The 144179-nt window shown below is 39.0% G+C and overlaps 3 protein-coding genes across 8 annotated transcripts in view; 1 reads left to right on the forward strand and 2 right to left on the reverse strand.

Annotated features, from left to right (window-relative positions):
• The window catches only part of LOC135778321 (uncharacterized), a 7006-nt gene extending 4229 nt beyond the window's left edge, over positions 1-2777 (reverse strand). Inside the window, exon 1 of the mRNA XM_073812427.1 lies at positions 1001-2777. Coding sequence (XP_073668528.1) covers positions 1734-2411 — 678 coding nt within the window. The 5' untranslated portion in view covers positions 2412-2777 and the 3' untranslated portion in view covers positions 1001-1733. The remainder of the gene's footprint in view (positions 1-1000) is intronic.
• A 3572-nt stretch (positions 2778-6349) lies between these two features.
• On the reverse strand, positions 6350-91392 carry rps6ka1 (ribosomal protein S6 kinase a, polypeptide 1). Of its 4 annotated transcripts, XM_065288249.2 has the most exons (23): positions 90835-91392; positions 80460-80504; positions 33781-33834; positions 29533-29649; positions 26654-26735; positions 25877-25957; positions 23306-23385; positions 23107-23213; positions 22964-23001; positions 22080-22222; positions 21776-21846; positions 21040-21128; positions 20862-20926; positions 20458-20560; positions 19910-20040; positions 18651-18776; positions 16753-16842; positions 15952-16110; positions 15452-15613; positions 9900-9976; positions 9669-9786; positions 9418-9555; positions 6350-9325 (listed from the first exon to the last, which is right to left on the reverse strand). In XM_065288249.2, exons 1-23 carry the CDS (start codon positions 90895-90897, stop codon positions 9203-9205), a joined length of 2262 nt encoding a protein of 753 aa, XP_065144321.1. In that variant the 5' UTR covers positions 90898-91392; the 3' UTR covers positions 6350-9202. The 4 variants fall into 4 exon arrangements, with proteins under 4 accessions (XP_065144321.1, XP_065144322.1, XP_065144323.1 ...); XM_065288250.2 differs by lacking the exon at positions 33781-33834; XM_065288251.2 differs by lacking the exons at positions 80460-80504; positions 90835-91392 and adding an exon at positions 37324-37544.
• Positions 91393-102414: 11022 nt separating this feature from the next.
• Positions 102415-144179, forward strand: part of cnksr1 (connector enhancer of kinase suppressor of Ras 1) — a 62907-nt gene continuing 21142 nt past the window's right edge. For 2 of the 3 annotated variants that reach the window (XM_065288244.2, XM_065288245.2), the window contains exons 1-7: positions 102415-102645; positions 105854-106011; positions 109401-109603; positions 115075-115159; positions 133030-133071; positions 140191-140310; positions 143844-143903. In XM_065288244.2, coding sequence (XP_065144316.2) covers positions 102594-102645; positions 105854-106011; positions 109401-109603; positions 115075-115159; positions 133030-133071; positions 140191-140310; positions 143844-143903 — 720 coding nt within the window. In that variant the 5' untranslated portion in view covers positions 102415-102593. The remainder of the gene's footprint in view (positions 102646-105853; positions 106012-109400; positions 109604-115074; positions 115160-133029; positions 133072-140190; positions 140311-143843; positions 143904-144179) is intronic. The other variant, XM_065288246.2, reaches the window with a different exon arrangement.

Consider the following 144179-nt stretch of genomic DNA (forward strand, 5'->3'; position numbering starts at 1 on the left):
TAAATCCCACGAGTAATCTAGAGCAAGTAACGCGATGCCGCACGTTTGGTGTGTACGTAGCATTAGTATGGACATTTTTACGCGTACCCAAGGGTCCACGTACAGTGCGCATGACGCAATTTTTATCATCAGAAGAGTGCGCGATTACTGTACGTGCACCGCTGGATTTTTGAAACTATGGGCCTCATTTATAAAATGCTGCGTCATGAGATCAAATCTTAAATTATCATTTCTCAAAAATGCATACATGTGATTAATAAAACAAACGTACCCACAGAAAACGGGCGTACACCTTTCTTTTAGATGTGAAATCTATAAATCGCATATGATCTTGAACTTGTGCGCAGCTGAGCAGTCTCAGATCTCCACCTTTAAATGATGCCCAATTAATGTCATTGACATAAAAAAAGAGCGCTTGTCAATGTTCAAATCCTTTTCGAGCAGCAACAATGGCTTATTTTTCTCAAAACCTGCAGAATTGGAAAAGCAAAAGTGCGTACGTCTGCTCAGACCCTGACACCATATAAATATAAACTTTGCCGTGTATTTTTGCGTACTCACATTTTACGATCAATCTGTGCGCACGCACGATTTATAAATGAGGCCCCATGTGTACATTGTACATGTAGGTTGCGCATGCGTCGGATGTCTGTGTACAGGTAAAATAAACTATACTTTGCAAGGCTGTCCGTTCGACCATGCACATATGTTCCCGTACAAGTAAAAACAGACTATACTCCGGGCTTTAGGTTCTATGTGTCAACATTAGTAACAACATTAGATAACATTGTTAATGCACAATAAACTAACGTGTATAAGCAACTATATTTGTATTTAATGAACAAAATGATCAAAGACTATTAATGCTGTAAAAATACGTTGCTTGTTATTAGCAAATGCATTATAACTAATGTAAGTGAATCAGAGATTACTGTAAAATGTTATCATATATTCAAACTAATTAGCAATATGCAGCAAAAAATCTTAATATACCCTCCACCTGTCATTCATGAGCCGTAGTTTTGGATGATCCGTTAAATTACATTCTGAAGACATGAAAGTCAGTCCAGGTTGCTAAGCAACAGGGGAACGAAAGAGGCCACAGATGGAGTGAGAGAAAGACCTCCATCCACAGAGGACCAGTAGACAATCCAGGCACATTCTGGTGAACAAGGGCTCAACAAATTTGCCCCGTCCTGTTTGTATGCAGAAATTCTACAATCATCTGGATCTTGGTGTTGCTTGGGCCATTGAAATGAAAGGTTTGAAAATAAGGCTGACAACATAAATAGTCTATTTTTGCACACCGACTGCAGTAGGAAGCTCAAGCAAAACCTTTTGGTTTCCTTTTTGTGAACAAATTACAAAAATCCAAACCTGACTGATATCCACTGAAGGAACAGCACCCTTATCTTCAGTGTCATTCACACACTACCAAAATCTTCTCGCCACAAAAACAACCCCAGAACGTGGAGCGTAACACATGCACAAAGCTCTAAGCATCAGCAAAGTTCACACACACTACATCAAATTCCCAGCAGTTCCGGTTTGAGCAGCAAATACGAGGCCTGCGCCGTTATGATGGGCTGCCTTTCGGCCTAAATAAAGCACCATGTTCCCGGTTAACAATTATACACTGACAAAGAGCAGTTCCTGACTAGCGGCGTCCTCTTGAAGAGACGTTTTGTGACGTGTGACAGCGGTGAGGAACTAAAGAAGCAGCGGCAGTTTTGTTATTTGAGTTTGACAGGCCACGGGAGACACGTTCTTAGTCCAAGCATTGAGGAGAACACTATAGTAGGTCTGTGCTTCTTAAACCTCAACCCTTTCTTCAGCCGCTGGCCGTTCTCCGCCGCATACAGCTCACCGTGCTGGGCGGCAGTGGCGATGCGTGCCACCAGCTCCCCGTGTTCGACGGCCTCCTGCTCGGAGCGCACGAACACCTCCCTGAGCTCCTCTAAACGACTCTCCATTTCCCTGATGACACGCTGCCTCTCCTCCACCTCAAGGAGGCGTCGGCGAGCCGCTTCGAACTCCATGCTAGAGCTAGGGGTCACCAGTTTGGAAGAAGGTGCAGTGGCAGCTGAGGAAGAAGGCTCGGTGCCCGTCTGTCCGGCGGGGACTCTTCTGAAATCCCCCATGGAGATGGAACGACGCTGGGAAGCTGATGGTGCGAGTAGTTTCGATGATGATGAAGAAGTGCGGATCTCCAATCCAGAAGGAAGAGTACTTTCCTCTCCATCGCTCTCAGAGCTTTCGTCCTCATGCTGGTGCTTCTTCATGTTTTTGGGGGGTTGCTGTTGTTGGTTTCTGTCGAGGTGAGAAGTGCTCTTGCTCGTCTTCTTGAGATGTCTCCTCCGGCGAGGGAGAGAGAGCTCAAGCAATGTTTTGCTGCCTCTGAGACGCTCCATTCATTAATAAGCCAGCACCGCTGTTACCTCACACTGGAGGAGACTCGTCACACTCTATTGGACAAAGGGATGCTGACTTCACTGCAGATGATTGGATGCTCGGTTCTTGTATTCCTGCCCACTCAGCATCCACTCTCTCACTCTCGCTCTCTCATGTCCCCACAGATATCTACGTCAGCGCACCCAATGAAAACAAGACAAAACATTTTTACCATCCTTGCTCACTACTCATCCCATTTATCCTCCCTTCTGTGTTGCCGTTAGCAACGCAGCCTCGTGTCAGGTGGTTTGTGGGAGGTTGTTAAGCAGAATTTACTGCCTCATACCAAACACACATCTCTCTTTCTCTCTCTCATGTTCACTTTGAAGTTATCCTATCTTTCTGCATCTCTTTTCTCTCTCTCTCTCTCTCTCTCTCTCTATCTATCATTCTTTTCCTCCATCGTTAATGTCACATATAAGGGAGGGGACAGGTATGTAAGATTATTCTAAAATATGACATTTCTTCATCTGTTATTGCCAAGCAACAATGGCAATAATTACAACAACTGTAGGATATTCACAAATAAAATGTGAAATATTTATTTTTATCTAACTTGAATTGACAAATGTATTGCTAAAAAATGGTTGGGTCACAATAGAATTTTTAGATATAAACCAAATTTGGCATAATTTAATCTAGATTTTTAAAGTGTTCAAATGGAACAGCGGTTTCCCGGACAGGGCTTATCCTAATCCCAGACTAAAATGCATGTTTGATGTATCCTAATTTAAAAACACCTTGCACTAAAATATCTAACCTAATCATTTGTTACCCCTCAAATTAGTGTGACATTTTAGAAGAATTTTTAAAAGCCCCTAACTCAATCCTAAACCTAAATTTGACATACACCCTAATCCTCCAATCTGATTGGTTACTGAAAATGTTCATCCAGGACCACATCCTACGTAGTAAAATTGCATTCACCCGTAAGGCAAGTCGTCTTCCTTTATTACAACTAGGGATGCACCGATAGGATTTTTTTGGGCTGATGCCGATACCGATTTAATAAGACAACTTCTGACCGATGCCGATACCGATATTAAACACTTATACAATACTATACAGTTGGTCTATTAGCTAGTTTATTTCTGCATCAAATTATTTTTACTGAACATGGATTTGATCTAATGAACATTCAACTAATCAACATAATAATTAAGCAAATATAATAAGACAACATGACAACCTTCAACGGTGGTTTTTGCTATTCAGCATTTATTTTATTAACAACATTAACTCATTTTTACATATAATGGATTTCTGTATGCATTTAATTAATAAACAATCGGTATCGGCTTTTCTCGTGCTATTGCCGATATGCCGATGGTTTCAAATTCATCAAAAATCGGCCAATAAATATCGGCGGCCGATACATCGGTGCATCACTAATTACAACATATTATTTGCTTAAGTTTTTAGGCTATATGCATTAAAAACCTCACGTTAGTCATATATTAATGACAAAATTGTTGGATTTTGATTAAAGGAGGCGTTTTAAATATATTATAATATTTAAATATATAAATGTCTTGACCATAGCTGTGCATGTAATAACATTTCACATCATGTAAACTGGACTGTTGTCACAAATATTTGCTTTTCTATTAAACAGTAATGGTTTTATAGATAAATATATTGATACCAACCTTGTTGTTCCACTTAAATTTGTCTGTGTAAAAACCACAACATCTCCACACCTGGGGCGTCATTTATAAAGCGTGCGTACGCACAGATTTGATCGTAAAGTCTTTGACGTGGAAAAGTGCTTAGCGCCACGTCTGGGTCTGAGTAGACGTCCGCCTTTTTGCTTGTCTGATTGCTGCAGGTTTTTGGAAATATAAGCCAGTATTGCTGCTCGAAATTGGGTTTAAACATTGACAAGTGCTCTTTTATATGTCTATGACATTAATTAGGAATCGATTAAAGGCGGAGATCTGAAACTGCTCAGCTGCGCACAAGTTCAAGATCATTTGCAATTTATAAATTTCACATCTGAAAGAAGGAGTTCACACGTTTTCTGAACATACGTTCGGTTTATGAATCACTCGTACGCATTTTTGATAAATGATCGTAATATCAAATGTAGGATGGTTTCTACGAATCATTTTATAAATGAGGCCCCTTAAGTGAATTTAAACAGCACCAAACACTGAGTTCATTTGACCCAGCATTTCGGTTGATTCGTCGCGTAAGGGGGGAAATTCGTTTAACTGTCAGTGATAACGACCCAAATATTAACCCAATGATTGGGTTACACAAAACTACCCAAGACTGAGAAAGCAACCCAGCGTTTGGGTAGACAAAATAACCCAGCATTCAGTGTAAGAAAGCTCCATTTCACCAAACTAATCTGAGCCTAACACCACATCATTACAGCCAATCTTCATGTAATATCACGGCAGTGTGGGGAAAATTTGCTCAGATCTTAAAAGCACTAAAGGCATTGGAGGATCCCACACTTGATGTTGCCTCAAACCACAGCCAATGAATAATTCATAGGTGCAAAGAAGGTTTTATATAAAGAGCAACTGTGTCATTCCATGAAATGTTTTGTCTTTTTAGACACCTCTTAGATACCTCAAAAGTACATGTTGGTACCAAATGCAAATGCATTCATATCTTCACCTAAATATAACTTTTTAAAGGGTACCGCCCCTGTGAAGGCTTGGGACCATTAAAAAAAATGTTTTCGCTTATTGTGTTCAAATGTAAAATAGATCAAGCATTAATGTGCTAATTCATACAGAACACACAAGAGATTGACTCGGAAAATTGATCTTAGTAAAAAGACCCAGTATATGCAGTAATACCTGATGTTTTTTTGTGGTCACAGACGAGAATCACTCAACCACGATATAAATAACTTTTAAAAGCTCCATCCATCTGAGATTAGAGGAGTTATCAGTGTTGTGGTTTTATGTGAAACGTTCCATCAGTAACATTGAGAGAGGAGCTGTGATTAAATGAAACTAAAAGACAACATTAGAGAGCAGGAGCTTGTGTTGAACACAAGGGTTAAGACGGGATACAATAACATTACATTTATGCATTTGGCAGATGCGTTCATCTAAAGTGACTTCAAGGAATACATTTTTATCAGTGTTTCCGGAAAATTGAACACACACCTCTGTGTTGGTAGCATAGTGCTGTATGTATCAATTGAGCTATAGAATACACAAATAAACTTTTATTAATCTAGCTCAAGCTTAAACTGAGAAGTTTTGGGTAGGGGTGCGTGGGGCACAAACTAACGCGGGGTTAATTGTAACACAGACCGTTTACATTGTTGCACGATTTGTTTTTTTTCTCCCGCAAATTTATGTAAAGGTATAATGTTTTTCCATAGTTTTGATAAAAGAGCGCTTTGGTGTCATGTATATATGTTTTTTTTTGGTTTCTGGGTGTGTAAGATACCAAAACTAATATTATGTCATCTTAATCAGTGTCTTGTTGACTAAAACAGCATCATTTTGAAATATGTCAGCAGCTCTTGGAAACTTTTTTGGTAGTTTAAAAATATTTTCACCCAGCGGGGTTAATTGTAACGCTGTGTTACAACTAACCATACAGCACTGACGGTATGAAAACAGCTAACATTAGGTACCGATTATTTGCCGATTTATCAGTGCATCTCGGATTACTAAGAATAGGTGACAATGCAACACTCAATGTGGACACTTTAAGTTTAAACTACTCGGATAAAATGTGTTTTTAGGGCAATTTGAGCTAAAGTAACCAAACTTATGGTACGGTTGATGTCAGGTTTAATTGTTCATCAGAAATATGTTGTTTAATTGTGATTCTAACATGCAATTTTAGAGATATCCATCATATTCAACAACAACAGACAGAAAGACAAAGAAAGTAAACCATAAGAAAGAGAAAACCGTCTGAATGTTTTTCTTTTCTTTTAATAGAAAGGCAACAGGCTGAAGGTTCGTACATTCAGCCCCTCAACTGTAGAACAAAGGGCAATAATTTACACCCGTTTACCACAAACAGCCCCACCCCAACATCAGGCAGGAGACACAAACACATGTACACAGTAATACGACTGAACGCTGCCACTCCCAGCAAATAAAGCATTTTTTTCTTCTAGGAAAGACAAATCACGATTTCTTGAAAGATTAGTCAGGAAGAACCCCAAATACCACACAGAGCAAAGAAATCTGGTGAAAAACAGGATGCACGGTTTAAGAGAAGAATTGTATTAAAAAACAACAACAACACATTCATCATCCAAATTTAAAGGCGTAACATGCGTTATGTTAGAAAACAACATGATGTTTTGTGTTCTAGATTCACACTTTATGCTTTATGAAACAAAGCTGTTTGACAGATATGCATGTGTGAAAGTAGAGAGAATTTGCTGAACGACTATCTATCTATTCAAATTCATTGCATAACATCTGACTTTAGAAAGTGATAGCACCCAAAAAAATATTTACTTTACCTAATCTTGTCCCAAAACATTATGACCTAATATAAGCCTTTTTTGAGACCAACATGAGGATACTGCAAGTAAATGATTTAAATTTTTGGGTGAACCATATCTGTTATAGTTATACAGATAATAAAGTGTGATGAATCTTGCTAGATTATAAAAATTCCCTTACATTTATGTTAAAGACATTTTCACAATTTTTCATAATTCATGAATTCCAGGATGGGACTACGAATAAACTGAGCACGAAGATGTTTGTTTGGTAAAGGGTATATATTAGCTCGGAGTGAGATAAGGCTCTATGAATTCATTTTTTTAAGACATTTGCAAGAACAGCCTGAGCACGAAGTGGATAATTCAAGCACAAATTAGCTTCCAAACACCATGAGAACAAATCATGAGACAGACCGGATAAAAAATATACAATCATTTCCTCAGCTGTCACACAATTTTTGTGCTCAGTGTGCCTTTTTATATAAAATAACATCGAAAACAACAACAGAACCAAACACAGGAGACGGCAGAAAGATCACTGGTGTACCAAAGCAACACTTTTCCATGCCACAAGCGTCATCTCGCATTCATTTTTCTTGCGTTTCTTTGACAATAAACATACATCATCTGAACAGTCTTGACCGGTGTTTACACTGTGAGAAGCGTAACGCAAAAGTATAATATTGGCAAACAAAAACAATTTACAAATTCATGCAGAAAGCACCTCCACACACTGCAAAAAATGATTTTCAAGAATAAATGTATTTGTATTTTTGTCTTGTTTTTAGTAAAAATATCAAAAAAGTCTTAAATTAAGATGCTTTTTCTTGATGAGCTAAACGACCCAAGAAAATGAGTCTAGTTTATAGACCAAAAATATCAAATTTAAGATTTTGTGCATAAAACAAGCAAACTAAATCTTTCAATGGGGTAACAACACAATGTAAAAAATAATTTTCAAGAAAAAAAAATCTTAGTATTTTTGTCTTGTTTTCAGTAAAAATAACTAAATAAGAATTAAATTAAGATGCTTTTTCTTGATGAGCAAAATGACCCAAGAAAATAAGTCTAGTTTTAAGACCAAAAATATCAAATTTAAGTGATTTTGTGCATAAAACAAGCAAAACAATCTGGAAATGGGGTAAGCTAAAAAATCTTGAACATTTTTCTTAAACACTAAATTAAAAAATAAAGAAAAATGTGCTTACCTCATTGGCAGATTGTTTTGCTTGTTTTATGCAAAAAATCACTTAAATTTGAAATTTTGGGTCAAAAAACTAAACTTATTTTCTTGGGTCATTTTGCTCATCAAGAAAAAGCATCTTAATTTAAGTATTTTTAGATATTTTTACTGAAAACAAGACAAAAATAATAAGAATTTTTTTTTCTTGAAAATAATTTTTTGCAGTGCACTAACAAAAAAAACCCACAACACTAAATTCAAGAAAAATTAGCTTAGCCCATTGGCAGATTTTTTTTGCTTATTTTATGCACAAAATCACTTAAATTTGATATTTTTGGTCTAAAAACTAGATTTATTTTCTTGGGTCGTTTTGCTCATCAAGAAAAAGCATCTTAATTTAAATTTTTTTTGATATTTTTACTGAAAACAAGACAAAAATACTAAGAATTTTTTTCTTGAAAATAATTTTTTGCAGTGCATTCATCTCTACGCTTCCCAGACAGCAGACGACTCCGGGCCGGATCTGGTGCGGATTTTCCCCAGAGTCGTCTGTTGTCTGGGTTAGGTCGATAATCACGTGACTATTATGGAAGATATATTTAACCTTTACTCATTCCTCTGGGTGAAATATTACACTGGGACACTTTCTCTCTTCTCCAGGTCATGTTATGCTTTCAGGAAGATAACTATGTGTTGGACTAAAGTGATAACTGGGAAGCCAAAAAGCTTTTAGGAAAAAAATACAGAAGTCCTGTTGTACCCGTTAAGAAAACAAATAAATCTAATGCAATCAACATAAACATCCAGATTAAAAAATAATGAACACAGCAGTGTTGATATTCAGGGATTACAGTACCAAGACATAGATGGACTGGCAATAGCATCTGTTTAGTTACGGTATCCTTTACATTGTTTCATTGAAATCTCTCACACACGCATACTCAATCCTGATGGAGCATGAATGCTCTCTGGCCCCGCCCTCAAATTGTATCAGCCAATCACTTCTCTATCGTGCTTGACAGTCTTGCTGATAAGACGGGCAGGTCTTAGTCAGTATGGTCCTTTAATCCATCGCTTCCCTTCTGAAAATGTACTCATCATAAGTCTCCAGTATCCTCCCTTATTCTTTACAGTGAGGTGGAGGGCAGTTTTTTCACCCGTCTCTGTGCCAGGAACGATGATTCGATGGGTTTCAGCTCTGGTGGAGGCTGGGAACTCTTCAGTGCAGAGTACGTGGCCGCCATCGCACCCTGTGAGAAGAGAGGATATAAAACATTTGACAGGCGAAAAGAAAAGCAAAATTGCTCAATGCAGACTTTAAAGGAAGTTTTGGCAGCGGTACCTTGACAAGTTTGGCATCTTGGTGTTGTAGCTGACTGTTGGGAAGTTTGTCTCTCTGGACAATCCAGGGATGTTTTAATACCTGCTTGGCTGTGAGCCGCTGGTGTGGGTCCACATGAAGCATCTTGGAGACCAAATCCTAAAGGGAAAAGCATTTGTACGAGAAAGAACTGAGTGTTTTGCACACAAATACAAAAAAGCCAAGTGGAATAATTTGATTGGCTGTGGGGATGGGGCGGAGTCACGGCCTACCTTAGCTGCATCAGACACTGCGTCCCAGTTGCCTCCCTTCAAGGTAAAGTGGCCACTCCCTATCCGACCCAGAATCTCTTCTGGAGTGTCCTCCGGTCCATTGGCAAACGGGGTAAAACTGTTGAGAGGGAAAATTTAGCGTGAATGTTGAATTTTTTAACATTAAATGTGTGAAATTAGGAGGATTAATAACAGCATTTATTTCATTAAGGGATAAAGTGTTGTTTTTACCCAGCAATCATAGTGTACAGTAACACTCCAAGACTCCAAATGTCACAGCCCTCATCATAACCCTGTCTCTTCAGTACCTGTAACACAAAACAATTAATAACAGGCAACAGTTATTGAGAAATCCTCTAAACATCAGATTTAACACACTGTAATTCTGACTTCAAAATGTTTTCCAAACAAAGGAAATAAAGTAACTTAAATAATTAAAAAAATATAAAAAGCATTTATATTGAAAACTAAACATAATCATTGGTGGATGCTAATTCTTTCCCTAGCAACCAAATAGAGTACTATAGCAATCATTTAGCGAGACCCATATCTCTGTATCAGAACATCAGATGGCGCTTTTCAGTCCCTGCAGAAAAACGTGATTATGCGATCATGCATATTTATTTGGGGGGGGGGGGGTGGCGCATTTTTTCTAATATGCTGCACTTTCGCAGAATAAATTGCAGATTTTGTGTGCAAAATGATTGAGAATGGCTTGCATGATTTCATAATCCCTGCATTTTTGTAGCAAAAATCGCATACATTTTAGCAGAAAGTTGAAAAATGTTGCATTTACTTCACACAAGCACAGCCATGTGCCCTGCTGCCATGGGAACGTTATGAAGTGAAGTGACGTGAACATAATTCAATAGCTGCAAACTGTTTTTGAAAGTTCCCGCAGTTTTTGAAAGTTCCCGCAATTTTTACAAGTTCCCGCAGTTTTTGCAAGTTCCCCGAAGTTTTTGCAAGTTCCCGAAGTTTTTGCAAGTTCTCAAACTTTTTGCAAGTTCCCAAGTTTTTGCAAGTTCCCGAGGTTTTTGCAAGTACCGAAGTTTTTGCAAGTTCCCGAAGTTTTTGCAAGTTCCCGAAGTTTTTGCAAGTTCCCAAACTTTTTGCAAGTTCCCGCAGCTTCTGCAAGTTCCCGCAATTTTTACAAGTTTCCTTAGTTTTTGCAAGTTACCGCAGTTTTTGCAAGTTCACGCAATTTTTGCAAGTTCCCGCAGCTTCTGCAAGTTCCTGCAATTTTTACAAGTTCCCGAAGTTTTCGCAAGTTCCCAAACTTTTTGCAAGTTGCCAAACTTTTTGAAAGTTCCCGAAGTTTTTGCAAGTTCCCGCAGTTTTTGCAAGTTCACGCAGTTTTTGCAAGTTCACGCAATTTTTGTAAGTTCACGCAGCTTCTGCAAGTTCCCGCAATTTTTACAAGTTCCCATAGTTTTTGCAAGTTCCCAAGTATTTGCAAGTTCCCGAGGTTTTTGCAAGTACCGAAGTTTTTGCAAGTTCCCGAAGTTTTTGCAAGTTCCCGAAGTTTTTGCAAGTTCCCAAACTTTTTGCAAGTTCCCGCAGCTTCTGCAAGTTCCCGCAATTTTTACAAGTTCCCTTAGTTTTTGCAAGTTACCGCAGTTTTTGCAAGTTCACGCAATTTTTGCAAGTTCCCGCAGCTTCTGCAAGTTCCCGCAATTTTTACAAGTTCCCGAAGTTTTCGCAAGTTCCCAAACTTTTTGCAAGTTCCCGCAGCTTCTGCAAGTTCCCGCAATTTTTACAAGTTCCCGAAGTTTTCGCAAGTTCCCAAACTTTTTGCAAGTTGCCAAACTTTTTGAAAGTTCCCGAAGTTTTTGCAAGTTCCCGCAGTTTTTGCAAGTTCCCGCAGTTTTTGCAAGTTCACGCAATTTTTGTAAGTTCACACAGCTTCTGCAAGTTCCCGCAATTTTTACAAGTTCCCATAGTTTTTGCAAGTTCCCAAGTATTTGCAAGTTCCCGAGGTTTTTGCAAGTACCGAAGTTTTTGCAAGTTCCCGAAGTTTTTGCAAGTTCCCGAAGTTTTTGCAAGTTCCCAAACTTTTTGCAAGTTCCCGCAGCTTCTGCAAGTTCCCGCAATTTTTACAAGTTCCCTTAGTTTTTGCAAGTTACCGCAGTTTTTGCAAGTTCACGCAATTTTTGCAAGTTCCCGCAGCTTCTGCAAGTTCCCGCAATTTTTACAAGTTCCCGAAGTTTTCGCAAGTTCCCAAACTTTTTGCAAGTTCCCAAACTTTTTGCAAGTTCCCAAACTTTTTGAAAGTTCCCGAAGTTTTTGCAAGTTCACGCAGTTTTTGCAAGTTCACGCAGTTTTTGCAAGTTCACGCAATTTTTGCAAGTTCCCGCAGCTTCTGCAAGTTCCCGCAATTTTTACAAGTTCCCATAGTTTTTGCAAGTTCCCAAGTATTTGCAAGTTCCCGAGGTTTTTGCAAGTACCGAAGTTTTTGCAAGTTCCCGAAGTTTTTGCAAGTTCCCGAAGTTTTTGCAAGTTCCCAAACTTTTTGCAAGTTCCCGCAGCTTCTGCAAGTTCCCGCAATTTTTACAAGTTCCCTTAGTTTTTGCAAGTTACCGCAGTTTTTGCAAGTTCACGCAATTTTTGCAAGTTCCCGCAGCTTCTGCAAGTTCCCGCAATTTTTACAAGTTCCCGAAGTTTTCGCAAGTTCCCAAACTTTTTGCAAGTTCCCAAACTTTTTGCAAGTTCCCAAACTTTTTTGAAGTTTTTGCAAGTTCCCGAAGTTTTTGCAAGTTCCCAAACTTTTTGCAAGTTCCCGCAGCTTCTGCAAGTTCCCGCAATTTTTACAAGTTCCCTTAGTTTTTGCAAGTTACCGCAGTTTTTGCAAGTTCACGCAATTTTTGCAAGTTCCCGCAGCTTCTGCAAGTTCCCGCAATTTTTACAAGTTCCCGAAGTTTTCGCAAGTTCCCAAACTTTTTGCAAGTTGCCAAACTTTTTGAAAGTTCCCGAAGTTTTTGCAAGTTCCCGCAGTTTTTGCAAGTTCACGCAGTTTTTGCAAGTTCACGCAATTTTTGTAAGTTCACGCAGCTTCTGAAAGTTCCCGCAATTTTTACAAGTTCCCATAGTTTTTGCAAGTTCCCAAGTATTTGCAAGTTCCCGAGGTTTTTGCAAGTACCGAAGTTTTTGCAAGTTCCCGAAGTTTTTGCAAGTTCCCGAAGTTTTTGCAAGTTCCCAAACTTTTTGCAAGTTCCCGCAGCTTCTCCAAGTTCCCGCAATTTTTACAAGTTCCCTTAGTTTTTGCAAGTTACTGCAGTTTTTGCAAGTTCACGCAATTTTTGCAAGTTCCCGCAGCTTCTGCAAGTTCCCGCAATTTTTACAAGTTCCCGAAGTTTTCGCAAGTTCCCAAACTTTTTGCAAGTTGCCAAACTTTTTGAAAGTTCCCGAAGTTTTTGCAAGTTCCCGCAGTTTTTGCAAGTTCCCGCAGTTTTTGCAAGTTCACGCAATTTTTGTAAGTTCACGCAATTTTTGTAAGTTCACGCAGCTTCTGCAAGTTCCCGCAATTTTTACAAGTTCCCATAGTTTTTGCAAGTTCCCAAGTATTTGCAAGTTCCCGAGGTTTTTGCAAGTACCGAAGTTTTTGCAAGTTCCCGAAGTTTTTGCAAGTTCCCGAAGTTTTTGCAAGTTCCCAAACTTTTTGCAAGTTCCCGCAGCTTCTGCAAGTTCCCGCAATTTTTACAAGTTCCCTTAGTTTTTGCAAGTTACCGCAGTTTTTGCAAGTTCACGCAATTTTTGCAAGTTCCCGCAGCTTCTGCAAGTTCCCGCAATTTTTACAAGTTCCCGAAGTTTTCGCAAGTTCCCAAACTTTTTGCAAGTTCCCAAACTTTTTGCAAGTTCCCAAACTTTTTGCAAGTTCCCAAACTTTTTGAAAGTTCCCGAAGTTTTTGCAAGTTCACGCAGTTTTTGCAAGTTCACGCAGTTTTTGCAAGTTCACGCAATTTTTGCAAGTTCCCGCAGCTTCTGCAAGTTCCCGCAATTTTTACAAGTTCCCATAGTTTTTGCAAGTTCCCAAGTATTTGCAAGTTCCCGAGGTTTTTGCAAGTACCGAAGTTTTTGCAAGTTCCCGAAGTTTTTGCAAGTTCCCGAAGTTTTTGCAAGTTCCCAAACTTTTTGCAAGTTCCCGCAGCTTCTGCAAGTTCCCGCAATTTTTACAAGTTCCCTTAGTTTTTGCAAGTTACCGCAGTTTTTGCAAGTTCACGCAATTTTTGCAAGTTCCCGCAGCTTCTGCAAGTTCCCGCAATTTTTACAAGTTCCCGAAGTTTTCGCAAGTTCCCAAACTTTTTGCAAGTTCCCAAACTTTTTGAAAGTTCCCGAAGTTTTTGCAAGTTCACGCAGTTTTTGCAAGTTCACGCAGTTTTTGCAAGTTCACGCAATTTTTGCAAGTTCCCGCAGCTTCTGCAAGTTCCCGCAATTTTTACAAGTTCCCATAGTTTTTGCAAGTTCCCGAGTATTTGCAAGTTCCCAAAGTTTTTGCAAGTACCGATGTTTTTGCAAATTCCCAAACTTTTTGCAAGTTCCCAAACTTTTTGCAAGTTCCCGCAATTTTTGTAAGTTCCCGTAGCTTCTGCAAGTTCCTGCAATTTCATTGCAAAAAAATTGCATAAATATCCTGCATATTCCATCGCATTTTTTAAGAAAACGTACCGAAAGATCAAGAATTTTTGCCTGCAATAATCACAAAAAAACTTTTCTGGAAGAACTGGCTTTTTCATTGCATAGTACCCCATGGGTTGGGTCAGATCAGCTTACTTTTGGGGCTTTTCCACTGGGTACAGTATGTAGTACCCGATACTTTTTAGTACCACCTCAGTTAGGGTTCCATGCGAGCTGATACTAAAACATGAAGTAGAAACACTGTAGATCAGTGATTGGTCTGCGAGAATTGTCACTACTGGCGTCACCTAGCAACTGCACAGCACCAGCCTAGCAACCACCCTAGGTACCCTAGCAACCACATAACAACAAAACAGAATACCCTAGCAACCATTTAGCAGGATGTATATCTCTGAATCAGAAAATGTAATATGTGTGTGCGCTCTTGTGACTTATGTTAGCAAACAGGACGTCACAAGTTTTGCCACGGCAAACACCACTTCAAATTTTCTTCACATTATCTTGCTATTATTATTATTGTACATTACTTTTTATACATGAGCCAAAGACACAATGAAATCTTTTATTTCCCACGCGTATACCACAGTGAAATGTGAAAACAGGAAATGAAAATTAATGACAAGAAAATAAACATTTGAAATTAGAGGGTGAGACTTGGGAATTAGGAAAAGAAAGTATTATTAGGTTTGTGGAAATTCATAACCAACTGAACAAAGCAGAACACAAAGTAACATATGGCTTTAAATGTATGGGCTCGAATGGCATGAATCCAAAAGCATGGTCACGATGGAACATTTGTTTATTTATATCGAAAAATAATTATTATATTGTAAACATGGTTTATTTGCTAGTATTACTGTATGAACTGACATTATAAGTTGCCACAGTCTGTTCTGTTCATAATGTAATTCATTTCTCATACAATAACCAATTACATTGGGTAAATGTTTTATTACATTATGAGCTTAAGATTTTATTAGGTTTAATTACATTATTATTGTAATGAAATGTTCATAATGTCAAACTTATCACATTATGTGCAGTATTGCTATACACTTACAGTAGAAAAAAAACTTTAAAAGCATTGGCCATTTATGTTTATCAGTCTACCCAGCATTTTACAATCTGTCACAAACACACACGCTCACCTCAGGTGCTACAAAGTTGGCAGTGTAACAGGGCGTCATGAGGAGGCCGTTGTCCGCCCGGAGCTGCTTGGCAAAGCCGAAATCACAGATGCGGAGAGATTCTGGATTTCCAGACTCATCAACATAAAGAATATTGCTGGGCTTCAGGTCCCTGTGCACAACCTACAGAAATATACCATTAGATTAGGGTAAGATTTCAGTGAAGAGTGCTTTAATTGAATCGATTGGGACTAAAATAAAGCATGCTACAAAAAGCCACAGTATAGTGGTCTATTTGTCTCTATTATGGTTCTTCTGGGGAAAAGGTCAACATAAACAATATTAAATCACGTTAAGTGTTTAAAAGGCCAGGACAGAGCTATGAAAAACCATCCAAAGAGAAAAGGACAGCAATGTCTGTGACTCGTAGGGTTATGGCATAGGTACCTTGCTTTTGCCAAAAACAATGGTACACTTACATAAATGAGATTTTTCTCTGTAAGATAAAAGTGTTTTCTCACCCCTTGAGAGTGCAGGTATTCGACAGTCTTTGTGATAGTGTGCAGTACGGCGCTGGCCTCTCTCTCCGAGAAGGACTTTTGCTTGAGGATTCGGTCCAGCAGCTCTCCTCCTCTCATGAGCTCTGTGACCAGATACACCTGCTTCCCGTTATCATACACCTGCAACACAGCAAACACCAATGAAATATCTTTTTGGTGCAAATAAACCTGTTTTTTTAAAAGCATTTACATGAAGTGCACATATTATGCATATAGTATATTTGCATACAGGCTCCTAGAAATCATTTTGACATCATGGCTTGGTGTTTGTTAACTTAAAAGATCAGTCAAAATCAGATATGAAGCGCTAACATTTATTGCTGTACTGTATGGATAATGCATACGGTACACTGAAAAAATTATATTCAAGAAAAAATTTTTTGGTATTTTTGTCTTGTTTGAAGTAAAAATATCTAAAAATTCATAAATTAAGATGCTTTTTCTTGATGAACAAAACGACAAGAAAATAAGTCTAGTTTTTAGACAAGTTATTTTGTGCATAAAACAAGCAAAAAAATCTGCCAATAGGGTAAGCAAAAATCTTGAACACTAAATTCAAGAAAAATTTGCTTACCCCATTGGCAGATTTTTTTGCCAATTTTTTTTTAATCACTTAAATTTTATATTTTTTTTCTAAAGAATTTAAGAATTTTTTGATATTTTTACTGAAAACAAGATAAAAATAATAAGTAAATAATTTTTTGCAGTGTAGGTGACACATTCAAATGTAAAAGATCTTGCAGATGCTTTGTTTCTACTTACATCTTTAAGGGTGATGATATTGGGATGCTGGCCGTATCTCAGCAGGATCTCGATCTCTTCAGACGGGTCAGTGCTTTTTTTTTCAATCACCTATCAGAATATAAGTGATGTGTCAGACTACGTGTATCACCGTTTACAGTTTATAATGCTACTCTTTATATTTGATCAAAGTTTGATACACATGCTGGTTTGAAAATGCTATGATTGTTTCCACAGTCACTGTTGATGTGTTTTATAATATATTTTGCAATGCATTTTAATTTATGTTACAAAATAAAGCAATAAACCCCGAGAAGCAGTGGGTTACCAGTGCATTTTATAACAGCTAAGGGGCGTTGTTAGGCACGACGCGAAGCGGAGTGCCTAAACCCCCTTAGCTGTTATAAAATGCACTGGTAACCCAACGCTTCGAGGGGTTTATTGCGTTTATAAAACGGTTACTTCATATGCATAACGTTAGCGGGATTTTATAAAATAAAACCCCAAAAAGTTGTAATTATATTAGTACAAATATTACTCTTCCGCCAAACAAAGTAGTTCCTCAGAATCAAGTGTGACTGAAACAGAGCGCAGTTCCCAACCAACACAGACACAGCAAAGACACAATGAAAATATGATTTAAGACTGTGGTGTTTATTTTATAAATCACCATTCATCTAATTTATACATTAACATTTATATCGTGCAACTGTTGAAGTGATGATCAAATATGTTTGGAAGCATGCTGAACTCTTTCCCCGTTTTTTTTTAAAGCCACCCAGTTTTAGTTTAATGCCTTCCAGAAAATGATCTTCTTTATATAAACATAAAATATCAAATGAAAGAACAGACCATCCGCTTTGAAACAAAAAAACATTTCATCCTACCTTCATTTGATCTCTTATCACCTCTCAAATTTTTTTATTAAAAGCGGAGATAATTCCATTTTTGTGAAGAACTTTAGTAAGAGATCAGATTCAGACGGAGCCATGAACAGTACTACACGGTGTTTTCAGTGAATGCGTCAGTGTTTAAGTTGGGTAAGATCGCCACCCAGTGGATAATAGCGGACGTATGAACTTGAGTTATGAAATCCTCAGACAACGTTTTCTCTTTATCGACGAGATGACTCAACAATATTTATTGACATTCATCTGGATATCGCCATTAATTGTGCAATTGTAGACAAATTAAAAATATGATTTAAGACTGTGGTGTTTATTTTCATAAATCAATACGCAGTCAGTGGCGCAGTGATACTTATGTAATGTGGTCTGAACTGTGAGGTTACCGGTGTATTTTATCACGGCTTAGAACGCGTTTCAACCAATCAGAATGAAGAACCAGAACTGCCCGTTTTATAAAATGCATTTTGCAATGATAAAATGTGTTCAATATTCTTTGTAAGCCTTTTTTTAGTTAAATATACACCTGTATGAATATTCAATTACTTTAAAGGGATAGTTAAGCAAAAAATGCATATATTTGTTCTGAAAAACACAGGAAGATATTTTTTAGGAATGTTTGTAACCAAACCAAGGCACCATTGAATTCCAAAGTTGGAAAAAAGAATATTATGGAAGTCAATGGTGCCCCAGATCTGTTTGGTTATTTTTTAAATATCTTCAATTGTGTTCAGCAAAACAAAGAAATTAATACAGGTTTGGAACAGTCAATTACAGAATTTTCATTCTTTGGTGAACTATCCTTTTAAAGCTGCATTGCTACAATGCAAAAATTCACTACAGAAAGAGTTTAAGTAAACACACAATCCTTACAAAATAAATCCAATTTCAAAATTACAATACAATGCATAACATATCAGATAATTAGTATATGTAACCCCCAACATGGTAGCTTTATTCTAAGGAGCTTTTAATAGGTTTGACATCAGTGCAATGTCAAAAGGAGGCTCTAACCTTTACTGCATACTCTGTGTTTGTTGCTTTGTGTATGCAGCGTTTGCAGACAGAGAAGGAGCCCATGCCGATGTCCTCTTTCAACACGTAACCGTCACTGAACAGAACGTTCTTACCGTGAAGCTGCTGCTTAGAGACAGGTGCACAACAGACAATCACACACGTGAACACAAACAACAGCCGTATTAAAATATCAAACACTTGCAGAATAACTGCAGTATGGATAAATACACTTTCAAACGCAGGCATTATTATGAATTGTTTGCTGGATAATAGAAAGATGGTGGGCTATTAATAGCGAAGAAATCAGATGAAAGCCATTTACTTTGTGCAAACTCACACAGACTGCAATTATGACTGCAGACCTTATTTTGTTACCAAATTACATTAATATTAAACCACAGTACAAAATCCTTTAAAAGGCATTACACCCATACATACACTACTGATTTGTAGAAACACTGCCATCTTGTGGTCAGCCATTTAACATTCACCTTATTATTAAATCTTAGATCATTAAAGGGATAGTTCGTTCAAAAATGTTTTAAACCCATGATTAACGTGCCCTCAAGCCGTCTCATATGCATTTGTACATAATTTTTCAGATGAACACATTTTGAGTTATTTTAGAAAGTGTCCTAGATCTTTTAGTTTATAAATGGTAAGGATATGTGGTCTACCTCCTTCAAGTCAAAAAATGTGCATCCATCCTTCACAAAAGTAATCCAAATTGATCTAAGGAGATTAACAAAGGCCTTCTGAGGGTAATCTGTGTGGTTTTGTCATAGAAATATCCATGTTTAAAACGTTATAAACGAAAATAACTTGCTTCCGGTCACGCGGCAGTTTGCGCGTTAAATATGTTTTAAATATAAATAAAAAAATAAAAAAATGATGGACATATGCATCTCAGACGGCTTGAGGGTTTAATGTAATTTTCGGCCAAAATATCCCTTTAAGATATTATTTAGATAAAATATAATATAATATTAATTAGACATGATTAAATAATGGTATACAGCATAAGAAAGTTGTGTTTAGTATAACACATCTACAATATATGTAAGCTTATAGACCAAAGCACTCCAGAGAGTATTAAAGGTAAAAATGTGCAGCACATCCTGTTACGCTTATACAGAAAACACACACACACAAATGCTATTTTCTCAACAAGTATTTGGGTAAAATATGGACAAACCCAACCACAGGTTTAAATTAACCTTGAACTCTGTCATTTTTGTGATTTACGCATCACTGACCTGTACTACAGGGTGTGGAGGAGGACGTGTTGGCTCCACTTTGCCCTCCTCTTCCAGCATCGCCGTGGCAACAAAGCTGAATCCTCGGAAAAGCTGATGAGCGCCTGCGCTGGGGGGAACACCTGGAGAATCTGAGAAGAGCAAAGCAGAAGAGAAATTCACATGAAGCCAACATTAGCCACTTTTGAACAGGCCAGTGCGAGCCAGGGCTTTCACAGGGCCAACAGCCTCCGACCTCCAGCTGCAAGGCCAAAATCAAGATGGGTTTGGACTGTCAGGCCAACAGTTCAATCTGACAGGAGTAAGATCAACATTATCATACAACAAACATAATGGAAAGAACTGAGGAACATGCAGTTTGCATGGTAAAAGCAAGCAATCTAGCGCCGAGACCACACCAGATCAGCAATAGTTAACTTTAAATAAATTGTAGTGAGCTCAGCCTGAACATCAGTAATAAAATACAGACTATAGGTCTGTTATCCAAATAGAGACAACAAAAAGAGAAAATGTGAATTAAATATTTTGACAGGTTTTTAAACGCTCACCTTTAGGGGTACGAGAGGTAAACTCGGAGTCGAAGTAAAATGTGTCATCAGGTCTGGCCACAGCTGGTCTGAATGGAGGTTTTAGCTCTCGCCTAAAAAGTTTCTAAAAATAATTTTAAAAGCTTTAATTAGTACTAAATTGTATAGGATGAGACTTCAATGTCATTAGATGCTTTTAGATTTGACCCTGTCTGTAAAATTCAGGCTAAAGTCTCATAATAATCCTCCAAAAGCATCAAAATTTGATTTGATTTTAATCTTTGACATGACCGTACCGAAGGCAGTATTAAACGTATCAAGGTTATATATCTTCTTGACATTATGTAGGATGATTTTATGTCAAAAATAATAAATTACAAAAATGTCTTTAGCAGGGTTTTCACAAATCTGAGATCAGTTCTTACATTCCAGTCAATGGTCATGAAGAACGCATGCCGTTTGATCTCTTCGGCTCCATCTGACCCAGATCCTGGTAAAACCTCACAATTAATTCATTCATATGGTACTAAAAACAACATTTTGCTAACACTAAAGTCATATTTAATTACATAATTGTATGTGTAAACATGTAAGACTAGTTACCAAGTCTGTTGATAGGATTCCTCTTGAAGAGAGCTCTTAGTAAACTCTGAGCTTCAGAGCTTAGAAACTGAGGCATACCCAACCTTGCCCTAAAAAACCCAACAAACCTTAAATAATCCTCACAAACTTGCAGGCAATTTCATTTTTGCATAATGCATAATCAGTCCTTCCAGAAAAATTTTTGCATGCAAAAAAAATTGTTTTCTTAAAAAATGCGATGGAATATTCCGAATATTTATGCAATTTTATGCCATGAAATTGCGGGAACTTGCAAAAACTGTTTGCAGCTTTTCATTGATGTTCACGTCGCGTAATTACATCACTTCCTAACATTCCCATGACAACAGGGGACATGGCTGGGCATGTGTGAGGTAAATGCAAAATTGTTCAACTTTCTGCTAAGATATATATGACTTTTTGCTACGAAAATGCGGGAATTATGAAATCATGCAAGCCCCGCATATTTTGCTAGCAGAAATGTATGCGGTGTATTAAAAAATGCAGCCCCTGAATAAATATGCAGACTTTGGCCGATTATGCATTGAATCATGCGATTGCATAATCTGTGTTTTTCTGGATGGACTGCATGATGAGAAACCATTACTGTTTATGTTTTTTTATTTGTTTATCGTAAAAACAACAAATGAAACCAAAAGTGTATGCAGGTGCAGTCTTAAAAATGTAACATTTATTCTGAATGTATGAGGATTTAAATAAAAACTCAATGTATCCTCACTTCAAGATGAGGTTCATTGTTTCCTTTCTGTCTTTTCCCTGGAATGGCAGTGATCCAGTGAGCATCTCAAACTGCACAAGACAAAAAAAAATTACTCAATCTGACAAAACAAGTTTAATTTGCTGACCATGCAAAATTGTTTCTCTTATTGTAGTTCTTACTAAACCTAAATGAATTATGTAGTTGATTCATTTACTAAATAGCCCTGAAAAACTGTATTACATGTTTTATGAGGCCAACACAGCACCAAAAATATTGCTTAGTTGTCAAGCAAATCCTGTCAATCTACAGTATCTGGACGTACCATCAGTACACCAAATGACCACCAGTCGGCGCTGTGAGCGTGTCCCTGTCTGTTGACAACCTCTGGAGCCATGTACTCCACTGTCCCACAGAAAGAGTAAGCTTTCTTCTCATGATCGATAGCCTCTTTACACAGTCCAAAATCTAAAAGAAAACATATTTTTACTAAAATGACTCATTTGGCAGAGCATTGCATTAGTAGTTTAACGTTTGTTGATTTGATCCCAGGTTACACACATACTGATCAAATGTATAGATCAAATGCATGGTCACTTTGGATAAAAGCATCTGGCAAAATGGATAAATGTAGGGCTGCACAATGTAAAATTGCTCTGTGCAAGAAACTGTATGACGACATTACAGGTGATTCACGTCAGCCAAACACCCCAACATCCTCTGAAACTTTAGGTGAATTTGCATTCCTGTTTGCTACTCACTTAAAAGGGCAAAATAATTTGGAGGAAGATTAATCATTTGAAAAAAATATCACTTTATCTGGGACGACCCTTTGTGTTGTCTATTTCAAGGGCGCAAACAAGCTGTTTGAAATGCATCCATGTGTTTTACTTCAATAAATTGTGGATTATTTTGTGATGCTTTTTTGACTCTAAAAGTGAAGGCAGACGTAGACTCGCATTTTATGAATCACAAAGGACCTTGGTTTTACCCAAAAATCTTTACTGTTCCCTTTAAAGAAAAACATTCACATACATCTTGGACGTCCTTAGGGAGAGTAAATCAATATATATTTTTTTACATTTTGACATGAATTATCCTTTAATTTAAACAATGTAAGCAATTCACAAAGAGAGATGTCACTGTTTTTATGTAAACAATCATGTTATTAATGTATTGGAAGATGTATATGATTGTATATAAATGTACCTGTGAGTTTGATATGTCCCTCTTCATCCAGAAGGATGCTAGAATACAAAAAATGTGTACAGGATTGAACCAGATCACACTTACATTTCTTTGAGTATAAACAGTGCAGTCATGTTGGTGTGATGTGTGAGTAATTTAAGTACTTTTCAGGTTTGAGGTCTCTGTAGATGATGCCGAGAGTATGCAGGTGATCTAAACCCAACGCCAGCTCAGCCAGATAAAACTTTACATCTTCTTCTGTAAACATAACCTGAACAGCACAGACAGAGATGCATGTAACTTAATACATGTAACTGTGTGAACATACATTCAAATATACTGTGCGGTATGTTATAAATGTACCTCTTTTGACAGCCTGGTAAAGAGATCACCACCTCGGAGGAAGTCCAGAATCAAATATAGTTTACCTTCTGTCTGAAATGCTAAACACATGCACACAAAATATGCTTAAAAAAATGCTTGAAGTTTTCCTGTAGTATACATAATAGAAATGTTCAAAGCTACTGCTCACAGTACTGATTGAGGTTGTGTTATATACGCTCCTAAAACAGTGTAATATTTTCCACATTTCACTGAAAAAAATTATTCATTTAATTTACTCAATTTTTTTAAGGTAAGTGGTTGCAATCAATTTATTTAAGCTACATTTAAACAAAAGTTTTTTATTTTATTTTACTTATTTTTTTTGTTTAAATGTTGCTTAAATAAATTGATTGCAACCACTTACCTTAAAAAATTGAGTAAATTGAATGAATAATTTTTTTCAGTGTTTGGTAAAACATCTCCCCCGTTTATTGTTATTATATATGTGACTCTGGAACACAAAGCCACGGGTTTTGCACGGGTATTTTTGTAGCAATAGCCATACATTGTATGGGTTAAAAATATAGATTTATTTAATGACAAAAATAATTAGGATATTAAGTAAAGATCATGTTACGTGAAGATATTTTGTACAAATACATTAAAAAATTATTTATCATTAGTAAAATGCAAGGAAAAATTGACGACGGGCCGTTGAATTATAAGACAATAAAGCACATTATTTTTAAATAATTCAAAGGACCGGAGTCAATTATTCCGCTTATACCACGATTACCAAAAATATTGCTCTGGTGCTTATTTTTAAGACATTTTAAAGGTAAGGTGTGCAGTTACTGAAAAATAATCAACACCATTGAACATTTCTCAGCCATTCAGAATCAACTTTAAAGACAATTTTCTCAATATTTAGATTCGTTTGCACCCTCAGCTTCCATATTTTTCATATCTCAGCCAAATATCATCCTATCCTAACAAACCAAAGCTTATTTATTATGATATATAGATCTCAATTAAAAAAAAAATACCCTTATGACTGGTTTTGTGGTCCAGGGTCACATATATGCACATAAATACCACTTTATGTGTAATCCAAATAAACTCCCAAACCCAAAACATTCCTGCACTTAAATTTTTTCCCTTAAGCAACTGAACTGAATGTGTTGATGAAATAAAAAAATTGAAGATTAAACTTAACTGTGGACTATATTTAAACAACTACATATCAAGAGTTCAGATGCAAACAAACGTGTATTTCTAAATGGCCCGAGGCCTGGATTAAGCAGATTTGAAGCAAAAGTATTTAATAAATGTATAATACATGCTGAGGGCATTCGGTTAATATCAGTATCTTATTTTTTTGACAGAGGTGGCATTTATATATTTTTTTATTTTATTTATTTAAAGGATTAGTCCATTTTCTTAAAAGAAAAAAAAATTCCAGGTAATTTACTCACCACCATGTCATCCAAAATGTTGATGTCTTTCTTTGTTCAGTAGAGAAGAAATTATGTTTTTTAAGGAAAACATTCCAGGATTTTTCTCATTTTAATGGACCCCAACACTTAACAGTTTTAATGCAGTTTAAAATTGCAGTTTTAAAAGGACTCTAAACGATCCCAAATGAGGCATAAGGGTCTTTTCTAGCAAAACTTTTGTCATTTTTGGCAATAAAAATAAAAATATGCACTTTTAAACCACAACGTCTCTTCTTCTTCCGGCTGTGACGAGCCAACGCGACCTCACGTAATTGCGTAATGACGTCGAACGGTCACGTGTTACATATATGAAACGCACATTTGCGTGCCATTTTAAACAATAAACTGACACAAAGACATTAATTAGTATCATTCACATACAACAACGTCGAACGGTCCTCTTTCTCCACACTTGTAAACACTGGGGCGTAGATTCGCATTCGTCATCTGTGACCTTTCGACATCATTACACAATTACGTGAGGTCGCGCTGGCACGTTACAGGACTGGAGAAAGACGAGAAGTTGTGGTTTAAAAGTGATTTTTTTTTATTTTTCTTGCTAGATAAGACCCTTATGCCTCGTTTGAGATCGTTTAGAGTCTTTTGAAACTGCAATTTTAAACTGCATTAAAACTGTTAAGTGTTGGGGTCCATTACAATGAGAAAAATCCTGGAATTTTTTCCCTTTAAAAAACATAATTTCTTCTCGACTGAACAAAGAAAGACATCAACATTTTGGATGGCATGGTGGTGGGTAATTATTGATTTTTTTTAAGAGAATGGACTAATCCTTTAATCTTTATTTAACCAGGTAAAAATCAGTTGAGAACAAGTTCTCAATTAGAGACTTTTGCATCCAAGCTGTTGATATAATCTGCTACGATCGAGTACCTAGAGTCTGGTGTCATGCCGAAGCGAAAAGTATGATATTTAATGCCACATACAGTATGACTCTATATTGTAACAAACCCAATTTATTCCTTACATAATAAGATTATTAAAATATCTGTCCAACAAACTGCATTACTGCTAACTGGTTTTATTGCTTTCCTTTTATCATGTGACATACCATTAAAACTGTATAAACTGTTAGTGATACTGCATTAAAACTCACCATAATGGAGTTTAACCACAAACGGGTGGTTCACATCTGCCAAAATGTCTCTTTCCATTTTAGTTCTCACACGGTCCCTCACTGTGATGAAAACAATTTCACAAACATAAAAACACTTTAATAATGTCTTGTATTAATGCAAAACTAAACTATGCAAAATGTAAACTATGCAAATCTACTACATTTATGATAATATAACAGATAGGAAGAGGAAGTGAAGTAGCTTTGATAAAAACAAACTGTAATCTTTAAAAGAGGAGAGAGATTCAGAGATTTGTGATCTGTCAGCTCAACACATAGTGTGTGTAAACATGGTGGGATTTCTTGTCATTGAGGTGCACAGGATGTGTGCGTGTGTGTGTGTATGTGTGTGTGCCCGCAATGCTGCTGTTAACCTGCAACCTCACCATCAACGGCATTAACTTAGATCTGCATTTAAAGAAATGTGCTAAACTACACTTACAGTATATACTACTTTATTTGTTTAGTATGCACATATTGTGTGCACATATTGCATACTGTGTCTGATAGTGTACTTTATACCCATGAAAATGTTTAAAACACTGCAATTATACAATTGGTGTAATTCTGGACATCTTTGGTTATTAAACATTTCAGAGACTATGAAAATGGTTGCAAGGCAGGACAACAATGTAATCCAGGACATCAATGTAAAATGAAAGTAGCTGTTGTTGTTTGGAAGTGATGTTTACATTAGCAAAGGAAGTGTGTGGTTTGTGGTGTGTGTGTTTGTGTGTGTGTGTACGAATGCTGTACCTTTAAGTGTGGCCTTTCTCAAGACCTTCATAGCATAGAGCTGGTTACTATCAGGAGGTGTTATCTTCCTAACCAAAAACACCTGTGCACAACACAAACACATTTTAAACTCTGAATTAGAAATTGGCTGGGATTTATAAAGGCACGTTTATGTCAATTTTTACAAGATCTAATATAAGTCACAGTTGTGCCTTGTGTCTGTGAAGTTTCAGCTCAAAATACCCCACAGATCATTTGTTATACAGTGGCAAGAAAAAGTATGTGAACCTTTTGAAATTTCATGTTTTTTTGAGGGTTCCCTCACCTTAGTTAACTTCAAATTCAAGGACCTTTCAAGGACTTTCAAGGTACAATACCCTCAAATTCAAGGACTAAATGTGGAGAAACATTTCAAGTGAGAGCAAGGTTACATTGTGTTACCTTTTAAGATACATTGTTACAGTTCCCTTTCGAGGGAACTCGCGCTGCGTCACTGCGTTGACACTTTAGGTACGCTTCCAGGGCTAAGTGCGTCTGAATGTGTATATCAAATTCAACCAAAGGTGAGTCTTAACGACAAAGACAGGGTGACGCGGGAGCCAGGAAGTATATCGCTATCTGAAATATTGCCAAAGACGGCGTTACAGGGACGCAGGAAGTATGGCAAGGGAGACGCAGCGTCTCGTTCCCTTCTCAGGGAACAACAGTTACATACATAACCCAAGGCGTTTTCATGTGTCAAACACAAGTATGCAAAAAATGATTTTGATATGAATCAACATTCGCATACAGAATATATAGGCATTTAAATCGAACGGTTTAGCACGTGTGCTTAAAAAGTCTAGAATTTTTATGATATTATCCTACACTACACAGGCAATAATATCGATTTTTTCCAGAAAATTTTAAAAAAGGGAAAAAAGATTAAAATTTGTGAGTAATAATAACAAAAGAATCAACATTGTTGTACTTTGGGTATACGTTCCATACGTTTTTCTTTATAAGAATTATGCTCTGGCTCGGACTCGATTGTATGTGGTTCATTACCTAATGCCGGAACCGGGGCTTGACATTTGCGGCTACATCCACTCAGTTTATTGGACGGGCCACTCGCCTCTCTTGGCGCTTTTGACTGCAACACGCCACGCCTATTTTTTAAACGCGCGCACACACACGTACAGGAATATCTGGACCATGGCCAATCAAAGGGAGGGGTCCGCCCTTCACTATCTCTGATTAGGTTATACCACGACATGGACCTAATGTGCTTGTTGTTGAACCAGGAAGACTTTCAGAGACAGAGTTGTAGAGACTTTTAATCCTTCGACCGGCTGGTCGCACTGGTGCAACCTAATATTTTTTCAAGGCGCACTATTGAGAAATTAGGGTCGCACTTTCAAGCCCCGGATCTTTTATGTCTTTATTGAGAACAACCCAAACCTCATAGTGCTTGTGGAAAAAGTATGTGAACCCTTGAGTTAATGACCTAAAAGAGATAATTGGAATCAGGTTTTAGCACACCTGGAGTCTGGTTGAGATAATACGTTTGGAGGTGTGGACTACAGCTACTTTGACTGATAAAAATCTGCTCTGCACAAGAAGAACATGTAAGTTAGCCATGCCTTGCCAAAAAGAGCTTTCAGGAGAGCTACGATCAAGAATTGTTGCTTTACATAACGCTGGAAAGGGTTACAAAGTTATTTCAAAGACTTTAGAAACTCACCAGTCTACAATTAGGCAAACAATCGCTTTGGGACTGTTGCTACTCGATCAAAAAGTGAGCGCCCAGTCAAAATGACACCAAGAGCACAACAAAGACTCATCAATGAGGAAAAGAAACAACCTCGAATGACAGCCAAAGATTTGAAAGCATCATTGGAACTTGCTAACATCTCTGTTCATGAGTCTACAAGTAAAACACTAAACAAGCAGGGTATACACTGCAGGACACCATGAAGGAAGCCATTGCTTACTAAAAAATACATTGCTGCACGCCTGAAGTTTGCAAAAAAGCACATGGACACTCCACAGAGGTATTGGCTAAATGTTTTGTGGACTGATAAAACTAAGATTGAACCATCTTGAAAAAACACAGCGCTACATCTGGCGTAGAAAAGCACGCCATATCATCATGAAAACATCATCCCAACTGTAAAGTATGGTGGAGGAAACATCATGATTTGGGCCTGCTTTGCCGCATCAGGGCCTGGATGTCAGACAATATATCAGACAATTTTTCAAGATAATGTGAGAATGTCTGTACGTCAGCTGAAGCTGTGTAGAAGGTGGGAGATGCAACAGGACAACAACCCAAAACACATGAGCAAGTGCACAACAGAATGGCTTTAGAAAAACAAAATCCACCCAAGTCAGAGCCCAGACCTCAACCCAATAGAGATGCTATGGATTGACTTGAAGACGGCCATACACATGAGACATGACAGAGCTAAAGCAGTTCTGCCACGAAGAATGGACTAAAATTCCTCTTCAATGATGTGCAGGTCTGATCCACAGCTACAGGAACCGCCTGCTTTAAGTTACTGCTGCCAATGGGGGGGGGGTCAACCAGTTATTAATTCTAAGGGTTCACTTACTTTTTCCACTGACATTTTGAAAGTTGATTGACTTAGATGAGATCATATTTTTAAGACAAATTTATTCAGAAAACCATGAAATTACAAAAAGTTAACGATATGTCATTACCTTAACTCTTATTTCTCTGTAACCTTTGTATATGATGCTTAGGTGTTGCATCGATAAGTGTTAATCTTTATGTCTGGAAACTGATGTCACAGATTTACCAGCATCTTATCACTTATTAGTCACACGCTAAAGCAAACAAACACAACCTGTAAACATACGTGTATTTCCATTTGAAGTTTGTACGCATATATTGTTACCTTTCCAAAGGATCCCTGTCCCAAAACTTTGAGCAGCTCGAACTGGGACGTGTCTGCTTTCTCCGACCCCTCCTTAACCACATTTGTGATGTTGATCTCCTTAATGTCACCATCTTCCTGCAATAAAACAAGCAGAGAATGATGTAATATATACATTGCTTTCAATCAGCATAATACATAAAAAGATTATACACATGATTTGTGCCAATTGTCACAACTTACATGACAGAAAGAGTTAAAACGGCTATGATGACCATGCAAATGTAGACATAATCGCTCACAAATAAAATAAACACTAAACTTTTTAGATTACATTATGATTTATGCGACTGTCCAACCATTTTATAAACATTTGATAAAGGTTAAATCAATATGACTAACATCTTCATGGTAAGTCTGAGGTTCAGAGGTGGTTTCCAGCTTTACAAGTAAATGCTTTGCACGGTAAATATATTTTTGGCTACAGCATAACACGCATTTAGGGAGTTTCAGAGATTCAATAATACTTTTAGACACCAACAATGGTTATTCAGAAGTTATCTGTATATTTTTCTTCAACGTATTTAGAGCTGCACTTCTGAGAAGCGTTGGTAAGAGGCTCGAAAAATGCAAAGCCACAGAGACAAACAATTGAAACAGATAAGAGTACCAGTTTATTTTGTATTAGTATGTAATACAAAACATGTAGACACAGCTGGAAATAAAGTGCACTTCTAACTAAAGGTCACACATCACTTCCCCTGTTACTAGAATAAGAGGCAAAGATAGTCAAATATGTTTGGCAGGAAATGGTTAATATGTGAAATAAAATTAAAGTCCGATTCAGAGAAAATTAAACAATGAAAGCACACACCAACATATGTGACGCTGCCTGGAAAAACCCTGTCATTTTAGTGATTTGAATACATAATGTAAAGACCATTCTGTGAAAATATTACGTGATGTCTTTAATAGTGACTGGGTAAGGTCATGTCAAAAATTGAAAATAATGTGAAATCAAATTTTGATACTCCAAATCTCATCATTAAATTATTTTTGACACATCATATCATAATGCATCACATTAAGTTAACAAGCTTGTGTAGCCTATAAGTTTTACCAGTGTTTAAATTTAAATAAACTAAAACCAGCAGAAATAAAAGTACAACAAAGGAATTCATCAGACAGGTCCTAAGGTGTTTCCAACACTTGTATTTAAATAAGAAACAGACATATTTAAGTGTCAAACTATACAAATTATTTTTACTACAGGATGTAGACATTGCATGTTGTTTTAAAATGAACAAAAAAACGCTAAAACGCTGTTTACACTATAAATCATCTTCTCACGATTATGGCCTAACATAACCAAACAACAATTGCAAATCAGCAAATAGCATAGCAACCGTTCTGCATGTGCGTTTACTGACCGTCCAGGTTGTTTGTTCATCAGTCGAAGTGGAAGTAGATGGAGCTGAGCTTGTGGTACTGTTTGTCTCTTCTATGGACTGCGTGCCATTAGCTAAAGTCTTACCGTGTTGTCGTTTGAACAGATAGAGAGTCAACAGCTGACTGACTTTAAACTTCCTTTTCTCTTTCTCTCTCTCCATCTCTTCATCCCTCTCCTAACCAGTGCATCTCACTGATCCCCCCATCCGCCTGCAGTCGGGGCAGGAACGGACGACAAAACATCCCAGAGAGGGAACGGAGTGTGTGTGTGTGTGTGTATGGTAGTGAAAGTGTGCGCCCTGCCCTTTTTGACAACTAAAGTGAGGCAGGAAGAGGAAGGAAGCAACTGAGACCTGAGAACTGAACTGCTGAAAGAAAGAGAGAGAGACGAGAGAGTGCTTAAGGTGTGACAGAAGGATGGCCGAATGAGAAATTAAGAAAGAAAGAAAAATAGATAGACAGACAAAGAGAATGAGAGGGAGAGATAGAGGATGTGACAGTACAATGTGACAAGAAGGGCAGCCAAATAAATGTGTAAGCAAGCAAGCAAGCAAGCAAGAAAACAGAAAGAAAACAGAAAGAGTATCTCTCTCTCTCTCTCGCTCTCTCTCTCTCTCCCTCTCTCTCTCTCTCCCTCCCTCTCTCACCAGTTTAGTTTTTATGTCTCCGTCTCTTCCTTCCTCTTTCTGCCTCTCGTTAGTTTACTTGTAGACAGTCAACAAATAGATAGATAGACAGACGGACAGATGGACAGACAGAAAGAATGACAGAGAAGTATTGACAGTAAATTGTGATAAGAAGGGTACAGAAAAACTTTATATATATATAGAATAGGGATAAGGAAAGCAGGAAGGAAGGAAGAAAAAAGGAAAGGTAAGCAGGAAGGAAGGAAGAAAAAAGGAAAGGAAGGAAGGAAGGAAGGAAGAAAGAAAGAAAGGAAGAAAGAAGGAAAGGAAAGCAGGAAGGAAAGAAGGAAAGGAAAGCAGGAAGGAAGAATAAAGGAAAGGAAAGCAGGAAGGAAGGAAGAAAAAAGGAAAGGTAAGCAGGAAGGAAGGAAGAAAAAAGGAAAGGAAGGAAGGAAGGAAGAAAGAAAGAAAGGAAGAAAGAAGGAAAGGAAAGCAGGAAGGAAAGAAGGAACGGAACGCATGAAGGAAGGAAAAAAGAAGGAATGGAAAGGAAGGAAGGAAGGAGGGAAGAAAGAAGGAATGGAAAGGAAGGAAGGAAGGAAGGAAGAAAGGAAGAAAGAAAGAAAGAAAGAAAGAAAGAAAGAAAGAAAGAAAGAAAGAAAGAAAGAAAGAAAGAAAGAAAGAAAGAAAGAAAAATAAGGAAGGTAGAAAAAAAGGAAAGTAGGAAGGAAGGAATTAAACAAGGAAGGAGGCAAGGAAGAAGGAATGGAAGGCAGGAAGGAAGAAGGAAAAAAGCTGGAAGGAAGAAAGGAAGGAAGCAAAAAGGAAGAAATTAAAAAAAGAAAAGGAAAGTAAGAAGGAAGGAAGGAAGGAAGGAAGGAATTAAAGAAGGAAGGAAGCAAGGAAGAAGAAAAGGAAAGCAGGAAGGGAGGGAGGAAAGAAGGAAGGAAGCAAGGGAGGGAAGAGAAAAAGAAGGAAGGAAGAAAAAACTGAATAAAGGAAAGAAGGGGGAAGGAAAGAAGGGAGTAAAGTTGGAAGGAATAAAGGAAGGGAGGAAAGAAGGGAGGAAGGAAGGGTTTTAGTAAGAAAGGAAAGGAAAGAATAAAGAAGGAAGGAAGGGAGGAAAGAAAGAAGGAAGGGAGGGAGGGAGGAAAATGAAAGAATGAATGGAGAAAAGAATGGAGAAAGGAAGAAATGGAGGGAGGAAAAAAGGAAGCGAGGAAATAATGAAGGGAGGGAGGAAAAAGGAAAGAAGGAATGTAGAAAGGAAGAAAGGAATGGAGGAAGGAAGAAAGGAAGCGAGGAAAGATTGAAGGGAGAAAGGAAGGAAGGGAGAAAGGGAGGAAGGAAGAGAGGAAGAAAGGAAGGGAAGAAGAAAGGAAGGAAAGATGAAAGGAAGGAAGGAAGGAAGGAAGGAAGCAAGGAAAGAAAGAAAGAAAGAAAGAAAGAAAGAAAGAAAGAAAGAAAGAAAGAAGGGAAGGAGGAAAAAGGAAAAAAAGGAATGGAGGAAATAAGGAACGAAGGAAGGAAGGAAGGAATGGAGGGAAGAAGGAAGGAAGAAGGACAGACAGGTAGATATACATACATACATACATACATCCAGACAATCAGACAGACAGACAGAGACAGATAGACAGACAGACAGACGGGCGGGCGGGTAAATGGGCGGGTGGAAAAAATGTATCATACATACACACGCACATATATATATAAAACAGATAGACAGACAGGTAGAAAGATAAGACAAAGGAAACAAACCATATAGATACATAGATAGACAGGCAGTGGTTTGAACATACAAACAGACAGACAGAAAAATCTACAAGAAGTGACTCCCCCTCTTTCCTTTATATACATCTGAGATGTGAATGTATGTCTGTTTCCATCGGGTGGCACTTAAATGCCCATCCTGTTTTGTCAATGGTCTCCTCCCTCACAATCACCAGAGCTAAAAATACCAAGAGCCTCTCAGACACAGATTCTTCCTCTGACCCTGAACACTCCAGCCAGAGAAACAAGACACAAGATTGGAAGTCATAACCCAACAACAAACATCCAGAACGGCCATTAAAGACTTTCCGGCGTCCCATGGCTCCTCTTCCCTTACGGTAAACCCTCACTGAAGCCAAAGCTGACAGACAGAGCTCCAAGCTGGAGAGCAAAGCAGATTTTAGCAGAACGCTCAGACTCTTACCTTAACATTGATGTCAGCAAACTCTCTCTCTACCCAGGTGATCTCTGACTTGTGCTGCTCATGCAGTGTTGGATAAAACAAACAGAGAATCAAATAAGAGCCAGAAATAAAAATGTTTTCTTTACTCTGTATATATAAGGATATCAGAAACAGTAATAAGTCTATTGACTTTTACTGGTTCCATACTGAGATGATGATATTTGATATTTTCTTCCCCTAAACTTCACAAAATCCTTTTGCCTTCTAGACTTTCATTAAACCATATCCTCCTTGTGGATCCACATTTAGCCCTATAAAATAAAGTGCTGTGGAAAAGTCTTAGGCCACCATGCCATCATTAGATTTGTCTCTTTATTAGAATACAACCAGAAAATACAAGAAATTTTTAAAGAAAAATTTGAATAAAATGATGAGATAAAATGTGAAGTTTTTAGTGTGTGCTTCTCTTACACTTAAGCAATAGCAAGAACCTGCAAGCTCTCTTAAACCTAAACAAAATGAAATCTTAATGACTTCAGCCTCCTCAAAAGAGTTCAAGATGTGTTTAGTGCCAAGAAAGGTCAACAGTTAATACTGACTTTTACCAGTAGAAGTGTACATGTATTTTCTGTCTTTTCTCGATATAGAAGATAAAAATAAATATGGAAGGTAGGGCTGGGCAGTTTAATCTTTTAACGTGAAATAAAACATCAGACGTAACAGTTTTTTCTATTCTGTGTATTCCATGGAATAGGAATAAGTGGCCAACTCGGCACTCCCCCATCTTATGCTGCGTTTACACCAGACGCGGTAGATGCGGCAAGCGCGAGTGATTTACATGTTAAGTTAATGCAAAGACGCGATTAGGCATCCTGCGGCGCAGTACACGCGGTAAGCGCAACGCGAATGGCTGCCGTGGGAACACACGCAAGTTAAAAAAATCTGAACTTCAGGACCTTGCTGTAGTAGTGACGTGATTACAGGAAGCGAGCAGAGTGGCGGAGTCTCAGAAGCCCCTCCCATGACGCAAATTTCCGTGTGAATGTCTTGAATGACTAGAACTTCACGAATGAAGCGAGTGAAATGTTCAAGTGTCCCACTACGTGCGAATATCGCGTTTTTGCCGCCTCTACCACGGGTGGTGGGAATGCACCTTTAGACTGAGTATAATCCACACATAAAGTAACAAGTATTTTCTTTAATTACATAATAAGAATCAGTAAGTCCACCGCGTTGGGTGTGTACACCCCATAAGAAAGTAAAGAGCAACAAGACCACCTCAAAACGGACTCCAAGATCATCCTCAATTATAATCTCCATATCTAAATATCTCATATACAGGTATTTTTTTCCTGTCTGGTTTGTGCATATTCATACTTATTCATACCTAATTTTAATGTACTGTATGCATAATTACAAAATACAATGCTTACTATATCTTCAATAGCCTACAAAATAAATAAATGATTTCAAAACAAGATTCTGTCTATCAAGACTTGTCTTTTGTTATCTATAGTGCATTTTTGCTGTAACACTAACTTTAAAGGTATAGCGGAAGATTTTCCAGAATTTTTAAAAAGAACCGCCCCTCCACTTTAAAAAAAAATGCACATGCGCAACACTCTACCTCCTCCCGAGAGGGAACGCCTATTAAACGTGTGCACGAGAGAGAGAGCATGCAGGAGCCTCTTATCTTCGCTCTGTTTACCATGTCTGTGCGGTTCGTGACTTGTGCCAGTGCTAGCATCGCTAATCATAGCTTACAACTTTTACTAGCAGTGATTTTAAATGGATTTCTCTCCAAATAGCATGCCAAACTTTACCTGTCGAGTAAAACTTTCACTTGGGAAGCCCAACCTGTGCTTTTTGCGCACGCCAGCGTATGAAATAGTCTCCCAAAAACACTCTGGTCTTGTTACTTTCTTCATGGGCCACCATACACATGAAAGTGCGCATGTGCAGAAAGCAATCCTAGGTACGAGCACATTTGATGGCCTTACGTCAACATATCATCAGAATGATTGACAACTGGGATGACCACTAGTCTAGATGATCCACCTGGAAAAAGAAAATCTTCCGCTATACCTTTAACTTATTATATTTTCAAAGTGGTGAGCACTTAGCTAAAAGCTAATTAGTGAGTTGGAAATTTCTGCAAATTTATATATTCCAAAAACAATATAAACATAAAGCAGAGAAACATTTGAAGAGTTTGGTTCCAAAACGCGATAAGTGCCTTATTTTTAAATGAGTTACCGCCAAAATCAGTATTGTATCAGGTCAGTATTAAAAAGTTAATTTTTAATTTTACGCAAAATCCAATATCCGCCATTTTATTCTGTCATCTTTTCTCCCTTTTTTCCAAAACGCGATAAACGCCAGTCGTCCTTCTCTGCAGAATGCAATAAATCCGCTTAACCAATCACAGTGCACCATTCCATGCATTGTAAACAACAATGGCGGCGCGTTGAATACATAGAATCCTAGTTTTCCTCATCTACTTTTTCATTTGTGATCAACAAACAAACAAAAACAAAATAATACTTTTGATGGCATTGATAAACCTGGTGGTTTTCTGTGACGGGAAGAAACGTAAGCCTTCAAAATCGAATAATTTACGAAGAAAAAAATACCGTTGCTTGTTCTCCCGACAGCATCAAGCTTCTGTCATGCTAACACATTGACTCCAAGGGATCTTATAAAAAACTTTCCATTATTTTACTCGAAGTCAACGAAAACCGAACCAAACTCTTCATATATACTGTTAAATATACAGTTACCGTAAAATAAAATGACTCTGTGAAATGGATTTTGGTTCATACTACCCACCCAAGGTGGTGGCCTCAGACTTTTGCACAATACTGCAGATAAAACCTAACCAACACGGAGTCAAACAGATTGCCACTGATAGAAGGAACAAATGTTAACTTCCTGTTTCAGTTTAAGTTGTGAGAAAGAGATTGAAACTTCTCTTATATTCTGTCATTTGCCATTTTTACATTTAACTGCAGGATGTGCCACAGTTATACAGTCTATATCTTCTGAAACATTTACATCTTTCGTCCTACTTCCACTTTTTTGTTTACAAGTTCCAGAACGCCAACAACAGGAGGAAAACTGTTGCACAAAAAGCATTGTGTCAAAACTTCTTGTTTTTTAGTAGCAGTAAGATTACATTAGCAAAGCAATATCAGATGAAACAGCACAGAATTTAACATTTGTATCGTCGCAACCCACACAGCTACAAACTTATTTTGCATCGTAAACCATACGCTTCCGGTTTCAGAACTGTTTCAGAAACCAGAGATGGTCACACGAAAAAAATAAACCTTGACTGAAATGCAGCTGTGACTTACAAATGAAGGGGTAGCCGAATCGGTATCCGTTTTAAGAAATGGTAAAACTCTTCAATGCCCAAATAAAGAACGCTCATGTAAAAAAAAATCCTGGTTGTCTTAATAAAATCTGGACGGGTAGCAGGTGAGACAGCTATTATGCGTTTCCAATCCCCCTTAGTAGCGATTGCCCTCCTTCAAAACTTCCAAAATCCACTGTTATACTTGCCTGTTGCATGCGTGGTTTGATACGAAAGATATGCCTCAACATCTCCACCCTGACCCATATCCCAGAAGACAGCAGCTTTAGCGAGGCCTGTCTGACGGATCGCTTTCTCTCTCGTGTGCACAGATCTCTTTAGTCACGAGAAATGGTGAAATGTGGAAGAAACGCAGGGGCTGAAGGTCATTTGCATTGAAATGAGGGGACAGCGGAGGAAATGGTGAAACTTCAGACAGAAACCACATGTCAAAGCGTGAGTCACTTAATTCCTCCCATTTATTGACTAAGAGATTTTACATCACAAAAAATACATTTTCTGAGTCATATCTGACTTTAGTTGGTGCTCAGGTAGTTTTCACCAATGTTATTCTGAAATAAGTGTGTGGTAACTGTTCCTATAGCTCAACTGGAAAAGTATTATGTCAAGTCATGGGTTCAATATTCAGGGAAGTCGAATTTGAGGTTTGCATAAATTAAGTGCATTAAGCCAGGGGCGTCGGACCCGTGGGGGAAAAACACCCACACTTTTCCCGGTGAGAGGGTTCAACACCCGCACTTTTTCTGCAGTTTTGCACAAACGCGTTACTACAGTCGCTCCTCCGTTTCTCTGACTGCTCTGTGACCGGCTGATGATTGGCTGTTCTGCCTTAAGTCCCGCCTTTCTTGTTGTGTTATTTCTTATTTCCATCCCAGGTGCACCCATGTGTCTGGTGTGTTTATATCAAATTCAAAATTGTTTCATCCCTGCACTTTTGAAAAGCTTGCTACGCCCTTGCATTAAAGAGCACCTGTTGTCTGATTCATGTTTTTACATTTTCTTTGGTGTGTAGGTGTGTATTAGTACGTTAACGATATGCAAAAAGGTAAAAACCCCAAAGTAAACGATGGCGCAAGTTATCGTCTCCAATGTAAATCTCTTTTCTTGGACTACAACAAACACACGGATTGTAAGCAACAGTTTACTTCCTGGGCCGGTTGATGTAGACAAGACCGACATTATCATAATTCCTCCCACTTTGACTCGCAGCCTATAAGTTAACTCCTGTTAGCATTGCATTGGTAGCGAATCTTTCAAACATGGTAAGCAGCGTCACATTTTCGGCTGACGTCAGAGGTATTCAAGCCAATCACAATGTACAGATTAGCTGGCCAATCAGGGACACGGCGCTTTTCAAATCCGTGCGTTTCAGGAAGAGAGTGAAATCTGGACCGACAAAAATGTACTGTATGTGGAAAATAATGTGTTTTTTAACCATAAACCATGCAAACACATTGCATTATACCAAATACACAAAATAACATTGTTTTCTAGCAATGAAATAGGTGCACCTTAAGCCCTAGTGATTCTAATCCTTCATAAAGGAATTAAACATCCAAAATTATCTTTTTCAACAAATCATACATCATTATGTAAACAATAACTAACTTTTACAGATTTGCTCATTGTGACTTAATTTGCCAGAAGGGGTCACAAATGTCAATGAAAATGTGTGGCAAACCCCCTAAGGCTTTTTGGGCCCCCCAAGACTTTAAATCAATTCAACACAAAAATCTTTTGCTTTATATGGAGTTTATAATTTACTTATATTACATATTGTAACAAACCTGTATAAAGGATTTGTTGTGCTAAACAAAAAGGAAGATATTTGTTATCAAAAAGGAAGCAAGAGCACCATTGACTTCCATAGTATGACTTCCGTTGAGTTTTTTATTTATTGAGAACTGATTGGATCAGTTGAAGTGGGGTAAGGCATGTTGCTATTTGTTAATTGTTGCAATCTTTTCCCGCCCACCTGCCATACCATATGACAGGAAGTAAAGAAAGATCGTTTCAAGGAGGGAAAGAAATTTGCGTTTTTGATTCAAGATTACGAGGGCACATGAATGAAAAAAAGTCATTTGTAAAAATTACCACAATATTCCAAAACAAAGTACAGTTTTTCATTTCAATTTCATTGCGACTTTAATGCACCAGATACGAATGGTGATGATATCTTAAATATAAATCTCTTTCTCAAACAAAGCTTAAGCACATGAGTCATGATATAAATAAGTTTTATGAAACTTTACATGGTTTTCTGTGATTAAATCGTCGTCAATTAAGAGAAAACGCTTTCCTGCCAATGACGAGTATTTCTGGCTTTCCGCAATACCGCTAGTATCCACCAGGTGGCGATATTCCGCAACTTGTAAAACCCGGAAGTTTCATCCCTAGGGCAAACAGCTGTATGTCCGTGTTAGTTTTGAGGATCGTTCTGCATCTGATCTCTATCAAAAGTCCTTCACAAAATTTTGTGTTTTTAAAGAAACCTACACATATCTGAAACTTGATAAAAAGAGAAAAGTTTTGTTTGAAAACATTTTATGAAAGGCATTAAACTTTTGTGAAAATCATGAAAAATGCCAGTAGCGCCTCACTGCAGAACACAACATCCAGGGGGGGGGGGGGGGGGTTGGATCTTCTCACTGCATTTTGATTGGTCGGCAGTTTACCACAAGACACGTCATACACATATTGTTGCGTTACCTTTTCCGCATTGAGTCGTAACTTAATTAAGTTATTCTTTTGGCGGAAAAACAAACTTTACTAATGACTACAATAAAAGTAGTGACTTTAAGGTGAAATGTAAGTGTTTTTGCTATAATGTTTTGGAGTAAAACATTTCGGGCACTACGAGTAATCTTACCACATGTAGTTTAATACCTATGAATGTATACAGTAAAAATATGCATTATTATTTAAATATATATGGCAAGTTATTTAGAAATTAATAAATTGAATGTTAATCTTGTAGGGACTTTTAACTTGTTTTAACGTGTCTTTGCCTACAGCCATTAGTAAACATGTTTCCTAAACATGGTTTATGTTTTTTTTAAATGTGCTAATAAAAGATATCAAATAAATTTGTGTTTTTATGTGTAATAAGTGGGATAATGTACAGCCAAGCGTGTTGCAAATATATCCCTTCAGTGATGTTGGAAACGTCTCCCTTACCTCCCCTTACACTAACAGTGATCATCACTTTCTAAATTATGAATCTTTCTCGAATATATTTTTAATCAGACGTAGACTTAAACTGATAAGAGCAAACGTTGGCGACCACAGGATGCAACTAATTGCGGGCTGCAACAACGCAAATATACTGGTTCATTTTTGGCGAAACAAAGTATTTAAAGTGGGAGGAGTTGGATCTAGATCCAACCCCGCCCCCTGGATTTCATGTTCTGCAGTGAGGACCATCTCAAAAAGTTGGGGCTGCCTGGCAACGTTTTTAAAAACGCTGGTGGGGAAAGAGTTAACAGTCACAATTATCTCATGCAATGGATTTAAGATTAAAATAAGTCAAGAAAATGAGAAGCACTAAAAACCACAATGAAGCCATAATTACAAAGCATGTGAAATCAGAGCATCATCTCTGCATGGGTTGCTAAGCAGCGAGCGTCGCAGGTTCTCTGCGCAGGAGCTGCACGCGACTGGGCTCTTTGTGTGGCCACCTGTTGCCGTGGACTTATAGAAGCGTTCGATCTGAACAAAGACACTCGCAGCTGGTGTGCGTAGTCGTGAGTCGCTGCGAGAGAAACGACGGAAGCAAAGCGTATCAGACATGTCAATCAAAAGGGCCAGAACAGGCTTTACAATTAATTGGCAGATCTAAAGTGAAAACAACACAGTCTGTGCCCGTTTGATCAGCGAAAGCGTCTTATGAATATGTATGCGACCCTCACTAACAGAATGAATATGTTATTCAAATGGGTAGAGAATAGTCTGGTTGGGATGGTGGTAGTGGGGTGGAGCACTTCATAGTTTAAGAGTCTCTGAGAGGCACACACTGTCCCAGTGTCTGTGTATGTATATTTGGAAGGAGTGCATGCGTTTATTATCTGTACAGATGCAGTTTTGTGAACTGGTCACTAGAGGGAAGAGATGGTCTGTGTATGGTTGAATTGTGTTTGCACTTTGCAGTCATAAAGCCTAATGCTGCTTACATCACTTAATGAAAGAAGGAAGATACAGCAAAGTTGTCGAAAAGGATAAACTACCAAGTGAATTTGACCAAGACACAAGGAAAAAATATTTCAAGAGTTTCTAATTAATATGTACAATTATGAACATATGCTGCCATCTAATAAATGGGATAGTGTATATACATCACAAAATAAACCCCTAACCACCAATCACACAGGTCACATGAGCATGCTGATATTTAAAGACTACAAAGAGGGTTTTTTTCCTCTATATTTGCTTGCTTTGTGAAGAGCTTTGTGAATTGTCAGGGATGAGCCCATTTGATTGAATGCCATGGTCATTTAAAGTGCTGTTGGGTTATCTGTGATAACTAAAGCACATCCAATCCTCCGCAAATTCAGTCGACACAAGCATATCTAACCAGCATGACACACAGCAGCTCATTCAGTAAATCTCATTACTGTCTGAGACAATATTGAACACGCGCCTGCAGAGATCATCGTGCACACGCATAACCATAGACCCAGACATATGCACATAAAATATACAAGCAAAATTACATTTACCTAAGTGTAATTGTAAAAGCTTCAGATTTTGTTTATACATTGAATTTCTCTATCTTAGCCACCACAAAAACTGCACCAATCTAAAGTACACGGCAGTGTTCTCTTATTATTAAAAGCACAACCCACAGGCTAAACACACAGTGGATTATTGAGGTTTATGACTTTATGATGATTAATGACCCAGCTTTATTTTGTAGGAATTCCAGCTTCAGCCCGTTGATCTTAAGAGATCATTTTAGATAAACTGTGTAAATCCACAGCGTTCCACACCCTCGACCAGAACATGGGTTGGTACACAAACCTGAAACTTATCAGCAAAACCACTCTGATCCTGACCAATGAAGTCCCAGCTATAAACGTGCACTAACTTAGCATGTGAGGAACAAATCAATAAATAAAGTGAATTCAATTTAAGTGAGTCCCACAATTCAACAACAGAGTTTTGCTGATGTCCCTCACCAAATGAACGAGAAGTCTTGTGTTTAATCTGACAAAGTTGTGCAAATCATCTTTGAAATTGTATCTTTACTTAATATTAAATCTAATTTTATCATGCTTTTAGCTACAAATGAGAGTCAAAGGACCGCTGTTTAATGATCTAAGCGCATGGTCTAAAGCGCACGGTGCACAGTCAAAACGGGCATGTCCGAATCCACTTTTGCTAATTTAACGATGGGAAAAATGGTTTGTGCGCCTAGAGCACAGTCTAAAAGGGTTGTTCCTATTCTCGTAATGAGTAATGGGTGTGTTTGGGGCATAACGTGCAATAAACCAATGAGAGTCTCATTTCCCATCCTCTTTAAAATGAGACTATTTAGATGGCGGAATTTGTAAACTGAAAAACTAAGTGGAGAAAGAAGACCACCAGTTTAAGATTGATGTTAAAAAGTTTCATTGTTTTTATTTTTGTACTGAAATTGTTTTTTATTGTTAAAATCCTTGATTCTCTTTAAAGTTGTTTTCTTTCAGCAAACTCAGGTTGTCATCCCGTTTATAGGCGTATATTTAGGGCCCTATAATTTCCGCGATCAAGGAATCGCGGACGGAATCGCGGAATTGGCTAATTAACACGGAATCTAGTATTAACTCTTTCACCGCCAGCGTTTTTAAAAAAAGTTGCCAGCCAGCGGCAGCGTTTTTCATGATTTTCACCAAAGTTTAATGCCTTCCAGAAAATGTTCTTCTTTAAATAAATAAACATACAATATACCAAATGAAAGAACAGACCCTCTGCTTTCAAACAAAAAAAAACGTTTCATCCTACCTTTAGTGGTTCTTTTGCAATCAGCTTTTGAATATGGGTAGGTTTTTGCAAAAACACCATATTTTGAGCAAAAAGCAAAAATAATTCCATATTTGTGACGGACTTTTCATAGAGATCCCATTCAGAGCGATCTTTAAAACAGACACGGACATGCAGCAGCTTGCCATAGGGCAATACACGCCACCTGGTGGATAATAGCGGTATTGCGGAAAGACGGAAAATCTCGTCATTGGCGGGGAAGCGTTTTCTCTTAATTGACGAGATATCTCGTCAATGGCGGGGAAAGAGTTAACGCGGAATTTTGCGGAATTTTACATATTTTGAATAAAATTATGTTTTTGTGTGGGAGACAAACGTATGTCTGGGGGAAATGCAGACCGGGGAAAGTAAATCTGGGCGACACGCCCCCTCCCGTCGTTTCAGACCCCCTCCAAAACACTGAAACCATGGCGAAGCGGCTCTCCATGACTCTGCTCTCGTCAGCAAAAATTAAGAAATTCGACGCTAAGCACTTAGTTCCGAGCAGGTCTCTCATGACTTATGTGATCGGAGAACTGTTATTTTGTAAGTTTTGTCAACACTCTGTTCACGGTGAGCGCAAAGATACATGCACTCTCTCATCCACGTCTGTCTCACTGCACCTCGCACACGTGCGCGCGCTCACGCATCTGTCCAAAGTGAGAACACAAATCCTCATGTATTTGTTCAGTTTTATGCATTTCAAGCGAGCGGAGGCAAACTAACTATCCCTCGCATTTAAAATATAATCATCTGCATCATGGCGCCGCTCTCTGTCTCTCTTTCGCTTGGATATACGAAGAGCTGTGTGCTCATGCTGTCCTAAGTCAGATTGTAAAGTTATATGCATTTCAAGCGATTGTGTATAAAATATGGATCGCATTCCGCTGGATTGATGTGTTTAAGGCACTTCTGAAGGCACCACTGCTTTGACACCTTGTCGTAGCCTCCTGCAACAACACTAAACAATGCATTGAATTGAGTTGTGTGTGCACGCGCGCTTGTGTATGTGCGTGTGTAAATGCATCTTTTATAGTCATTAAGTAATCCTGTTATCCAGTTTTTCCCAAAATCATTTACATTTTAATCATTAACATTAAAGGCACACTCTTTTTATGACAAAAATAACAGTAAAGGGTAACAAATATAATTGCCAAAAATTAAAACGGATGAAACGGAATTTGGGAAAAAATAAAACTGATTTTATAGGGCCCTATATATTACTATATGTGCTCATGAAATAACAAAAACAATATTGCGCAATGGAATAGTCTATTTTAGTTGCCTCAAAATAGCAACGTGCCAACAATGCGCCTGAACACACCTCATTTTCAGACCAGAATGCCCGTGGGCACAAAAATGGGCACAAATGTATTTGCCATTTTAACAACGTGGTGCTAAATGTGAAAATGACAACTGCGGTGTAACTAGCAAAAAAACCTTGCGTCGCACTTTGCGCTGCATTGCTCGGGGTGTATGATAGGGCCATAATACTCTCACTTGATGTTTAAATACACTACATAAAATTCTCCAGTGTTACCCTCTTAATCACTGCAGAAAATGGAAAAAATGCAGATGTGTGTGTCTGAACCCCTGAAGGACACAAGAATACAAGCATCATAAAAACAATAAGACAATTTTTTTGTGTACCACTATCTGATCTGAAAGACAATGCTTTTGTTTGACTAAACAATACAACTGCAAAAATTTATGTAATACAATAAACAATATAAGACAGAAATGTTGGCTTTAAAGCAAGACGAGAGACACGTTGCAGCAGAAATGTCTTCACTTGGGCCAATCTAAACAATTTACATCAAAAGGGTTTGTAATGTTATTCATCTTGTTAAGGTCCGTTGCTGACTTTGTTCTTGCAGAAGCCAAACAGTCTTAAGCTGTGACTGTAGGATTTTCATTTCGTACCGTTAAACCAAATGTTTATTATGCATGTGGGGAAAAGGAAAAGCAAGTGACAAAACCCATGCAAATCAGTGAGGTGTAGCAGAGCAGACAGATTTAACCTTACTGCTCAAGTCAATAGCCTGTCTGACACTGAATACTAAACAAAATAAAAGGCTGTAAAAATGCAAATACATTTAGAGAGTTTGAAATGAGTCATGTCTGGTCTGGAGGAGCTGATTATTAGCTGCTTGTGAGAGGAGATGAGAGCATATGAAAAGAGAGGAGAGCAGGGAAGAGCAGAGGAGAGGAGTACAGATGGGAGGAGGGGAGATGTGAGCAAAAAAGAGGAGAGCAGAAGAGAAAAGAAGAGCAGAAAAAAGACAACAGAGGACCAAAGAGCAGAGGAGAGGAAAGAAAAAAAGCAAAAGAGATGATAGCAGAGAAGAAGATATAGCAGAAAAGAGAGGAGCAGAAATGAAAAGAGCATATAAGAGGAGTGCAGATGGGAGGAGAGGAGAGCAGAAGAGAGGAACGGACATAAGAAGAAAGGAGTGCAGAACAGAGGAGAGCATATAAACAGAGAGCAGATGAGAGCAACAAAGAAAACAGAAAAAGGTAACGGAGAGAAAAGGAGAGCAAAAGAAGAGGAGCAGAGAAAAGGACAGCAGAAGAGAGGAGAGCAAAGAAGAGGAGCAGAAGAAAAGAGCATATAAGAGGAGAGCAGATGGGAGGAGAGTATACGAGAGGAGAGCAGAAGATAGAGGAGAGCAGAAGGAAGAGAAGCAGAAGGTAGAGAAGCAGAAGGGAGAGAAGCAGAAGGGAGGAAGCAAAAGAGAGGACAGGAGAGCATGTAAGAGAAGATTAGAAAAAAAAGAGCAGAATAGAGGAAAGCAGAAGAGAGGAAAGCAGAAGAGAGAAGAGCATATGAGAGGAGAGCAGAAAAAAGAGAGCAGAAGAGAGGAAAGCAGAAGAGAGGAGAGCAGAAGGGAGGAGAGAAGAGCATACAGTATGAGAGGAGATTAGAAGAAATGAGAACAGAAGAGAGAGGAGAGCAGAAGAGAGGAGAGCAGAAGAGATATGAGAGCAGAAGATAGATGAGAGCTGAAGAAATGAGAGGAGAGCATATAAAAGGAGATTAGAAGAAAGGAGAACAGAAGAGAGAGAAGAGCAGAAGAGAGGAGAGAAGAGCATACAGTATAAAAGGAGATTAGAAGAGAGGAGAGCAAAAGAGAGGAGAGAAGAGCATACAGAATAAGAGGAGATTAGAAGAAAGGAGAACAGAAGAGAGAGGAGATTAGAAGAGAGGAGAGCAGAATAGATGAGAGCAGAAGATAGATGAGAGCAGAAGAAATGAGAGGAGAGCATATAAGAGGAGATTAGAAGAAAGGAGAACAGAAGAGAGAGGAGAGCAGAAGAGAGGAGAGAAGAACATACAGTATAAGAGGAGATTAGAAGAGAGGAGAGCAGAAGAGAGAGAAGAGCATATGAGATGAGAGCAGAAGAAATGAGAGGAGAGCATATAAAAGGAGATTAGAAGAAAGGAGAGCAGAAGAGAGGAGAGAAGAGCATACAGTATAAGAGGAGATTAGAAGAAAGGAGAACAGAAGAGAGAGGAGAGCAGAAGAGAGGAGAGAAGAGCATACAGTATAAGAGGAGATTGGAAGAAGAGAGCAAAAGAGAGGAGAGCAAAAGAGAGGAGAGAAGAGCATACAGTATAAGAGGAGATTAGAAGAAAGGAGAACAGAAGAGAGAGGAGATTAGAAGACAGGAGAGTAGAATAGATAAGAGCAGAAGAAATGAGAGGAGAGCATATAAGAGGAGATTAGAAGAAAGGAGAACAGAAGAGAGGAGAGCAGAAGAGAGGAGAGAAGAACATACAGTATAAGAGGAGACTAGAAGAAAGGAGAACAGAAGAGAGAGGAGAGCAGAAGAGATGAGAGCAGAAGATAGATGAGAGCAGAAGATAGATGAGAGCAGAAGAAATGAGAGGAGAGCATATAAGAGGAGATTAGAAGAAAGGAGAACAGAAGAGAGAGAAGAGCATATGAGATGAGAGCAGAAGAAATGAGAGGAGAGCATATAAAAGGAGATTAGAAGAAAGGAGAGCAGAAGAGAGGAGAGAAGAGCAGTATAAGAGGAGATTAGAAGAAAGGAGAACAGAAGAGAGAGGAGAGCAGAAGAGAGGAGAGCAGAAGGGAGGAGAGAAGAGCATACAGTATAAGAGGAGATTAGGAGAAAGGAGAACAGGAGAGAGAGGAGAGTAGAAGAGAGGAGAGCAGAAGAGATGAGAGCAGAAGAGAGAGGAGAGCAGAAGAAATGAGAGGAGAGCATATAAAAGGAGATTAGAAGAAAGGAGAACAGAAGAGAGAGGAGAGCAGAAGAGAGGAGAGAAGAGCATACAGTATAAGAGCAGATTAGAAGAGAGGAGAGCAGAAGAGAGAGGAGAGCAGAAGAGATGAGAGCAGAAGATAGATGAGAGCAGAAGAAATGAGAGGAGAGCATATAAGAGGAGATTAGAAGAAAGGAGAACAGAAGAGAGAGAAGAGCATATGAGATGAGAGCAGAAGAAATGAGAGGAGAGCATATAAAAGGAGATTAGAAGAAAGGAGAGCAGAAGAGAGGAGAGAAGAGCAGTATAAGAGGAGATTAGAAGAAAGGAGAACAGAAGAGAGAGGAGAGCAGAAGAGAGGAGAGCAGAAGGGAGGAGAGCAGAAGATAGACGAGAGCAGAAGAAATGAGAGGAGAGCATATAAAAGGAGATTAGAAGAAAGGAGAACAGAAGAGAGAGGAGAGCAGAAGAGAGGAGAGAAGAGCATACAGTATAAGAGGAGACTAGAAGAAAGGAGAACAGAAGAGAGAGGAGAGCAGAAGAGATGAGAGCAGAAGATAGATGAGAGCATATGAGATGAGAGCAGAAGAAATGAGAGGAGAGCATATAAAAGGAGATTAGAAGAAAGGAGAGCAGAAGAGAGGAGAGAAGAGCAGTATAAGAGGAGATTAGAAGAAAGGAGAACAGAAGAGAGAGGAGAGCAGAAGAGAGGAGAGCAGAAGGGAGGAGAGAGGAGCATACAGTATAAGAGGAGATTAGAAGAAAGGAGAACAGGAGAGAGAGGAGAGTAGAAGAGAGGAGAGCAGAAGAGATGAGAGCAGAAGAGAGAGGAGAGCAGAAGAAATGAGAGGAGAGCATATAAAAGGAGATTAGAAGAAAGGAGAACAGAAGAGAGAGGAGAGCAGAAGAGAGGAGAGGAGAGAAGAGCATACAGTATAAGAGCAGATTAGAAGAGAGGAGAGCAGAAGAGAGAGGAGAGCAGAAGAGATGAGAGCAGAAGATAGATGAGAGCAGAAGAAATGAGAGGAGAGCATATAAGAGGAGATTAGAAGAAAGGAGAACAGAAGAGAGAGAAGAGCATATGAGATGAGAGCAGAAGAAATGAGAGGAGAGCATATAAAAGGAGATTAGAAGAAAGGAGAGCAGAAGAGAGGAGAGAAGAGCAGTATAAGAGGAGATTAGAAGAAAGGAGAACAGAAGAGAGAGGAGAGCAGAAGAGAGGAGATTAGAAGAAAGGAGAACAGAAGAGAGAGGAGAGCAGAAGAGAGGAGATTAGAAGAAAGGAGAACAGAAGAGAGAGGAGAGCAGAAGAGAGGAGAGAAGAGCATACAGTATAAGAGGAGATTAGAAGAGAGGAGAGCAAAAGAGAGGAGAGCAAAAGAGAGGAGAGCAGAAGAGAGGAGAGCAGAAGAGAGGAGAGCAGAAGAGAGAGGAGAGCAGAAGAAATGAGAGGAGAGCATATAAAAGGAGATTAGAAGAAAGGAGAACAGAAGAGAGAGAAGAGCAGAAGAGAGGAGAGAAGAGCATACAGTATAAGAGGAGATTAGAAGAGAGGAGAGCAAAAGAGAGGAGAGCAGAAGAGAGGAGAGCAGAAGAGAGGAGAGCAGAAGAGAGGAGAGCAGAAGAGAGAGGAGAGCAGAAGAAATGAGAGGAGAGCATATAAAAGGAGATTAGAAGAAAGGAGAACAGAAGAGAGAGAAGAGCAGAAGAGAGGAGAGAAGAGCATACAGTATAAGAGGAGATTAGAAGAGAGGAGAGCAAAAGAGAGGAGAGCAGAAGAGAGGAGAGAAGAGCATACAGTATAAGAGGAGATTAGAAGAAAGGAGAACAGAAGAGAGAGAAGAGCATATGAGATGAGAGCAGAAGAAATGAGAGGAGAGCATATAAAAGGAGATTAGAAGAGAGAGGAGAGCAGAAGGGAGGAGAGCATACAGTATAAAAGAAGATTAGAAGAGAGGAGAGCAGAAGAGAGCGAAGAACATATGAGATGAGAGCAGAAGAAATGAGAGGAGAGCATATAAAAGGAGATTAGAAGAGAGAGGAGAGCAGAAGCGAGGAGAGAAGAGCATACAGTATAAGAGGAGATTAGAAGAAAGGAGAGCAGAAGAGAGAGAAGAGCATATGAGAGGAGAGCAGAAAAAAACAAGAACAGAGCAGAAGAGAAGAGAAGTGCAGTAGAGGAGTTTTATTTTACATCTAAACGCTTAACTGCAGTAATTGGGATCCATTATCATACTATTACTGTCAGGGCCGCCTTAACCTAATGTGAGGCCCTGGGGCTGAGAGGTTTTGGAGGCCCCCCATCCCCTCAATTTATAGTCTCATTTAAAAAAAAGTGTAATATCTAGGTAATCTTCATCAGAAATTGCATTAGTTTCTTTCAATACATACAACAGTGAGTTTTCCCTCTTTGACCCAGAAAACACCATAATATCATTATTAACATATCACTGAGCCTAAACACAAGACACTTTATTTAACAACCACACACAGCAACTTGTGGTGAAAATAAAACCAAAATGTATGAGAGTATATGTTTATATATCTTTATGTTTATTATAGTTTTTGGAATATACAAATTTGCAGAAAATTGCACACTAACTAAATGCTCACCACAGTTTTAAAAATATAAGAAGTTAAAATTAGTTTTAAAGTGAAAATGCATTAATGTTAACAAAAGATAAGTCTTTATAGACAGAATCTTTTTTTTAATCAGTTATTTATTTTGTAGGCCATTGAAGATATAGTATTTATTGTATTTAGTATTTATGCATACTATGTAAAACGAACACGTATGAATATGCACAAAACAGACAGGGAACATACCTGTATATAAGATCTTTAGATAAGGAGATTATAAATATGAATGGTGCGTTCAGGGGATGATCATTTGAGATGGTCTTGTCCCGCTTTGACTTGCACATTTACCGTTGCGTTGTCTTTCTAAACTAACAGATGTGTACTGTGAGCTAACATCGCGTCAAACTACATTGCTCCAGCTGCGCACGCGTCACTGATATAAACGCGAGTAAACTTAAACTTTATTACAACGAACAGCATTAATATGTTCGGGAACTCCTTTCTTTATTTGGCGGCCGCGGCACAGTATCTTGCGCAGAGTTGGAGAGGCTTCTGCATGCCAGAGACTCAGCTGCACGAGCACAGAGAGAGCGAGCGCGCGCGCGAAAGAGAGAGAGACCTGCACCTAGTGCTTATTATGAAATTTTTGAAATTACTCTTTCATTTGATTGTGGATTATTACCCGTTTCTCTGTCACACTCAGTCTAACATGCAGGAATGCCAAGTTGACAACGCGCACTAAATTACATTACAGGGAATAGAAAAATCTGTTACGTCTGATATTTTATTTCACGGTAAGTTACCACGGACCAATCAGCAGCCATGTAACGTGCAGTTAGAGTGATTGACAGATAACCTGACAAGTTACAAAACAATATGAACGTGAACTTGGGAGGCCCCTGAACTTGGGAGGCCCCTGGGCTTCAGCCCAGGTAAGCCCGTGCATTAAGGCGGCCTTGATTACTGTACATTAGTGAAAGTTTCTATCTTACATTATGGAAGCTTTCAAAAAAAAAAAATATAGGGCCCAATAATTTCCACCATGCAAGTGTGCAAAAACCCAGAAAACTACTATATAGCGTGAAAAGTTTTGGAATTTGGCAATTTTTTATGAAACAAAAGCTGCTCAGTTAATCAAATTTAAAACGTGATACGGACAAATGTCAGTAACTGTTCAACTGCGAAAAGGATAATCTGCTTGTTGTGAGTGTCTCTAAGTGAATGAATCACAGAGTGTTATTTACTACACATACTGGAGCAAGCATGACTCATTCTTGTGGTGTTTGCAGCATCTAAGGACATGAACCCATTAAAGTTCATCTCCAGAGCTCCCGTGAGAATTCAAGAGCATTTAACCATTTCATTTGAGAAAAGCTACCGTCAACTACACACTGAAACTCTAAGGTCCTTACGACAACCCACCATATTACAAGTCTGGTATAATTGTGACGGAAACACTCATTTACATTTATGCATTTGGCAGACGCTTTATCCAAAGCGACCAGCAGTGCATTACAGGGTATGAATGTTTACAGTATCAGTATGTGTTTTCTGGCTTTCGAATCCATGGCCTTTTGCACTGCTAACGCACTGTTCTACATGGGAACACATAAATAAGAAATATTTTACTATAATAAAACAACAACAATAATAATAGTAATAATAATTTAAAATCCATTATTGTTATTTTTACGGAACATCATGCATTTGATAGATGGGTCAGTGGTTTGGCAAGATGAGAAATTCAAAAATCTTTTAAAAAACTTGTTTTAAAAGCATGCAGCAGGTATATTTCAATGCACTTAGAGTATTTATGGTAATTTTATTACATTTGCAACATTTTTTGAAAGTTAAGACTGAATGGACCTGAAAATGTCAAATGGTGTGACCGCCAATTGCACCAAAGAATGAGAAATATTAAATCTTTTATCCATCTTGATGGCATGTAAGCGTAATCATAAAAAAACCAACCAACCAAACAAAAAACAATTTTAAAATAGCACATGAAAATACATTTTATTAGTTATTACTAAATAACTAATAGTACATTTTTATGCGTTTTTGTAATATTTGTCCTGACATTTGCTGAAAACAGCTCCATAATCTTTGAAAAATTATGTAAAAATATGTAAAAAAAAATAATTTAACACTAAACTGGATGATTCAATTTTATTCCACTTTTTTATGAATATATTTATATTTTAATTAAAAAAATTAAATACTAGTTACACCAATTGACACAGACTGGTTACACCACACTGACATTTTTGCAATTATCCCCCAAATATTCTTTTAAAATGAAATAAAACCAGAAATTTCACACTTGGTCCTCAAAAAAGAGAATGTGCAAATAATCTGCAAATTTATTTAGAAATTTGAATCCTTTTACATTAAATGAACCATACGGACACAAAAATAATTAACGTCATGTCACTGACCCATATACAAAAAATTGTTTATGCAGAACTTTGTTGTGAACATCAAACAGCAAATATTTCATTTTAATTTAGAAAAAATTATTTCATAAAAATATTTTTATTAAATAATATTTTACTATATTATAAAAATATATTTTTAAGTATAAAAAATAAAATGGAATCTGGGAGTAAATTAAACAGATTTAATTGGGCCCAAGAAATACAGGATGCAAAAAACATTATGGCCGACCATGTCTATAACATGTAGATTAATAGTGAAAAAAAAATGGTAGATTGTGTGATCACTGTGATATTTTAACAGCTTTGTAATAGAGTCATTACAGCATTAGCCCTTCTATTAACCTTATTGTTTTAGTCACTACTTTACACTTAATTTCCAACTTTCAGCCTTGATCAATACATAACATTAAACATGACTTTCACAAGTCAAAAGATCTGATTCCAACCCCTGTGAGCTCATCAACAGATAAAAGGATGCACAGCGTTCAGAAAGAGAGAAATAAAAAGAAGAAACAAAAGAAAATATGAAGGGATGAATGGAAAAAGATCTTGATTTAAATATGGTGTTTATTCTTTTAATAGTGGATCTGAATTTTTAAAGTCTTGTTTTAGCACAATGAAAAATTGACGGGTGAGTATGCAGTACTTGACTGGTTTCTGAGATCCGTCAGGATGGATTATTTTTTTGACCAGGAGTTTTCATACTTTTTGATAGCAGTATAAAAATATATATCCATCCATATTTTTAATAAAGAAACATTTAAACTGTGATAAATAGTAATTGTGTTTGTGATATTATGAAGACAGCAAATTGTTAACAAAATGGCTAGACTCTTCACAATTTTTGCTTTGTCTTTTATCTCTTTAAATTTTCTGGAGACCCCTTGGAACCTTCTGGGGGTCCCTGGACCACCGTTTGGAAATCTCTGATTTAGACTATAAGAAAAAAGTTTAGATAGTTGTCATTAGGAGTGTACATCTTAAAAAGGTCCAAATATGTACTATTTTGGTACAGATATGTACCTTTGAGACCATTTTGAAAAGGTACCACCACAGTGAGAACTTTTGTACCTTCTTGCACTTTTTTCTGCAAATATGATGTGGTCACATGTGATAATGGCCTCGAATGTGGTTTGAGGGATTTAAAAGTACAGCTTTTTATGCAAATGTTCAGTTTAAAACTTCACTTGAAGACATTAAGGCAAAAATGACGTACTGAAAATCTTAATTTGTATTTAAATTGTGAATCGGTAAGAGGATCAGTAAACATTTTCTGCAAAGAGCTCATCTGTGGTGTCTGAGATTTTTGAATGAGTTACACCGGTCAGGTCAGGTGTGAATGAAAGACTGAAATTGCGGATGGTGTCGGAAAATAATGGAAGTCACCGTAGCGATAAAGATGAGCAGAGTAACCATGGAAACTGCTGTCAGGATGGAGCCATAAGTGCGTCAGAGGGCTCTATATAACAATATGCATAGTAATTTATGCGTATTATACGCAGTCTGCTTTGAACAGATAAAACGTCAGTTCAAAACAATCTGGACCTGGTTATGCTGGGTAAACTTATTTAGAAAGAGTATGATATACTTTACACACTTGCACACAGAAAGGAAAGCGGTGCCGAAAAACCAGATCACCTCGATACTTGCGTCACAGTGAGACTGGACACCTGTTTGAAAATCTGATGTGCACACACCGACCCAAACAGAACTGATTAGAGCACGCACACAACCCTTCGTCCTTATGATTAATGTTGTCCCCGAGCACAAGAGCACTGCTCATTAATTCATAAAGCGCAGCACACCTTACACCATGCACACAGACCTCAAGCACACTGTCACTTTCCTCAGGGTCACTTGGGGATACAAAAGCTCCCAAAGACAAACATCTGCCCCAGCAGGCTAGTTGCAGGGGTGCCATCAAAATATAACCAATTTAGATTTCAAGCTTGTGTTCACTCTTAAAAAAGAAAGAGGCAAATCCCCGCTCACACATGCAATTTACACATACAGTGCCAACAGTAAATATATAGTAAATGTCACAATTCACTTTTAAAGTTTAACGATACCCATATGACAATACAGTTTAACTAGGAATGCACAGATACAACATTTTTGTTCTGATGCCAATATTCGATTATACCCATCGATACCAATAGATACCGATAGTTTTGTTTTTTTCTTTTTCTTCCTTGAAGTGTTTATCGGCTGTTTTGAACTCTTCCCCGCCAGCGTTTTTAAAAAAACGTTGCCAGCCAGCGGCAGCATTTCTTATGATTTTCACAAAAGTTAAGGCTACGTTTACACAGAAACAATCCGAAAAGAAAACGCAAAAGTGCCGTTGCATTATCACTTTTTATTCTGCGTTTATACAAGCGTTTTGAGCGAGAAATCTGTGTGCATATGGTGACGCAAAAGTGTGTGATATTCGATGTAGTATGCACTCCAGGCAGCTAGGTGGCAATGTGAAGCACTGACACACAACAACACTAAGTCCACGCGCATACGTACAACCTTTATCCTTGTTCTCCCCGGTCTCTGGGTGCCTCCGATGAATTGGTGCATCAACAATTTGATGGAGTTCATTAATGTGCCTTCTCTAGCTGTGAATATTTAGTACAACTGCATTTTTAAGATTTCCACTCTTGAGGGTGGTTTCACTTTTTGGCGTCCTTAAGCCCCAAAAACGCAGTCGGCGTGTAAACGAAAGGCACATCCGATAAAATAATTTTCACCCATCAGAGTTCTCGTGTAAACACCACCTTAATGTCTTTCAGAAAACGTTCTTTTTTAAATATATAAATATTAAATATATCAAATGAATGAACAGAACCCTCTACTAAAAAAAAACTGTATCATCCTATCTTCATTTTTTCTCTTTCTTTCACCTCTCAAATATGGGTAGGTTGCTTCAAAAATACAAAATTTTGAACAAAAAGCTGTGATAATTGCATTTTTGTGAAAAACTTTTAATAGAGATAAGATTTAGAGTGATGATCAAAACATTTGCAAAGTTTGAACTGTTTGCCCTAAGGGTATATTTCCAAGTTCTTTAAGTTCGGTAAGCCACCTGGTGGATAATAGCAGAAATGCAGAAAACTCGTCATTGGCAGGAAAGCGGTTTCTCTTAATTGGCGAGTTAACGCCTCTATGGCGGTGAGAGTGTTAACCAATTTGCCGGAAAAATATCTTTTATCTGCCGATACAGATTATAGGCCAATATCGGTGCATCCCCAAACATAACTATAAAAAGTAACAAACTTTTCTGTCTTGAAAAGAAACTTGCTAGAAATAAATAATATATATATATATATATTTTACACCCAAAGTGGAGTGTGTAATATTTTTTAATATTTCAATCATTTGTCAATTATTTGGTTTATATCATGGTAACCACAAACATTGCTCTGGTGCCTATTTTAAGACATTTGACAAGTTAGATGTGCAGTTTACAGATATAATGTCTGTATACAATACAGAGTAGCAAATATATACATGTTTACTCTTTCCCCGCCATTGACGAGTTATCGCATCAATTAAGAAATAACGCTTCCCTGCCTAAAACAAGTTTTTACGGCAAACCATATTTCCGCTATTATGCAGTAGGTGGCACTGTAACCAACCTTATAAGAAGCAGTAAATACTATGTGTATGTTTGGATTATCATTCTGAATCTGATCTTTAACAAAAGCCTTTACCAAAAATAGAATTGTCTCTTTTTGTTCAAAATGTGGTATTTTTGAAGAAACCTACCAATTATTTGACAAATGATAAAAGGGAACAAATACAGAAAGCATGAAACAGGCTTTTTGTTATAAGCAGAGGGTCTATTTTTTATTTTATATATTGTATGTTTATATATTTACAGAAGAACATTTTCTTGAAGGAATAACATTTTTTTGTGAAAATCATAACTTTTTGAAAATATGTTGGCGGGGAAAAGTGTTAAATAACGACCTAGAATTTTTGTGTGATGGTTTTTAATAGTTGATTCTTAGATATTAAATATGCTCCCCATTATCTCAAATATGTTGTAACATTCTTCCTTGATAAGATTAGTGTATCTCCCTATATGCGATGATCGTGGTTGGGGGTAAAAGGGTGTTCAGGCACAGGTAAGAAGTAATTACATTCAGAGTCTATGAGCAGTTTTAGATCGATACCATCATTCTGCACAAGTCATGTACTTATGGAGCGGATGAGATTTACTCTTACAGACACAGCAGTGTTCATCAACCCAGCCTGCAATATTGACTTTAGCTGAGTCGACACAGCTAGTGAGGCATGCCTTTGCTAAACAAGGCACAACCTTACAATAATGAACAATAACTCAAACAATATCTGGTATAATTACATTTCCATGACATACACCTGAGCAAGACAGCTGCAATAAAGGGTAATAATTAAACCTCTTAAAGCACATAGCATTGTCCAGGGTTATCTGAGAGCAGCAAGACTAAGACTTAGAAAGGGGACTTTGTAAAGCGGTGAAAGGACACCGAGTTTATGACGAGGGCAGTAGTTTAAGAGCTTAGGTGGAGATAAATCACGACACGCTCACACCTGAGGCGAGCATGAGAAGGTCAGTCAGTGTCGTGAGCAGTTAAACAATTGATGGATGTGTAGTGCAGAAGGGCATCTTCAAGCCTGGCTGACTTTCTCATTACATCAGGCCTGTTGATGGACTTTGTTTTTAATTTAAAGAACTGACGCAGTACATTTTAACGTGACAGGAAACATTTCAAACTCGACATAATTAATATTAGCATCAGAAAATATAAAATGACTTTTTACTTTTTGCAAGTGTTTGTGCTAACTTTGTTTAAAAGACTTTTGTTAAGAGTGCACAAACATCTTTTCCTCACAGCATGCTGTTAACTGAAGTAAACCTCTGAAGAAATACAATGCAAAGGCACAGCAGGAACCTGTGAGCCTCGAAGCAGAGATCTGTTTGCATTTTTTTTTTTTGGGACAGCAGGGTCATGAGGAGAGAACTGTCTTACTTCGGGCCAGACAGCTGTGGAAAATTCAACACCTACAGATGCTGCCTCCGCACACCATCTGTCCGACACCGAATCATTTAAATTAGGAGTCTGAGCCAAAAACAACAAAAAATAACAAAAAGTCAAGAACTACACAATCAAAGCTAATACTGGTTAATGTTTAAAAGGCAAGTTAAAGGAATAGTTCACTACTACATCATTACTTACTCTCAAGTTGTTCCTAACACTAAACAGATCTGGGGCACCATTCACATTCATAGTATATTTTTCAATGGTGCCCCAGATCTGCTTAGTTACAAATAACTTTTAAAATATCTTCCTTCGTATTCAGCAGAACAAACAAACTTGAGGGTGTGAAAATGAAGACAGAATTTTCACTTTTCAAGGAACAATCCTTTAAAATTGGCAGCAAGTGGCGGTAGGCTTATTAAACCAATACTGCAGCCAGATATCAAATTTACCCCATGATGTACTCACCCTCAAGCAAAGCCGAGATACTTACATCCATTATCTTTCAGACAAACACATTTGGAGTTATTTCAGTAAATGCCCTTGGTTTTCTAAGCTTATAATGGATCTGACAACAACTTCTGACTTTGAAGCCCAAAAAGTGCATCCATCCTTCACAGAGGTATTCCACAAGGCTCCAATGGGTTAATGAAGGACTTTTGCGTGTAATCCATGCAATATTGTAAGAAAAACATCCATATTTTAAACTTTATAAACTATAATAACTAGCTTTCGGTAACGATTCCATCTCACTGCGCAAAGTATCCATGATCATGAACGCATACTAAGTGAATCAAGTCAAAAATGGCATCTAAAAGCTAGTTTAGACAATATCACATTGATTACCTGCAAAATACCTTTTATAACCCCTTGGAACCATGTGGATTACTTCTGTAAAGGATGAATGCACTTTTGGGGGGTTAAAAGTCAAAAGTTGTTCCCTGATCCCTGTTTTCTACCATTTTAAGCTTAGAAGAGCAAAGACATTTAAAGGCGGGGTGCATGATCTCTGAAAGGGAGTGTTCGTCTGAAAAATGATAAACACATGTATTTCGGATTGCTTGAGGGAAAGTACATCATTGGGTAATTTTGATATTTGGCTGTAGTATTGGTTTAAGCAAACAGAAAAAAAGTTTGAATTTAGATTGTAGTTTTTGGTTACTAGAGTTACTCCACATTTATAAGTGTCCTATTATGCTTTTTCACTTTTGAATTTTACATAATGTATAAACCTACAAAGCTCAACGTAAAACAATTTTCAAGATCTACTGTACAACGAATGGCTCATTGGGACTTCGTCACGCTGCTTCCACATATTGTTATGTCCCAATTTCACTCATTTAAATAATTTCCACTCAATACTTGCACAAAAAAGAGGCGAGGCCTGGCTGACATGATTTAGTAATGTGCTGTCAAACTGTTTGTTGAACTGATAAGAGAAAACTGGCACCATTGTTACACTTTAAACCTGAGAAGCTTTACCTCATGTTATTGTAAGGGGCGGGACACACAATACAGCTTAACCAATCAGAGCGTTTCAGATAAAGGGGACCTGGAAGTAACATTACAGACAGATTGGGTAAAGGGGTGCTGCAATAATGTAATGTAAGTAATGAGATTTTTTTTAAACAAACAAGCACGAAACCTACAGTATTCTAGTACAGTGCTCCCCAATCCTGGTCTTCCGAGTACCCCTTCCAAAATGTTTTAGAGGTCTCCTTATTTGAGTTAAATCAGGTGTTTTAAAGGATTAGTCAATTTTCTTGAAAAAAAAAGTCCAGATAATTTACTCACCACCATGTCTTCCAAAATGTTGAAGTCTTTCTTTGTTAAGTCGAGAAGAAATTATGATTTTGAGGAAAACATTTCAGGATTTTTCTCATTTTAATGGACTTTAATGGACCCCAACACTAAACAGTTTTAATGCAGTTTAAAATTGCTGTTTCAATGGTATCTAAACGATCCCAAACGAGGCATATGGGTTTTATCTAGCAAAACAATTGTCATTTTTGGCAAGAAAAATAAAAAATATACACTTCCAGTCCTGTGATGCGCAACCTCATGTAATACGTCATCACGTCAAGATGTCAGGAATGATGTATGCGAATCTACGCCCCAGTGTTTTTCAAGTGTGGAGAAAGAGGACCGTTCCGACTTTGTTGTATGCTGAATGATACTAATTAATGTATTTTGTCAGGTTATTGTTTAAAATGGTCTGCAAATGTGCGTTTTATGTGTGTAACATGCGACCTTTCAAGTCATTACGCAATTACGTGATGTCGCGCTGGCACTTGACAGGACTGGACAAAGACAAGAAGTTGTTGTTTTAAAGTGCATATTTTTTATTTTTCTTGTCAAAAATGGCAATCGTTTCGCTAGATAAGACCCTTATGCCATGTTTGGGATCGTTTAGAGTCCTTTGAAACTGCAATTTAAAACTGCATTAAAACTGTTAAGTGTTGGGGTCCATTAAAGTCCATTAAAATGAGAAAAATCCTGGAATGTTTTCCTCAAAAAACATAATTTCTTCTTGACTGAACAAAGAAAGATATAAACATTTTGGATGACATGGTGGTGAGTAAATTATCTGGATTTTTTTTTTAAGAAAATGCTAATCCTTTAAATTCTTTAAATAAGGAACCATCTAAAACATTCTGGAAAAGGGGTACTCGTCTCGAGGACCTAGATTGGGAAACATTGTTCTAGTACACCCCACAAAATTAGGTTTCTTTTAGTGTCACTAAAAAAAACACACAAAAGGTCAAACAATATTCAAAGTTTAATACTGTAATAAAATTTATATTGATATCTGCATAATAAACCGTTATATAGAGTATTTTATCGCCATTAAAAAGAATTAGATCATGATTAGCTGAATCACTGCCGGGCTGCAGATACGACCAGACTGAGCAGTAATAGCAGATAAAACTGATTAAGTGATTAATCAACATGAATCTGTTTAAGATCTGAATCCAGCGCTGCCCTGATCATTGGTTAATAAGGTTCAATGTGTTTTATCTTTGCAGCAGTCCACATGTAAGAAATCGCAGCAAAAACATATTAAAGATTTAACAAGCTCCAAAGCACAGCAGGGTAACATTGAGTCATGCCATTAACTAATAACACAAAATCTGAGAATATTTGAGCAATGTTACTGCAAGCGAATGTGCAAAAAAGGAGAAACTAGGCCATTGGAAAGGCAGGGAGAAGAGGATGTGATTAAAAAAGTGTGTATGTCTTTTGCTGTATGGACATCAATAGCTAGAAGATTATTGTTATTAACAATCATTGTGAGCATGATATTCACAATTCTCATTGCTTTACTCGACCCTTTACAAATTTCTTCCTCTATCCATCCATTTCCAGGTCTCCATTTCTCTTCCTCTCTCCCCATCTTAACGGATTCATCTCTAAACCTACAAAGAAAATGTGTCAGTTTAATAAACTAGTGTTAGTGTGACAGCACGGGTGAAATCTGTCTGAGTGAGCGTCTCATTTAATCACTGAAGTATTCTGCAAGGCAGTCACACACATTGAGCACATGCAGCACAGCTGTGACATCACTCGTGATGATGTCATCCTGTCAGGATAGAGGGAAAAATCCTCACCCCACGCTGAGGACACGGCCAAAATGCACCAGCGATTCTGCCGCAGTGCATGAGATGCAAAGCGATTTAAAAAGCACAGTCCATAACTTAACAAAAAAGAGAAAGTAAGGTAACACGAAATAAAAAAATGTAAAGAAAAGCAGCTGCTTATGTTTTCGTATGTTTGTGCAGTGCTGAGTAAGACCCTACAAGTCTCTCGTGCTGAAACGTGTTGGAGATGATGAATCACTATGTATTTCTCTCTTTGCGAACAAAACATGTGCAGGTGTCAGCACGGCTCTGCCGGCGTCCTGGATCAGCAAAAATATTAAACGGACACCAAGCCAAACCACTTAAGACAGGATAACATGTCAGGGCACGCTTACTGAAACACTACATCCACATAATAAGGTTTCACACACTGAGTAAGCTACAGTACAAAACAGATACTAATATATTTAATTGTTATATTTAATAATACCATGGATATTTTCAGCTTTACAATAGCATTGAATAGTGCCCCATTTTTAAGTGCATCCGTCTATCAACAACTAATCCATGTAGTTCTTAAATGTCTAAAGAGGAAAAGCAATTGGTTTGGGGGATGACAAACAGATTAGTTTTCTGTGCTTTTAAAAGGGGCACTATCCAATGCCATTATAAAGCTGAAAAGAGTCCAGATATTCCATGTAAGATCTGATATTAAATGTGTTATCAGTTTGAGACGCCACAGAAAAAATGTGTTATAAACCACCCAGCCAATTTTAAATGATTACAAAAATAAGTTTTTTTAAATAATTAAAAAAAGAAAACAGGCAGGACACTATGCTCTCAAACACTAGGGGCGTGTCCGCCGTCGGCACTGAAACCAAACCCACTCTTGGGAAAGCTCTCTGCTGTCAACTTTCAAAGAGAGCTACAACCTGAATGGATGCTCGTGACTGTTTAAGGGGCGGGGCCATGCTCGGTGGCTCCAGTGCGTCATCGAGCCACTGTTTTAGCCCCGCCCAAATAATCCTGAACACAGAAATGTGGAAAAAACTATTTAACGGTATAAATTCACAATTCTTTGTAACGTGTGTTTTAGCAATACATTTTAACATTTATAATGTGTTCAGAAGCAATTCTCTGAAAAAACGTTACATGGACTTCAAGCTTCAATTACGGCATTCTTGTGTGTCCATTATTTGAGTCCTGCGTGACAATTCTGGACCTCAACAATATTAAGCAGACCACATAACATTACATTGATATTTGGATCACTATATACTACTATTTGTTTGTCAAGCACTGTCATATGTTGTTTTTCTTTCATCTACATTTGACAGTGCTTTATGAGAATATTCCCCACATCCTGGACAATATTTAGATTAAATTAATTATTGATTTAATGTAAAATTAAATCAAGCAAGCATTTTTTTTTAAGTCATAGTCTGTTTTTCCTATTTACAGATATGCTTTGACAGATCTTCAATTTTTACATTTTCATACAACCAGCATATCCAAAAACACAGATTCTTGTTGAAAGAATATTGATTTTTTTCCCAACCCCAGCCACTGTGGAGGAGAAGTTCAAGTTCATGTAGTTTAAGCCAGAAAAAGAACGTACAGGACCTGGAGTGCTTATGTAAAGAACAGTGGGTAACATCATTGCCCGAGACAAACCAAAAAATCCAGCACAACAATCGCAAAGGTCTGCAAACAGTCACCGATGCCACAGGAGGCAACACAATATTAAAGATTATACTGTAGAAAATTTGCTTTTGTGTTCTGCTCCCTGCTAAAGCCTCCAATGAAACACAAACACTCCAGATGTCAAAGGCTGTTTCTTTGACTCACACACTAAAAAAACTGAACGCTGCTGTTGTCCTACACTATTTCTGAAAACACAGACTTGAGTGTGTCTTCAATCAGTCATCAATCAAATAAAGTGAGACATTACTAGGTAAAAGATCCATCAGTCCCAATATGAACGTGTCATGGCTGAGAAACATCCATTGCTATGCAACATTTGCAAGAACTGATTTTTTCATATCTAAAGATTTGAGCGTGCCCTCGATTGAATTTTGCAGAGGTTGATTCCTAAATAAGTACATTTTGGTCGTAAAAACTATTCTGAATATTCAGGGGAGACACTTCCCTTTAAGCGTTCATTTAGGTTACGGCCTTGCCCTGAAGGCTTGTAATGTCTACATGTTGACATCTGCCTACATCAAAAATCCTCTTTTTTGTCTCTGAATCACAGGACACACCCAGCCCTCTTTCCAGTCATCCCCCATCTCTAGTTTTCTTTTTTTTGGACTGGGACTTGTGTATTTTTTCTCCTTGGAGACAGCCAAAGACCCTGGAATGTAAAACATCTCCTCCCAAAGGCAAGTCCGAGCAGGAGACACACATGGGGCGCGTCCGCAAACTGAAAAATGCTGCCTACTAGGTAGGAAATCAAGTCACATTTAAATTCAATGTTTGCTATCTCCTGAGACACCTTCATCTTAAAGGCAGCATTGATGAATCCTTCACTGCCTTTGATATCCCACAATTCTGTGCATGCGTATCCGCAGGGCAAGGGATTGGTCGAGAAGTGCCGAGCTCAAAAAAAAAACTTTTTTCAATTTAAACACACTATTTATACTACAAAACAAGACAGAATAGTACACAAGTATGCGAATCGGGATGAAAATATTCAAAAATATCATTACAATTGGTTTAGACAAAATCACGTTTTCAAGATTTTATCACAATACTTTTTTCGGGTTGTTTTTTTAAAGACTATTTTGCCATTACTGAGCCTTTATACAGTCAGCCATACTAATGCCCCAATTTTAAAATGCATTCCTACAAGGTAACAAAAATATGCGCAAAAAGGGGAACGGACAGTACACGTACAACAGCGCTGCACAAGAAAATATTACGATAGGACACTCGTCATCATAATGTATGATTCCTGTTCTTTGTTTTCTTGTTGTTTGTTCTAAACTTTGTTTGCAATGGTGGATCGGCTACTTTTTTCGCTCATCCTAAATTTTTTAATCTACTGTAAATGTTACAAATTAGTGCTGCCCTAATTTGAATAAAAAATCATTTGTTTTGCGTAAGTGTCGGAACACGGCCATCCGCATATAGCAGAGGTCAGTATACTTTGAAAGCTCTGTTGAAGTGTGAACTCGCGAATCGGGCCTGGAAAAGATATACCCGGCCCTTACCTCGCCATTATATAGTGCGCCCCTTGTCGCATACTTGATGTAGACACAAATCACGATAAAAAAAAGTGTCCGAAAAAGTGGATTGTGTAGTCATTTTTATCGTTCACGATCAAATATCATCAAATCACACACCCATACAGTGAGGTATTGTACACCAAAGCTTTTACGCCGGTGTATGTTTTCAGTTGTTTCCAATGGAAGCGTGGCACTTTTCAAATTAGCCAGCAGCTGGCATTTTTTCTCGTGCTAAAAGCCATCACTCTGCATTTTTTCCAAACTCATCACTGAACGCAGAGAGTTGAAAAATTTTTAACTTTGGTTGAAACCCTTAGCTCATCAATGTCAGTTCTCACACGGCCGTCCAATCACAGTGGCGGGATAAACATCACAACAGCCAACCGGCGCATCGTACAACGACTGATAAATAAAGCAGAACTATTATAGCAACCAAAGCGGCTGAAAACGGCAGGTGGACGCCGACTGCCAGCTTTTTTCAGCCGCTTTGGTGTGCACACCCCTTAACAGCTGCCTAAGCTTTTGAACACAGCCACAGATTCTGAACTTTAAAACAAACCAGAGCACACACACACACACACACACACACACACACACACACACACAACCCAAGGGTCAGGCATAAGAAACACAATATAAACACAAACTGCTTGGAGGTCTTTTCAAAGTGGATTGTAATTGCAGCGGGAACACAAACATGCACACACTTTCAAGGGGATGATAAATAAGACTGAGTAAGTACTTGGAGCTACAGTAACATATATACAGGGCATTAGCTTAATCTTTGAACCCTGTGACTGCAGCACATCACCATGGTTACACACCATCATGGTTACACAACAAACTGTATGCTCACTGTGCCATACATCTATAGTATGATGTAACAGAGTGTTTTGCTCAGATTATTGCTTGACTCAAAACATTGTCTCTATTGTAGAACACACTTTGTGATGCAACCAATCACAAACCAACCAATCAGAACACTGCTATGATTAAGGTATATTAACGTATACCTTGCAAGTTTTTCGCCACCAATGTTAACAAGTTAGAGCTTCATATTGCAAGCGTAAACCTTGCGTACTTGTGTAGCACTTGCTGAAGGAGCAGCGCTGCTTTGTTTCAGTGTCGGGTCTATTTTTGCTTCGCTGTTTTCACTCAATTAAAGTGACAGTACATTGTTTATGTTTTAAATGCTTGTGGATTGACGTGAAAGTGTGACATTTTTACCATTTATCTCATGTATATAATGACTAGTGTGTTTTAAACAGTCGCCATGGCCATGACAAATAAATCCTCATCTTTCTTATTTCTCATCTTTCTTAAAAACAGATTCATTTACGTGTTAACAAATCACAGTTTTTAAATACAATGGCAGTCAAATACCCTAGAAATATCGTAGTACTGAATTTCCTGTAGTATATTGTAATGTGTTGTAGTATACTATAGTGATTGTTCATATTTCTAATTAAACATTTTTGTTTTTATTCATTAAAAAAAATTTATTGAAAGGAATTAAAATGAATAAAAAGAAAGGCAAAAATTAGTTTTTTTGTGATTGTTGCGGGCAAAAATCCTTGATCTTGCGGCATGTTTTCTTACAAAATGTGATGGAATATGCTGGATATTTATGGAATTTTATGCGATGAAATTGCGCGAACTTGCAAAATCTGCGCGAACTTGCAAAATCTGCGCGAACTTGCAAAATCTGCGCGAACTTGCAAAATCTGCGCGAACTTGCAAAATCTGCGCGAACTTGCAAAATCTGCGCGAACTTGCAAAATCTGCGCGAACTTGCAATTTTCAACTTTCTGCTAAGATATATCTGACTTTTTGCTACGAAAATGCGAGGGTAAAATCATGCAAGCCATCATGAGGCAAATCATGAGGCAAAAGTGCGGCTTATTTATAAAATGCAGCCCCCGCATAAATATGCGGACTTTGGCTGATTATGCATTGAATCATGTGGCCACATAATCGCGTTTTTCTGGAGGGACTGAGTTATCTTTGAAAATAAAACTGCATTAGTTATGCATAAATAGTAGTAATGTTTGCTTATTTTTTTTTTTTAATATTAGAAAATTGTAAATTAGGAAAATCAGGGCAACTTTAACTTAACATATAATAAACATTTAATATAACACAGCAACTTTTACTTTTGACCCGCGGCCCTCAGTCAGGTTTGATTTTTGGCAAGAAAAAGTTTGTGCACCCCTGGTATAGAGTAGAGTAATTAATGTAGTATTATTTTAATATTTAGTGTGGTAAGGTTCAAAAACACTACAGTTTTCATTTGAAATAAATACTACAGTATACCACAGCATTTTTTTTTTTTGCAAATAGCTCTGTTTTTTAATTTGCAACATTTTGTTCATATGCTGGGCTTACGGCCTTCAGCACAAACACAACATTCATGCTGAGTGTGAAAGAGATGCTTTGCTGAGATGCGTTTATAATCCTCTTCAGCAATGGGGATATAAACTTGAATAAATGCGAGATTACCTACGGAGAGCAGGACAGAGCCCTATTATACAGAGATGCGGACGGTTAACTGAATAAAATTAGGGCTGGAACGACGCGTCGACGTAGTCGATTACGTCGATTACGTAATTACGTCGATTTGCCGGAAATGCGTCGATGCGTCGCACTGTTTACATTTTGAAATGAAGGCGGCTTCAGCTCCGACCGGGTGATACAAGTGTTATACCAAACAGACAGAACGCGATCAAAAGTGTGGGAATACTTTAAGCAGAGACCAACTAAACACATACTGTGTAAAACTGAAATGGCATACCACAGCAGGGCAACACCTGTGTATGATCATCTTAAAAGAAAACAACCTGGGGCTCTCCGACCTCAAAATGACGAGACGTCAGCGTAAGAATTTGAACTATTACAGTAAGTTTTTATACTTACTCTATAAACAATAGAATCAATACATATTGTGCTTAATACAGCTGTGTTTACATCTTCGTTTAATACGAGCTGCGAGACGCCTGACAGACGCGACATTGCATCGCTTCTGGGCAGTATGTTGAAACAGTAAATAAAGAGCAGGACATGTTTTTATATTAAGAAGTTATGAAATAATAAGTTACTGTCACATTGAGAACTGATAGGCATGTGCCCGCGTGCACTGAAAGCCAGCTGGCAGTGCAGAGTTCCCAATGAACGTCTTTTTTGCGAATATGTGCGCAGATATTACAGAAGCTCGTCTTGTAAGGTATTCCTGACATGCGTTTATTTAAAGTAACAGCGGCGTAAACGCTGTTTATAAAATATTAGAAGATCATACTAACTGAACTTGTTTTTTACCCGGAACTTAAGAAAAGTTAAATGTTAAAGTTAAATGAGAATGCAGTACTACTAATAGTAATAATATTAACAGTAATAATATAACCATTACATCTTATATAAGGGTTCATGAATCACAATGAACTTATTTTTACTTCAGTCTGAACTAATGCGGAGTTAATGCATGTACTAATCATAAACTAATGTTTAAAATATTAATATATGCCTATTTTATTGTTTAAGGTGAATAATGCCTCTTTTAAAGTGGCACTGCCACTTTATTTTTCATGTTGAAAATTTTGGTTTGTGTGTTTGTTTAATCAAGAAAATGCTTAAATAAAATGTTGGCGTTAATGGCAGATGTTACATTTATTATTTGTTGGGGAATTATATGTATAAAAAAATCATTAGACTATTCGATTAATCGAAAAAATAATCGATAGATTAATCGGGGTGAAAAAATAGTCGATAGTTGCAGCTCTAAATAAAATACAGTAAATGAAAATGTGCATGACGGAAAGCAATGACCTTTAAGAGCTGCTGAAATACATTGAATATATAAGATTCCTTTAAGGGTCACAATAATTTGTAGCACTGGGTCATGTGCTTGATGTAAGACTTGTCAGTTAAAGGTTAATTTTAGAGAACCATACAGGATCAATTACAAATGTCTAGAAACTACTGCAAACAGCAGTATATACTGCGGTATAATCATGGTTTTTAGACATGTACTATAGTATTACAATCTACCATCCCCATATCATTGAACCACCACAGTGTTTTCCTGAGGACAGTTTGGATTTCATATCTGCAGCTCGCTGAAAATCCAAACCCAATCCAGCCCGATATCCCCAAAGGACAGATTTTAGGATACAGCACTACATTTCACTGTTTATGAGAACAAGCCCTCCATGTCCACTTAAACCCGTCTGCTTTGAATGCTGTGAGTCAGAGCAGAATTAACCAAAACATATTAATTATATGGCTCTCATCCCCTACACCACCACACACCAGTTAAGGCCAAAGGCATCATGTAACATTACTGCTGGGCAGTGGCACAAAGCGTCTGCGATGTTGAAAAATTGATGAGCAAGCAGAAGACTTTCTCTTTGGGGTGGATAACCTCAAAGCGATTTTAGAAAGTGATATCAAAGCCTCTTTGAAACACGCACACACTAAACCTATGGTGTGTATGGCATCCCAACTGTGCCGATCGAACCTAAAAGGCTATTATCTAACATGAGAGCTCATACTAATCATATTTACACCATCGGAAAAGACATTATTACCAACGCCCCATTTTCCACGGAGAAAACAACACACGTGCAGACATGTGTACACACACCTAAGGGCATCTTTTTCACATTGCAGTGTTGCATTTAAGGGTCCCACGTGAAATCCCACCTATTTCAGATATACAGTAGTGCTGGAAGGTAGAAAGTCCAAGATGTTGTTTTAATATTCAATGAAAAAGAGACGTAGTCAAAAAATTGTCATTAAAGCAGATCATACAAAAAAACTTGCTGCCATAATGCACATCAGAGTAAATCCAGTTTGACACTCACGACAAAACCGTTGGTTGTGTGGTTGTTATTATTTGGAGGCATTATTTACGCTCTGACAGCAACCTTACACATCAACTAAAGTTTGAAAATTGGGATCACGATAAAATGCCACTTTAACGGAGTAGTTTCACATTGAATCCAAACCTACAATGGCTGTAAATGATTGTTTATATGATGGTGCACACGGAGTGTGTCCATTTCATCATGGTCATAATTCCCTCTCATCATGTTAAACACAAACATCTCTCATCTCTCTCTCTCTCTCTCTCTCTCTCTCTCGCTCGCGCTCACACATTCAGTACGTTCATAAATATTCGGGCCAACTCCATTTACTCTAATTAGTGCCAATATTCTGTATTTATGAAAACACATTGATTAAAAAGCTCTTACTCCAACTCAGACAAAATGACATTAACGCCAAAATCACGCAGCTTCTTTCACTTCTAAAAGCATCGAAATCTCATGCTGTTGCCATACCGATCATAAAAATACCATGACAACATGGTGAATATAGCCAGCAAATTGGTACATAAAACACACAACAGTGATAACTCAGCATAGCAGTTTGGCATTTTCCTAAAAACTGGGAAAACATATCATTTGAATATGTTGTGGATGAAACAAACAGAACAGAAAAGTAGGGACTTCAAAATTTATTGTGAAACAATAACTACTCGATACCAAGTGTGCCTCATACATCTTGAAAAGTGAAGCCCCTGGCTCTTTGATCACCCCCTGGTGGCTTGCTGCAATACAAGTCATAAACCACGCCCTCTCTAAGAAAACAAACGGAACTCGGCTCTAAATTATAACATATATTTACACTTTCAATAAAATTTTCCAAAAGATTCCTTTAAGGTAGTCGTTATCTACGGAGGAGGATTAGGGCTGGGCTAAAATAAAAAAATAAAACCATCTCGAAACAAAAGTCAGAATAAATATAATTTCGAGAGTAAATTTGTTATTTAACGAGAATAAAGTCGTTATTTAATGAGAATAAAGATGTAATATTTTGATAATAATTTCATATTTTTACATTAAGGTAAGATACCAAATTATACCTGTCTTATAAATAAAACTAAATTTTAAGGGGAGATGAGAATTGGGTAGGGTAAAGTATACGCACATGGAGGCGCACCTAAATGAAAGTGCACATGTGATGGGGGGATAATCGTATGGCCGAGGGAGGAATGGAAAGACTCTGCAGCTTTGTGAACTAACAATCGAGATAAATGCAACGAGTAGGCTACGTTTCACTTTAGGCGTGTTCTTATGAAAGCAACAATATAAAAGATTTACATTAAGTGCAGACCCTTATAAAACCCTTAAAGACAACAGTGGCTTAATGCACAGTAATACTAAAACATCATATTCAGCAAACATTTCATTAATAAAAAAATTCTGTGTACAGGCAAGCAGAAGATCCCAGAATAAGAATACAAACCGCTAAAGTATTGACTTCATTCTTGAAATTTTAAGACTTTATTCTCGTTAATAACGACCTTTTATTCCCGTTAATAACGACCTTTTATTCCCGTTAATAACGACCTTTTATTCCCGTTAATAACAACCTTTTATTCCCGTTAATAACGACCTTTTATTCCCGTTAATAACGACCTTTTATTCTCGTTAATAACGACCTTTTATTCTCGTTAATAACGACCTTATTCTCGTTAATAACGACCTTTTATTCTCGTTAATAACGACCTTTTATTCTCGTTAATAACGGCCTTATTCTCGTTAATAACGACCTTATTCTCGTTAATAACGACCTTATTCTCGTTAATAACGACCTTATTCTCGTTAATAACGACCTTATTCTCGTTAATAACGACCTTATTCTCGTTAATAACGACCTTATTCTCGTTAATAACGACCTTATTCTCGTTAATAACGACTTTATCTCTAAATTATATTTATTCAGACTGTTTTCTTGTTAAATATTGACTTTATACTCGTATTTGATCGACTTTAATCTCTTTTTTTTATTTTAGCTTTGCCCTAAATCTCCTTTGTAGTTATCACACTCATATATGTTCAATTGTTCATTGTGTGATAAGTTTTATTTTAGCTATTAATTTAATGATATAGAAACTTGGCGTGTCGTTATGCTTGGCGTGGTTGAATTGGGTGCACAAGCGTTTGTGTGATAATTTGATGATTCCATGGATGATTTCTTCTGCGCACACACTGGCTACAAACTGAAGTTTTTACATAACATGGCAGCGGCTATGGTCGGAAATTTTGGCTTCAATTCATTACAAGGGTAGGAAGCAACATCGCGTTGTCCATCTTTTTTTACAGTCTATGCACGATACCTTATATAGTTTCAGGTGTATAAGAAAAAGTTTACATTTACAGTGTCATCTTGTGCTGAATCTGTAAAGGTTGGAATACCTGTACAAAGTAAAGTTTATCTGACTCGTACGTGTACGCAGACGTTTGATGCATACACATTGTGACAAAATGCAACGCATCTCCTGGGCTTCATACTAGATTCTCCTGTATGCGCATGCATAACGTATGCAAACAAAAATCTGGCGGTGTGCATATAGTATGTGCGCACTCTTCTGATGATGAAAATTGCGCTATGCGCACATGTAAAAATGGACTATACTTTAGCCTTTAGAAGCAAATGTGTACTTTTTGAAAAGGTATCGCCCCAGTGACAGCCGACAACAACGTTTAGAATTTTTTTTTGAAAATGTACAATAAAACATTTATTTTAAACAGTGTTTCCCACAGATCTGAAATTTACTTGTGGTGGTAGCTGGTGAAAAGGGCAATCATTATTATCCACCTACAAAAAATGGTCTACTATACATGTAACAAAGAACTAATAATGTGTGACACAACACAATACTTTGATTTATAAAACATTCATATTAATTTCACATTATAGTTCATTAATCTAACCACCCCAAACTTTTTTTGCCATAAACAAAGCTGACACTGTTTGTCAAAGCACCACGAAAACACTTTATGTTTTTGCACTGATATATGAAGCAATTTGATGACCCCTTTATTCAAACTCAATTATATACAATACTATGTATACTATAGCCTATATAGACAGTGCAGGTCTATAGATTATAAATGTGACTGATGTTATAATGTTAATAACTTCTATAAGATGCACTTTTACTGCTTCTGCTTTCCATTTCTCTTTTGACGATTAAAAAAAGCTTAATCCACTAATTATTTCAGATTTAAAAGTCTACTTGCTGTCCCGATGACAGACTTTACATTACAGCTTTGCGTTTTTTATATCCTGAGTCAGCTAGAGCTTTGCTCATTCAGTATTAGCACTGCTTTTTGCTACAATCTCTGTGCACACTGTTTAGATTTTAGTAAAGATATTGTCTATTAATAGTAAGATTATTAAAAAATGGGATAAAGAAAATTAAGCGGCGCGTGGTCGTGACAAGAGCCAGTTGCTATCGCCATAGAAACCGGAGGCACGCTGAAACAGCACTCGAGCTTTAGCGCGGTAGCGCTCACGGCCGTTCTCCGATCGATTCGGGTTTTACACACAATATTAATCAGACTTGGGACCCGAAGTAATGAACTAGGACCGACCCGGACCCATCTGACCATTTAAAATATAAACCCGGAACCGTACGGGTCCCGCGTCCTCGGTGAAGAAAGACCTCTAATGGTAAAACTCTGCTCAAGTTCAGAAACATGAAAGGATACAATGTGACACTGAGGTTGCTTCGCGTCGCGCCCAATTCATTGAGAAACAGAGAGCAAGTGAACGGACACTCAACCGGAGAGACACAACGTGCTTGCACGCAAAATGAAGCCAACTTAGATGCTATAAACACATATGCACATAAGCATATGCGACCATTTTGGTCGCAGTGTGTTCCCTGGCTGCTCTGTATGTGCTGCTGCTGCAGTTGATCCAGTTTGCCCCGCTGGATGATGAGTTTATGACGCGTGCATCATCTTCACGGTCACCCGACCCCCACCTCTCTCTCGCGCTCTCTCTCTCGCGCGCTCTCTCTCTCCAAAACACGGGTCATCCAGTCGAGTTCAGAAAATACGGAAATTCGTAAAGTGATTTTTTTTACCTGGGCGGGTGGCAATTTACCTGGGCGCAGCGCCCAAGTAGAGCCTATGTATGGGAAACACTGTTAAATTTAAACCTGTTATTTACTGTAAATTTCTTTCTCTCTAGTGACTGACATATTATCCAACTTCTCGCAAAGTTCTTAAAAATCTTAAAAGACAGATCAGCTCAGACACAAATTAAACTACATTTACTTTCGCTGGTGTTACTAAAATATTGAAATTTCGTCATTGAAAATGGTTACAAATAATAATTTTAAAACCCCTGTTTAACTATTTAAAAGTGGTATTGTTTGGATTTTGAATTAATCTCTAATAAAAATAGATTTTACAGTAATAAAACAATGAATTGTTTTACAATGATCTTACACAATACGTTTAAGAAAAGTGTTAACTCGAGTCATTAACTCCATCACCAGACCAGATGAGAAGCCTAATACATCCATCAGATAAAAATGACTCAAAGTGTAGTGTTTCAATTCAGAAACAGGCCAATGTTCTTTAAAGCCGAATGGTCTCATACAGGACCAATTTCTTACATTCAATTTTCACACAGGCCTTTGATTCTGTACCAATTTGTGTGGCGGGATTGGAAACGGCTTCACCAGTTGCAATTGTCGATTTCAACACTGCTCAGTTAAGCTTCCCTTTATCTCATTGGTAAAAATAAAAATTGAGACACTTGATGCATTGCACATCATAAACGACAAAATAAAGATGGCGCAAGAGTTTTGGGAATTTTCTGAGGACATGTGGGAGGTTATTTGTCATTGTCATGATTAGTGCGGCCAGCTAAAAGAGCTTTCAGAGGAAAAACAGGAGAAGAAACAATAAACCTAATCTAAACACAAGAAAAACACCCACAAAAAAAACATCCTCATCAAAAAATTTGAGCATTTGAACATTGTTTTTTCTTAGCAAGGCTTTCAACATCAGAAGGGATTAAATAATGGAGCAGAAATGAATTTTGAACTCCTCTGAACAGGCAAGACATGATTTATGTTGAAATATTGACGTTTTCATTTAGTCAGAACAAACTCAACAGAAATTTTACTTGTTCAGATGACATTTTTCAGATATATATCTGTCATGTCGATGTATAATGACATATCCGCTCTGATGTGGTGATCACAGACATCAGATTCATCCACACAAAATAGCAGTATGATGTGCGAAACACAACGCACATACAAAATTAATTAACTGCTAAAATAACTGCAATTTTATGTTTCAAACAGAGATGGCGATAGAGAGGCAAATTACAGATTGCAGCTTTAACGTAATTTTTTTTACTTAATTAACCTTCATTTCTGACAGTTTGACAGACCTTCAACAAAAATACATCAGGTAAGCGTAGCACAGACAGGAGGAGGAACTGATCTGATGTCTCATTGAGAAATCACACAAAGTGGAGATAATAGGGTCTCATTAAATTCTCTTGTGTGGTCATGACATGTCACGTTTGACTCAACCCAACTCAAGACCGGATCTTACAGAGATTCTTGGACAAACAGCCACTGTATTTATTCCTGTCTGCTTTCTCCAGGAGGCTGGAGGAGACAGGGATATTATTAGCAGTGGTCATGCACAATATCGATCCAAAAGCATCGTTTCTACAGCCAGCAAGATGGGGCTTAAATAAAGACTCCAGCTCAGACAGGCATCTTAAAAAACATCAGCATAAGTATTATTCATGACTGTTAATAAACAATGTTTTAAAATGGTCAAGAACTGGCATGTGGCCATGTTTTAAAACTTAACTGTATAAATTTTGTGCTACTAAATGTAAATAATATAAATAGTTTCCCGAACACTTACACACAAAAGTAGAATTAAGAAAGCCAGGATTAAGGCTGTCACAATGATTAAATAATCGTCTCATTGCGATTGTTTGACCTCATCGCGATGATTTCAGATCACCGCAATGATTGCACATCACCCTAACAACCACAAGGGGGAGTTGCAGGAATTATTTTTTGCAGCGACTACAGACATGTGGTCCAGTACTACAGTAATATGACCTGGATTGGCTACTTTTTAAGGCCTGTTCTGGTGTAGTTTATTTTGATTGCATTTTGATTTTAAAATTGTGTTTATTTCTCAGGAAGAATGTTCAGTTTTTTAAAGATATATTCATTAAATAATAACTTTTAAATATGTGTTATGCATATTAATATTTACTGCCAGGTAAACCCTGCAAAAGATTTAATTAAAATAATTACAAAAATGTGTGAAAATTATTTCAAGAAAAAAAAGAGAATTAAATGTCAAAGCAATAAAACAGACAATTAATTGTCAAAGCACTAAAACAGGCAATTAATCGTCATAATGGACACAATTTATTAGGCAATTAACCATCAGACAAATTTCATAACCGTGACAGCCCTAGCCAGGATAATAAACAGGACCGGCTTGACCTATTTGGTGAGCGCATCCTGGCTAAGTGCGTGCACGTTTGCTAAGCCAGGAAAAAAACATGCAGCTATGTCAAGGTGTAGTGATAAGTGCACGTTCACAACATTTTTAAAAAGACCACGGGATCGATTACAGAATCACTGATGCAAAAATGTATAAAACCAGTGCAGAATACCTCTCGCAACAGCGTCTAGTGAAAACATACAAAGATGTAAAACATACAATAAAAGGGAAATACGGGTGCTATAATAAAAAAAAGAAAAAGCATAGAAGACAAAAGCAGACCGATTGAACCCATAAGTAGTCCAAATAACCAGTGCTAAACTGAAACCGTGATTACAATTCAAGAAGGAAATTTCCACAAATGAACAGTTGTACACTTTGCCTTAAATGTGGCCTGTGGATATGCATTTAATTAAAAAGATGCAAACATATTTTCTGAAGATCATGAAGTTACTGTAAAAAACATTAAAAGAAAGATTGACTGCGGAACTGGCAGATAAATCACCAGGATTCATTTTAGCCTAGCTGCAAAGAGTATATCTCCATAGTAACTTAGGCTTTGTCCACACGAAGCCGGTGTATTCCCTATCCGATCATTTTTTTCCTCGTTCTAAAAAAATAATCGGTGAACACGGCGTCGTCTCGAGAAATATCTGCGCACACACGAAACCACTGAAACCGACTGAAAGCGGTGTAGTATATATGCCAGACCAGTATGGGGTGCTGTAATTCTGCCACAGATATACACTATACACGGAGAAGAAGACTTTGATTATGCGTATAACCTTGCGCGCTTTATACGAACCAAGAAGAAGAAGTGATGGCGAACGCAACAACTTCGAGAGCAAGAGCGGAGTCTTTCTCCTGGTTGTCTTCCGCGGTGAATCTAAGAGCATGTGGCGTATGGTGTTGTCCATTATCGCTTGTTGCTCACCACAATTGCATAGAAGCAATAGATTTTGCTGTAATAAAGCTAGTAGGCTAAGTAGCTTCTGTAGCACGAACACAAACATGTAGTCTGCCATTATTGTTGTTGCTGTTACATGTGACGCTGCCGACACGTGATGTGATGACGTTTTCGCTTCACAAAATATACGGATTGGCTGTACACACGAAACCGCAAGGGTGTCAATTTCAGATTTATCCACTTTAGGACCCGGTTTCAAAAAAAATAGCGGTTCCAGTCTCACGAAACGCCGGATCCGTGTGGACGAAAAGCCAATACGATAAAAAAAATGTATACGTATACAGTGTAATGCGTCTCCGTGTGGACAGCCCCTTAATGTAGCTTAATTTGGCCTGCCTTCATGCAACGGAGTCAGGGCTAAATTCAGCCAGGATAACTGGAAAATCCCAGCTTAATCCCTTATCTTGCTTTTGGGCAAAACCCCTCAAATGTCTTTTACTGGTTGGACAAACCAATAGCCCAGTCCCAAATTCATAATATTGAAAGAAACAATGTTGCTGTGTCAGATTTGGTTATGGTTATTTGGGGATGCTGGAAACTGTATACTGATATACTGCATTTCTGGTTAAGTAGAGTAAGGGGCCAGTCACACCAAAAGCGTTTATGGCAGTTGCAGGTGCCTTTTTTGAATGATATTCTATGGGCAGGGAGCGTTTGCGCGCTGTTTATGTGCGCTGAGCGCCTTGCGGTTTTTGCCGCCAGCCGCAGCACGCGCCTTAGAAGGAACGCTGAAAGCAGAGAAGCGCCCGACGTCATTCGCGTCTTTCCATTGTCCAATCGAATGAGGGGAGAGGCGGGCCTTACGTTGTGGTGAGGGAAGTTTACAGTTGCTTTGAAGAACCGGACTCCACTCGCTCACTCTCTCCTGCGTGTTTATGCACCTCTCATCCTCAAACAAGGTCAGAGCAAGCGTCCTCTTTTTAAAGTTTCTGCTAATATGACAGTTAACAGCAAAAGAGCGCTCACGCTTCAATATTTGATTGACAAGACAGCTGACTCTGTGGTTGCTTAGCAATATAAAAAGCCTGCTGCACTGCTCTTTTTTTAAAAAAAGGCAGTGCGTCGCGCCTTGCATTTATACAAGCGTTTAAAGCGCTTTTGGTGTGACTGGCCCCTAAAGCTGTCTTTGAGTTTGCATTAAAAAAATAGATAGGAGAGCCATTAAGTAGACTGTTAAAAAATGATGCACTTTAGTTTAAACAAACCCTAACACGATAGGAAGAAAGAAATTGCAACAAAGTGAAACAAAGGGCAATAACCTTCACCATCATTATCTGATCCTGACCTTTTTATCATTGAACTACATTAATCTAACCCATCAACACTTGTTCCACTAACCACTTGTTTTTATGCATTAGAGGTGCTGTTCCCAAATAAAGAGGAACATGACGGTTCCAAACAACCACAATTAAAACAAACCCTCCACAGTCATCTATCCATCCACTCGTGCTAACTCACTTAAAATGAGCAAACAGGCAAAGTGATTGCAAAAAAAATACCACTTTAAATTCAGTTTTGCTTAAAAAACTTTTTTGCAATGAGACATGTCTAAAATAATCAATAGATATGTGTACTATTCTTTAGGGGCTCTGTGTCTGTATTTTATGTTTTATGCATGTAAGGTCATTTTGTCTTTGGACATTAGACTTAAAGGCCCAAAAATATCTGGCTGTAGTCTCCGGGGTTTAAAGCATTACGGGACCCTGACTGAGTTTCGCTGTCTTTCTGATGTGGTCTCAGGGTACATAAAAGCAAGAGAAAATAACATCTTATGGGAAGAGACAGACTGTCTCTCTCTCCATCACATCAGGCTCATGTTACATCATAACACAACATATTCAGGAAATTCCTTTCGTCCAGTTACACGGGCTGCAAAAAGACAAGAAGGACCCTAGAAGAGATCAGGCCGAGTGTAACCTAACCCACTACATATGCAAGGAGTGAGCCAAGAACCAGGAGACTGGGCTCCTTTTCAGCAATTGCTTTATTGATTGTTTCAGAAAGCAGATTTAGACAGTGCGGGTCGAAACTCCTCTAATATTCAAACATGCCTCTTTGATGTATGACATATTATTGTCGTGAATTATCTAACTGGCACTAAATGTGATAACTGGTTACATTTGAAAAACTACTCGTCTTTAACAAAGGATTCAAACGTAGGTTTGGGTATTGCAATTTGGCGATTTGATTCTCATTGTATCGTTTCAGTTCGATTTTTATTAAATTTAATATCAATTAATTATTGTATTATTTCAATAAAAATTTTAGCTTTGCAAACATGGAAACCATATTTAAATAAAAATGCTGGAAACTGAAACCTTCTAACCTAGCTATATCACTAAAATACACATTTACATGAACAATAGGCCCACAGATTTGTTAACTCTTTCCCCGCCACTGACAAGTTATCTCATCAATTAAGAGAAAACATTTCCCTGCCAATGATGCTTTTCTGACGAGTTTTCACGCTAATCTGTAATTCCGAAAACTGAAAAACTGAAGCAAAAACTTGTTTAATTAATTTAAAACTCTGTGTATGTTTTGATAATCATTCTACATCTGATCTCTTACAAAATTCCTTGAGTAAAAAGCTGAAAAATATGAATTTTTGTAAAGAATTATTGTTAAAAAAAAAACATTTTTTAAGAAACCTACCCATATTTAAGAGGTACAAATAAATATAGGATGGAACTTTTCCTTTTTTTCAAAACATAGGGTGTGTTTTTTTATTTTATTTGTATTTTTATTTATTTATTTATAGAATTTTTTTCCTGGAAGGCATTTTGTGAAACTTTTGATAACAACACAAAAATGCTGGCGTGCAACTTTAAGAAAAAAGGCTGGCGGGTAAAGAGTTTTTGAGTAACAAAAATTGTAACAAGAAATCATAAATATGCGCATACAACGCACACAAGGTGCACAAGCTGAACAATGCACATTACTATAAGAAAACACAAAATTAAAAACACTGTAAATATGCAATAGTTAAATTCATTAACAAATTAACATGTTTAACAAAATAAAACATTTTTTAAATTCGTAACGTGTTTAAAACAGGCCCATGAAACCTTTGCCTGGATATTGCATATACAAAAAAATTGTCGACCTCATCTTTAAAAATGAAATACACATCAGACTGCAATTTTGTCTGTGTTGGCTTCAGTTGGCTACCTCATATTTCTTCCAAGACCCTCTGTCTTTTTTGTTTAAAATTGAGTAACTCAAAAGATGGAGACGTTCTCACAACAAGAGGCGTAGTAGAGATAATATTCACTGAATGTTTCTCTAAAGCAGAGGTTTTCAAACTGGGAGGCACGAGATGTTACGGGGGGACCAGTTTTATGAAATTTTTAAAAATGCATTAATTCATCATAAATACCGTGCAATAAAACTTCAGAAAAATAAAAGGCTACTAACCAACAGCACTTCATTTTATAATTTAATATGGTTTGTTTAATTCAAATTCTAAGTTTGAGATTGTTTTATGTCATGAATTTTCGCTAGGGGGGACATGGGGGGGTTGAGAACCACTGCTCTAAAGTAAAGCTTGCACATTATGAATTTATTTAGTGATATCGTTTCATGAAAATAAAGATTAATTATAATAGGGAAATCAAGATTTTTTTATCCAGCCCTATTAAAACGGGTCATAAATTATAAACAAAGTAATCTTTTGCATCGCATCATTACCAGCAAGAGTTAAAGTAAGTTTAGAGTGTTAGTTACTATAGCCACATTACTATTCACATGTGAAAATATATAGTCAATTATGGAAAATGTCAGCAGGACAAGTAGAATTCCAAACCACTGGACTTTTGGAAAAACAAGACCCACAGAAACAGCATGTTTTTGAAACACAAGAAAATATGGATTTCCCCTGAAGGGATCTGTAATAATCATCCCAAACATGGTCAAGTGTATGTGACTGTGGCCAGCTGGATCTTACCTTAACAGCTGTACTGACTCCATCCTCATGTGTGCTCTGTCCATTCTGAAAGAGACAAACGAAAAGATTTAAGAAACACGTCATGCAAATGAAAAACACAACAGTGATCTTATATTTCAGTTTATTCAATCTTAAATTTCGAATCTGTACACCCTGCACATCCAAAAAAAAGATGTGCGCAGAAAAAATAAACAGGAAACAAAATGCATGTAAAACACATGTAAATACTGTAATAATGAGCTACATGTACACTAAATAATACACTAAATTTGTTTCTCAGATATGAAAATCTATTAACGTCTGGCAGTCCTTGTTTTAGCTTCCACACAAAATACATATAAACTTAAAATGAAAAGACAAATATAAATTGCATTTGAATATCTTTAGAAAATATAATAAATCACTTGTGTATCAACTTTTGACTAGTAAACTAATGGAGTATGAAATTGTGAACTTGTATCGGCGGATAATAAATTTGTTTGTTTATTGGGTTCGTAAATAAGCAGAGCATGTTATGCTTGAAATCCTCTCAAGGTTATGCTTGAAATCCTCTCATAAACTGGCAAAACATTATGATCATTCCTGAGCAGATAAATGGTTATAGCTTTCAAATACATTCACACAGAACCTTGACTGAGATGAGAAGGAAATGAACAGACTAAAGTAATAAAAGAACTGCGGGAAGGAAGAAAGTACTTCTGGCGGCTCGAAGGAGAATCAGAAAAAGTGGCTGTGTCATTTGCCAAGCCATTGACTTCTACTGACTTCAAATCGATTCATTTTCGAGAAGTTACGAAGACTGGTTTACCATCAACGGCTATATATTTTTTCTTTATTTAACAGTGAGTAAAGAGAGGATAGGAAAGTACAGGGAGTAGAGAGGGGTACAGGATCGGCAAATGACCACGAGCCGAGAATTAAACTTGGGTCCCGAAAGTGTGAAACATGTCCTCATGTCGGAGCGCTGCCCACTACGCCATTAGGTCTGACAACGGCACTTTTGACGACAATCAGCATTAGAGGTCTGAGAAAAAATGTTTCCGTGGTAACTGTAAAGACCTTGAGACACTGTCCTCCAATTGTACCGTGTCAAAAGTGAGACATCTAACATCCTCAAACTTATTTGTAACAACAAAAACGACTCATGATGTTGGTGAATACAAGTCTCCAAGTGACCTACCTGTAGAGTGCTTTAAATACCTTAATGCAGCATCTAGCTCACATTTTTATTAAGAGGGCGCATGAAAAAAATGAAGCTCATAATGTAAGCCCAGATTGCAGATTGATTGGCATATGACATCACATATCAGGAGAGCGCCAAACAGTACTGCGATACTTTGTCACAAGCTGATCAATCTGCACAACACCTTTTGAAATCAAACACACCTCAGGGAACTACACTAACCTTTTCCACTGGTGGCACTTGCGCTACCAACTTTTTCAGTTACTGGCGCAAAATATGATTTGGTCGCACATATTTTTTTCAAGTTATATTAAGGCGCTCTGGATAATAATGAACAAAAATGAAACTGTATTGCATACAGATATGCTTTTTATTTTACTTGCCATCTTTTAAACCACATGCCGCCTTGTTTTCTTAAACGTTGCAGTGTTTCCCACAGATCTGAAATGTACTTGGTGGTGGTAGCCGGTGAAAAGGGCAATTATTACCCCCTGACAAATAATGGTCTACTATACATGTGACGTAGAACTAATAATGTGTGACACAACACAATACTTTGATTCTTTGAAAATTAATATTAATTTCACATTATATTTCATTAATCTAACCACCCCAAACTTTCTTTGCCATTAACAAAGCTGACACTGTTTGTCAAAGCACCACGAAAAGACTTACTGTTTTTGCACTGATATATGAAGCAATTAGACCCCTTTTATCAAACTCAATTATATACAATACTATGTGCAGTATATTAATAGACAATGCAGGTCTATAGATTATAAATGTGACTGATGTTATGACTGATGTTATGGTGAATGGTAATAATTTCTATTAGATAGGCACTTTTACTGCTTTTGCTCTATCTTTCTATTTCTCTCTTGCCAATTTAAAAAGCTTAATCCACTCATTATTTCAGATTTAAAAGTCTACTTGCTGTCCCGGCGGTGACAAACTTTACATTGCTTTGCTCGTTCAGTGCAATTGGCTTGACATTAGCATTGCTTTTTGCTACAATCTCTGTCCAAACTTAATATGGATATGGTTTTAGAAAAGATATGGTTTATTAATAATAAGATCATTAAAAAAATGTGAGAAAGCAAATGCAGCGCGTGGTCGTAACAAGAACCATCGCCATAGAAACCGAAGGCACGCTGAATCTGCACTCGAGCTTTAGCGCGATAGCGCTCAGGGCCGTTTTCCGATCGACTCGTGTTATAAACACAACATTAATCAGACTTGGGACCCAAAGTAATTAAACTAGGACCTAACCGGACCCGACAGACCATTTAAAATATAAACCCGGAACCATACGGGTCCCGCGTCCTCAGTGAAGAAAGACCTCTGCTCAAGTTAAGAAACATGGAAGACACTGCGCTTGCGTCGCGTCGCACCTAATTCATTGAGAAACAGCTGAGCACGCAAACGCACACTGATAGGGAGAGACACGACGTGCTTTCACGCAAAATGAAGCCAACGTGTTGATGGCTCAGAGCATGTTATAAAACGTATTCTTAAAATCCACATTTCTGTTTTAATAAATGCTCATAGTAAATCATAGCATATTGTCTAAAACATTAGGTAGCACATTTGCGACCCATTAAAAATTAGGGTCGCAACGGCAGTTCAAAAGGTCGCATATGCGACCATTTTGGTCGCAGTGTAGCTCCCTGCACCTATGTTTTTTATGGCAGCAAAAGCCGGAAACCGATGATAACACAGAGATGACGTCAAGTGACCATATGAATGAGGACCATAAAACTGGTTAAAACTGCAAATTCAACATAATGTTATGGGATAACTGATTGATAAGTGTGATTTTTTGATATTTTAATGCAAAAATCTTGCATATTGTGCCTTTAAAAAGGACTTTATTGCAAACTTTACTTTTTCTAGAAAGAAGACGTTCAAAGTGTATTACTGACATAAACAAGACAAACACGCAGAAAATTTGAGGTTTTAGTGCCTGTTAAACAAGTGACTGTATACCTGCAGCAAAAAAATGCCCAAATGCCTCTTCACAGAGGCCGCTGGCTACACAAAGCCCTGAAATGCATTTCCTCAGCAATGCAAATGAAAGTGCTAAAAGAGCTGTCTGCAAAAAATTAACATCTCTCTCATAATGTGACCCTGTTACAGAAATAGCATGTGAATAATAGGGACCAAACTGTTCTCTGGGGAGGTGAGAGAAAGTGTGTGAGTGTGCACGTGTTAACTAGACATAATGAGAAAGAATGGAAATTAGAGGCATGCAGCTTGACTTTGTCATTCACAAGTGCATGAGAGGAGAAACTACGATCAAATCCTTTTCGGTCTTTGATTTAGACATCTACAGTGTTTTAAAGGCTATAACACAAATTATTATAGTAAAAAATTATAGTTCTGGACCCGGATGCTGATTTGTAAATTCATTAATGCTAAATCACACAATATAGTAACATTTTATTCAAATTATTATTATTCAAATGCCTGTTTAGTGTTTCTTTCTTTTTTCTTTTCATTTAAACGCCATACCAGCTTCTAAGGCTATATTCATGGTGAGAATAAAGAATAATTAAATAAAGGAAGACTAAAAAAGAGGTTTAAAATTTATTTCCTCTAGAAATCTTAAAACCATGTTTGGATTCACCTGATTAAAAACCTTTTCAAAAGTATCAACAGAGTAAAAAAGGTTTCCTGTTTAGTGTTTACCTTATCACTTTATTATAAACTATTATACAGAGAAGTTTCATCAGACGCATTTACAAGCCTAAACCAAAGTGTTCAATCTATTTATTTATCAGTCTGGCTAGTGGCTAAACTGAACTCTGAAACAAATACCTTGACAAAAATAAAATGTTTGGTTTGCTAAAGACGAGGGAAGACGACGAGCATGCATCACAACTGTGCTCAGTGTAATAGTTGATATGCGTTTGATATTATATATGAAGGTAAATTACTTGTCATTTATTTCCCTTGTTACAGAAATAAACTATTGTAAAAAGACTCTGTTGTTACCGGAAGTTGCGTTTAATCCACAAAAGCCATTTGTTTATGTTGTTGCTGCTGAAGCCGTCTATTACTACTTTATACTATTATACGGAATCAAATACTTTGCTTCAAATCAGTTTAATCCCGGCCTCAGGCCATTTATAAATACTGATTTATTGGCCAAATCCATTAAACGACACAACGATTTTTCAGCAAAGTCCTTAAAGTTCATGGAAGATGAATGAGAAACGACTGTGGATCACATTCAAACTTGTGTCCCTTAAGGGTACCTGAATACAACCTTAATGTGGCAGTCACATGCATCACAGCGCCCCCTAAGGTGGGTTTCAGTTTCTTCATTTTTACCTTTTAAATTCCTACTTTTATAATTGGCAATGTTCAAGTGCTTTTGCAACGGTTTACTATGTCTTGTACAAAGAGGTTTTGCCAAAAAAAAGCTTGCATGCACTTAAGAGGGTTTTGCAGCGAAAGACAGGCAAATTTGTTAAATACCAATGAAATGACTAACGGGACATTTGTAAACATAAGGCATTACAATTATGGACTAATAACCTTTTTTTCCATTGAAGTAAAATTACTATACCTAAGCCTTTTTATCAGGCTCTTATGTTTATATTTGTCATTATATTGTCAAAATATATATCATATATCGTGAAAAATTAGATTATGGTATTAACCAAATGGTCTCAGCAGCATATGTACAATATCAAACCGGTATTTCTGAAAAGCCAGAGGCTGGGATTAAGAAGATTCGAAGCCAAAGTATTAAATGAATATATAATGCGTGCTGAGAGCATTCAGTTAATACCATTTAATTTCATCTAGGTTTTGATGATATATACACAATATACATTTTGACAATATACAATACAGGAAAAATTTGTCCAGCCAAACATTAACTGTAGGAACCTTCTGCACTAGGTAAAGGATAAAATTTCATTTCTTCAGGCGCAGAAGGAATCAATATAAAAACCTATTCATGTGACTCACTTCCTTATCAACAAGACATATCAGCAGGTGCATAAAGTAGGAGTACAGAGTTTCTGGGTCTTTCTGAAGTCCTTGTGCTCCTCAGGACGAATATGCATGCACTACAGTGAGTCATTACTAGGTAATCTTTGCTTATCAGGTAATGCTGTACTTCTGCTGGGATATGCCAATGAGAAGAAAAGTAGAGAGCGAAATGAGACACGCGGATGACAAACTAAACCAAAATAAATTAAAGATTGAAATTTAACGTAAATATGGTTAAAAAAAATGTCAGGATGAGTTAGAAATTCCACATCCATTGTATTCCTAAAACAGATCAATCAGCCAATTTTAATGATAAACCTGACAAGCATGTATTACTGCATTACTGCAGATTTAAAGACTATAAATGTGACAAATCAAAGACAGAAGACTGATAAGAAACAAAGCAGGAGCAGTCAAAAAAATACACACAATTAAATGAATTGTTTCATTCAAAATGCAACAGAAATGAAAAGGATTCAAACTAAGGTCATTTCATTTTTGACTTTTTACCTGTTACTGACTATTAAATTTCTTTTCTCTCATACAGTATAACAAGAAATAAAGTACTAAATTATTACTGAGAAATAAATTAAACTACAAACACAAAGAGCTGAGGGAAAATGAAGCCGGAGATGAGAAGGGAGATGGGAAAAATAGTATCACAGATGAATTAAATCATCAAATAAAAAGGTCAACCACTTATGAATTACAAATAAACATCCTGTCATTTCCTTCTTTGAATGTAGTGGAACCTATTAAATAACCATATCTTCCTGGTTCTAGTCACCATTACCAACTATGCCTTCTCTTGTTTCAACTGTACACACTGTTAGATGAGACCGGAAACACAGATAATAAAAAAATCAGACATTCACAGAGAACATATGCTGGAACTGTGTGGCAAATATTTAAAGGAATGCAATTAAAATAAGACATCAAGACAGTGAGATGAGAAAATACATTGAAAGAGCGTTCACGAAAAAGAAATAAAAAATTCTCATGGATGAACATGCATGGAAAATTAAACTTTAATGCAAAGAGCAGAGAATATCTGATCAATGTAAGTGAATCAAACTAAGCATTCCTGTTAACTCTTTCCCCGCCAGCTTTTTAACAAAAAAGTTGCTAGTCAGCGCCAGCATTTTTCATGATTTTCACAAAAGTTTAATGCCTTCTAGAAAATGTTCTTCTTTAAATATATAAGCATACAATATATCAAATGAAAGAACACACCCTCTGCTTTCAAAAAAAAAAAAAAATTTATTTGTTCTCTTAATATCACCTCTCAAATATAGTTTCTTAAAATTTTGACAAAAAGCTGAGATAATTGCGTTTTTGTGAAGGACTTTTGATAAAAACCAGATTGAGAGCGTTGATCAAACCATACACTGAGTTTGAACTGTTTGCCCTAAGGGGATACTTCCGGGTTTAATAAGTTGGGTAAGAGCGCCACCTGGTTAATAATAGCGGAAATACGGATTGCAGGAAAAACTCATCATTGGCAGAGAAAAGTTTTATCTTTATTGGCGAGTTAACTTGTCAATGGCGGGGAAAGAGTTAAAGTCAGCATAAAACAGAAGTAGCGATTGTCTCAATTCCCCCATGTTGATGTATATCCAAGTGAAACTAAATTAAATAAAAAAAAACGGTAGGGTTGGGCATGAATTGGTCCATCGAGAATTTATTGGATCATTTCAAGTTGGGTCATGTTGCTATTTGCTAATCGCTGCAATCTTTTTCCGGACCCTGCCCACCTGCCATACCATATGACTGGAAGTAAAGAGAGATCATTTCGAGGAGGGGAGATTTGCGTTTTTTGATTAAAGATTATGAGGCCACCTACATTTTTTTAAACAAATATTTTTGTAAAAAATAACACAATATGCCTAAAAAAAAATTTCATCTCAATTTTATTTCGACTTTAAGACATCTCTCTATGCATCAATACACCTCAATTCCAATTAGTTCAGTGGCAACCCTAAGAACCGGTTTGCCTTTCCATGCGCTAGAGAGCCACCACAGAGCCAAATCTTACTTACACGTCTCATCTTTCCCGGCAATGTAAGTGCGGCAGCGGCAAACACAAACACACTATTAACAATGTCGGATGTTGTATTATTATTAATAGCCAATGGCTTTGCGTATCTACATTAGCATCTAAATGCGGCAAATCAACATGCAGCTCAAGGTAATTTAAATAAACACTATAAATGATCATGACTTTGCTTACCTACATTGGCATCCAAACACGTCGAATCCAACGTGTACGTGCAGCTTGACGTAATATATATATAAACGAAGTTTGTACCACGAATAACGGTACAGGCGTAACATATTTGATCATTTACACAGAACAACATTAGCCTTAGCATGTAGCTACCCTCCTAGTATCGTGTCACAGTAACCACGCCCCCAGCCCCTGCCGAAAGCCGTTCTTAAGTCTAGACCAGCATTGTTTTGGTGCTACTTAAGAACCACTTTTCCTGGTTAAGAGCTGGTGCTTTGAGTGTCAAAAAACAAAAAAAAGAAATGATTTGAAATTTGGCTCTGGCTTATCTGGGAAAAGGGACAAAACAGGCATTGGCCTTACACGCTACACTGCCCACTGTCCAGCTTAGTTGGTGGCATTAAGTGCACTATTAAGGGTGCTCGTAATAGGTTTACATTGGTGGCAAAAATATTTATCGTAGTACTTACGCGACTTTTTTGTGTGTTTGTGTCATGAATAAACACACAGTGAGCTTAAAAAGAGCATCAGGAACTCTTACGTTTTGTATCACTGAAACCCTGCAGCAAGATTCTTATCAGTACAGTTATTCTGCAAAATGAATATCAATACAGATAAATGTCTGCTTGGTTTCTGCATCACCCTCACTTTCTCATCTTTCAGTCTGCAAAAACAGCTTCATTTCAGAGGGCTGAGAGAATGAAACCCCTTACAGACGTTATGTGAACAGGAGAGAAGTGTGCAAGAAAATTCAATTCCACTTGGAATCGCAGAAATTACAAACAGCAGGCATACAAAGGATTAAAGTGGTTAATGAGCTCTGAAAGCAGGATGATATTTCAGATTTTTTATCACACAGACAACAGAGAGGAGACATCACATACAGTATCATCTCCATTCGTGTTGTAGTTAATAAACTGAGATAGCCCTGATGTTACATTACAGTGAAGTAAAGTGCAATGATTTGAAAATGCAAAAAATCTTGAAGGTGTTTAATGTTCACAGCAGATATAACGCTGTGGTCTGTGTGTGTGATCAAAAGATAAACTTACTGAAAGTATCTTTGCAAAGGAAATGGAAATTTAAGCCATTTTAAGAAAAAAGTCAAAGAATATTGCGTTAAATACACCACCAGTATTCTTGCTCATTGCCATGGTGTGAGAATATAAACTTTCATTCGCTGTCTCTGAGCTACAAATATACTTATCAAACTAAAACTTTCATCTTCAGATAAAAAACGTATACTAGTTGAAATATTTTAGTTTGATTGAGTTTGACATAACATGAACTCTTCTTGGCCTTGCCTACAACAGGCAACAGGATTGTACTGTACTGTATGTAGTAAAGTGCCGTTTAAAATCAGATTTCATACGTTTGTTATTAATGCATCTCAAAAATAAAGTTCCTCATGTACTATACCACAAATTCAAAGGTTCTCCCAAATGAAAAAAATAGTGATAGATCGGCTGGCCGATATTTGCGAGTTTTATGTGTATAGGCCGCTGCCGTATTTGCCTTTCCATGACAACATCGAAAGATGGTTCCATAGCACCCTCACCTGTTTTTACTATTTGTTAAATATAGTTTTTTTAAGTTCAATAAATTTTACTTTTTTAAAATTGAGACTTGTAACATTTGGCATCATCATTGTGTCATTTTAATGATGTAAATTTACTGAGCAAAAGCAGTACCGGCTCCAAATATCGGCTCAAGAAAATCGGCAGCCTGTATCGGTCATCGGCTAAGGCTGATGAAACAAAAATCGGTATCGGCACTGAAAAATCCATATTGGTCGATCCCTAAAAAAAATATATTTTATACAACTGAAATACTTATTACTACACATAATGTATACTACTATAAAAATTGCTGTAGTTATGCAGCTGGTTCCCAGTAACTTTCTGTAGATTAAAATTCATGTTATTTACTGGCAAAAGTTTGTTTGAAGTAAAACGAACATTAAACATTAACTAGTCTTTGTCTTTACAGAATAAAACTATAAAAAACAGCCTAATGCAAAGCATTCTGGCGACCAGAAATCCTCATCAACCTTTTTCTGCTTTTTCCATCAGATTTTGATTCACAGAATGCTTTGCATGAGGCTGTTATTTTATAATTTTTATTATGTCAAGTTGAAGACTTGTTAATAATTAATGTTCATTTAACTTTGAACAAACGGTTGCCAGTAAATAACATACTGTAATTTCTACAGACATTTTTTACAGTGTATTACTGGCAACTAGCTGCCAGTAACTTACTGTAGATTTTATATTTATGTTATTTACTGGTAACAGTTTCTTAAAAGTTAAATGAACATGGAACATTTTCAGTCTTTATCTTCTACAGTAAGTTACTGGCAACCTGCTGCATAACTACAGCAAATTTTTATTTAAATCTACAGTAAGTTACTGGAAAACAGCAGTAATACAGTAATACTGTAATTTCAACAAACATTTTTAACGATGCATACTATCAACTTTACCGTAGTGAATACGGAAGCATACTTAATATTTACTATGGTGGGACGGTTTTAAATTCCGATTGTATCTAGGAATGTTTACTATAGTAAATGCTAAAGTATACTAGAGCTTTACATGCGGGCTAAGCCTCACAGGACCCTTTGACAGAGAAGATCACTGGGGAGTGAAATGTAAAAAAAAAAAGCAGAACGTAAAAAACAATATCCACACTTGAGTTTATATAAGTGACAGTGTGAGGATATGAGGTGCCAAAATATCTCACGCGCACTTAAGTCCGCTCACGCTGCAAAACCAACATAACTGTATTTACATTTATTTATTTACACCAGCTCTACACCTGTGTGTGGTTTATCGTGCTCCAACTTTACTTTCCCAAACGTCTTCATAACACACACGTGGAGCTGGCACGGAAAGCTCAAGAAACCTTGCTCACACATGATATTAAGCAGTTAATTTTAGTGCTGTGATTTCACCAGGTCTCACCTCCGTCTCCAACTGCACCAGCTCCATTTTGGGCCATGGTTCTGCTAGTTGAGCAAGTGGCATTGTGCAAACTCCTTCGGGCTCAACTACTACTCAGATTTGGACAGGAATATCTTCCGAACCGAGTCACTGCTGGACTTGATCTATTACTGTGGAAAACTGCTTAACGTTACTCTTCTCGCTATAATCCGGACTGGACGTGCATAATCGCAGCGAAGAGAAATATAAGCCTGTATTCCCGTTTAAATGACGTTACTTGCCGTCTTGGTCCTGTAAGAAATGGGAGTCGCGCAGCCCGGTTCCTGGAAATGAACGAATCCCTCCCGTTCGCTCGCGCGCGCGCATACAGGTAGAGTCGGTTTGAAAACAGCACGCGCTTTTGCGTTATCGCCTCTGCAGCGGCACGCGTCTCATCCGAGGAGACACAAAGATGTTACAGTAAGCGTCGGAGAGAGGATTTCTGCGTGAACTGAGAAGTGGACCTGCTGCTGCCTGTCAGTTTGTTCCGCTCAGAACCGAGTCCACAGCGTAAACGCGCGTGAGCTTCAGTTTGTCATTGGTTTGAAGGCATTCCTCGGCCAGCCCCCTTGATCATACACCCATGTAATGGCGCCCCTCTCTGGTAGTTTACTGGTACTGCAAGATAAACCCTCAGCAACACAATCTTCGCTGAAAAATTATACTATTCAGATTTCTAATTGTTTCTATTACAAATACCATTATAAACCATTAGCTGTTTACCATTGTATTTTTTTATTTTTACTGGTGTTCAATTGGGTCCCTGTCATCATGTAAAATCCCACAGAACCCAACACATTATCCAGCAGAAACCCAATTACAAAGACCATAATAAAAAACTAAACTATTATCATTATAACCTTCAAATGCATTCTGTGTTTATTTTTTATGCCACAATTTTTTTTCAACCGTGAAATGATTGCTGTTCTGTAATGCAGAGCTTGCAGGGTTGTCCGTTATGTGGACTGCAATATGCCAGTACCTCTTGACTTTTTCATTCCCTCAAATGGAAAAGAGAGGAGCAACTGTTGCTTCTGAGAGTGGTTACCACTGGCAACCAGAGACCATCTGCCAGTATGATGGCAAATCCTCTGCCAGATATCAAGGAGTGAGTAAAACATTGCATGAATGGTTGTCTTTATGAAACAGTAGTGGGTGGAGATGGAGTATGCATGGTGGAGGACCATCATTGAGTCAAATGATGATGGAAAGCATGTCCATGAAAAGGTTTTTAACCGCACTCAATCCTCTAATGAATGAAGAAGAGGTATGTCAAAATAAATTGTTTTAGGGGTGACATTTTTAAGAGGCATCAGGACCCAATACCTCTTGTAACTGAAAGACAAATAACAAAAAATGTCCTTTTTATGACATAAGGTAAATGAAACAGAAGCGACCTTTCTAAATACTGATTGTATCAAGTATACAAGCTTCAAGGTTATCTATAAATCTTTTTCACAAATATCTCTTTAAAATTTAAATATAGGTCTCATATAAAAATTTTAGGGCTGTCAAAAGATTAATCGCAATTAATCGCATACAAATATTGTGTGGAATTATTATGTAAATATAAATACACACACATACAAATGTACGATTTTTTTATTTATGTATATATTTTTAAATGTTTTTATATATTATAAAATATATCAATATATATCAATAAATATCATTATATATATATATATATATATATATATATATATATATATATATTTTTTTTTTTTTTATGTGAAAAAGTCTTAGGCCACCATGCCACAATTTGATTTGTTGTTTTTCCAATGTTATATTGTTTCTTAGTCTCTTAATCGAATACATCCAGAAAATACAGGAAATGTGTATATAGTATTAAAAACTGTCAAAAAATGTAAACTGATGTGTCAAGTTTTTAGGGTAAACTTCCTTTCCACTTGAGCAATAGCAGGAAACGACAGGATCTCTTTAACCTAAATAACCTTTAACCTGGTGGTGGTGACCTATGACTTTGCACAGTACTGTATATATATATATATATATATATATATATATATATATATATATATATATATATATATATATATATATATATATATATATATATATATATACAGTCACTTTATGTAAATGTTTATTAAATACATAGATGCATGCATTAATAATGATTAATCTTTTAACAGAAAAATTAAAGAAAAAAAATCATAAGAACAAACTTGTGAGTACAATATGAGGGGTCAGCATTATAAAAATGCACATGTCTTCAAAATTATGAACAAGAAATCTATGACATCACAATAACTTTATTAATAATATGTGTTTTAGCCTAAAAAAGGTTGTAATGTATGCACACAGATATCAGATACACTTTACATCCTTAGCTGTCTTGCTGCCTTTGCTTCTCTTACTCTTTGTTGTTGTTGCAGACTACAATGAGGACCTGGCGATCTGCCTGCCACTCTGTAACTATTGGTGTATTGTAAGTCTCTTTGGATGAAAAGCATATGCTAGAACAGCCAGTGCTCACTTATAATACTCACACCCCTACAGTGTAAACACTGCGTCCTGCTGGATAACTTCCTATGCATGGTGACGTTCCACATTATTATGTTTGTACAGAATCGACAATTGAATGTTTGACTGATGTTTTATTTTTTTACTCGAAATAAAATTGCTATGTTTTACATGTGCATCTCCATAAATTCTTCACAACATCAACCCTTTGAATTCCAGTCCGTCTGACCTTGAAGAGATGAAAAGAAAGAATGAAATCAATTCATTACAGAATGGCTGGATGTACAAAGCCAGAAATAAACAATACAAGTTTTTTTATTTTATATAACCATTATATAAATATATTAAGTGAAAATGACACAATGACCAATGATTCTTGGAATGTGTCTTCTACATTAACCCATCTTGTAAGTGGTGAACACACACACACACACACACACACACACACACACACATTCTGGTTTCCATGTTTTGTGGGGACATTCCATAGACGTAATGCATTTTATACCATACAAACTGTATATTCTATTCCCCTTACCTGCCCCATTCCCTAACCCCAACCATCACAAAAACCTTTCTTGTACCTTAGATTTTCAATAAACATCATCTTGTTTGATTTATAAGCTTGTTTCCTCATGGGGACATCAAAATGTCCCCACAAGGTCACAAAAACACTGGTATTCCTATCTTTATGGGGACAATTGGTCCCCACAACGTGATAATTACCAGGTACACACACACACACACACACACACACACACACACACACACACACACACACACACACACACACACACACACACACACACACACACACACACACATTCTGGTTTCCATGTTTTGTGGGGACATTCCATAGACATAATGCATTTTATACCATACAAACTGTATATTCTATTCCCCTTACCTGCCCCATTCCCTAACCCCAACCATCACAAAAACCTTTCTTGTACCTTAGATTTTCAATAAACATCATCTTGTTTGATTTATAAGCTTGTTTCCTCATGGGGACATCAACATGTCACAAAAACACTGGTATTCCTATCTTTGTGGGGACAATTGGTCCCCACAACGTGATAATTACCAGGTACACACACACACACACACACACACACACACACACACACACACACACACATACACACACACAGAGCACATGAACATGAGGGTAAGTAAATGATGAAAACATTTTCATTTTTGGGTTGAACTATCCCTTTAAGTTGAATTGGTCTGAATGAGTCTAGAATATTTTAACCATGTGCATCAAATCTTCAGAAGGTTTTAGATAGACCTGTTTATGTAACATTTCATCCATGTGAATACTGATGGTGATATAAAAGCCTTTTGGTTTTATTTCCTGCTCATATAAACATATTTTTTGTCTTCAAGCTAAAACCATGCACTAAAATTGAGTAACGGAGATGCAGCAGACAAGTCGTTTTGGGAAACGCTAATGCAACCAAGAATTGTGTCTTATCTAATTAAAGTGGATTCAATATAGCAATTTAAGGAAATAAAAGACCATTGCATTGTTCGGTGCGGCAGTTTGACATTTATTTCCTGTTGCTCTGTAGCATTTACATGACCTGTAATTGTCTCCCTGGGAATAACCTGCATTTCCTCACTGGGTAATTGATCTGATTTCCCATCAAAGAGCTGCATCACTTTGCTCCCATCCACATCAGGGAGTCCCGGTCTGGATCACACTCATGTGAAGATGACTCATACTTAACAGATTACATTGCAGCTATAGGCATATTACAATGAGACACACCCCAGCAATACATACAACCAGCATTCCCTCACATATTGTATGCTCACTTATTATTTCAATAACCAGAACAATGCACCCCCTTTACAAACTTAGTGGCACACACACACATTCATCAGGATGTCCGTCCGCCTCCCACCCACTCTCCATCACACACACACACCCATATATATGTGAATTATTGGGCTATCAGTAGGAGGAAAGTGTGGGTGTGAAATGAAGTACTGTATGCAGCAGACTGGAGGAGCTGCTATGGGCAAAATAACCACAGAAACATTTTAATGGCAGCCATAATGCCAGTCCTGAACAAGGACGCTAACTACATGTGCGTGTAGTCAATCAATGTGTTTTGAACCATAAAAATGAAACAAATTCAGTATGTGGTGTTTGTGCACTGTACACTTGAAGCTTAACTGGTAGAGCATTGCGTAGCAGCGGAAAAGGTTTTGGGTTCGACTTATATAGCTTTGTGTTCAAAGTGATCTTCATATATAAAGTGATCTTATGGCTTTAATTTGCAAGTTTTGCAACGCGAGTTGTCTGTAATGCTTTAATACTGTTGTTTTATTGGTCAGTTTATGCAACCCGTGACTGTACTTTTACTTGCGTGATGTGTTTTTATATGGTTGAGAAGTAGTTGTGTTTATGGAGGTTATCTTCAATGTATATGAAATTTGTTTTATATCATGAATGCAGAAAATTAAATGGTCTAATCTGACACACAAAGCAAACAACCTTAAAATGTAACCACAGGTTGTAATAAGCTGCTAGCCGCTAGAGGCGCTTGTTCCTAAAACGTAACCTTACGTCATAATAATCTGCTTGCAAAATATGTGTTCGGGGTTCGAAGCGTCGGTAGCATGCATGTTCACATGACTCACAGAACACATATTTTGACATGACGATGTTTTTGCATTCATGCCTCCTCAGAAAAGAAGTCATGGGCCACCACTGTCTGCTTGCACACACGCCATTTGAATTCGTTATTTTGGACGACAATCCCATACGGCATACCACATTTTTCATGTTATTTCAGCTTTAGAGACCTTAAGTGGGATCCTTCAAAATCCAATATCTTTCAACTTCTTTGGCCTCTTTTGTGCTCTGAACATATTTTCTATGCAAAGCACACAAGTCAGCTGCCTTTAAATGTTATGCAAAACGAGAACCGGTAAAGTACAGCAAATTTGAATGCATTAACGTAAATTGAAAGGAAATAGCACTGCTTCTTTTTAAGAGACAGAAAGCGAGGGTGCAGGGGGCTGAGAAAGTGCTTGATTTGATGTGAATATGCATTACTTTTGCCATCACAACTTTATTAATGTCTCTACTCTGCATTTCTTCCGTGGGTGAATTCATTTGCATCCAAGTTGCATATTTACCTTTTTCTTAGCAGACATCCTGAGAAATAGCCAGAAAACACAAATTACCAAAAACACAGATTCGATTAGAGTCAGGTCTTGTTACACTGTAAAGTAATTCTGTAGAAATTACAGTGTTACTTGCAGCTGGTTGCCAGTAACTTACTGTAGATTTAAATTTATGTTATTTACTGACAAGAGTTTGTTCAAAGTTAAATAAATATTAAATATTAACAAGTCTTTATCTTTATTTTAGTTTTACTCAGTAAAGACTTGTTAATGTCTAATGATCATTTAACTTTGAACAAAATGTTGTCAGTAAATAACATAAATTGAAATCTACAGGAAGTTACTGGCAACCAGCTGCTAGTAACACTAATTTCTATGGAATGTTTTTACAGTGTAAATGTGCTCAAAATAAATGCAAACATCAATACAGCAAAGCAAAGACGAGCAAAGCAACATGCATCAGAAGAGCATAAGATTAGATTTTACTGATGCATGCAAAAAAAGAAAGTGAGCAAAAACCTATAGGTTTCCTCAATGACTAAAACTGCTGGCCTGACGTCAAGCTGTGACGTCGAGTTGACGTCATAAATTAACGTCTTTCTGACGTCAAGCTGTAACATCTGGTTAACGTAAAAACCCAACGTCGGCCTGATGTCCAGATGTAGCATTGGTTGAAGTAAAAAACCAACGTCGCCCTGACGTCAGGCTGTAACGTTGGATTGATCTCAAAACCCAACATCGGCCTGGCATGAGTGGCATCAAGCTGTAATGTTGGATTGATGTCAAGATATAGCGCTGGTTGAAGTCAAAAAACCAACGTCAGTCTGACATCAAGCTATAACGTTGGATTGACGTCAAAACCCAACGTTGGCCTGACGTTCAGGTTGTAGCGTCAGTTGAAGTCAAAAACCAACGTCGGTCTGACATCAAGCTTTAACGTTGGATTGACATCAAAACCCAAAGTTGGCCTGACTTCAAAACCCAAGGTTGGCCTGACGTCCAGGTTGTAGTGTTGGTCGAAGTCAAAAACCAACATCGGTCTGACATCAAGCTGTAACGTTGGATTGACGTCAAAACCCAACGTTGGCCTGACGTCAAAACCCAACATTGGCTTGACATTCAGATGTAGCGTCGGTCGAAGTCAAAAACCAATATCGGTCTGACATCAAGCTGTAACGTTAGATTGACGTCAAAACCCAATGTTGGCCTGATGTCCAGATGTAGCATCGGTCAAAGTCAAAAACCAACATCGGTCTGACATCAAGCTGTAACGTTAGATTGACGTGAAAACCCAACATTGTCCTGAAGTCCAAATGTAGCGTCGGTTGAAATAAAAAACCCAACGTCGTTCTGACATCAAGCTGTAACGTTAGATTGACGTGAAAACCCAACGTTGGCCTGACGTCCAGATGTAGCGTCAGTTGAAGTCAAAAACCAACGTCGGTCTGACATCAAGCTTTAACGTTGGATTGACGTCAAAACCCAAAGTTGGCCTGACTTCAAAACCCAAGGTTGGCCTGACGTCCAGGTTGTAGTGTCGGTCGAAGTCAAAAAACAACGTCGGTCTGATATCAAGCTGTAACGTTGGATTGATGTCAAAACCCAACGTTGGCCTGACGTCGAAACCCAACATTGGCTTGACATTCAGATGTAGCGTCGGTCGAAGTCAAAAACCAATATCGGTCTGACATCAAGCTGTAACGTTAGATTGACGTCAAAACCCAAAGTTGGCCTGACGTCCAGATGTAGCCTCGGTCAAAGTCAAAAACCAACATCGGTCTGACCTCAAGCTGTAACGTTAGATTGACGTGAAAACCAAACATTGTCCTGACGTCCAAATGTAGCGTCGGTTGAATTCAAAAACCAACATCGGTCTGACATCAAGCTGTAACGTTAGATTGACGTTAAAACCCAACGTTGGCCTGACATCCAGATGTAGCGTCGGTCGAAGTCAAAAACCAACGTCGGTCTGACATCAAGCTGTAACGTTGTATTGACATGAAAACCCAACATTGGCCTGACGTCCAAATGTAGCGTAGATTGAAGTCAAAACCCAATGTCGGTCTGACGTCCAGATGTAGGGTTGGTTGAAGTCAAAAACCAACGTCGGCCTGACATCAAGCTGTACTGTTGGATTGACATCAAAACTCAACGTTGGCCTGACATCCAGATGTGGCATCGGTTGAAGTCAAAACCAACATCAGTCTGACGTCAAGCTGTAACGTTGGATTGGACTCAAAAAACAATATGAATACATATTTTAAAGAGTTTGATTAGACTTTGCAAATTTCATCATGACAAAAACCTTTTTTGTTGTTTTTTTACTCTTCGGCCAACCAAAACACAGCCAGATCTCAGCCAAATATTTTCTTTACCTTCCTCAAACCAAGACTCATACATTTTTTGCTTTTGGTTGGCCAGACTCACTTCACAACTCAGCCGAATGCTGTTTTACACAAGGCTATGAACAAAGGAGAACAAGAAATACAGCAAAAATGCCCAATGTAAGCCAGATTCGTCCCAGAACATGAACATCTATCTGGGAAAACTTTGTAAAGCATATATACAATAGTTGTTTCAAAGACAGAGGCACATTTGTCAACATGAAGAATGAGATGTGTTTAGACATGTTGAGGACTGAATGGTATTTCCTCGCATCTGGAGGCTGCAGAGCTCAAGTCTCTCCAATCTTATTTGTATTAGTTTGTATTTCTCAAAAAGTCACTCATTTCCATATCTTTGGCATTGTCTATAAAATTCCATCGGTGCAAGCTTGATATTGAAGTTTTATCATCACTCCAATCTCACTTAAATTAAGCTTATACAGTACCTTTCAGTAACATTGTGAATCTTTGGTAAAGAGTACAGATAATGGATTTTGAATTACACTCGGTTAGGTTATCCCTGCATGTGCACACAGTGTCACCATAACTCAGTGAGACTATTATCAAAGGGCTTCAAGGATATATTACATTTGGCCACTTAAAGCTCTGCAGCCTGGAACAGAATGCAAATCCAATCAAGCACTTGTTTTGCGTTTGAAGTGTCCTTTTATGTTTCAACAGTCACTGTCTGCAATTGCATATCTGTTTGTTCTGAATTGTAGTCTCTAGGTTGTGCTTAAAACCACAGACAGACACACTCTGTTTATGACATGCTGGCTCTATTCAAGAGGCATGAATTATAGAGCCTATTTGAGGCAAGACAGAAAAGTGCTTTCTAAACATGCCTTATCGTGTTTGTACAATAAATAACGTCACCAACTTTATAAAAGATATTCTGTATTCATGTAGCCAAACAATAATAAACCAAAGTCAAATCATCTTCCACATGAACGGTAGGAGGCGCAAGAGTGCAGTGCAAAATGGGGCCTCAACTAACTTCCATGACTTAGGTGTTTTTTTCTTCACATTTTCTAGGTTGATAGAAGCACTGGGGGCCCAATTATAGCACCTAGGGGGGTGTGCACACCAAAGATTTTAAACATCAAAGTTTCACAGCAACCAAAATGATTTTTCAGCTTTCTCAGCTAAGCGTTTTGGTTGCCGTGATACTTCTGCTTTGTTTATCAGTTGTTGCTGGTTGGTTGTTGTGATGTTTATCCTGACCCTCCTCCCCAGTGATTGGACAGCTGTGTGAGAACTGACATAGACGAGCTGAGCTTTTCACCTAAAGTTAAATATTTTTCAACTCTCTGCGCTCAGTGATGAGCACAGAAAAACCACAGAGCACCGGCTTTTGGCGCATAAAAAATAGAGCTGTCAAAAGATTAATCGTGATTAATCGCATACAAAATAAAAGTTTGTGTATATATATATAATTGGAAACAATTAAAAACAACCAAGAATTTCCATGATATAGTCATAGAATATTTTGCTTATTTATCCGTGTCATTGTTACGGATATCCGCATTTTTCCATGGCCGTACCACAGACTTTCTTTTCCGTGTCATTGTCAAGGATTGGTTACTCAACTGTTTTGTCCTATTTTCTTACCATTGTCGCTTCGGTTTAGGGTTAGATTTACATAAAATGACATCCTTACTAGGGCTGGGTATCGATTCAGATGTTTCAGATCGAATCAATTTCGATCCACAAGCTATCAAATCGATTCTATTTAATTTCGATTCTGGTTCTCGGGTCAGTTTTTATACTTGATTCTCGATTCAACTCAATTAATATAGATTTAATACAAATACTGTATTAATAAAAAAGAACAGTGAACAGCAGTTTACAAGTGGGTAATTAATAAAAAGAAATTAAAAGCCACAACACTATCGTTGTCGTCTTGCTTGCAAAATCTAAAATGCTCTGACTTTTTATGTGAAGGTGGCATCAACGTCGATGAAGCACCTGAAATCACCATTTTATGCACTAAATGAATGAATGAACTAAATGAATGAATATCGCTTCTTGATAACATAGCGCAAGGCAAAAAAGTTTGCGGAAATAAATATGAATATATATGCTCTTTGAGAATCGATTTTGAATCGACCACGTTTTAGAAAACGATTATTCGAAAAATCGATTTTTTGCCCAGCCCTAATCCTTACTCAAACCCAACTCTAACCCTAACGGCAGGCAACAATGGTTTACAAATCTGAAAATATAAAAAAATAAATCAGAAAAAATATTATAAACCAATACTTAAAGTGACATCCTAACGCAAACACCAAATCTAACCCTGAACCGAAGCGACAATGGTTTGAAAATAGGAAAAAGCAGTTGAGTAACGAATCTGTGACAATGATACGGAAAAGAAAGTCCATGGTACGGCCACGGAAAAATGCGAGATCCGTGACAATGACATGGATAAATGAGCAAAATATTCCATGACTATACTTTGTGAGATCATGTTGCAGTAAACGATTTGGTGTGCACGTTACCACCTGTAACATGGAAAAAGTCTGATTTTTACGATATGTACCCTTTAAAAGAAAAAATCTTTTTTTATGTTTTTCATCTTTCCCAATCTCCATCATCATTTTTAAACATAATATAGCTTTGGACTATTATTTGCTCCTTAAACAAAATGTTAAATGATCTTAAATTAGCATTTAATTATTTAAATTAGCATTAGTTAAGTGTAAAAATTAAATTAAAAAAACAATTCACAGTCTGTGGTATACTGTAGTATTTACTAGGCCATTGGTTTTCAAACTGGGGCCCGAGATTGTGCCAGGGGGGCCCCAGTTTTATGACATTTTATGAAATACATTAATTTATCATGAATTCTGTGTAATTAAACCTAAAAAAATAAGGCTACTAACCAAAAGCACTACTTTTTTGCATAATTTAATGTTTTTTTTTATTAAAATTTAGAGTTTTAGAACAGTTTTTTGTCACAAATTTTCTTTGGGGGGCCGCGAAGGAATGCACCATACACAAGGGGGGCCACACGCTGAAAAAGTTTGGGAACCATTGTACTATGTCATTACGTTGTAAAAAAAAGAAAAAAAAAATTAAATTGTGCACTCATGCATTTAGCAGACACTTTTATTCAAAGCAACTTACAGTGCATTCAATCTATACATATTTTTATCATTATCTACACAGTATGTTGTCTGGGGATTGAACCGTCACCTTTGCGTTGCTAGCACCAGTTGAGCTACACAAACAAAGTGGGCTGTAGTAGTATACTTTATTATAACATAGTAGTTACTACACCGTGTTTTTGTATAAAACAATATTCTCCAGTATTAACTATAGTGATCTGATAACTCGTATAATTTTAGACTATAATATTTATTATGGTATGTTTTCAATAAAATACACTACAGTTTACTATAGTAAATACTAAACTATACAGTCAGTGTTATGTTGGTGGATTTGCTGGGAGGAGTCGATCAAACGTAGAAACTGATGTACTGTAGGAACCTATTAGGAAATAAAGTAGGCAGTATGAAAGAGTTTCATCGACCCCTCCCTTCAAACCGAGACAGGCGCAGTATGATGTAGGTCGCAGTAATCACGGCCTGACATCAGCTCAACACACTATTGGCTGACAGCACACCATTACCTGTACGAAGGTGTGCCAGTAACCAGCAGGATGAACCTTCACGCGCATTAAGCTACGGGACACTTACAGGATTTTCAATTTATGCTCCCAAAAACATGGAGCCCGTAACGTCTTGGAGCACCGAAAGAGTTACCTCATGGCTCGAAGGTGTGTATATGTGTACCCGATTGTACTTTAACCGACAGACAGGAAACTTTGTATGAGTGTGAAGAGAGATAAAGTGTGGCCGAGAGCAACGGGAGCGACGCGGATCCCTGTGGAAGGTGTTATGTTGGAATGAGGAAGCGCGTTCACGATTGTTTACTGTATGTTAGTTTGTTAGGCTCGCACGGCAAAAGCTAAAAAGGTTTATAAACAGACTTCGTGTAAATAAATAACCCTGCGGTATTCACTTTTCCTACGGACTGATAGTATGAATGCAATGCAGTGCTGTCATTCACTGCTCAAGTCTTGACTGGCCCACGATCCTAATGCTGATGTTTTTATACTGTCCCAGGTTCAGTTTCACTTTAACACTCGTATAGCGTTATTTGAATACAATTTACATGCGCAACTGTGTATTGACATTGTTATAATTAGTTGTATTATATAATACTACGTGAAACACGTGCGTGCGCTTCGTAAATATTAAGTAGATTTGCTTGTTAATACACAGTACTTGTTGGTTTTGCAATAGTAATTAATTATTAGGCCTGGAAATATAAAGTAGCTTTTGTAATGACTGTACACATTTAATAATTTTCACTGAAACTTTTTAAAAGTGGTTTTGTTGTTGTGCGTTTTATTTTTTTTATTGAGGCAGAACTCCGCCCCCTAAATGTGTTTTTGTTCCTTATATGTATTTCATAACTTTTATGTATCCAAACTAGTTTAAATATCAAATCTTCTTGCTTATTTCTTAAGAAGAGATTTATAGTCTTGGCATGAATGTAAATCGTTTCATAGTTAACTTATTTAACGTATTTAAATATATTTGTATAATTTTTAGACATCAGGTTGTATCATGTGATCATTCAGATCCTGGTGTTTAAGTCACTAAATTAAATCTCTAAATGTGTGATAACCAAGTCAAGATGTTACAGTTTCCTTATTTGTCAGGTTTTTCTAGAAGTCACCTGCTGTTGGCTTACATTTTATATGAATGCGTAAGGACAAAAAGCAACTTAACAGCCCTGTTATGAGTCGTTTAAGAAACAGGCATCACGAGAAAATACTGTAGATTGTTGTGAATCTAGATCCGGCAGTTGTGAGACTGGATCTGAATTTGGCTCTGGATCTTGTTGCGTAAATCTTGCACAAAGGAATTTCCCTCAGGGCACAAAATCCTCGGGAAATAAGCTTTAACCTGAATGCTTTGTGTCCGTGAGCATACAGCAGTTTACAAAAATGTGACCCCAGTCTGTGAAACCAAACTGAAGCCGTTTTGTTTTTGAAAATATAACCTTGATATCTTTAATAATGACTGAATAAGTTCATGTCAAATACATTGAAATCAAACTGTAATGCTCTAAATCCCATTAAATTAGATATTAGTCTGGCTTTTACAGACAGGGTCACAATTGTAAGGCATCCCATTATGCATAAGCATTCTGACGCTCTTTCCTCAACTTAATCATTCCGAAGTTCCCAATATTTTGTCACGTGAATACAAAGCAGGTGTGTTTGAATGTGACTTAGTTTCAACAACAGCTGTGTATGTTTAGCGTACTGGGCACTTGACCACTCATTTCCTGCAATTATATTGAATGAATGTAAAGAATTTATTTGGTTTTGTGTGTTATGTTGTAAATATGCGGTACAAATGTTCACAAAACAAATAAAGGGTGTGTGAGGGTGTGTGTGTTGGGGTTAGTCTGGTAATAATTAACTTTATAAAAACAATAGAAGTTTAAGCCCATTAAGATAACTGAATAAACTGTGTGGTCCTTATGTAGCCATTTCTTTTTATAGACGGTTTACAACATAAACAAACGTCTTTCGTGGATCAAATTTAACATCCTGTAAACAATAACAACAAAATCCTAAGAGTAGTTTATTTGCTACCCAGTCTCATGAAATAATGTACCTATAGTCACATATTTTTTAATTCTTTTTCATAATACCGTCACGAATTTCCGCGTTAACTCGTGTTTATGTGTCATTGTCACGTATTATTTACGCAACTGCTTTTTCCTATTTTCAACCATTGTCACTTCGGTTTAGGGTTAAATTTGGTGTTTGCGTTAGAATGTCAGTTTAAGTATTGGCTTATTCAATTTTTTCTGATTTTATTTTTAAACCATTGTTGCCTGGCGTTAGGGTTAGAGTTCGATGTCATTTTATGTAAATCTAACCCTAAACCGAAGCGAGAATGTAAGAAAATAGGACAAAACAGTTGGGTAATCAATACGTGAAAATGACCCATAAACAGAAATTCGTGATACGATCACAAAAAACGCGGAAATTCGTGACAGTATCACAAAAAAGAATATAAAAATAACGTGACTATAAGTACGTAATTTAATGAGACCGGCTGTTTATTTCCGATAACAAGCAAAATATAAACAAGTAGAATTTTCATTTTTGGTTGAACTATTGCTTTAAGTGTCTTACATCTGACAGAATCAAACCTATAGCCATTATGTAAACAGCCCATGTACTGTATGGCAGTGGTTCTTAAACTGGGGGCCCTGAAATGGTGCCAGGGGGCCCCCGATTTTATGACATTTTATAAAATAAATTAATTTATTATAAATTCTGTGTAATTAAATCTCAGAAAAATAAGGCTAGTAACCAACAGCACACCATTGTACAATTTAATATGTTTTGTTTAATTCAAATATTACATTTTGAAAGGTTTTATGTCATACATTTTCTGTGGTGCGGCCACGAAGGGATGCACCGTATACAAGGGGGGCGCACGCCGAAAAAGTTTGAGAACCACTGCTGTTTGGTATACCATTAGACCTTACGATTCAAAATGGATGTAGTTCATTAGACCAGTGGTTCTCAAACTGGGGGCCCCAGTTTTATGACATTTTATAAAGTACATTAAATTATCATGAATTCTGTGTAATTAAACCTTAAAAAAAATAAGGCTACTAACCAACAGCACTACTTTGTATAATTTAAGATGTTTTGTTTAATTAAAACTTTATGTTTTATGACACATTTGTCATAAACTGTCTTTGGGGGGGCCGGAAAGGAATGCACCGTACACAAGGGGGGCCGCACGCTGAAAACGCTTGAGAACCACTGCATAAGACCATTCCATATACAAATAAATAACATCAAATCTTTTTATTTTATGTTTTTAACAGAGTTAAAGCCTTTTATTGTGATTTTGTGTTTATTTGTGTGTGTTGTGTTGTGTCAGGTCTGGATGCTCCTCTGAAGGAGTATTCAATCTCTGAGTGGAAGCTCTCGGGCTCAGATCTGCTGCATCTCTCCACTGCCAGGCTGGAAAAACTGGGAGTGCATAAAATCGGACATCAGGAACTCATACTGGATGCCGTGGAAAAACTCTGTGCTTTGGTAAGATTACAACATAGCAGAAAATATGCCTTAATTAAGAAATCTGAAAATGCCAACATCGGTAGCGTTAGGTCAGTGGGATTATTATTAGCCTTTATTACTTTCTTACTTACTTATTCATTTAGCTGACGCTTTTATCCAAAGCGACATACAATTGCTAAATATGTCAGAGGTGTGAGGATTTGTGCAGAGAATGAACCCAAATGCAGACTTAACTAAAATAATAATTTATTGACAACAAAACATGGAAAACAAAACCCACGAGGGGGCAAAACAAGACAGTATAAACGCTACACTAAACTGACATAAAACTAGACATGAACCAACATAAAACTACAAATAACAAACTAGACTAAACGATCTTGATACTCACAGATGCACGACTGAAGAACACGACAGGATAGTAACAATACGAACGCGCACTGGACAACAAACACAAGGACTCTTAAATAGGGAGAAAGTAAATGACATACACCTGGAAAATAATCACGAGTAAGGGATCGGGGAAAAAGTGACGAGACCTGGGAAATGTGTGGTCAGAATAAACCAATACAAAAACCACACATTTCCCACATAAAACATGGTACTGCCAGGACCCCGAACACAAAGACTAGATGTAATAAAACAGATGGTTTCAGACGGATCCTGACAGTAGCCCCCCCTTAAAGAGCGGCTACCAGACGCTCCTCAAGGGGAACACTAAACACGGGACAAAACAGACTGCATACAAGACATGACCCACGAGAACATTACAAATACTAACAGGGGCAAACAGGAAATGACAATAACAGGATTGGGATGGGACAATAAAAATAACAAACAAGGGAGGGGGGTGGGGGAACACAAAAGTTCAGAGGAGGTGGTCCAGGGTGGGAGGGTGGGAAAGGAGTCTGGGTAAACTTGGGGAGAGTTCTGGAAGGTTCATGGCCGAACATGGCAAAATCTGGCTGGGGTTGCGCTGACTGCGCACATGGCTGGGGTGGCGCTGGCGGCGACCACGGCTGGGGTTGCGCTGGCGGCGGCCTCGGCTGGGGTTGCGCTGGCGGCGGCCTCGGCTGGGGTTGCGCTGGCGTCTGCGTCGAAACCTCTGGGGGCTCTGGCGGCTGCGTCGACGGCTGTGGGCGCTCTGGGCGCTCTGGCGGCTGCGTCGGCGGCTCTGGGCGCTCTGGCGGCTGCGTCGGCGGCTCTGGGCGCTCTGGCGGCTGCGTCGGCGGCTCTGGGCGCTCTGGCGGCTGCGTCGGCGGCTCTGGGCGCTCTGGCGGCTGCGTCGGCGGCTCTGGGCGCTCTGGCGGCTGCGTCGGCGGCTCTGGGCGCTCTGGCGGCTGCGTCGGCGGCTCTGGGCGCTCTGGCGGCTGCGTCGGCGGCTCTGGGCGCTCTGGCGGCTGCGTCGGCGGCTCTGGGCGCTCTGGCGGCTGCGTCGGCGGCTCTGGGCGCTCTGGCGGCTGCGTCGGCGGCTCTGGGCGCTCTGGCGGCTGCGTCGGCGGCTCTGGGCGCTCTGGCGGCTGCGTCGGCGGCTCTGGGCGCTCTGGCGGCTGGTCAAGAGTTCCCTTCTTCCTCTTCTTTTTGCGAGGTCGTGGAGCAGAGAGTGGTTGAGGTGGTGCAACCAACTCCGAGGAGGACCCCCCGGACGAAGACTCCCAGGAGATCCTCCTTTCTCGTTTCCCTCGAAGGGAGACAGGTGGGGAGGAGCTCTCTGGAGCCGGAGGGAAAGGTTCTGGGTCGCCGAGAGTCAAGCCTCCCATGACTTGACCCTCTGGGATGGTCTGAAGAGGAGCTGGATGGGAAACTGCGGTAGGAACTCTGAACTCCCGGTTCATGATGTATTCCACCGAGTCCGGGAAGCTCATGGGTTTGATGACCCACCGTTCAGTCTCCGATAGAGGCTCATCAAGGCAGCTAAGGAAAATGACTTTTAGCTCAGACTCATTAAAGCCAGTGCCCTTCGCTGCCTTTAAAAAGTCCATAGCAAACCCCATCAATGGATCTCCCTTCTGGCGCATGCCAAACAACACGTGAGCCCCCTGGGCTCTACAATCGGCAAACATATAGTTCATCGTCTGCTGGGTTCAGTGGTGGCGCGTTCGTAATGTGAGGATTTGTGCAGAGAATGAACCCAAATGCAGACTTAACTAAAATAATAATTTATTGACAACAAAACATGGAAAACAAAACCCACGAGGGGGCAAAACAAGACAGTATAAACGCTACACTAAACTGACATAAAACTAGACATGAACCAACATAAAACTACAAATAACAAACTAGACTAAACGATCTTGATACTCACAGATGCACGACTGAAGAACACGACAGGATAGTAACAATACGAACGCGCACTGGACAACAAACACAAGGACTCTTAAATAGGGAGAAAGTAAATGACATACACCTGGAAAATAATCACGAGTAAGGGATCGGGGAAAAAGTGACGAGACCTGGGAAATGTGTGGTCAGAATAAACCAATACAAAAACCACACATTTCCCACATAAAACATGGTACTGCCAGGACCCCGAACACAAAGACTAGATGTAATAAAACAGATGGTTTCAGACGGATCCTGACAAGAGGTTGCACGCCTCTGGAGCAACTAGGGGTTAAGTGTCTTTCTCAGGGACACAATGGTGTGTCACAGTGGATTCGAACCCGGGTTTCTCACACCAAAGGCGTGTTTTTTTAACCAATGGTGGTGATGTCATTCCAGTATGATTTGAATATTTTCCAAAGAGCACCGTTTGTGCTTTGGGGAGGATAAAAAATCTGATCTTTTGAACATAGTTAACATGGTCAGTGTCCCAAATTTGCTTGTATAATCTTGAATATGTCTCATTTGCTTTTAGTCATAGTGGGTTTTTTTTGTTAATCTTTTTCAAATCTTAAAAAACATCTAAAATGTGTGGTCTCAGACGTCTGCACCCCACAGCACTGTCAGTTCATTTCTGATTTTAAATGTGATAATTGCGGGCTTGCCGGCTGTGAACTTTCACTGACAGTGCATGTACTCAGTAAATGTTTTGCCTGCTGGGAGGATTAATATGGACCTGCTGGTACCAGGACTCCTTACATGTGTCGTAACAGCAGAAATCTGGCTCAGCTTATCAGATCAAAACATCAAGAAGAATATAGGAGAAAGTCTCTACATTTGTCCAGCCATAGTTAGCGGAAATTAAACCCAAACCAAAGGTTATTACAGCGTCTTTTAAATCATAGTTATTATGCAGTGAAAGATATGATGGATCAGGAGCATACCAAGCAAAACTGAAGTAATAAATGAGTTATAAACATAAAAGTTTTTCATTACTGTGCTTTTATACATTTTGCCATGTTGCATAGCAGCCTGGAATCAACACACGTACACTTCATCTAACCCTTTGTCCTGTGTCTGCGCAGACGTACAGTGGTGGTGGAGAGAATGTGGGCAGCTTGACAGAGAAACTACGCGCATTGGCTCACACCCTTCAGATGACCATACAGGGCCGCTGGCGCGTTAATGCCAGCGATGTGCAGAGCACCACCACTCTGCCACAACACGTACTGCAGGCAGTGGTGGACGTCATCACAGCAGCCAAAGGTCTCATGTCTTTGCTCAACAGGTGAGGAAGACAGTGAAATAAAAGTTAACCTTTGTCTGTTTATCTGAGCAATTCCATGCAAATGCCAACCTTGGTATGAAAAAAGTTTTTAAAGGGGACATTTTACAAGACTTTTTTAAGATGTAAAATAAATCTTTGGCGTCGCCAGAGTACCTATGTGAAGTTCTAGCTCAAAATACCATATAGATAATTTATTATAGCATGTTAAAATTGCCACTTTGATGGGGCAGTTGTAGCCTAGTGGTTAGAGTGTCGGGCTTGTAACCCAAGTGTTGCCGGTTCGAGGCTCACGACCGGCGGGTTGCGACTGTGGTGCCCTTGAGCAAGGCACCTTAACCCTAATTGCTCCCCGGGCGCTGCAGGGATAGCTGCCCACTGCTCCGGGTGTTTGTGTGTTCACGACTTGCAGTGCGTGTGTTCACTATTCACTGGATGGGTTAAATGCAGAGGTCACATTCCAAGTATGGGTTACCATACATTGGCAAATACTCACTTCACTTCACTTCACTTTGTGGGTGTGAGCAAGAATGTGCCATTTTTGGGTGTGTCCTTTTAAATGCAAATGAGTTGCACTAAATGGCAGTGCGGAGGTTGGATAGTGCAGATTTAGGGGCGGTATTATCCCCTTCTGACATCACCAGGGGTGCCAAATTTCAATGACCTATTTTTTCACATGCTTGCAGAGAATGGTTTACCAAAACTAAGTTACTGGGTTGATCTTTTTTACATTTTCTAAGTTTATAGAAGCACTGGGGCCAAATTATATCACTGGAACAAGTCAGATTTTCATGATATGTCTCTTTGAACAAATGTTTTTAACCATACTGATATCTCAGATGTCAGTATTTGCTGGTTTGAATACCCATGCCAGGTCTTTTAATTTAAGAAATTAAAACGATCCTATGATTTACTCACTCTCAAGCCATCAGAGATACATATGTCTATCATCTTTTAGATGAAAAGAATTCAAGTTATTTTCGTAAATGTCCTGGCTTTTCCAAACTTTATAACATGGTTCACGATTTTCAAGCCCTTAAAAACGCATCCACCCTGTGCAGAAGTTATCCAGGAGGCTCCAGGAGGTTAATAAAGGACTTCTAAGGGGAATCAATGGGATTTTGTAAGAAAAAAATCCATCTTTAATGCTTTAGAAACAACCTGATTTCACAAAAATCCATGAAGTAGTCACTTTATTTTGCTCAGTTTTCATGGCATTGTCACGTATTTCCATCATTTTACGTGCCCGTGCCACGACTTATTTTTCCGTGTCAGTTTCATGTTTTGGTTACTCAACTATTTTTCTTATTTTTAAACAATTGTCGCTTTGGGGTTAGATTGTGTTAGGATGTCACTTTAAGTATTGGTTTATACTGTTTTTTCGTATGCTTTTTAAACCATTTGTCACATGACGTTAGGGTTAGAATTGGGTTTGGGTAAGGATGTAATTTTACTGTATAAGAAGAGAAAGTTGTTCTAACCCCAAACCGAACCGACAATAAAAAAAATAGTAAAAACAGTTGAGTAACCAATACATGAAACTGATACAGAAAAAAAGTCGGGGCACGGGCACGTAAAATGGTGGAAATACGTGACAATGCCACACAAAACTGAGCAAAATAATGCATGACTATTTCACGTATTTTGTGAGATCAGGCTATTTAGAAACTATAATAACTAGCTTCCCTTTTTAATACATGGGTACTGGGATTCGATCTGTTTTTATTTTTCACACCAGACTCACTAAACCACATTACTGGTGGCGTCCAAAATATCAGTGCTACATTAAAGGTCTGTGAGGAAGTGGGATGTTTAAAAGGGAAAACCTGATGGCTCACCCGCAGCAGCACTAAGCTTTTTGGTCGCCCAGTTTTTCTCCCATTTACTACCTGTTTGCTTGATTTTTTTTGTACTTTTGCTAGCAATAAGCATGGTTGAGATAGCCAAATATGTCCATTAGATATTTGTCTGTGTTGTGAGCATTTGATTTTTGGAAGTAGGGTTGAATTTTTAAAGGAACAGTATGTAGGATTGTGGCCAAAACTGGTACTTTAATCACAAAACTTGTGGCTAACACTGGTACTGCAATCACACAACTGGTGGCCAATGCACAAAATGACAACATAAACATCAGTTGAGGGCAAGGGCGTAGGTTTGATTCTGGCATTGGTGGGGACATAAATAAAATGGTCGCATTGCAAAAACTGTTTATCACTGTTTACTTGACATAAACAACAGACAATTCATGCACTTTACTCAGTGACATCTGACTCGCCACCCCCGGTGCCATCCCAAATTTAATGTACTATAATAAACAATTTGTTATGTCCTAGAGCCTAATAGTCTTTGTCAAAGTCTTTGTCAAAAAAAAAGAAAATCACATTGTAACATATAATCCATATTTACTTTATAACATTGAAGAATATGCAATTAATATTTAATTCTTAATTTAATTTTGCCAAAAAAAATCCCAGTGTTGAAGTAGGTGTATGTATATCATGCCGTTTCTTGAACAACGTTTATTAACGTTTCTGTAGTTCACATTAAATCTTCTTTTCACTAACAGATAGTTAATCAGTGTGAAAAAAATAGTTTAAGTTTAAAATGCAACCTTACATTATGTCTACATCTGTGCAAGTAATGACCACAGTGCAGTAATGTAAAGTATTCAGCAATCATGAAATGAATTCATGTTTTTACCATGTTGAGTTTATTTTCTTTCATGGATTAGGGACCCCCTAAATAACCTTGCCACCCCATTTATAAAAGGTTGACACAAGTTTGCAACTCCTCAGGTTAACATGGAATTGTCGTGTATTGGTGAAAACACTGTCCCTGAATCATTATGTGACACAACTTGTTCCGTATTTTGTGCATGAAACAGTTACAGTGGGTATAATAATACTTTCTTCCTCACTTACCTGTAGCCCGAATAATCACGCGCGTCTTGTTGAGTGAACTTTGGCGCGTTGTATAAAGTGAAACCATCCTATCACACGTAGCGAGTAAAGACAAGCCCATCATAAAAGTTATGTGAGTTAGAGAGGCGGGACTAAAGAAATGCAAAGCCAATCATATTAGCAATGTGAGTTAGAGAGGCGGGACTAAAGAAATGCAAAGCCAATCATATTAGCGATCTGAGTTACGGAGGCGGGCATTGCAGAGAACGAAAGCTGTTAACCGTTTGTGTACCACATAGAGCATTATTTTTACAGAACGGGATTGCAAAAGATTTCTAATCTCATTTAAATGATTCCTGAAAAAATATAATAAGTAAAAAATAGAAAACACAAGAATAAGACGGACATCAGTGGTTATATATAAATACAGATTAATTGTTTGGTCGAAATTATTGCTAGGGACAATTCAGTCTTTCCTGAATATTGGTAAGGACATGTCCCTAGCGTCCCACCCTAAATCTACGCCCATGGTTGAGGGCTTCAACTCCACTTTTTAAATGAAAATATACTGGCCAGACCACTGTTGTCAGTGATATAAGTATTTGAACTGAAAATTATTTCTTAATGTCTAGTGACATATCAGGGACATTTTATGATTAATTGATATACATTTCTTACATATTGTTCCTTTAAGGTTGGAAACTTTCCATGGGAATTAACGGGAATTAGGGATGCATAACGATTAATCGCAATTAATCTATAGCAGAATAAAAGTTTTTTTTTACATCATATATGTGGGTGAACTGTGTATAATAATTATTTATATATAAATATGCACACATCCATGTATCATTTTAAGAAAAAAAATTATATATTAAGTATTTTTATATTTGAAGAGTTTTGTTGCAAAACGAGATAACTCAGTTTTTAACATTTTTGTCAAAACATGTTTATTATTATGTTATTTTTTTTCGTTTATGGTTCTACTTAGCTGTATTTTTTAAGTTATGAAGGTTTAAACAAACCTACTGCAGATGAATTGATATTAGGTTCTGAAAAATTTTAAAAACTGAGTTATCTGGTTTTGCAACGAAACTTTTCATTTATATATATAATATAATTATACATAAATATATATGTATATATACACACACACGTAAACATTTCTTAAATACACACATGCAAGTTATTATACACAGTTCACACACACATATATGGTGTAAACAAAAACTTTAATTCTGCTATATCGATATGCATCCCTAACGGAAATAAACTGAGAATTAGGGCTGTCACTTTTTATTCGATATTCGAATATGCATTCGAACATGACGTGAAATATCCGTATTCGAACTATAAATAAACCATCCGGTTTTTTAAATGCCATGTGTAGCGCATTTTTTACAGTAACACCTTGTAATAGGAAGGAGGCTGAGAGTGAGACCGACGACTGCAACTGTGCGCAAGAGAGGGAATCAAATGGGACTAAAATGAACCTCATGTGCATGTCAAGATAGAATTATAGTTTGTATATAAAATGACATATTGTTTATAGTGTTAAATATTATAGCAGAATAAAAAGCTTGTGTTAATATGTTCGCATTATGAAATTAGCATGTATGAAGACAATTTCATCAACGCAATGTAATGCTTTATATTAAACAACAGCATTTGTCTTGTAAACGGATTTTAAATGATCATGTGCTGACTGTCGCGCGTCACATAGACGACAGAGTCAAGTGAGATCTGATTAACTCATCTATAAGTTTAATTTCATCTCAAGTATCAAAGGGTTTGTGCTCTCTATCATTGAAAACGGGCAAGCAAACAGCACGCGCAGGGTTAATGTACTTGTGATTGACGGCTCAAAAACGCGGGGGATAGGCTTTGTATAAGTGTGCTTGTTGTCAATGACAGTTCTGGTCACAAACACGCTCAAGCGCGGGATATGTGTGCTTGTCAATGATGGGCATTAAATCCGCGAAATTCCGCGGAGTTTTCTGCCGAAATCTGCGGGCGCGAATTCCGTTTGCGTCTGTCTATATACTCCTGCTGATATTTAAGTTGTCACGTTATTGTTTGTAACTGTTCTGAATCATTTTTTTTTATATATATAAGTTTGTTATTCATAAGTTGATAACCTGCTGTTTCAAACATTAAGTAAAAAGTAATCCAGACAACCCTGTGTATGACTGTCACTGTTAATAATTTTGTGATTGAATCTCCATTACGGTGGGTTTTTGATGCGCGTGGGGGGCGGCGCCTAGATATTCGAATATATTCGGATACATTGCATGATATTCGAAATCCGTTCGAATTAGATTTTTCTCAAAAGTGACAGCCCTACTGGGAATTTGACAAAATTGCAGTATTTCCAAATAATTCCCATAGTTTCCTGTTAGGTTTCCAATTTGGATTATTTCCAAAATTGCCAGATAAAGTTCTCATGGAAAGTTTCCTGAAATTTACTTGAAACTTTCTGCTTTGCAACCCTATTTGGGAGTCTGTTGTAAATAAGTTACAAAGTAATAAATTACTTGGATCTCTTTTCAGCCACATTGTGTTTGTATTTAACAGATACCAGTTTTCACAGCAAACTGGATACACGGCAAGTGAGAAACTCATCACTCTCTGTAAAGATCTGGACACCACCGTCCATAAGGTGAGCATGTTTACTGTACAGTATATCATACTATTTGTGTACTCGCTAGGCTAAACAATTAGTTGGATGAATGTTTGACTAATTGTTTTGTTTTATTTACACCTTATTAACACAAACAAAATACAGACCAGTGCATGTTTTCCATTACGTTCATATGAGTTCACTTGACTCAGCAAAGTCAGGGGAGCTGAGACATTCAGAGCGAGAGACAGACAAACACACACACACACACAGAAGAGAGAGAGAGAGAGAGAGAGAGAGAGAGAGAGAGAGAGAGAGAGAGAGAGAGAGAGAGAGAGAGAGAGAGAGAGAGCAAAAGAGGAGGGGCATTTAAAGTCAGAATATGAGAAGTGAAAGACATTTGGTCGAGTGTTATTCACCTGTGGTGATCATACAGGAGAGAAGGTCACATGAGATTCACTTCACCAATATAACATCGATCATCTGGACCCAAAACAGTAGGAATTTATTGTTCACCTATGCGACTTTTAACTTTGTTTCACTCATTTTCTCTCTTTCATAACACACTTTTCCTTTAAGCTCATCCACGACAAGTGTGGCCTTTCATGACACCACAAATACACTCACTTATATAACTCACTTTATGTCTTTGGAATTTAGAGAGCATGAATTGCAAGCATTTTGTATGTTTGTTGCATCTGTAAGCAATGTCTCCCACTTTGTTATAAACACAAAAGATTTTGTGTTTATTTGAAAAGTTTCAACAACTTTAGTGTAGTTGCATTCAGAACAAAATGAGCGAAAAATATATTTTGCACAGGCGTGTCTCTTCAAAATAGTTTTGGACATGTGTTTTATATGTTTTACATGGGAATCTGAATTGTTGATGATGTGACTCAGTTCCACTTTAAGAGAAACATCATTGCAAGAGAGGAAGGAAAGTGTGTTCATGAGTCAGAGCTAACTGTGTGTGTGTATCTGTGTGTGTATGTGTGTGTGTGTGTGTGTTGAAACAATACGCAATGTGCACTAAAAATGTTGTCATTTGATACTATCAGCTCATTTTTGACACTTGTCCAATACATACATACACACACACTACACATGCACGCACGCATGCATGCATGCATGCACATGCGCGCGCACAAACACACACACGCACGCACGCACGCACACACACACACACACACACACACACACACACACACACACACACACACACACACACACACACACACACACACACACACACACACACACACACAGGGAGTCATTCATCCTCCTGTTTTGTCTGTAAGTTCATTCTTTTAGAGCTGATGGCATCTTTCCCAATTAAAATGCATTGTTGTACCTCCTGTTTACACTACAAACAACATTCTGTGTGTATTAGGTGTGTAAACGCTTTCCTTTGCAAAAGTAAGCGACTCTTTAACTTCAGCAATAAAAGAGGAGTTAATGTACAAACTCACAGTCATGTTTTCCCCTGTGGCAGTAGGGTTAATGATACTTCTGAGCCTTGAATGTCTCAGCAAAGCAATTTAAACTGTTTTGAGGATCGAAAACATGATTCATTTTCACATATTTTGATATAATGGTCAGCGGTTACTTGCAATAATTGCTTTTTAAGTGCATTTGAAATCATATGAGCATTGCAGTAGGGATGTGCGAAAAGTCATATTTAAAAATGAGGGTTTTCGTTGCAAATTAGTTTTCGGTTTATGAATTTGACTTGGTCATGTTGGAAATCTGCTAAGCATGCTAGAGGTAGAGCCCGACCGATATATCGACAGGCCGATATTAGGCATTTTCCAAACTATCGGTATCGGCAGTCATAATGGCCGATAAATTAATATTTAAAAAAAACCCCGGACGAAACAGCCTTCATTAGATTTCCTTAATGTTGGTGTTTTTGACAGAGCGCTCTGAACCAGTAGCTGCTGGTGGGGTCCAGATTTAGGCGTCTAGCCACTGCCTGAGTCAAGTGATCAGCAACTTATATTTTGCTGTTGTTGTTATTTATCAGAACTTAACAGAATTTGTCTCCAGTCCTATTCAAAGTTATATTTATGAACCAAGTCTTTTAAAACTGGTAACTTTGATTTGGTTGTTGTTGTTTTTGTGTTTTTGTTCAAAGGCCTTTACGTTTCATATCTTAAGTTTGTATTTTTATACCTTTTATGTATCAGAGCTTTAATATATTTTGATGTTCCTCTGTTCTGTTGTGACAATAAAAGACACAAGTTTCTTTTTAAAATGCATTATCATATTATTTTAGTTAAAATAACTACAAATAACTAATGTTAGGGAAATCTGTTAATGTTTTGTTGCGCGTTTCTGAAATAATAATAAAAAATATCGGCCGATATATCGGATTTTAAAACCAACAAACATTTGTATCGGTATCGGCTTTCAAAATCATTTATCGTCGGGCTCTAATGGGGACGCTGATGAGCACACTTCAGAGCGTAAAAATGACAGATGGGATACCCTACGGACTGGTAGACTAAGCGAGCACACGCAATTTAAGGCCCACATGAAGTGCGCCATTTGGGACAGGGCCCACATCGAGGGTGCATGGGGGGCGCTGATCAGCACACTTCAGAAAGTAAAAATGACAGATGGGACACCCTACGGACTCGTAGACTAAGCAAGCACATGCAATTTAAGGCCACAAGACCGAAAGTCCACATGAAGTGCGCCATTTGGGACAGAGCCCGCATCAAGGGTGCAGGGTGCACGGGGGCGCTGATGAGCACACTTGAGAACGTAAAAATGACAGATGGGACATCCTACGGACTTGTAGACTAAGCAAGCACACGCAACTTAAGGCCCACATGAAGTGCGCCATTTGGGACAGGGCCCGCATCGAGGGTGCATGGGGGCGCTGATCAGCACACTTCAGAACGTAAAAATGACAGATGGGACACCTTATGGACTCGTAGACTAAGCGAGCACACACAATTTAAGGCCACAAGACCGTAAGGCCACATGAAGTGCACCATTTGGGACAGGGCCTGCATCAAGGGTGCAGGGTGCATGGGGGTGCTGATGAGCACACTTTAAAACGTAAAAATGACAGATGGGACACCCTACGGACTCGTAGACTAAGCGAGTATATGCCATTTAAGGCCACAAGACCGAAAGTCCACATGAAGTGCGCCATTTGGGACACAGCCTGCATCAAGGGTGCAAGGGGGGCGCTGATGAGCACACTTCGAAGCGTAAAAATGTCAGATGGGACACCCTACGGACTCGTAGACTAGGCGAGAACGCACAATTTAAGGCCACAAGACCGAAAGTCCACATAAGGTGTGCCATTAGGGACAGGGCCTGTGGATATGGGACAATGCAATGCTCAATATAGTTGCTTTGGCGACGGAAGTCCCACCTTTCAGTTAAAATAACCATATAATTGATAAAGACTGTGATGATTCTCTGGGGGTGGGGCACTGTACAGAGTCACATGACGCATTTTAAACTACCTTGAAAAGGTGTTTTAAGCACAAATTGAGCTTAAGAAACTAAATTTGTTGTACAGTTGATGTCAGGTTCAATTGTTGGTCAGAAAAATTTTGTTTAATTGTGATTTTAGTAGATGATTTCAGATTCGTCTTTCCCCATTCGAGCAGATAGGACTTTAGTCTTGCAAGACTTAAATAACTGCCCGGAGGTGTTGCAAACATGGCCGCCTAGTGACGTGACTTTTCTAAAGGGACTTGATGCTCTTCACTAGAATCTCACACATTAGTGATTATGTACTGTCGTATGATCAGCCTGTAAGCTCTCCGATCAGGGCAAGGTCACATCTAAGGATGCCATTCCACTTTCTGTTATTCATTACAGTAAAAGTTCAGTCTTAACACAAGACAATGCAAAGGTTGCTGGGAATAGACTGTGCATTATGCTTACTTAATAAGCTGTTGACATTTGAAGAAGCATTGAGCGACTAAATGTGTGCGTTTCAACAGGTGTTCAGAGATGGGGGCACCTGAATTTCATAGGACACCATTATCATCTGAAGCCAAAGGTTAACATGTCATGCAGACCTTTGTGTTGATAAAGTAGTGTGTGTAATAAATGAATGACTGTGCATTGCTTACTACTGTGTTTTAGTGAGCACATAAACAAAAATTGGATGTCCCCAGGGTTATTACAGATACAGAGGATCATCTTCATAAAGATAAGGTTGTGTCAGTGCATGTTTTGAGTGTGTGTTTGTCTGTGTCAGTAACACTACACCACAAGGTTGGAAAGAATTAGGAGTCATTTGTGTAGATAATGAAACAATAATTAGTTTATATTTAAATGGTGTTATTTTATGCTATATCTCTTGTGGGTGTCTGTAATGCTTTGCTAATGCAAAACATGTGCATAAAGCTACCTGTGAGAGACAGAGAGAGAGTGTAATGAAATAAAAAAGTAGAGAGAGAGAGAGAGAGAGAGAGAGAGAGAGAGAGAGAGAGAGAGAGAGAGAGAGAGAGAGAGAGAGAGAGAGAGAGAGAGAGAGAGGCACGAAGATAGTGGCAGCAAAATATGACACACACCGTACAGAAATAACGTAGCCCTTATTTAGAGGAAAAGGTCACGGCGATCAGACAGAGGTACTGTGTGAGCTCTTTTTTATCTTTACCATGAATACACGTTTATCTCCACATATTATTTTTGAATTTGCTTATACACCTCATAATTTAACACTGTTGCCTTTGTGTATTATGGGAAACTAACATCTCAAACGTTTAATTTAATTCAGAAATAATGTGTGATAATATTTTAAAAAAATCTTCTCCTTGCCCAAACCAAAGCAGGAGAAGCAGAAAAACCTCAGAGTTCAGTTTGTTCACAGGCCAGTTAATAGGAATCCCACAGCAAAAACAAGATTTAAACACGATTTCAATATTTTTGCATGGAAATTCAAAGTTATTTACATGCTAGTAGTGATGCACCGATGTATCGGCCGCTGATATTTATCGGCCGATTTTTGATGAATTTGAAACCATCGGCATATCGGCAATAGCACGAGAAAAACAATCGGTATCGGCCTATTAATTAACTGCATAAAGAAATCCATTATATGTAAAAAACGAGTTAATGTTGTTAATAAAATAAATGCTGAATAGCAAAAACCACCTTTGAAGGTTGTCATGCTGTCTTATTATATTTGTTTAAGCTTAATTTGTGTCTCTCTTATTATGTTGGTCAGTTGAATGTTAATTAGATCAAATCCATGTTCAGTAAAAAATAATTTGATGCAGAAATAAACTAGCAAATAGACCAACTGTATAGTATTGTATACAAGTATTTAATATCGGTATCGGCATCGGTATCGGCCAGAAGTTGTCTGTTTAAATCGGTATCGGCCCAAAAAAATCCTATCGGTGCATCCCTACATGCTAGTGTAATGAACTGTTTCTTTGCTGTGGCAATCCAAACTAAATGTGTCTGCTTTTTAAATGATGTGTGTATTATATATATCTTAAATGCATATGTAGAATTATACAGTATGTGCGCATATGCGTGTTGTTTCTCCGAATGTAATGAGAGGTGTAAATGGATCCACATAGTTACAGATTCTATTTTAGTATCTTCATTTCTGCTAAAGGTCCCTTGACCCACCAACAGAGCATTTGATTTTGTTGTGTGTCTCTGTTTATCATAAGATGGTCCCAAGCTGTCACTGGGGAGGAACCCTTTCAAAAAGTACACATTTGCACCTAAAGAGATTATATTTGTACCTCAAAGGTACATGCACTGTTACCAAATGTATACCCATCTGTACATAATGCTACATATTAGGGCCTTTATAAAGGGTACTCCCCCAATGACAGCTTGTCAGCATTTGTTTTGAATTTTTTATTGTTTTTGTTTTAACCCATTGGGGTCGGATCATTTTGGGACACTGGCAGAGGTTATGGCATGCTCTTAAATTTGGTCTTTCTTCAGTTGCTTAAAACACATTAGTGGGTAATATCACATAACACTATTCAGCACAAACTGTGCTACAATTATATCTGAGTAACATGTATGTAGATATTTGTACTTTTAAGTAAATGATGTTTATGCATGGTTAGTAAAAATATATATATTTTAAAAGTTGGTGAAATAAGGACACACACTAAACATTTGTTCACAAACTAAAAAATACTGTATCTTGTAGAGTTGAGAATTTGATACAAAAAGATGTAAAAAAAAAACTAGGGCTGTCAATAGATTAAAATATTTAATCTAGATTAATCGCATGTTCCCTTTCAGTCGGTCACTACGACGTCACGTCGTGACCGACGAATTGGGAACCGCTCCGCGGGTGACCTATCTACTTCGAGAAACTATAAAAACGCCAATGAACTTGGCATGCAGGTATTTGCATAATGCCGGCGCCGCCCCGCCAGGTGCGTATATAAGCCGCAGGTGCACAATACCAAATTAGCTTTTATTGCTTCGAAGCCGGCAGATATCTGCTCTCGAGAAGCTTTCTATCTGATCTTCGTAGATCCTGTTCTGGAAGGGAAGAAAATAAGATCTCAGCTTGCTGAAGTTGGTTGGGCAAAGACACCTCAGCGGAGGCTCGCAGTGTTTTTTCTCCACCCTTTCTCTCTCTCTCTCTGTCTCTTTAATTTAGGACTTGAGTTCGAGTGAGTGCGTTGCCTCTCCCTGTGTGTTTCACCAGCTCGCACAAAAGAGTGATTTCCCTAAAAGAGCAGCACGTTTGAGCTTTGTGTCTTTTTAAAGACAGCCACTCATTCGTGTCACGGTCGGGGTCGTCTTTTTAAAGATGGATTTCCGTCCGTGTTCGGTTTCTGGATGCGGTGTGTTCATCGCCCCCCGGGATGGCCACCAGCGTTGTCTTTCGTGTCTGGGGCTCCAGCACGCAGAGGCAGCGTTGCGTGATAGTTCATGCTCCATCTGTGAGGGCATGACTATGGCGGATTTGCGGAGACGGGTGTCGTTTCTCCGGGAACGGCGCCCGCCTTCCAAGTCTGGTGCTGCTAAGATCGCAGCTACCAGACTTGCGAAGGATGATCTCCGTATAACGGTGCTGGGTCGGTCTGCTGGTTCGTCCAGCAGCTCCCAGCGCCCTGATCCGTTGCCAGCGGAGGTCCCGATGGAGACGAGCGGCCCGTGTTCTACGGTGTCCTCGCGCTCTGTCGAGCCTCCACCCGACGCGATGTCCACCGTAACATCGGAAGGGGGGTTGTCAGCCTCGGACGTCGATCCGGATCCGCTCCCGCCTTCGGGCCAGGTTGCGGCTTCTGCGTTCGACCCCGAGATGGCAGCCATGCTCGCCCGGGCGGCGGAGGCGGTCGGCTTGGAGTGGACTAAACCTCCCCCACCTGAACCGTCCCGCCTCGATGATTGGTTCTTCGGGGGTGCCAGGGCTTCTCAGTCCTCGCCCCCGGTGCCTTTCTTCCCCGAGGTGCATGAAGAGCTGACGCGGTCGTGGAAAACCCCGTTTTCCGCCCGGAACCGACCGTTTCAGCCTTCACCCCTCACCTCTCTCGAGGGTGGAGATGCCAAGGGGTACACTGGTATCCCGTCAGTGGAGCGGCCGGTCGCGATGCAGTTGTGTCCGGCCGGTGTCGCTTCCTCCTGGCGGGACCAGCCTACTCTCCCCTCACGGGCCTGTAAGCAGTCTTCGGCGCTGTCCGGTGCTGCTTACAAGGCTTGTGGGGAGGCAGCCTCTGCCCTGCATGCCATGGCATTGCTGCAGGTCCACCAGGCTAAGGCTCTGAGGGACCTGCACGCGGGAGGTCACGACTCGGCGGAGTTCTCTGAACTGCGTGCGGCTACGGATCTGGCGCTCCGTGCGACCAAGGTCACCGCACGCGCCGTCGGGCGTGCGATGTCTACCCTGGTAGTCCAGGAACGCCATCTCTGGCTGTGTCTGGCGGACATGAAGGATGCTGATAAGACCCGGCTCCTGAATGCTCCGGTTTCCCAGACCGGCCTGTTCGGCGAGACGGTCGAGGAGTTTGCCCAGCAATTCTCCGCGGCCAAGAAGCAGACTGAGGCCATCGCTCAGATCATGCCACGTCGGAAGCGTCCTGCGCCTGCCCCGTCCACGTCGGCACCTCAGCCTGCTCCTCGCCGAGGGCGTCCTGCGGCGGCCGCCTCCGTTCCTCCCCGGGGCTCTTCTAAGAAGCGAGGAACCGGTCGTCAGCAGCCCGCCCCGCCCGCTCAGCCCGCTTCAAAGGGTGGAAAAAGAAAATCGAAGCGGCCCTGAGACGGGCGACCTAGAGATGGAGGGGATCGCTCTTCGGGAGATGGTGAAAGCACCACTCCCCCCACCGGAGGAGGGCCGGTTGGGGAATCCTTTGTTTCAATTTTCTGTTCCGCCGACTTTTCAGTCGGCACCCACAATTCCACAAAAAGAGCGAATTCCACTTCCATCTCTAGGTCTTCAGATGAGCGCCGGAGACACGAGCGGGCTCATAACCCCCCCTCGTTCTCCGACTCATCAGAGGAGTACGAGAGCAACGCACGGGCTCATAACCCCATCGCGCTCTCTGACTTCTCAGGGGAAAGAAGACAATCACGGGCTCATAACCCATCGTCTTCCTCCCCCTTCGCCAGAGGGTGCATCGAGTGGCGTGAGGTGTCTTCAGCAGAGCCTCCCTTACTCACCCACCCAGCAGCGGACTCAGGTGAGTGTTATCATGCACAACACTGCTGTCGGTGCGGCCAATACGCACACACCGGCGATCACCTCCGTTGCGCCCGCCGCGGGTACACCGATCGTGCCTTTAGTCCCTCTCGCACGGTGTCTGGGGGCGTGGGAACAGCTTCCCAGCCCGTCGCGTTGGCTTTTACGCACGATTCGTCTCGGCTACGCGATCCAATTTGCCCGGCGTCCCCCCAAATTCTCCGGCGTTCGTTTCACTGCGGTGAGAGCTGCCGATGCGCACGTCCTCCGTGCGGAGATCGCTGTCCTACTGGCGAAGGACGCGATCGAGCCGGTCCCTCCAGCCGAGATGAGGTCGGGGTTTTACAGCCCTTACTTTATTGTACCCAAGAAAAGCGGCGGCTTGCGACCGATCCTGGACCTGCGTTCGCTGAACCGTGCACTTCACAGAATGCCGTTCAAGATGCTGACGCCCAAGCGCATATTTCCATGCATTCGTCCAAACGATTGGTTCGCATCCATCGACCTGAAGGACGCGTACTTCCACGTATCGATTCTCCCCCGGCACAGGCCGTTTCTCCGCTTTGCGTTCGAGGGGCGAGCATACCAGTACAAAGTCCTCCCATTCGGGCTCTCTCTGTCTCCCCGTGTATTCACCAAAGTAGTGGAGGGGGCTTTAAAACCCCTGAGAGAGAAAGGTGTGCGCATTCTCGCGTATTTAGACGATTGGCTCATAATAGCTCAAACACGTCAGACGCTGTGCGATCACAGAGATTTAACTCTAAAACACCTCGCTCGTTTGGGTCTTCGGGTCAACTGGGAAAAGAGCAAGCTTTGCCCCGTGCAGAGAATCTCTTTTCTCGGGATGGAACTGGACTCGATCAATTTGACAGCTCGTCTAACAGAAGCGCGTGTACAGTCGATTCTGACTTGCCTGAATACATTCAAGAGCAAGAGCGCGGTCCCGCTGAAACAATTTCAGAAGCTCCGGGGGCATATGGCAGCAGCCGCAGCTGTAACTCCGCTCGGACTGCTTCATATGCGACCGCTTCAGCATTGGCTTCACGATCGAGTCCCGAGGAGAGCGTGGCTGCGCGGCATTCACCGTGTTATCATTACACCTGCGTGTCGTCGCACTTTCACTCCGTGGTCAGACCGTGCGTTTCTCCGAGCCGGTGTGCCTCTGAGACAGGTCTCCAGGCATGCAATAGTATGCACAGATGCTTCGGACACGGGGTGGGGGGCCACGTACGATGGGCTTGCGGCTTCGGGGGTCTGGACGGCACCCCAGCTGCATTGGCACATAAATTGCCGAGAAATGTGGGCTGTATATCTTGCGCTCGTCCGTTTATATCTCCAGCGCCGTTTGGAGAATAGGCTGTCACCATCCACTATTAAGGTCGATATAGCTGCGATATCAGCTCACCATTCACCCGTAAACGGTAGGACAGTGGGTCAGCACGACCTGGTCATTAGATTTCTTAGAGGCGCTCGAAGACTGAATCCTTCGCGTCCTCCCTCTATTCCTCCATGGGACCTGTCCTTGGTGCTGAAATCACTCCAGGAAGCCCCATTTGAGCCTCTGCATAGTGTGAGTGTTAAATTTCTTACTATGAAAACATTAACTCTCCTTGCTTTGGCTTCTGTTAAGAGGATAGGGGATATTCATGCATTTTCGGTCGATGAATCGTGCCTTCAGTTCGGGCCGGCTGCATCCAGCGTAACACTGAGACCCCGGCCCGGCTTTGTGCCCAAAGTTCCCACCACTCCTTTCAGAGATCAAGTGGTGAACCTCCAAGCGCTGCCTTTGGAGGAGGCAGACCCAGCCACGGCTTTGTTATGCCCTGTTCGTGCACTACGTGTGTATATAGACAGGACGCAAAGTTTTAGGACCTCAGATCAGCTCTTTGTTTGTTACGGTGGTCAGCAGAAAGGAAAAGCTGTCACCAAGCAGAGGATGTCCCATTGGATTGTGGATACTATAGCCCTTGCATATCAAAAGCAGAATGTGCCTTGTCCATTTAATTTACGTGCTCACTCTACACGCAGTGTGGCATCATCTTGGGCACTGGCTCGCGGTTCCTCGCTAACAGATATTTGTAGAGCTGCAGGCTGGGCGACACCTAATACGTTCACAAGATTCTATAGTGTTCGTGTCGAACCGGTTTCCACTCGGGTTCTTTCTACTAACTAGTTAAGAGTGCCGAGGGTCGGCTCGTGTGTCGGCTTGGAGCCTCTATTTTGGTGCTGCACATCTGCACCAATATGGAAGGCCATCGGGGCAAAAACGTCAAAAAAACTGTTTTTGCCTCTCCTCCACCGCCCTGATAGCTGGTGTTGCGGAGCATCCGCTGTCAACCTATCACTGATGTATTCTCTGTAAACCTGTGTAGGCTAGGCGTCCACATTTGTCCCCTACGTGGGGTTCATTTGTGTGTATACTCCGTGGGGTACTAATCCTCCACGTTTTCCTTAGCAGAGCCTGCTCTGCATCTCTCTGCATACTATGTTTTGTTCAGAGACTTTTTATGAGCAACCTATCGGTTGTTTCATATTTTTATGTCATCCATTCAACCTTCTTAGGGGATGGCTTCCGCAGTGTTCTAGCTCCGCTCAGTTTAGACGCTTCCCCAGTTCGCTGCTTCACTATCGTGGGTTAAGGAACAGGTAGTGACCGGCCTTCTGCATTTCGCCTTAGGTTCCGCCCCCTATGTGGAGGGCGGAGGGCTTTTACAGACACTGGAAGGGTTCAGCTGCAGTGGCGTTTTGGTAGGGATTCCCAATTCGTCGGTCACGACGTGACGTCGTAGTGACCGACTGAAAGGGAACGTCTCGGTTACGTATGTAACCCTCGTTCCCTGAAGGAAGGGAACGGAGACGTCACGTCCCGTCGCCACAGTTTGCTGTTCCATTGCTGTTTTTCAGGCCGGGCACTGTTGCTCGGCTTCTCAGCAATAATATAGCTAATTTGGTATTGTGCACCTGCGGCTTATATACGCACCTGGCGGGGCGGCGCCGGCATTATGCAAATACCTGCATGCCAAGTTCATTGGCGTTTTTATAGTTTCTCGAAGTAGATAGGTCACCCGCGGAGCGGTTCCCAATTCGTCGGTCACGACGTGACGTCTCCGTTCCCTTCCTTCAGGGAACGAGGGTTACATACGTAACCGAGACGATTTCATGAGTTAACTCGTGATTAATCGCAAATTAATCTCACTTTTTTTCAAAATGTATCCTAATTTAACACATTTCAGGTTTTTAATACTCTAATCATATATACATATATAGATGTTTTATGCAAATTTATGTTTACACCAGCCTGTTTATAACAGAGCCATCAAGTCATTGTTTTGTATATGAATTTTTCATTTTCTTTCTCCATTTCTGTTTGCCATATTTTGACATTCTCTATTAAAACATAGAACAAAGCATGTAAAACAATGCATGATTATTTCTATGAAAACCTCCAACAGATATTGCGCGTTGCATTCATCGTCGTTAATAAAATTAGTGGCGGTAAAATTAATTTGCGTTTGACAGCCCTAAAAAAACATTTTTTCACATGAAACCGTATATTGATTTAACTTTTGTAAGACACTTTTTGTTGTGTAGAGGCTGTATTCAAGGGAGTGTTAGTATTAATGTGATTCACACTTTTGGATTGGTCGCCTATTTCCAAATGAATAGTTGGTTCTGATTGTAGGCGGGATCTCATTAGAGATAATGAGGTTAGACAGGAGAAACTCCCTTTACTTTCATACATATTACATAAACAGGCAATATTTGTTTTCAAATGTAATTAGTTTGTTTAAAAGTTGTTGGTCCTGAATCAACGTTTTAATCAAAGAAACCCCAACCATTTTTACCCCTCAAATTATTGTGAAATAATAGTTACTCTAACCCTAAAGATTACTTAAGATAATAACTAAAGGTTCTTTCCGTCAACGAGGTGAAAATAATCATCACCCAGAGACATTGACTCGGTGTCAGTTCCTCCAGAAAACAGCGTGAGGCGCACTTGAGAGTTTACATTTATTTCAGGAGGTCCGGGTCCACCCCAGCCCCCTCAATTTGAACAATGTATGTATCATGTTTATGTCACAAGTATTCCCAGGGTATCAATTGATTTTTGTAACGTGTTTTGAGAGACAGTTGGCGGAGACAGAGACGTCTGTAAGAGCACCCTGTTGATTTTCTTTATTTGACAAAAACACAAACATTTGTTGTAATTATGAATGTACCCAAATAAAAGTAGACCCTTTACCACTTTAATTAATGTCTAACACACAATTTTATGATTAAATGAATGATGGAGCTTTGATGAGAAAACACGGCCTGCGATTTTAGACCCCTGGGAGTTAAAGAGCACCCATTTCATTGCTAAACAACGTTATTTTGTGTTTTTTGTATAATACAACGGTTCACATGGTTTATGGTTAAAAAAAAACACATTATTTTCCACATACCGTAAATTTTTGTAGCTCCAGATTTCACTCTTTTCCTGAAACGCACTGATTTTGTACAAAACTCATCGATTTGAAAAGCGCTGTGCTAACGCTCCTTACCATTTTTGAAAGATTCGGTCGCAATGCTAACAGGAGTTAACTTACAGGCTGAGTCCGAAGCGAGAGGAATTATGATAATGTCAGTCTTGACTACATCACCAATCACAGGAAGTAAACTGTTGCCTACAATCCGTGTGTTTGTTGTATTCCAAGAAAAGAGATTTACGTTGGAAACGATAATGTTATCGTTTACTTTGGGTTATGTACCTTTTGCATATTGTTAACATGATACACACTTACACACCAAAGGAAATTTAAAATTGTGAATCGGACCATAGGGGCTCTTTAAACGTTGTTTTTGTTTCGCAGCTATTTACTGTACTAAACAGCAAATGCTTTTGCAATACTTATGTGAAGTTTAATAGTTAAATATCACTTCAATAATGGTCTTTTAGTCCTGGAAGAGGAGAGGGAAAGGACATGAAATAACACAGAGGACAAGATACAGAACATAAAAGTATTTTGTCAAAGGGAAAGACTCTTTTTCTTTCTCTGTAGTGTTGAAAACAGAGGTAATGATCATTATCAGCGAGAAATGAGGAGCTTTGTTGAGGACTCGAGGATAACAAGGTAAAATGTTTTGAGCTGAATGAAGCTCTTTTGTGTGAATTCTTCCACCTCAATAGAGCTAACAGAGCAGGACTGAAAAGAAAATAATCATCAGGTGTATCACAAAGATCTCACATCTGTACTTTCTTTCTTTCTTCAGTCAAGCCTTTGCTTTACGTAATGCCTGTCTAGGCATCTTTTTATAGCTTTTATCTTTAAAATTAAATTTAAAGCAGTATCATCTTTTAGCAGCTTCCTGTGCTTCAACTGTGTCATGACAACCTATAAAAATACAGTCTGACACTTTTGTTTGACAGGTGTAAATATAATTCCGAACTGCATGTAAGGACATGAATAATGTCTACGTCTATGTGATTTTGAGTCCTGTTTGACCTCTCCAGCCTGTCGGTCCATCCATGTTTACATTTACATCTGTTTCCATGACAACAACTCATATTATATACCTTTTATTAAATCATATGGATTTCCAATCACCGCAAATAAGCAGAACATTTCTTTTGAAATCAGAATCGGACACTGCTAAGCACCAACTCATATTTCATTGTTTTATTCATTTTGTCTACATTTTAACTTTGTCTGAAAATTATACAGTAAACAGCCAACCCAATGCCAAGTGTTGGTTGTCAGGGTGTTGCTATGCAGTGAATAAGTTGTTCTCAGTGTTTTTAGCACATTGCTAAGGCATTCTTTGTGGTTTTGGTGTTTGCTATGTGGCCAAGTAAAAGTGCATAGGTCTCTATGTTATTCGGGTTGCTGGGTATCACTTAGGTCCTCTTTCAATGTAATGCCGTTTAGTGTTCCTGTGTACTGTAGCTCGGTGGTAGAGCATTGTGTTACGGGTTTGAACCCAGGAAACACATATATCATCCCTTGTAATGACTGCACAGTAAGTCGTTTTGTATTTAAGCATATGCTAAATGCAAAAATGTAAATGTAGTGGGTGCCAGGCAAAATTGTGGCACAAACATCAGAACGTCATAAAACTCTAGACATAAAACTTCACAAAATGTAAATGTGCCAAACTGATTGTAAATAGCTGTGAATGGCCCTTTTCACACAGAGATTAAGGAAAATACACGGAAAATGCGTCCGGAATTTATTCGGGATCGTCTGATTTTTGGTTCATTCACACTGCCAATGATTTTCCAGGAATCTGTGCCTGCATTCACACACATACCGTAAAGATCCGGTAAAGACATGTGACCCTTATGGAAAATACACAGAAAATGCGTCCGGAATTTATCCGGGATTGTCTGATTTTTGGTTCATTCACACTGCCAATGATTTTCCAGGAATCTGTGCCTGCATTCACACACATACCGTAAAGATCCGGTAAAGACATGTGACCCTTATGGAAAATACACAGAAAATGCGTCCGGAATTTATCCGGGATTGTCTGATTTTTGGTTCATTCACACTGCCAATGATTTTCCGGAATCTGTGCCTACATTCACAGTTCACACACATACCATAAAGATCCGGTAAAGACATGTGACCCTTATGGAAAATACACAGAAAATGAGTCCGGAATTTATCCGGGATCATCTGATTTTTGGTTCATTCACACTGCCAATGATTTTCCGGGAATCTGTGCCTGCATTCACACACATACCGTAAAGATCCGGTAAAGACATGTGATGCTTATGGAAATACACAGAAAATGCGTCCGGAATTTATCCGGGATTGTCTGATTTTTGGTTCATTCACACTGCCAATGATTTTCTGGAATCTGTGCCTACATTCACAGTTCACACACATACCATAAAGATCCGGTAAAGACATGTGACCCTTATGGAAAATACACAGAAAATGAGTCCAGAATTTATCCGGGATCATCTGATTTTTGGTTCATTCACACTGCCAATGATTTTCCGGGAAACTGTGCCTGCATTCACACACATACTGTAAAGATCCGGTAAAGACATGTGATGCTTATGGAAATACACAGAAAAAGCGTCCGGAATTTATTCGGGATCGTTTGATTTTTGGTTCATTCACACTGCCAATGATTTTCCAGAATCTGTGCCTGCATTCACACACATACCGTAAAGATCCGGTAAAGACATGTGATGCTTATGGAAATACACAGAAAATGCGTCCGGAATTTATTCGGGATCGTTTGATTTTTGGTTCATTCACACTGCCAATGATTTTCCAGAATCTGTGCCTGCATTCACACACATACCGTAAAGATCCGGTAAAGACATGTGATGCTTATGGAAATACACAGAAAATGCGTCCGGAATTTATTCGGGATCGTTTGATTTTTGGTTCATTCACACTGCCAATGATTTTCCGGAATCTGTGCCTGCATTCACACACATACCCTAAAGATCCAGTAAAGACACGTGGTGCTTATGGAAAATACACGGAAAATGCTTCCGGAATTTATCCGGGATCGTTTGATTTTTGGTTCACTCACACTGCCAATGATTTTCTAGAATCTGTGCCTGCGTTCACACATATACCGTAAAGATCCAGTAAAGACAGGTGACGCTTATGGAAAATACACGGAAAATGCATCCGGGATTTATTCGGGATCATTTGATTTTTGGTTCATTCACACTGCCAATGACTTTCCAGGAATCTGTGCCTGCATTCACACACATACCGTAAAGATCCAGTAAAGACACCTGACGCTTTTGGAAAATACACAGAAAATGTGTCCGGAATTTATCTGGGATCGTCTGATTTTTGGTTCATTCACACTGCCAATGATATTCCGGAATCTGTGCCTGCATTCACACACATACCGTAAAGATCCAGTAAAGACACGTGACACTTATGGAAAATACACGGAAAATGCCTCTGGAATTTATCCGGGATCGTTTGATTTTTGGATCATTCACACTGCCAATGATTTTCCGGAATCTGTGCCTGCATTCACACACATACCGTAAAGATCCGGTAAAGACACGTGACGCTTATGGAAATACACAGAAAATGCGTCCGGAATTTATTCGGGATCGTTTGATTTTTGGTTCATTCACACTGCCAATGATTTTCCGGAATCTGTGCCTGCCCCTTACGGCATTGTTTCTGCGTCTTGTTCACGCAGAATGCTTTCCGTGTATGTTATGGCAATGTTACTAGGTTCTCTTTACGGGAGCAATCCCAAACCATTTACGGGATGCGTTTGCTACACACAAAAGCCTCAATCTTGCGGAAATTTTCAGGGCCCAAAGTGCTGTGTGAATGGGGTTTATGTTTCTCTCTGTCACAAGGGGAAGTGACACACCTGTTGAAAGTAATGAGAAGTGAGCTATTAGTGTGACACACACACCACATAATCCTGCAGCTGTATTTCAGGTTATGTTAATGCAGCATTAATATACATTATACCGGTCAAAAGTTTTAGACGACTTACTCTTTCTTTATTTATATTTTTCCACATTCTAAAGGTCCCGTTCTTCCTGTGTTTTTGAAGCTTTAATTGTGTATACAGTGCGCAATATAACATGTGTTCATATTTCATGTGTTAAAAAAGCCTTATTTCTCACACAATTTACTTATCTGTATATCAAAAGCCCCATTGACATCCATAGTAGGAAAAAAGAATACTATGGAAGTAAATGGTGCTTCTGAAAAAAAAATCATAAGAAACATTTCAATCTGTACGTGTATGCCTTGGACAAACTTTCATTTCGATTTCATTTAGCTAACACAAACGCATCTGAAGCTAAACATGATATTATTTGTTTTAGTTATTAAAATTGAATTTCATGGCTGAATGAGTTGTAACTCTGAATCTTCGCTACATTGTTTATATAAGATTTGACTCATCTGTAATCAGGATGAAACCCAGTATATTGTCTCATCCTTAACCGAGTCTGTTGGCACTAATCTTTTAATCAGCTTATGATCTACATGTTCCGGTTAATTCTTTCCACCTTACTGAATATGTATGCGTGTGAAGGAAGAGAGTTTATAGTATGATTTTCTAGGTCCTGTTCGGCTCTTGTACTTCAGTTTGGATTAAATAATCTGAGGTTTGTTTGTTGAATGTTAACGATGTGTAGTGTCAGGATCATTCAAGGTTTTTAATTAAACTGAATGAGCTGAATCGACCCGGATGTACGTGGAGTTACACCGACTCCTCAGTGGGTGGATGCTTTTAGTAAATGTTCTAATTTCTTTCTGTCTCTGTTCCTCTACAGGAGACCGCTGTGTATGAAAAGGAGAAGGACGTCATCTCTATAGTAAGAGATAATGGATGATATGTTCTTACATGTTGTTTTACTTTCTATGTATTTAAACAGCAGCAGATTATGGGTGTCAATTTGTTGTGAAGTTAAATTAAAGAGCATTGCTAAAAGCAATGTTATTTTGTGTATTTGGTATAATACAGTGTGTTTGCGTGGTTTATGGTTAAAAAACACATTATTTTCCACATACTGTACATTATTGTTGCTCCATAATTCTGTCTTTACTACCTTATCGATACGAGCCAAATCTGATTCAGATAATGCAGATGACCAAAATGATCAATCAACTTGAGCAGAACGTTCAGTAAAAGATTGGTCTGGGACCAGTGTTGGGGAAAGTTACTTTTAAAAATAATGCAATACAATATTAAGTTACTTCTCTAATTGCGTTACTTAGTTACTTTTCATGGAAAGTAATACTTTTAAGTTACTTATGAGTTACTTTTTCTTACTTGGCTGAGGTTCAAACTCCGGGTGGTTTTCGCCTACAGTTTTTCGAAAATATGAATTCAGACATACTACTCGCCTCACGTACTGCTTTTCACCTACTATATAGCAGTGGTTCTCAAACTGGGGGCCACGAGATGGTGCCCCAGTTTTAAGACATTTTATAAAATACACTAATTTATCATAAATTATGTGTAATTTAATATGTTTTGTTTAATTCAAATTATTAAGTTTTGGAATGTTATATGTCATACATTTTCTTTGGGGGGGGGGGGGCGCGAAGGGATGCACCTTACCCAAGGGGGGTTAGGGGCGCACGGTGAAAAATTTTGAGAACCTCTGCTATATACTATGGAAGTAGGCGGTTTTGTACGCAGCCATAGACTACTTACAGGCTGTATGTCAGACACGGGTGGAGTTATGTGTGGGTCCATGTCAACCGGCCCAGGAAGTAAACTGTTGCCTACAATCCGTGTCTTTGTTGTAGTCCAAGAAAAGAGATTTACATTGAAAATATCTCGTGTCTGTTACGAACGACACAACTCAAGAATCCCAGAGCAGAGGGTTTTAATGAAACACAGTTATCAGTGGGTATGTATAGATAATAAACAGTCAATGTCTTCATGTGATGTATGTGTGAATGTATGTGAGAAAATGCAAACACTCTAAGTGGGAAACACAGAAGGACATCCACTTCAAAAGACACTCGATGAAATCCTCACAGGGCACATAGAGAGAATCCTGGTGGGACAACGAGAGAGAGTTCCAGGCGGGGCACAGCGAGAGAGAGAGAGAGGCGGTCCGAGTCTTCAGCAGAGAATGTGCTGGACAGCGCACAGCAGGAGTCCGAGTCTTATGCAGGATTACGCGCAGAGCGCACTGCTGCTGGACAGCGCTTGATGTAGACGGGCGCTCAGAGAATCCACGGACAGAGTGTCAACAGAGGCTTGGCGGGGACACACCACTCGGGAGAGACTGACAGCGGGGCGGGGAATCTGAAGAGATAAGGCAGCAGAGAGCACGGTAAACTATCCAGACAAAACTACACACAGAAACTCATCACGACAGGACTAGAACTAGCCAGGCTAGCGGGCATGAACATACAAAGACGAACTTGCCAAGAACAAAGGGAACGAGGGGAATTTAAATCAAACCGGATTGGCCAATAATGAGAATCAGGTGCGGGTCGCAGGTGAGAAAAGTCAGAGGTAATGAGATCACCCGGTGGAAGACGCGCACGTGTGGAGCTGTCAAAACAAAAACACAACACATAGTGAAACAAAGACAAAGCAGCCAATAAGACCGAAATCATAACAGGACTCCCCCCCCACGACCGCCACCGGGCGGTCCATGAGGAGGCTTACCCCGTCGCCGGCGGAGATCCTCTATCAGCCCAGGGTCCAGAATCTTCTCTTCTCCGGACCATATCCTTCCCAGTCTACAAGATATTGAAATCCCCTACCCCGGCGACGCACATCCAGTAAAGACTTAACTGAATACACAGGGGCACCATCTATAAGCTGAGGGGTGGGAGGGGTGGGGGCAGAGGGAACAGGATTAAGGTGGGAAAAATACACAGGCTTCAGTTTAGACACATGAAAAACTGGGTGAACCCGACCGAGTGCTGGGGGCAATCTGAGCCTGACCGTCACGGGATTAATGACCTTAACAATGCTGTATGGCCCAAGGAATCGTGGAGCCAGCTTGCGAGAAGGCTCACGGAGAGGTAAATCCTTGGACGAAAGCCATACTTTCTGCCCACAGATAAAGCGGGGCGCGGTTCTACGGTGACGATCGGCCGCGGCTTTGGTTCTTCTGGAAACCTGACGTAATGTAAATCTAGCCCTTCTCCAGGTGCGTTTGCAACGACGGACAAAAGCTAGTGCAGACGGAACCACCGCATCAGGTTCCTGTGACGGGAATAAAGGGGGCTGAAACCCCATGGACGCCTCAAAAGGGGACATGTTAAGGGAAGAAACAGGGAGAGAATTATGGGCGTATTCAACCCAGGGTAACTGTTGGCACCAGGAGCTCGGATATTGCGATGTCAGACAGCGGAGAGCTCTACCTAAATCTTGGTTAGCCCGTTCACATTGCCCGTTGGTCTGAGGATGATACCCTGAAGACAAGCTAGCTGTGGAGCCTATTTGTCTACAAAATTCCTGCCAGAAACGAGAAATAAACTGGGGACCCCTATCTGAAACCACGTCTGTGGGCAGACCATGTAAGCGAAAGACGTGTTCGATCATTACCTGGGCAGTTTCCTTGGCAGTGGGTAATTTGGGCAAAGGGACAAAATGAACCGCCTTGGAGAAGCGGTCCACAATGGTCAAAACAACAGTGTTTCCCTTAGAACTAGGCAAATTGGTTACAAAATCAATGGCGATATGTGACCAAGGACGAGAGGGGATGGGTAACGGTTTAAGCAGACCAATAGGGGCTTGATGAGAGGCCTTATTACGGGCACAAACCTGACAGGCTAACACAAACTGTCTGACATCGGGACCCATAGAGGGCCACCAGAAACGCTGACGTACGGTAGCCAACGTTCTCCGAACCCCCGGATGGCAAACAAACTTGGACTCGTGACCCCACCGGATGACCTCGGAGCGAAGCGCATTCGGCACCCACAATCGACCCGCTGGACACCCCTCTGGCACTTCCCCCTCCCGGCCGGCCCGTCTCACCCGTTGTTCTATTCCCCAGCGCAGGGCACCCACCACCCGCCCCTCAGGGAGGATGGTTTCGTCCCCATCAGAACCGGGACTTTCGAACAAACAAGAGAGAGCGTCGGGCTTGGTATTCTTAGAACCGGGCCGGTACGAGAGGGTGAAGTTAAATCTGTCAAAGAAGAGTGCCCAACGAGCCTGACGAGAAGATAACCTCCTGGCTGAACGGATGTATTCGAGATTCTTATGATCCGTCCAGACCAGGAAGGGCTCCGAGGTCCCCTCCAACCAGTGACGCCACTCACCCAAAGCTAGTCTGACCGCCAGCAGCTCCCGATTACCTATGTCATAATTTCGCTCTGCTGGGTTTAACCGATGGGAGAAAAAGGCACAAGGATGCACCTTGCCATCCTTAGCAGACCGCTGAGACAAAACGGCGCCTACCCCGACATCCGAAGCATCCACCTCCACAATAAATTGAGCAGCCGGATCTGGAATAGAGAGAACAGGAGCAGAGATAAACCGGGACTTTAAATTATCAAAGGCCTCCTGAGCACTAGAATTCCAGACAAACCTCTCCTTAGTGGAAGTGAGAGCAGTAAGAGGCTGAGCAACCTGACCGTAATTTCTGATAAATCGCCGGTAAAAATTGGCGAAACCCAGAAATCTTAATAAATCCTTACGGGACTCGGGGACTGGCCATTCGGCAACCGCTTTGATCTTGGCTGGGTCGGGACGGATCTCACCTGGGGCAACAACAAAACCCAAGAACGAAACTGACTTACGATGGAATTCGCACTTCTCCGCCTTTACATACAACTTATTCTCTAACAACCGGCGTAAGACTCGGCGGACATGCTGAGTGTGTTCCTGCATAGAGGGGGAAAAGATGAGAATATCATCAATGTACACAAAGACAAACTTGTTGATCATGTCTCTCAGCACATCATTAACCAGAGCTTGGAAGACTGAGGGAGCGTTACAAAGCCCGAAAGGCAAAACGCAGTACTCAAAGTGTCCAGTAGGGGTATTAAATGCTGTCTTCCACTCATCTCCCTCTCTTATACGTACCAGATGATAGGCATTGCGTAAATCTAGTTTAGTAAAGACCTGCGCTCCCTGCAAAAGCTCAAACGCAGTAGACATTAAAGGAAGGGGGTACCTATTCTTAACAGTAATGTCATTCAATCCCCTATAATCAATACAAGGACGCAGGGAGCCGTCTTTCTTCTCAACAAAAAAAACCCCGCCCCTGCGGGCGAGGTGGAGGGACGGATGAGACCGGCACGCAGGGCATCATTAATATACTGGTCCATAGCCTCTCTCTCAGGACTCGACACAGAATAAAGTCTACCCTTAGGCGGAGAAGTGCCGGGGAGGAGATCAATAGCGCAATCATATGGCCGGTGAGGAGGAAGGGAGGTGGCCCGGGCTTTACTAAACACCTGAGCGATATCCGCATACTCCGCCGGGACCCCGGTCAAATCGACTGCCGGAACCTGAGGAAGAGAAAGAACAGAACCAGAACCAGCAGAACCAAGACATGACACATGACAAGACTGAGACCAGGACAAGATAATACTATGCTGCCAATCAACGTGAGGATTGTGTTGCACTAACCATGCATGCCCTAAAATGATAGGAGATAGAGAGGCATGAAGGATATGCAACACAATCTCCTCACGATGATTACCAGACACAGAGAGACTCACAGGAGAAGTGCAGTGTGTAATCCGCGCCATCTGCTGCCCTCTTAGGGACCAGACATCCAAAGGGGATTGGAGAGGGACAACCGGGATACCCCAGGCGCGAACCAGCGCTTCATCAATGAAGTTGCCCTCCGCGCCAGAGTCGAGGAGGGCAGTGGATGGATAGTCCTGCCCGGCGAAGGACAACATGACGGGGAGTTGGGTACTGGAAACTGGGGAGAGTTTTGAAGAAGTGGCGCCCACCAGGACTCCCGTATTCACTGATGGGCGGCGGCTTTTAACGGGCAAGTCTTGGCGAAATGTCCGGGCTTTCCACAATAGAGGCAGAGGGCATTCTGTAACCGCCTCTCTCTCTCTCTCAGTGACAGGCGCATGCGCCCCAGTTGCATGGGTTCCGACTCGGCTGGGGGTGACACAGGGGCCGAGGAAGAAATGGAAGCCTCATCCACAAACACCCGTTGACGCAGAGAACGGCGCTGACTGCGAAGCACCCTCCGAGCCTCGATCCGAAGAGCAAGATCGATGATGGCATCCAGAGTGGGGGGGAGATCGTGAACAGCGATCTCATCCTGAAGCCCGTCTGTCAACCCCTCGACAAACTGCGCTCGAAGAGCCGCTTCGTTCCAGTGGCAGGCAGCCGCTAAGGTCTTGAACTTGATGGCGTACTCGGTGACAGAGTGTTCTCCTTGGACCAGATGTGCCAACCGAGCCGCAGCGGCGTCCCCGCGAACGGAGCGATCAAATAGCTTCTCCATCTCCTCGCGAAATTCATCAAAGGATCGGCAGCAAGGATCGCCGGCATCCCACACAGCTGTAGCCCACTCACGAGCCTTGCCAGTCAGCAGGGTAATGACATATGCAACCCGGGTGCGCTCTGAAGCATAACGACGAGGCTGGAGGGCGAAGATCAAGGAACATTGTGATAAAAACGCTCGACAGGAGGCAGGATCGCCATCGTATGGTGGTGGGGCTGAGGCATGGGGCTCCGTCTCAAGCTGCTGACTAGTTTGCGAGGTGTTCTGCCGCACCTGGTCAAGGCGAGAGGAAAGGTCAGTCATGCGAGTGGATAAATCCTCGACCTCCTGTGTCGTGGTGGTGAGACGGGCCGAGTGTTGGCCCAACCATGAGCCCTGCTGGGCGAGTGCCGACCGGAGAGCATCAACCTCCGCGGGATCCATCCTGGCAAGTTCGTCCTGTTACGAACGACACAACTCAAGAATCCCAGAGCAGAGGGTTTTAATGAAACACGGTTTCAGTGGGTATGTATAGATAATAAACAGTCAATGTCTTCATGTGATGTATGTGTGAATGTATGTGAGAAAATGCAAACACTCTAAGTGGGAAACACAGAAGGACATCCACTTCAAAAGACACTCGATGAAATCCTCACAGGGCACATAGAGAGAATCCTGGTGGGACAACGAGAGAGAGTTCCAGGCGGGGCACAGCGAGAGAGAGAGAGAGGCGGTCCGAGTCTTCAGCAGAGAATGTGCTGGACAGCGCACAGCAGGAGTCCGAGTCTTATGCAGGATTACGCGCAGAGCGCACTGCTGCTGGACAGCGCTTGATGTAGACGGGCGCTCAGAGAATCCACGGACAGAGTGTCAACAGAGGCTTGGCGGGGACACACCACTCGGGAGAGACTGACAGCGGGGCGGGGAATCTGAAGAGATAAGGCAGCAGAGAGCACGGTAAACTATCCAGACAAAACTACACACAGAAACTCGTCACGACAGGACTAGAACTAGCCAGGCTAGCGGGCATGAACATACAAAGACGAACTTGCCAAGAACAAAGGGAACGAGGGGAATTTAAATCAAACCGGATTGGCCAATAATGAGAATCAGGTGCGGGTCGCAGGTGAGAAAAGTCAGAGGTAATGAGATCACCCGGTGGAAGACGCGCACGTGTGGAGCTGTCAAAACAAAAACACAACACATAGTGAAACAAAGACAAAGCAGCCAATAAGACCGAAATCATAACAGTGTCATCGTTTACTTTGGGATTTGTACCTTTTGCATATCATTAATAAGTACTAATACACAATTACACACCAAAGGAAATATAAAATCGTGAATTGGATAATTGGTGCTCTTTAATATTTAGTTTCCTCCAATGTGCAGGAGGATGAGTTTTTCATTATAGTTTTCTCATATTCATTATTATAATTATATTGCTTTCTTCTCAATCATCAAACCTTACTACTTCATAGAAGAAGATTTTTTTCTCATTTAACCACTCCCTCCCTCTCCCTCTCTCTCTCTCTCTCTCCCTCCCTCTCTCTCTAGTGTCGTCAGTTCACAGCAGTGTGTGATGAGATTTTGACACAGTGTCCATCGTCTCTTCTTACTCATACGGCACAGCTGGAGAGTGTCGACCTGGTCCCTGCCTCACCAGGAGACCAAGTGGTAAAACATTTTATCACTTATATCTTTTTTAACCAACTTCATTGTTTGTTGTTGTTTTCAGCAGTAAAATTCAAATAGTTCTCTAAACTCAAACTCAATGTGGATGTTATTGTGGATTTGTGGATACTTTTTGTGTTAAAACAACACATTTTGTGTCTAGTTAAGGATAAAATATATTGTGTTGTCCGTTTTATTAATTTGAACACGAAATCAACACATAATATGTTAAATAGCACAAAACAATGTGCAAATTAACACATCTTTTCACAAGAGTGTACCGATTATTTGATATTTTTAGCAAATGTCAAAAGTGCTCATTGTAAAGTTTGTCAGTCTTTTAACAAAGGACAAACCACTTTAAAATAGAAGTGCGCTTTGTATTAGATATTTTAGAACACCTATGCTATAAAAAACTTGATAGGGGGATTCCAGGAGAGGGTTTATTTTAGTCCCAGACTAAAATGCATGTTTAAGCTGCCATTGGTTTATATCAAGATGCACAGCAGTAATGTTTTATAGCTAAAGTAATAATTGTCAGTGAAAAAAAAATCTTGCTTGGAGAGACTTGTCTCTGGTGTTTCAAAGAGAGGGCTTCTAGGATAATGAATAAGGTCTATATTTTGATGTGCTGCACCTGCATACAAATGTGAATGGTTCAGGCTTTAAAATTGCTCCATGAATTACTGACGATTGATTATTATACATGCAAATAGGACTCCTTATATACTAATAGGAAGTGAGTCAGCGCAAAATAAATGCTGTTCAGGTCATGGTATTACAGGACAAGGCACAATATGTAATTTAAGACGATACTTTTTGTCATTCTTAATGTCACTAACATTAAATGATTATTCCATTATTTTTTATCTCAATAATTTACTCACTCCCATGTCATACAAATTGTTGATGTTTTTTTTGTTTTTTTTTTGAGGAAAACATTCCAGGATTTTTCTCCATATTTTGGACTTTAGTGGACCTCAACAGTTTACAGTTTCAATGCAGTTTAAAATTGCAGTTTTGACGCAACTTCAAAGGGCTTTAAACAATCCATGTATAAGGGTTTAGCAAAATCTAGCAAAACTCAGATTGCGCGAGTTAAAACTCAGCTCCGTTGTGACGTAACAAAAACATATGTCATGCATGACCTTTTGACGTGCTTATGCATTACATAGGGTCTCGCTGTGGTGTTTTTCACAGCTAGCGCAAGACCAGAAGTTGTGGTTTAAAGGTACAAATTTTTTTTCTTACCGAAAATTATTTTGCAAGACCATTATGCCTCGGTTGGGATCATTTAGAGCCCTTTGAAGCTGTGTTGAAACTGTCCAATAAAGTCTATTAAATTGAGAAAAATGTTCTTCAAAAAACTTTATTCTTCTAGACTGAACAACATTTTGGATGACATGGGGGTAAGTAAATTATCTGGATTGTTTTTAAGAAAGTGGAGTAATTCCTTAAGAACGATGTAGCATGATGACGTAAAAAAAACGTGAAACGATGAGAGTTATAGTCTTTACCTTCTGTCGATAGGAGAGGATCCAACAGGACTCATGTACATCGCATAATGAAATAAAATTTTATAACAGTTAAAAAATATGTAAACCCACTCTGTGGTGTGATAGAAACCACAATTCTCATCAATCTATCGCAAAAGTACTGCTTTCAGCATTCAAACATTGTTAGCAGTGTGTGAACACAACAACCCAATGAAAAAATCCACCCTAGTCTCCTTTTTTTATTCATTTAAACCAAAGCAGTCTTATTAGACATGCTGTTTCGATTCTCTTGTTTGATTCTCTAATGTGACATCACACAAACAAAGCCCTGTCCGTGGCAACCGACTGGTTAATTTTACCCAAAAGCTTTTCTTAATGTGTATGTTAGCACGTTGTAGCGCCAATGAGGCTAAATATACTATTATCTCAGACTGTATTTACAGAAATAAGATTTATTTTTAACCAAAAGCGCTCGCTGTTTGTTGTAAGGGAGTGAGGAGCTGTGGCTCATTTGCATTTAAAGGTGAAAATGGCACTTTTTGCTCCCACCCAAATTGGGGTATTTTGCACATGCTATAATAAATTATCTTTACGGTATTTTGAGCTGAAACTTTACAGACAAATTCTAGACACACCTGAGACTTATATTACATTTTGAAAAAATGGGCATAATAGGTGACATTTAATGCAAAAATCTTACATATTGTGCCTTTAATGGAGCAGAAAACATTGGGCCAGTCGTAACCATTCCTTTCCCTGTGTATTATAATCTGTGAGACACAGTTATCTAAATGGCAGGAGGTCTGAATGTTAAAATGTTAACATGAATATTAAAGTCGAGAAGTTTTTTGAGGAAAACATTCCTGGATTTTTCTCAATTTAATAGACTTTATTGGACCTCAACAGTTTGCAGTTTCAACACAGCTTCAAAGGGCTTTAAATGATCCCAACTGAGGCATAATGATCTTGCAAAATGATTGTCATTTTCGGCAAGAAAAATCAATAATATCCACTTTTTAACCACAACTTCTCGTTTTGCACCAGCCGTGTGACGCGCCAGCACGACCTCACGTAATGCATAACCACATACTGTACAACAACGTTGAAACGGTCCTCTTTCTCCACACTTGTAAACACTGGGGAAATAATTTTGCATGTGTCATGCGTGACCTTTTGACGTCCTTACGCATTAAGGTTTCGCTGACCCGTTAAACGGCTAGTGCAAGACGACAAGTTGTGGTTTAAAGGTAAACTTTTTTTCATTATTTGCAAGACCATTATGCCTCGTTGGGATCATTTAGAGCCTTTTGAAGCTGTGTTAAAACGGCAAACTGTTGAGGTCCAATAAATTGAGAAAAATCCAGGAATGTTTTCTTTAAAAAACGTAATTTCTTCTCGACTGAACAAAAAAGACACCAACATTTTGGATGACATGGGGGTAAGTAAATTATCTTAATGTGTTTGTTAGCACTTTGTAGCGCTAATAAGGCTAAATATACTTATCTCCCAGTCTGTATTTACAGAAATCAGAGATTAATTTTGAACAAAAAGCGCTCACTGTTTGTAGTAAGGGAGTGAGGAGCTGTAGCTCATTTGCATTTAAAGGTGTAAACGGCACTTTTTTGCTCGCACCCAAATAGGGGTATTTGGACATGCTATAATAAATGATCTTTAGGGTATTTTGAGCTGAAACTTCACAGACACATTCTAGACACACCTGAGACTTATATTACATCTTGTAAAAATTGGCATAATAGGTGACCTTTAATGCAAAAATCTTACATATTGTGCCTTTAATGGAGCAGAAAACATTAGGCCAGTTGTAACCATTACTTTCCCTTTGTGTTATCCTCTAATCTAAATGGCAGGAGGTCTGACTGTTAACATGAATATTAAACTAAACCAGCAATGTCTATGGATTAATTAGCAGCAAAGGTTCTCAGCTGCCTTACATAAGCCCAAATCACATCCATTGAAATGCAGCTTAGCTGCGGTCAAAGACATTCTCGGCTTGATATCCACGTTATTTTTTTCACATAGGGTATTGAGATCACCACCACAGGATCCAGAAATCATTTTGTTACTGGAACACCAGCAGAGGTAGGACAGGTTAATGGTACACCAGTACTTCTTAATTTAAAATACATATGGTGAAGGTCTTAATGTAATTTCATATATTCATTCAGGGAGGCTTTTAGTGTTTGTTCTAGCGTTAAAACATGATATGTGACTGGGTGCATAAAACCTGTTGTGAATATTGGTTTATGCCTTTAATTGGCAAACCTAAAATGAAATTATCCACATTTTTTATTTAACTTGTAAATGAATTGACAGCATATATTCCAGCCAAACTTGGCTCTCAGAACAGACTTTAAC

The sequence above is a fragment of the Paramisgurnus dabryanus genome, chromosome 17, assembly GCF_030506205.2.
Source record: "Paramisgurnus dabryanus chromosome 17, PD_genome_1.1, whole genome shotgun sequence".
In the NCBI taxonomy this organism is placed as follows: Eukaryota; Metazoa; Chordata; class Actinopteri; order Cypriniformes; family Cobitidae; genus Paramisgurnus; species Paramisgurnus dabryanus.

What these genes read in the sequence shown, in the direction of transcription:
- rps6ka1 (XM_065288248.2), bottom strand. Translation starts at nt 31,121, where the DNA reads ATGGAGAGAGAGAAAGAGAAAAGGAAGTTTAAAGTCAGTCAGCTGTTG. An exon ending in TTACCAGGCTGTCAAAAGAG is followed by an intron (nt 23,214 to 23,305) that starts GTACATTTATAA and finishes TGTGCTGTTCAG; the next exon opens with GTTATGTTTACAGAAGAAGA. An exon ending in GGGACATATCAAACTCACAG is followed by an intron (nt 22,223 to 22,963) that starts GTACATTTATAT and finishes GTTTTCTTTTAG; the next exon opens with ATTTTGGACTGTGTAAAGAG.